The 121,896-nt window shown below is 45.1% G+C and overlaps 2 protein-coding genes, 1 long non-coding RNA gene and 3 other non-coding genes across 7 annotated transcripts; 5 read left to right on the plus strand and 1 right to left on the minus strand.

The window, feature by feature from the left end:
• Positions 1-10,846: 10,846 nt before the first annotated feature.
• Positions 10,847-39,700, minus strand: ZCCHC4 (zinc finger CCHC-type containing 4). Its single transcript, XM_088450611.1, has 13 exons — positions 39,547-39,700; positions 26,594-26,712; positions 26,324-26,406; positions 24,531-24,806; positions 23,002-23,082; positions 18,692-18,764; positions 17,554-17,704; positions 15,458-15,555; positions 14,865-14,986; positions 14,267-14,342; positions 13,653-13,704; positions 11,243-11,387; positions 10,847-11,152 (listed from the first exon to the last, which is right to left on the minus strand). The coding sequence occupies exons 1-13, from the start codon at positions 39,659-39,661 to the stop codon at positions 11,032-11,034; spliced, it is 1,512 nt and encodes a 503-aa protein (XP_088306737.1). The 5' UTR covers positions 39,662-39,700; the 3' UTR covers positions 10,847-11,031.
• Positions 39,701-39,813: 113 nt separating this feature from the next.
• On the plus strand, positions 39,814-46,637 carry LOC148501301 (uncharacterized). Of its 2 annotated transcripts, XR_015870059.1 has the most exons (8): positions 39,814-39,968; positions 42,471-42,517; positions 43,133-43,182; positions 43,714-43,808; positions 43,976-44,025; positions 44,562-44,628; positions 45,691-45,731; positions 46,430-46,637. It is a non-coding gene; the product is annotated as an uncharacterized LOC148501301 (long non-coding RNA). The 2 variants fall into 2 exon arrangements; XR_015870058.1 differs by lacking the exon at positions 43,976-44,025 and having other exon boundaries at positions 39,823-39,968.
• LOC148501302 (small nucleolar RNA SNORA79) lies at positions 42,131-42,275 on the plus strand. Its single transcript, XR_015870065.1, has one exon. It is a non-coding gene; the product is annotated as a small nucleolar RNA SNORA79 (small nucleolar RNA).
• On the plus strand, positions 43,893-44,036 carry LOC148501303 (small nucleolar RNA SNORA79). The gene has a single exon (XR_015870064.1). It is a non-coding gene; the product is annotated as a small nucleolar RNA SNORA79 (small nucleolar RNA).
• LOC148501304 (small nucleolar RNA SNORA79) lies at positions 45,883-46,028 on the plus strand. The gene has a single exon (XR_015870063.1). It is a non-coding gene; the product is annotated as a small nucleolar RNA SNORA79 (small nucleolar RNA).
• A 25,146-nt stretch (positions 46,638-71,783) lies between the features above and the next one.
• Positions 71,784-115,580, plus strand: SEPSECS (Sep (O-phosphoserine) tRNA:Sec (selenocysteine) tRNA synthase). Its single transcript, XM_088450592.1, has 10 exons — positions 71,784-72,002; positions 76,381-76,535; positions 79,424-79,542; positions 79,624-79,782; positions 79,933-80,086; positions 83,103-83,205; positions 88,318-88,539; positions 97,437-97,530; positions 100,370-100,460; positions 114,694-115,580. Exons 1-10 carry the CDS (start codon positions 71,889-71,891, stop codon positions 114,977-114,979), a joined length of 1,497 nt encoding a protein of 498 aa, XP_088306718.1. The 5' UTR covers positions 71,784-71,888; the 3' UTR covers positions 114,980-115,580.
• Positions 115,581-121,896: the final 6,316 nt, after the last annotated feature.

Here is a 121,896-nt window from a genome sequence, read left to right on the forward strand (position 1 = left end):
TCTCCATCGCTCTGGGTCTTGCACCAAAGGGGGCGTGCTGTCGATGTTTATTGACAGCACGCCCCCTTTGGTGGGCGTGCCTGCCAGACGGAGGCGTTCCCATGGGAACGCCTACCGTCTGAAGCCGGCCCCACTGACATCACTAGTGATGTCAATGGGAATGATTCTGGCTCTGATAGAGCCAAAATCACTCCAGGGCTTGCGGCAGCGAGACCCTACCGCAGGGTCTCCGTCGCAAGCCCGATGGTCAAGACCATCGCGACCATCATCGTGGACGCTCGCATATGCTGTGGGTGGTCACCCACAGCTATGCGAGCGGCCAGGAGGCCGCTCCATTTTCATGGAGGAGGGCACTGATTCAGAGCGTTCGGCTCTGAATCAGGCCCAAAGTTCAAGGGCAAGAAGGAGAAGACCTTTAGAGTTATGAAGATCAAGGTAAAAGTTGGAAATTCCTACAGAGAGTTTGAAATTGACAAGTGGGTTGTCCCTTACTGTCCTTTACTGATAAGGTTATTTCAGGCGCACATTAATGTTGAATACTGCAGCTCCGTCAAGTCCATCAAATACATCTGCAAATATGTTAATAAGGGTAGCGATCAAGCAGTTTTTTCTTTTCAACAAGACGGATCAGTTATCAGCGAGATTGAAAACTACCAAATGGGCAGGTACATTAGTAACAATGAAGCAGTTTGGAGAATTTTTAGTTTCCCAATTCATGATAAGTTCCCTTCAGTTCTTCACCTCAGTGTACACCTGGAAAAAGGCCAGCATGTTTATTTCACTGAAGAAAATGTACAACAGAGGATTATGCATCCACCAAAAACAACATTGACTTCTTTCTTTGAACTGTGTGAAAATGATGACTTTGCAAGGACCCTTCTGTACTGTGAGCTGCCAAAATATAAAGTTTTTATGCACAGAAAACAGGGGAACGCTGTAGATGGTCATCCTGGTATCAGAGCAACAGAAGCTCTTGACCGTGTTTACACTGTACATCCGACAAATTTTGAATGCTTCTATCTCCGAAGTTTGCTTTACACCGTTACAGGTCCTACTTCCTTCGAAGACCTTAGGACTGTTGATGGGGAAGTTTGTCACACTTTTCGTGAGGCCTGCCTAAGGAGAGGTTTGTTGGAGGATGATGTGTAAACAAACATTCTTAAAATCCTGGGCAAGGCCGGGTACTCCAGCTAGTATACTATAAAAATATTTTGCATTTTAAATAGAGATCATGTTAAATAGACCCAGACTATTAAGGTATCCCAAAGGTAGGAGCAGAAGACAAAATGTTCTATGTATATTCTTGAAATCATTGAAAGTAATCAGCGCCAACATAAAAATTGACATACATATCTGGAGAGTGTCGTATTTTTAACTCCTTTCGACTTAAAGTTTTGCTACACTGATTGGCAACAGGGATCACAGAAAAATTCTATAGCAATTGCATCAGGAAATAAGTTATGGTTTCATCTGTGGAATGAGAAATCTGCACATCAAATGTTTGCCAGTTTGTTTTTCATCTATTTTCTTTTAAGATATGATGACACCCCCTACTGTTAAAGAGTATGTAATATTACTCAACTATTTGTCCGTAGCTCTGTTATGAAGATGGGTTTCTATAACTACAAAAAGTATACAATCCCTTTAAGAGCGATACTGCTTGCTGACCTCCACAAATGGAGATAAGGGGGCAGTGTAACTATTATACAAAGATTTGTGGACAATGAAGAAAAGATGCATTTTGTGACTATTAGGATTTTGTAAAGTTTTACTCACCCGAGCACCAGCTTCCCCTGACTTCTCGCAGTCAGACATCAGGTGCGGCAGCGGGTGACACGCTGAGGATTTTGCCTTAGGTGCTCTTGGACGTCCATGTGTGGCTCAGTGTCTTGGCTTCAGAGGTTGCCGTCATGGGCACCACCATGTTAGGCTTTCTCACCTGACTGTTGCTTCACCATTGGTAGCATAGGCTCAGTCAGCTGACAGTTCTCCAATTAACTGCTACCTTAGGGTATATAACTGGGCTCTGGATTCCAGGAAGTTACCTGTGCAACGTCGTCACTTCCTGTGTATGCTTGTTGTCATTCTGTTCCAGGTTCCTGTTCCTTGTTCACAAGTGATTGCTATTGCCATCTTGATACCACTCTCCGCTGCGTCTGGATTAGCACACCATGGTCTCAGTACCCACTATTTGAGTACAATTGCTGAACCACTCTCCGGTGCGTCTGGAATCACACATAGTGTACTCGGTACATCTCCATCCTAATCTTATCTCAGAGTCCACTTCCTGTACCAACGGTGCTCCAGTATTTGCACTCTGTGCAGCCAGTGCTCTCCCAGTCAGCTCAATCACCATTCTCCTCTAGTGACGGCAGCATCCTACTGCTCTGTGGATCTTTCCTTTGGTCTTTCATTATACCACTCTAGGAAACAATTTCCCATGTGCTACTCTGTACCTGTGGGTATAGAATCCATACTCCCAGTGGGCCACAGTGATATACCTTTCTCCATTTCTCACTTACATCGGATACCTGACCAAAGGACAGCAACCTGCTTGTCAGGAACAGCTGAAACCCATATCCCGCTTGGAGAGGTCACTGGTGACCACCACCTGGCAGGTTAGACTCCGCACCATTGGTCAGGTCTCGTCAACATCCGATACTTGTGGATGAGGAGACCTTACATCTAGGCCCCTCGCCTCCAACTTTTCCCTCAACCCAGGACCACAGCTTTCAGCCCCTTAGTAGGAGGATTCCACGGAGTCGACACTTCACTACAGTGATGTGACTTTAAATGTAATACAGTCAATAAAATAAATTTGCTATACTGTACCAGCACAGACTGAAACTGTTCCACTGAACATAACAATTGCTGTTGCAAAATAGAAAAGCAATGTGATCACATTCCTTAAATACAGTTGTGCCTTTAGGCAGCAAACATACTACTATATATGAAGGAGTAGATGAATGGAGGGCATCTAAAACAAATGCTTAAAGGTGCCCACACACATAGCGACATTTTACACGATTTGGCCGATTTCGACGAATCGGGACAACGAATCGGGTAAAAACAAAAAAGTACAAATCTGAGTTTATACTCACGAGCACGATGCCGATGCGCGTCCCCGCTCCTCGTACATCGCATCTTCTGATCTGCCGTGCTGTAGGGCAGATTAGCCAATCTGGGATACAATGAAATTGGCTGCAAGATAGATCTTTAGTCAGATTGGACATTTTTAACTCCAAATCGTGATCATGATGGCAAGGGAGCTCCCGTGAAAGTTCATGAGGAAATTGGCCATAAAATCGTATCGTGAGGACATCGGTATGTGTGTGGGCACCTTTAGTCTCTGTATGGAACCTGTAGACATATAGACATACACACAAAAAATAGTACTTGCCATAGATTTGCCAATATCTGGATTCACAGATGGCTTTAATAGTCCACAGTTCTACATAGACCAACTGAGTGTTGAAACCCCCCCACGAATGTCCCTTTTATGTCCCAGTTCTGCCAGTTTACCACAGTATTTATAAATTGATACTCACTCATTGTTTGTCACACAGAAGAAGAAAAACAGGATTTTGGTACTTACCGATAAATCCCTTTCTCCGATTCCACAGGGGACACTGGAGTTCAAGACAGTGGGGTATAGACGGTGGTAGAGTAGAGCCTGGCACTTTAAATAATTTAGAAGTGTGACTGGCTCCTCCCCCTCTATGCCCCATCAGCCCCAGTTTAAGAACTGAGCCCGAGAGGAGACGGAGGACAACAGGAAAACGAGGAGAAGGAGAAGACCACAGAACGGAACAATACCGACTGAAGGAAAACAGAGGAAACCACTGCAGGGAACACATGCAGTCACACAACTATATAAAGACCCACAACAGGCAGGTACGCCGCGCCGGGCGGGCGTCCAGTGTCCCCTGTGGAATCGGAGAAAGGGATTTATCGGTAAGTACCAAAATCCTGTTTTCTCCTTCATCCACTAGGGGACACTGGAGTTCAAGACAGTGGGGACGTCCCAAAGCCAACCTCCCGGGTGGGAAGCGCGGAGAACATGCCGACCCTTCGGCCAACCGAACAGGGACCGCATAGAACCGGAGGTTCAACGGAAGGCAAGAGCTGAGAATCAAGTGTCGTGAGCCAGGAGACAAACAGAACTCCGTGCGGAACAGACACAGAATACCACAACGTACAGTAGTCGAATGGAATAAGCGGCTAGCGAGAAAACACCCTCAGATGAGAAGCATCAGAACACTGTAAACTCAGCTGAAAACAGACCAAGCCATACTGTTGGGAGAAGAGAACTCCTACCCGAATCCATAGGAGAAGGGCAGTAACCCGAGAAGAAACCTCAAGGAAACCGTACCAGAGTCGGAAACAGGAAGCTGCCACATTTTGCAGATAGCAGAATACCAGCACTGCTGGACATAACTCATATAGATAGAAGTATAACGATACCAATCTACAAAAACAGAGAGTCCACAAACTCCTCACAAAGAGTATACAGGGAGGTAAAAGTCAAGGCCGCACAGTCGCCCTGAACCCTTCTGGAAGTCCAAGTACTACAAAGTTGTTAACCAGCGGAAGGATGAGACCATAGAAATCTCCAAAGAGAGGAGATCACCCTGGCCATGAGGCGGCTTCGAGAGGATTGAGATTACAATACCTTTCAGAGGGTCAGACCGCAGTACAACCCATGCTGAGAACAGGAATAAACCAGCAACTGAAACCCTGACGCTAAAGAGAAACAACGGACAACTTCCAACATGATGGAAGTGCATAGGCAGTAGTAACTGCTGGCCTGAACATAGCATGAGAAAAACCAGGAAGATACCAGTCAGGTACCTGTCAGTATGATAAAAATATCAACAGCTACTGAACAGGAAACCCACCAGGCCCCCTGAGTGGAACATAGTGACTGTCACACTTCTATGTAAAGATGTGCAGTAGCCCAGAGATGTGCTTTGGTCCATAACGCCAACAGATTCTAGTAGAATTGGTTCTCAATGTTGTAACTATGCACCCACACTCCAGGAAAATTCTAAAGTGTAGAGCCAACTGATTAAAAGAGCGGATGGCTGCTAGGAGGCAGTAAGGGAGAAGAACTCTATGTATGTCAGTTTACATGAAATAGGAGCCTCTACCGAGGCATTAGTGGGTAAGCTCTCACCTGTGAGCGACCAGAAGCCCTCTGGCCGAAATGTAGAATGTCACTGACCTGTTCTATCGCAAAGCAACCCGCCACATTAGGAATAGAGAGTAGCTTCAGTGGGCTAAGACCAATGGTCTACAGCACATACTTCAGTCTGGAGATGTGCAGTAGAAAATACTGTGGAAACTAGCAAAATGTTAGTGGAGACAAGAAGGTCGTAAAACAGGACTCTATACCTGAGCCTGTTCCATTAGAGACGTGTATCTGTAGATTATACTTATACCCCAAAAACGGTCTGCTAGTTTAAGTATCCTTACACCAATATTTACAATGTGTATTATGCCCACCAATCTAATATAACCCAGGTCTGTCCCTGCCTAAATCGGTAGGTGGCCCTAGGCCTTCAAGATATGAATTGTACCTAAGGGCCCTTTAGACTCATTCTATTGAGATATGCGACAATAATATGGAGTACCGGAATCGATACTGAGAAGGGTACCTGTACTTAGACATAGAACTCGTTAGTTATCCCAAGCAAAGAAGGGAGTGATAACCCCAGTAGGGTTAAACAGAAAACAGGTTTTTGTTTCCCAATTATTAGGAAATATACAAAGAATGGGCATCTTACAAGCTTGCTACCAAGTGCATCACTGTAATGATAATAGGTCCCCCGAAACGGGGCGCCATAGATATAGACTGACATGAACCGAGCTATATAAGTATATATCCTTATATACATGTGACATGTCTAGGGTCCATGCTAGAAGCAATGCCTTAGGGAATTGTGACTATCACTATGTAAGCTGCAGCACATGACTTTAGATTATAGAGCCACCATATAATATGTATGGATATAGCCTACAGCTTCTGGTAATCCCAGGCGGCTTCCCATGCGTGGTATTATAGGTAACCTAATGCTTGTGGAAGTATAGGCCTCCTACACATATACATGTATATACACACACAACCCAATCCCCCGGGAGAGATCGTGTTAAGCGGAGTTATTGTACCAACTTCCGCATCAGGAGTCCAGCCTCCAATCGCAGCCTTCTATCAATATGCTAGGTATCAGACATAAAACTGATAAGAACAGATCCTACCCCATCTCTTATGGGAAGGATAAGAAGCGATATCCATATAGGCATACGCATACCTACATACAAATTTAGTAGGTGACGATAATATTGTAAAACTAGAACATGAGCAAAAATTAAAGCCATAGAAGGAACTCCAAGGACAAATTTCACTCTAGCATGTATATGTTTCTACTGCAGGGCTAGTATAAAATACAATATACATAATATATATATATATATATATATATATATATATACACATATACACACACACACACACACACACACACACACATACCATACCCGTGGCTTACCCCCCCGCAGGGGGACTGCTCATGTACCGCGTGTGGCCGTCACTCAGCTACTGCCCAGGGGCAGGATATGGTAGCTGCGTGCTGTCCCAGACTGGTTTCGATCCTGGGACCCTTCTGTTACAGGTGTACTCGCCTTAGCAGGTGAGCCCTTTTAGCGCCAGATTAACCCACTTTTCGAAGTGGGAATCAAAAAGACTACCTCAGTGCTGTGAGGCAGTAATGCCAACAACTACACTAGCCGCACGTTACTAACCTCTTCCTGTATGTGCTGCCGAAGGGAACACATGAGATATAAATAGATGCACATATGCATATCTTCTAAGGTAAGCACAGAAAACTGGTGAAAGGTTTTAAGACCAGCCTATAATGTAGTATATGTGCTGCCACATATATGCATGGGAAGTCTCTTTAAGGCGAGCCCATGTGAGGCATAAGCCTGGGGATGGGACGCCAAAGTGTGCTAACCCTGGGTGAAGGGTATGCTATAACCATAAGTTCTGGCAGCAGCACCAGAACAGTAGAGCTAGTACACCATGAGGCTATGATACTTCACAGGCTGAGATATCAAGCCATTAGATTAAGCTAGGCGCCCTTTGTTAAAGAACGAAGGGAAGCCTGCCAAGCGGCGCTGCATTGGCGGGACTGTCTCGCCAACCCCTCGCTTCTAGCTGTGATGCATCGATTGAACTGGCCTCTTTCAGAACCGCCTAACGTGGTGTTATGTGCAAAAGGGAATTGGGCTAGTGCCCATACAGCTAGCAACCAGCTATCCACTGTAGCTAGCACTAAACTCCTATTATACAAGGACAGGGCCTCCCCTACCTTTTGCGCTGAAGCACTCCCAGTGTGGTAGTCGTAAGAGACCCACGCTAAAGCACTCCCTGCTGCAGGTAGTGCACTGAGCTATACTGCTTGTGTGCAGGCAGTAACTACAGTCCTTAAAAGGGAAACAGGGGGCGCTGTTTGTTCATGAATACCGCGCTGTGCGTGTGCAAACTGCTACACTCCAGTTAGCACAGCGCTGCTAGCCCCCTTAATAGTATAAAGCGGTGATGCTGTCCTGCTGTGACAGGAGTGTGATGGTCATACAGCGCTGCATCGTGGAGCCGCATTGTGCTGGTATAACGTAAGGCTATTAGCCCTATGTTATAGCTAACAGGGAAGCCTGCTCAGCCCAGCCAGGAGCTGCGGGACGCGGCATCTCCTCCTGAGATTTAGATGAGGAGCGTTGCTAATTGTTAAGATGAGCCTAAGCAAAAACAGTGCTGCCTGCACCGGGAGAACATACAAACTCCACACAGCAAGAGCCGTGGAGAGATCCGAGCCCTGCGCTGATACTTATTTGTAGCTAGCACTTAAAAGCACTCCCTCCTACTTCTACTTTTGTGCTAGCAGCACTCCCAGCGTGGGAGGGGGAGGGAGTCGCATTAATTAACCCTGTTGCAGGAGTTAGGAGGCAGCCGCGCTCATTCAGGCGCTGGTCTGCACTGCACTGCATCTTTAACCAGCGGTAGGCAGTGGTGGCTGCCCCGCTGGTTGGGCTGTTGCGTGCTCGCAATTAGGGCCGCGAAGGGGGCGTGGCTTTGCCCCGAGTGCGGCCGCCATTTTAATACTGGGGGGCTACTGCTGCCTGCTTTAGACGCGGCAGGATGCCCTCCCAGGTACCTCTGAGGTCCCTTCACGGGGGGACTAATGCCGAGTATGTCTGCGCAGCCGCGCTAACGGACCGGCAGACCGCGCTGCTCTCAGATGAGGGCTTAGAGCACGAGCCCGACTACAGATGGCGCGGCTCTTATTAGACGCGGCAGGATGTATGACGCCCTATCAGTGTGTGCGCGCGCGTGCACTGTAAGGCTCGCCTCTGCCCACTTACTAGGAAAAAGTGGGCTGGGCGTAATGTAGGGAAGACATCCTTCCTCCCGGCCCTTCTGAGCGGGGTACGGGAGCATCAGCAGACACATCTATAAGGCTGGGCCCTTGTCTCAATAAGGGAAGCCTCTATACGCGGGTACTCCTACACCAAGGATCGTGCTGCTTGTCAGCGCTGCCTCATGTAGAGGGACTCGTCTGGTCTCCTGAAGCCCGCCATTACACTACCAATGGCAGATGGCAGGACCTCCCCTGTGCTTCACTATTTAGTGAGCAGCGGTGCGGCGTCTGTCATCTGTGTGATCTTACTCACACCGCCCAGCGTTTCTACTCCCATATAGAGAAGGGAGGAACAGGCGTCTCAGTGACAGTCACGGAATCACTGCCGCTTAACACGCACTTGCAGGGGCCCGCACTCCATCCCCTCGTTAATAGGAGGGGGATGGCTAGGTATAAGCCAGAGACCCGGACGCTGACTGTCGAGTGCAGCGGCAGGTCTCGTCAGCAGCTCCGACACTACCACTTTCACTGGCAGGGGGAAGGAGCCGTGTGTGACAGCCATGCAGTGTGCGCTGTCCCTGAGCCCAGCGTTTTGGCCCACCACTCCAGCTAGTCAGGAGTAGTGGGATATACTTACGGACTGCTGCGGCCGGGTTGCTGGGCAGGGGGGCAAATGAGGAAACCCGGACACGAACCGGTTTCAGTTGTGGCGGGTCCTCATGGAGTCCGATGACTCTGTTTAAAGTCCCCCCTCAGGGTCACCGGACACAGACTGCAGTAGCAGTGTGGTGCCCTCCCGGCGGCTCCCACGTAGCAGGCAGACTGCCACAGTAAGCAGCCTGCCTGTCCTCAGCTTGTTAAATAAAAATAAAAATTAAAAATTATATGAGAAAGGCTGGAGACAGCCTCATGTGCGACCGGCTCTCTCTCGGGCACATTCTAAAAACTGGGGCTGATGGGGCATAGAGGGGGAGGAGCCAGTCACACTTCTAAATTATTTAAAGTGCCAGGCTCTACTCTACCACCGTCTATACCCCACTGTCTTGAACTCCAGTGTCCCCTAGTGGATGAAGGAGAAATTAAAGTATAATAATACAAAAGTAACTAACTTGATGCATGGGCAGTAAAGACGTGGAAGATTACTGAGACCAGTTCTCAACAAAGGCTGCTAATGTCTGCAGGTTCCATACAAACACTAAAGGTGCATACAAACACAACGATTTTGTTACCAACGATTTTGTGTCAGATTATCTGTCAGATTTTTTAAAGTGTAATCGTTGAGTTGACAAGTCTGACTGAACTACAAACGTGAACGCGCATGAACGATAATCGTTCATTGTTTGACTCAGAAAGTGAACGATTTTTTCAAACAATTATCGTTAAACAATATCGTTTAATGATAATCATTAAAAAAAATTGCTGTGTGTGCATGCAGCTTAAGGGGTAAATTTACGAATATTCGAGTTTGTCATTTCGACCAATCTCGGGTGAGTTTAGGCATGATTTTCATCTCGCAAATTTACTAAAGGCAAACTAGGGTGAGTTTGGGAGAGAGTTCTTTAATCTCACTCGGAAAACTCGGGTGACATCGCAAACTCGAATCTTCTCCCCATTGGGCAAACTCGGAAGTACTTTTCATGAAAAAGATGCAGTTTGCAAATTTACTAAATTTCGAGATACACAGATCATTGTGATTTGTGTACATTTCTGCATGTGTAGTTAATGTATAGTGTATTTTTTAAATGACGTAGGGTTCCCCCCCCCCTCCCCCAAAAGCCATAACCAGCCCCGGACTGGTCAGGCAAAAATGACAGAGACAAAACGAGTAGGGTTCCCCCGTAATTTAGGAACCAGCAGCTGGCTGCAGGGCCGGTGCTGGTTTTAAATATAGGTGGAAAAAAAATTGCCTAGGTGTCCCCCTATATTTAAAACCGCACTGGACCTAAACCCACTGGGGTGTAATACCACAGCCAGGAGACCCTATTACCGGGTCTCCATGGCCAAAGTATTCTCACCCCAAACCGGTCAGGCCAAGCCGGGGATCTTCACATATCTCACTATGTGCAGGCTGCTAGCTCGGAAGAGATTTGCAGAAAGAAAACACTGCAATCTCGGGTGAGCCATCTCATATAAAGTTGGAACTCGGGGGAGATATCTCGATCTGCTACATCATCGGAAAACTCACTTCTACTGTGAGTTTAAGCATGGGAAAATACCCGAGATTCGGCGATACAAATCGAGATTAGAAAAAGAAAAAACTTGACCAAACTCGAATCTTAGTAAATTTACCCCTAAGGATTATATATAAAGCACTGCCCACAGCAACATTTTTAGTTTTGGGTTTAGTTACCTTTTAATGGTCCTTAGGTGATCCACGTATATAGATGTTCCGTAATAAATCACATTCAAACGGAATAATGCGAAACAAGTCCGTAGAAACTATTTATTGTTTGCATTTCAAAAGACAGAACACACTTCATGCTGAACATGATATAAAACATATCCAATCACTGTAACTCTTGGATGCAAACTCCAGAATGCACTAAGGATAATGCATCATGTTTGTACAGTAACTAGGAAAAGCAGTAACACAATGTACAGTAGTCCTTTCCGGTTATCTGGATAATAAGCGTTTCTTACTCTTCTTTCCTTTCTTCTTATTCTTGTGACCAGATGAAACATGGATATTCTTCTTCACGTTGACTCTTGTGTTTTTTTTACTAGGAGTTTTAATTCTGGGAAACACAAATTTAATGAAAAGATTGTTACGATAACATACACTACTGAGAAGTTTAGACACACCACGTAGCCTGGTCTTAACTCACTTCTTGTGGTTCCCCGGCATACGACGGCAAGGACAGTTACTGCGCTTGTGACCTTTCCCTCCACACAGAAAACAGCCGTCCACTACACTGCCGCAGGAATGATCTTTCAGAGCACAGTGGCCACAAGCAGAGCAGTGAGTCCAGGCTAAGGAGAAGGGAAAAAAAAAGTCCCCAATTTATTCAGGTAAAACAGAAAATGCAAAAGGAATGTGTGCGATGACGTTTGCTGTGGTACGATCAGTAGGTACCCATTCCAACACCTGGACAAGACTCATCCAATCTGCCGTCGGGTGAAGCGACCAGAACCTCTGGATCACCCTGTGGCCACTCTACTGTGACTGGAACATGAACATAATCACATAGATCTACAGCAGCCTCCTTACAAACACACCCAGGAAAATATTCTGGCTTGCATTGTGGCAGCATATTTGGTGAAATTGTGCCATTGGAACGATATCGCTTGGGTTCTAATAGTGTTTGGCCAGTCTGACGATTCTCTTGGAGGATGAGGGAACGCGTTCCGCAGTCTAAGTACAACATGGGAGAAGTCTGAACAGGTGAGAATAGGTGGTAGTGTGAATGAAGTAAGATGTAGAGCACAGGTATTCGAAAAAAAGAGCCCTCCACCTGTTGTGGAACTACATATATACCAAAATACCCTGTCACAGTTTTACCATTAGGGCATGCTATAACTATTGTATGGCATGTTGAGATGTTAGTACCACAGCAGCAGGAGGGCTGTAGAGGTCAGTAGGTGGAGCATAGATGGGGGCTTTGGAGGAGAGCAGCATTCTGAATTGTGTTCTGTCAGATGACAGAGTTAGTAGCTTAGAGATGGCAGGCCAGTTAGTAGGTTAATGCATTAAAGCTTCGAAACATTAATGTTAGCAGTGTATTTAGTAAGGGAACAACATTCTTGGGAGGATTGGCTGAGGCAGAAGCAAGATGATTTTACACTTGCTGGGATGTGATGGTGAGAAGCACTGTGAGTGGGGGATGAAGTGTGACGCCTATAGAATGAGCCTGTAATGCGGAACACCAGTGCTTGGGAGTAAAACATACAAGGACAACAGCGAGAGAAGGTTGCAGAATAGTCAGTAGTGTTACTTATGGGAGCAGGTGTAGGTTTATAGGAGGAAATGGTGCCATCAGCATAACAGAATGGTACTTATATAGGCTTATATGAGAAAAATAAAACAAAAATAAAATATGAAAGAAAAAAAATAGTGGATTTAAGATGTTGCGTATCCCAACAAAATGCAGGGACAAAAGAGCAATTTGAGACAATGAAAAATGTAGTCTCTCTCATAAAAGTAATTAAAAAAGATTAAAAGTACAGGTAAATAGTACGCCTTTAGCACTGGTACATGTTTTCCAGATGTCCCTTGTTTAGAACTCCACAGTTTTCTGTCCAAACAAATATTTGAATATAACGTAGAGTTAATAACTTGTGTGCTGAGTCTTAATAAGGATTAACTGCTCCGGAGTTGTGACCGTCTGATGCTTTCGTTAAATCGTGTGGATTTAGAAGCAGTGGTAAATATGAATAAACAGCAGCGTACAGACCTGAGCGGTGTGCCAAGATCCGACGGCGGGGTCTGTATGTTGTTTAGCCAGCTCACATACAGATACCTGCGTGGTCTATTTAGAATCTTTTTAACGTAGCAGGAACTGGTGAAAATAATTATACAGAACGGCGGCCGCAACACACCCTGGGTTGGATTCCTTCAGGGAGAGTATCCCACCAGTTTCCAGTGCGCTACACAGCGTGTTAGGATAGCGTAGCTGGATATTCTGATGATGCAGATTATTTTAATTTTTCAAGTGCAACGCCGCAATGAATGACCGTGGTTCAGGAGAACAGACAGCAACTTGACGCGTTTTTCAATCTCATTAGCTGGTTATTTCATCAGAGGATCAAAAAGGTAACTCCACAGAAAATTGTGGGGTTCTAAACAAGGGACTTCTGGAAAACATGTGCCAGTTCTAAAGGAGTACTATTTACCTGTACTGTTAAGATGGGATACACAACATCTTAAATCCACTATTTTTTTTCTTTCAGATTTATTTACATTTTTTCATATAAGCTTATATGTTTGACCGACACAGTGGTGTCAGGTGACCGATTTTTATTTTTAATTTATGTATTACAGTTTATTAAACAAGATTTTATGTATTTATCATTGGCTGATTTAGACTGTACTTCTTAATAAATTCTATTGTGTCTACAGATTAGTAGAGGCACAATTATTGAAATTTAATTGTTTCAAAGTTTGAATGCATTCCCCGTGTTTTTCTACATGCTAATTTAGAGGGGCTGACTACCGCTTGTGAGGGAGCAGCTTCCAGTTTTTGACACATAAGGAGAGTGTTTGTCCAACGCCTAACGATTTGTTTTTCTGGTACTTACATGGCTTCACACATTTATTGCACAGATCACAGTGTTTCCATTCTCTACCATCCTGCAAACAAACAATAATAGGATCAGATTCAGCAACTGCTCTTGCAATGCCATGTACGGGACAATTCCAATTAGCCATTTCAGAGGACAATGGAAATCTCTTTCTTACATACTCCCTAGGGAGTGTCAGTGATGTGTAGGCTTTGATGCCCATCACAAGGCAGGCGGTCAGGTACCTCCCTTTACTACAAGAAGGCAAGGCAGTGGCTGACTCACCTACACAGAGCCAAGGCCATAGAGAACCTTCCTGAGGGACCGAGGCCTACACACCTCCTTACATAAAACAGTAAGGACACAGGCCCATATTTTTTACATTCACGTCCTCCTTGTTTTATTAAACATCTAGTTTGTACGTTTATTTATCCTATCTATAAAGATCACCTACAGCCCAACAGGTACTAGTGCTTAATGCTCCCAGTGTAGATACATTTTCAAACAGGAACATGGCGGAGACTGAAAAAGTGGGGGTTGCAATGAGTGAATATACTGCAGAGACACCCTGTAGATTAATGCCCCACCCCTCAAAATCAATGAACGTAACACTGTGTGGTAAAACACATTACCTTAGAAGTACATGCGTTGCAGATGTCACAGTGCTTATTTTCAGAAGACACGTATCTCTTACACACTGGGCAGTGCCTAAAATTGACAGAGAGACACGTAATGCTAACTAAAAATGTTACAGGCCAACAACTGAAACTATAATTTATATTTCACGCAATCAAAGGGAGCGATAAAGTTATAGCTGAGCAGTTGCCTTATCTCAGGTGCTGGAAGCTGTTAGAAGACCACGGTGAGCCGCAGATAAACGGAGGAATATAATTCATTATCACTCATTAGGATTTTAGAACAAAAAAAATAAAATAAAAATAAATATGGGCAAAAAAGTACTTCCTAGCTATCGGACAGGATATTATTTGACAGCCGACTTAAAAAATAAAAACGGATAAAAGAGGAGGTAAAAACACAGAAGGCAAATTTACACAATATTATTGTCTGGAGTTACAAATAGTGATAATCTTTATCCACCACTGACTATTTTACATTAGACACTAGGATCTGTCTCTTTGTTCCATTTTATGTTTTTCTACCAAATAAAAGTGGTTTTTCCCCTTTATTCTAAATTAAATACCAACATACCGCATATCAAAAATGCAATACCTGTAGCCTTCACTTGCCGGAAGCACAATATTTTCTGGGGAAATGCTGGTGAAAATACGGACAGGTGACTGTTTCCGTCCGGTTTTCCCATGCTTATACATGGTATGGTTATCATAATCCACCTGAAATATAATATACAGAGATCAATTTCAGATTGTAAACTGTTACATTACCAGTGACCTCAACAGAATACTAAAAAGCATCTATGTCCTGTTTTAGAGATAACATCATTAGATGATATTTACTGAAAACTATGGGGTCAATCCTATTCCGTACGATGATCTCGCCAGTGCGAGTCATCGCAGCAGTGGCCGCACTTTACGGCAGCCCGGATTCGCCAAATTTTACTCGCAGCCCCATAGGGCAGCGAGCAAAGTTTGGCGTGGGGTCGAGTCAGGGTGCGAGGGGTGCGCTGTGCCGGTCCGTTGCCGGCGTTTTAACGCCGTTTCAACGGCACATCGCATTCTTTGCACGTAATAGGATTGACCCCTAAGTGTGTGCAGTCACTGACATATGTATGATTAACATGTATCATGTATACATGTCAGCCGTCCATTATTACAGTGGGGCAGGTTGGTAACGCAGACACTTACCTGATAATCCAACATGCTGAAATCGGGAAGACACTGCAGAATACGAGGCTCGAAGAAGTAGGGGAAGATCCAGAACACAGGCAGCATTTTAGAATTTCCTGAAAAAACAAAACATTTTATTACTCACAAGTATAAAAACTAGGGATGTGCAGGCTCGGTTCTACTCGGTTCCGTTCGTTTTTTTTTCCCGAATCTTATTGGGTTTCAGCTGTCACGAGTTTTGGATAGCCAATAAGATTCGGTAAAAAAAAAAACGAACGGAACAGAGTAGAACCGAGCCTGCACATCCCTAATAAAAACACCTTTACATGGACCCATCTCTTCTGTATGTGGTGTGCAACCTTCTCTACTGCTGGGGTCTCACACAAGCAGCCCCACTTCCCGACACCGGAACCTCCAAAGCCCAAAATAATAAATTTGTTTTAATTTTTAAAATTGATTGGTATATTTCTGTTAAATCCTGTTTTCTCTGAAACCAATGGGAGACACTGGGGTATAGAGACGCAGTACAGAGACGCGGTACAGGAGCTTGAGCACTTTAAATCTACCTCCTCCTTCTAAACCTCCATAGGCTGCAGGGATTTCAGTATTTTCTAACAAAACACCAAGGACAAAACAAGGTTGTACAACAACAACAACTAGAATGAGAACCCCAACAAGGAGAACATTAAAGAGCGAGAGTAAGGAGCGTAAGGTGTAGAATGTCCAGTTTCTGCCACTGGACTCAAAAATGTTGACTCTTAGAATATAGTGAATGCGTGTACTGAAGCTGGGCCAACGAAGAAGCTTTCATCGTGCCGTGACCTGTGCGGGAACAGACCCATCTACCCTAATGTAAGTCTAGTGAATTACTAAACTTATACACCTGACAATGGTCCGTTTAGATGATAGTCAACCATTCTTGAGGGCATCGTCACAGATCCTATAAACAAAGGTCACCAAGGTTCTGCCCACATTTAGAGGTTGAAGACAGCACTCTTCTTCCAGAGACTTATTCCAAACTAAAGGCGGGATCACAATGGATGGAACTTGGGAATCCAATCTGGGTTAAAAATGAAGGCTTAGGGGAGAGATGTACCAAGCCTTGGAGAGAGAGAGACAAAGTGGAGACGTTCCCCAAAGCAACCATTCAGCCTCCAACTGTCATTTCAAAGACTGTGCTAGATAAATGACAGTTACAAGACGATTGGATGTTTTAGACAACTTCTCCACTTTAGCTCTGTCCAAGGCTTGATACATCTCCCCTTAGTCTGCAAAACAGTCCTGTATTAATGAAAGACGAGAAAAGAAAACCTACAAAACAGAGCCCCCAGCTCCAAAATTCACCTGGTTACCAGGTAAGTCTTTTTAAATGACTGAACCCAGGGATTAGAAAGGAGGATGCACGCCTCTCTGCTCCAGACGGAGATCCGGAAGTGCTACTGGGCTAAATGTAAGGAGGATGCACATGATTCACTCCCAGTAAGTAGGTATGCATTTCCTACTGGTGCCAGTTTTCTCTGGAGCTAAATCTCAAGTCCTCAATTCAGATCCTCATGCAAGAAGACAAATAAATTGGACAATGTGAAAAGAAGAGGTAGAATAACCTTTTTCTTTCACACCAGAAGGAGAAGGAGTCTTTCAACCCCCTGGCCTTGTGCATGGTCTGAGTCACACTGTCTGAATAGATGTTAACTCCAAGGACCAAAGCTTCAATAGGCACGCCCTTAAAATCAGCTGAGGTAAACTTTGGGGGTGACAGGGTTTCTGACTTCGTTGCTCTGGACTTTCGAGGCAGATACCAAGATGAGCCCGTTGCCACTTTGAGAAAGTCCACGTACCGTGACCTTTTCGACCATCCTGGTACCACCAGAAAAAAATTATCATTCTCGGTTTTCATCTTCCTTAGCACTTGTGGGAGCATTGTTAATGGAGGGAACAGGCAAATCAGACGGAAGTTCCAAGGTACTAACATTGCATCTACCATGAACGCCATTGGATCGCTTGTTCTAGAGCAGGAGAGCTCCAATGAGTGTTTGGAGATGCCATGAAGGACAATGTTGGTGGCCAAAAAAAAAACAATTAAATATAGGCAATTTGTACTAAGCATACCATACCTATATCTGATGATGTCCTCCACATTTCACTTATTTTATTAAAGCTGAAAGCCAGTGGTTCCACTAAACCTCCAAAAGGAGGGTCCGTCACCATGATAACCCCTTCACCACCATCTTCTTGTAGGAATTTCTTACACGTGTCCTGAGCCACCTGTAGCACATCAGAGATTTCCAATTAATACAAGTTCATGACTGGAGTTTTTCTAGTGAAATTGACAGCAACTGCTCTGAATATTACAAGGGTTCATTATACATTGTATCTATTAGTGCTGACAACGGGAGAGATCTACAATGGTCGTTGTACGTGTCCTTGTATAGATCTGTAGTTAGTTCTCCAAGATGTTTGGCACAACCTCCCTGCTGAGTTCCTTCAAAAACTGTGTGCAAGTGTACCTAGAAGAATTGATGCTGTTTTGTAGGCAAAGGGTGGTCACACCAAATACTGATTTGTTTCAGATTTCTCTTCTGTTCATTCACTTTACATTTTGTCTATTGATAAAAAATAAACCATTAACACTTCTATTTTTTAAAGCATTCTTACTTTTTACCCACACTTGCCTAAACTTTTGCAGTAATAATTTGTGTATATATATATATATATATATATATATATATATATATATATTACACACACATGCACACAGTACTGCTGTATTATCAGTCTTTGTTATTCGTATAAGCCCCAGTGAGTGGCTCCACTGCTCCACTGGTATCTGTTGCAGACATGGAGGCTAAAGGCCAGAACAGAGAGCTGTGGATTTTCCCAATTGTCAGCACTAATAGATTCAATGCATACCATATAATTCTGACGCAGTCCCTGACACAGGTACATCCACGACACGCCTGCTAACCACCCAAGTTATCGTCCAGGAACGCCTATTGGGATTGTATGGATCTCCATGTAATTCCGATTTGTGCCCCCCCTCCCCCCCTGCAGTAGCCATCGGGACACTTGTGCAGATTTCAAACATTGAGAACTTGCGCCCCCCTCCGAATTAGACCCACAATGAGTAATGACATAAGGGACATGTTTTAATACTGCAAACAGGTGAAGTGAGCTCAGTATTCCTTCCTTATGGCAAAACACAAACAGCATCTATTCACTCTCTGAATATATTTTCAAATATCAAATTTGTACCTCTCCACCGAAAAAATGATGGTTAAACATGTTGTAGTGACAAAATTCATCCTTGCTGTAGAACTGAGAATATCTGAAAAACAAAAACATCCATCAGCCTCTGACAGGTAATTTACCAATAATCAGTGACTGCAATATTACCAGCCTACATACAATACACCACAATACTCATTACACTACATTTATACATGACCATGCATCCTTTCCATTGTACATAAACAAAAAAAACAATCTGCCCAGCTGTCCGTTCGGTCGACTGGTAAATTGCACAGTGTGTATGCACCAGATCGTATGTCCGGGAGAATCTGGACGACCATCACATCGTTTACTGATCGTCTGAAGTGTACCCACCTTGGTCACATGAGATATGTGTCAAAAGGATTTTGTTTGCCAACAGTTAATTTAAAATAAATACACTAGTTACTGTAGCAGAAAGTGATGAAAAGGTGGAGGGGCCCAGATTGATAGCAGAATGGGACCTGTACATTACAATTAGGGCTTTACTCAGGTTGTACTATCAATGTTTTTGAAGACTACAAAAATATGAGATATGGTGAGAACTTACACTTGTTATCTCTATTTCTACGAAGTCTGTAGGGTTCTACAGGATACCTTGGGGTATAGGCGATGGCGGCAGACATCGGACACCACAGAGTTAAAGTTTTCAGCCTCCCAGGATGCACTGGGGTCCCTCTCCTATACCCCGCCCCCCGAGCCACGGCAAATCAGTTACGTAACAAGCCATAGGCCGGATTAGGAGAAGAAAAAGAGAAGAAAGTCTGGAACACACAAGAATCACATTCTCACCAGAAGGAGACGGAAAAACCGGTGACCAGATCAAAGCCCATCTGCAGTACAGGTGCGACAGGGCGGGAGTCCTGTGGAACCCTATGGACTTCGTAGAAATAGGAGATAACAAGGGTAAGTTCTTACCATATCTCATATTTTCTACTTCAGGGTCCATAGGGTATCCACAGGATACCTTGGAGATTTCCCAAACCAGTATCCTTTAAGGGTGGGGACGCTCCTGTGCTGAAAGGAGAATCCGCCGCCCGAAGGAAGCATCCTGAGAGGCGAAGTATCAAAAGCATAATACCTCACAAGGTATGGACAGAAGACCAAATGGAACAGCCGAGGCACCACGGCGAGCTGCCCACGAAGGATCCACAGACCGAGTTGAATAAGCTTTAACAGAGGATGGTACAGGAAGCCCCTCATGAATGTAAGCCTCAGAAATCGCCATGCGAGTCCATCCTGCCAAAGTTTGCTTAGTGGTAGGCCAACCCTTCTTACGGAAACCATAGAGAACAAACAAGGACTCCGACTTCCGATATGAATTGGTACGGTCAACATAAATCCTTAGAGCCCATACCACATCCAAGGAGGCCTCACCAGCTGAGAGGTCTGGGGAATTAAAGGCCGGTACTATAATTTCCTTATTAATGCGGAAACTAACACCTTAGACAGGAGAGGGCGAGTGCGAAGCACCGCCCTATCCCTATGAAAAACCAGAAAGGGAGGGAGACATGAGAGAGCCCCCAAATCTGACACTCTTCTGGCCGAAACAATGGCCAGAAGAAACACAGTCTTAGCTGTAAGCCATTTTAAATCCACTGAGCCCATTGGTTCAAATGGCGGTCCTTGGAGAGCCCTCAGGACCACAGCCAAATCCCAAGAAGCCACTGGTGGAACAAAGGGAGGCTGAATACGAAGTACACCTTGCATACAGGTGCGGACATCAGGAAGAGTAGCAAACCTACGCTGAAATCACACGGAGAGGGCAGAAACCTACACCTTCAGGGAAGCAGGCGATGACAGTGATCTAAGCCCGCCTGTAGGAAAGCCAAAATCCTGGATATTCTAAACATCTGAGGATCATAGCCTCTAGTGCGACACCAATCAAAGAAAGTATGCCACACTTTGTGGTAAATTCTTGTAGAAGCAGGCTTCCGAGCTCTGAGCATGGTGTTAACCACAGAGCTGGAAAAACCCCTGGACCTTAAACAGGCTGTCTGAACAGCCACGCCGTCAAAGACAGATGACCCAGGTCCAGGTAATGGCAAGGACCTCAAGATAATCGGCCCGGACGTTGAGACAACAGCATCGGGAGTGTCTATGGAGAGACTCTGAAGATCTGAGTACCAGAGACGTCTGGGCCATGCTGGAGCCATCATCAACAGGAGCATGCCTCCTTACTTGAACTTCCGAAGTACTCGAGGAAGAAGGGAGAACGGAGGGAGAGGTACGCAAACTGGAAGGTCCACCGGACCAACAAAACGTCCACCAGAAGAGCCTCCTCGTTTACTGTTGGTCTCCTCACGGTGTACGGGTCAACATGAGGCTCATCTCTGGAAGGCCCCACTCGTTCACTAGGAATCATAACACCTCCTGGTAAAGAGACCATTCCCCTGGATGCACGTCCTGACGGCTGAGGAAGTCTGCTTCCCAGTTGAGGACTCCTGATATGAACACTGCCGAGACAGCTGGAAAACTGAATTCCGCCCAAGCCAGAACCCGGAACACCTGTGTCAGGGCCGCCTGACTTCTGGTTTCTCCTTGGCGGATTATGTAAGGCACTGTGGTGGTGTAGTCTGACTGGACTTGCACAGATTTTCCGTGAAGAACCAGTCTAGCTTGCTGAAGAGCTGTGAATACTGCTAGAAGTACCAATATGTTGATTGGAAGAGCAGATTCTGTTGTCGGTCACCTTCCCTAAAGAAGTGTGGACCTGTCACAGCCCCCCAACCTCGGAAACTGGCATTCTGAGGGCCCAGTCCGAGATCCAAAAGGGGCGTCCCTTGTTGAGGTGGGACGTCTGTAGCCACCAGGCCAAAGACAGCCGTACCTCAGGAGAAAGCACCATTGCCAGTGTCTTTATCCGATGGGGCAACCCATTTCATCAGAAACAGATCAACTCCTGCAGAGGTCTGCTCATTGCAGAGTGAACGAACACTCAGCGACTCTGAAGAAAAAATCTAAATCTTTGCCTGTAACGCAGAGATCTTTCCCTCGGTCACAAAGATACTTCACTGTGTGAGGAACCACTTTCAGTTTATCAGCCAGCCGTGATTCTGCAACACAGATATTGTCCGTTGTAGATGGCCCTGAAGTACCCCCTAGACCCTGCTAAGAGCAGAAGGTCGTCCAGATAGGGCAACAGGCACACTTCCTGCATCCGCAGGAGGGCTGCCATAACTGCCATGAACCTGGTAAACACCCGAGGTGCTCGAGAGGCCAAAGGGCAATACCTGAAACTGGAAACGTGGATTGATCACTGCTAACCTGAGGAACCGCTGGTGAGCTAAAGCAACTGGAACCTGCAGGGAGGCATTCTGAATGTCCAAGGACACCTTAAAATCCCTAGGTTCCATAGCCAATATGATGGAACGCAGGGTCTCCATCCTGAACCAAGGAACCCTCAAAGGCTTGTTGAGGGACTTGGCCCAGGGGAGGAACGCTGCCACAGCCCGCCAGACTGCTGTGGAAAGGTACTGTGCATCGGGGGAGGCGCCGCCTGTGAGACAGGGAGAGCACACACCCCTGGCATGCTATTAACCCCTGGGATGCTGGAGCATTTTCCATACTGCTGCAGGCCGCTGTCCCTGGTGGTCTAGTGGAAGCAGAGGATCAGTACCTTGCTCCACGTGCAGCCTGTCCCCAGGGAACCCCCTGCCTAGGGACAAATAAGACTGAATCAGCGGTTACCCACCGCGGGTTCCCGACGCTTACCTGAATCCCCGTGAATCCGGCCACAGTCTGGAATACGGGGGTCCCCGCCAGCTGAGACCCTGGTACCCGCCAGCATCCCCGGATCAGTACCGGCGTTCAGGCCCGGCAGGGGGGAAGGAGCGGCAGCATGGACCTCTAATTAGCCTGTTCATGCTGCCCGCTCATATTCATCGCAGCAACGCTGCTGGAAGAAACTTCAGGGGCTGTTCCAACAGCCCCACTCTGAAGAGGTGATCCGACTCCGAGCCGGGCACCTGCGAAACTGATTTGCCTTGGCTCGAGGGCGAGGTATAGGAGAGGGACCCCAGTGCATCCTGGGAGGTTGAAAATTTTAACTCTGTGGTGCCCGATGTCTGCCGCCATCGCCTATACCCCAAGGTATCCTGTGGATACCCTATGGACCCTGAAATAGAAACTGCATTAAAAGAGGACTACAGTATGTTTGAGTCATTAGAAATAAACATCTGAAAACTGGGATATACAGTAAGATAACTATCTGGATGAAACCAATAAATAAACTTAATCTAACATGCGATGCGCAACAAACACACAACTGAAGGATACATCAATAGCATGTTTACCTGAAATCAATGTCCAATAAGAGACTTCTCACATTTGGCTTGGAGCCTTTACAGGACTGAATCCTGACCCACTCATGTAACCTAAAATATAAAAGGTACACAGATAAAGCCAGTCAATGCTATACTGCCAGGTGAACTGCAATGATTAAAGGGCTCTGGGGATGCAAGAAGCGCCGACAATATACACAGCAAATGTTGGACAATAATAAATATGAAAGGTTGTGTATTACAAAGCAGAATAATAAGCATGAAATACCTGGAGTGTTTATACATTACTATACAGGACCACCATGCTCTATGGCACGCCTCTGCTGCAGGCTACCATGTTAGGAGGAATGTGAATCTTAAAGAGGCTACAGAATTGACTGAATGTCAGTTTGGGGTTTAATGGCCCAATCTCACCTGGGACCCCATCTGCTGCCTGGGAGTAAATAATGAATATCCAACTATGGGAAAAATCAGAGATGTGTATTTTTTATTTTAATAATGGCTTCCCTATATAATGCAAATAAAATAAAATTCTATGTACTGTAATGGGTGTGGTATGACATGGACAGAATGTCAACAGTCGGCATGTTGACAAAGCCTTTTTGAGATGGTGAAAACCAGACCACTTCTCACAATAAAACAATCAAAATGTGTTTTGTTTTCATTTTTTTTTTGTTCTACAGCTGCCGCTCTGCACGTTTTATCAGCCAGTCTAAACTTTAATTAGCAACGAAATGGATAACCAAGAAAATACATTATTGCAAAGCTAGGTTACACTGGTCACCGTTCATTTCCATGTTACCCATAGACACGCCTGCCCCAACAGGTCTTTATTCGGGACACATATGAATTACACAGGTTCTGTGGCTGTCTGATTTCAAGTCTCCATTTAACCGGATTTAATCAGCCAGAGAACCTGTGTTCACATGTTTCTCAAATGAAAGGGATGATATGGAAAGCGTACATATTAGGGATGTGCAGGCTCGGTTCTACTCGGTTCTTTTTACCGAATCTTATTGGCTATCCAAAACTCGTGACAGCTGAAACCCAATAAGATCCGGTAAAAAGAACCGAGTAGAACCGAGCCTGCACATCCCTAGTACATATAGAGCATGTTTAGCAAAACATTTGATTTATCATTGTGTAGAGTATAGAAAACTCAATGACAACATCTCTGCTATTAGGTTTGTCATTTTATTAGCTATTCAGTTTCGTGATTGGCATTTTGCTAAAGTTTTTATTCACATGACTTATTCAGCAACTCTTTTGCTTTGTCTCTCGGGCTCCTTTCTATATCTTCCAGCCATATAATAATTTATGTTGCCCTATGATATGAGAAGTCTCTGCGCCGCCTCTGTCTACTGTCCCTGACCAATGAAAATAAAAACTCTGCCTGATCATATAAATACATAGCTGAAACACACAGGAGGAAGGGAGAAGCATAAAACAAGTCATTTAATAAAAGTTGCAGGATGGCATGACCTAGTCTATAAGCTACAGTTATCTGAAGGTGGACACCTCCTTTATAACCTATGGCATACCTGGGAGTGCCCACACACAATAGCCGCCTGTAGCCCAAGCTGATAATGGTGTCCAGGAGGAAAGTGCAGCTTCTATCAGTAAACAGGTACTGTGCATTACTTTTCTTGTTCTCCAGTGGATGCAGCAGCCGACTGGGGCTCTTCAACTGAGCTGCGGAGACATCAGCAAGTAGATTGTGACCCGAGTGTGCCCCCAATTCACCCGGCAGTAACAGCTGCTGGCAGCTTCTGCAAAACTTTCTTTTTGTTGACGAAAGCCCATTGAATTGTTGAAACCTGTTGCATAAAGGCAGAATGAAGAAAATACACATGTGCCACGCCATAAGGAAAGGACAGTGTCGTTTTCAGAATAAAGGGAAAAACAGCAGCAAAAAATGTAATGAGCACATAAACTGTGAGCAGTTTTCCCAGCCAGGAAGCTACGGTAGTAGTATACAGCCTTCCATAGGAATTCAGCTGTGAGAAAGCAGCATGCAGATCTCTATAGTATCTAACTGCAATGCTCTTCAGTGACGGGGACAATGTGAGTGCCATAGAGAGCTTTAGGTCATGAAACCAGCGTCCACACAAGTTATTGGTTTCAAGGGCCACATGTGGCCCTCAGGATTCCTGTTGACCATCACTGTGATGTTATGATTTCTTGGCGAGAAACATCATCAGCCTAAAATACAAGTTAAATACAGTAGTACTACAGCATTGATAAATAGAACCCAATTAGAAAAGTCCCAAGTACTGTTAGAATGTCTTATTTAAAGACTAAATTTGCTTTGGGTGGAGCTCAGGTCATGCTAGACTACGTAACTCCTCTTACATGGGTTCTAGCAGATCTACTGAATGCTCCATGTAAATGGGAACTTTATGGTAGGCAAAACAACAGTATTGCTGGACTCTTGGATCTACTGACGCACCAGGCCCCTGGAAAGTAGATTCGGTTTTCAAGCATAAGCTACTAGACGCAACCCTAAAATAAAGCTTTCCATTTTGGGCAGAGTGGTCATTTAATATTATATGCTATTAGAGTTTTGGATACGTCATTTGCCAGGTAGATAGCTATTATGCAAGGCTTTTCCCCTGCACACAACCCCCCCCTTCGTATTAGGGGGGCTATTTATGCATTCTCTCATACTCAGGGAAGCACTTCTATTGTTTTTTCTATTGTTTTTTCATGTACATACCTAGAATGGGTCAGATTAAATTAGCGCACACACAAACTAAAGGTAATTTCGAATATACATTACAGGTAGTAGGGCAGGTTAAATATATTCCTAATATAAGTAAGAGATATGAGAACTTTCACTGAAGCTCTTAAAATCATTTCCTAAAACAGAGCAATGTGCCTTTAAAGCGGATTAAGTTTAGTTTTTCCTATTGATAAATACAATCCACAAAATACCGTGACCAGCAGTTTTCCAGAAATGTGATCCAGTAGCAAAGAGTTAGGAAACACAATTAACGATTATTGGAAAAAAAAAAAATCTATAGCTTTGCACACTGATTTCAATTGGGGGCGATCTCAGTCACAGCATCTGAGGCAGCGGGTCCCAACTCCAATCCTCAGAGAACCTTAACAGTGCATGTTTTCCAGATTACTGGCTGACACATTTTAAAAGATCCCCAGGTGGAGCTAATTATTTCATTTTTGATAGTGCATGCATCTCCTCACTGTTAGGGATCCCTGAGGACTGGAGTTGGGATACACTGGCCTGAGTGATGGTTAGAAGGACACCATTAATGGGTTTTTGTGATGGATATCAGAAGACAAAAACGTAAAAATATTTCCTTTCATGAGGTACCTTGTCATACACTGGTCATGCGTCATCGGGGGCTGACAGCTGCGATTATACTCCTCTCTTGCTAGAAGTCTCACTTGTGAAACCTGTCAACGTTTTGTATGAAAAGAATGGGGAGAGGAGGGGTTATCTTTTTTGGCTTTAGCTCTTTTGAGGTCATATGTAGTCATAATCATTTAGATATGGTTTATACCGATTAATGTAAATAACCCAGAAGATCAGGGCCTTCTAGCTTTTGGATAAACATGTCCAATGATTGAAACAGATATTAACCTTATCATCTGCCCACTGAAAGAAACGACATTCCTTCCTGTCCCGACAGGCTGAACACGCATAGAATCTTCTGCCCGCTTCCGCCCCTTTAGATGCCTTCACAAATAACAGTGTTGGGCCTATAGCAATAAATGGAGAGAATATATTATTAAAGTGTGCTCATTGCTCATATGTATCAGTACAAAAGTGGTAAGAACCAAGGTATATCAATGTGGAATACAAGAATGACAGAAGGGTTTGTTACGTTGATGACGTGTGTATTGCCATTTTATGCTGTTCAAGAAATTTGCATAGACGTGTTAATAGAAAGCGTGCTTGTGAGGGCACAATTCTAATTTACAGGGATATAATATGAGATATGGTAAGAACTTACCCTTGTTATCTCTATTTCTACGAAGTCCATAGGGTTCCACAGGATACCTTGGGGGTATAGGTGTGACGTCAGTCGCAGGGCACCAAAGAGTTAAGCTTTCAGCCTCCCAGGATGCACTAGGTCCCCTCCTATACCCCGCCCCCGGGCCAAGGCACCTCAGTTAGTTACCAAGCCATAGGCCGGAGGAGGAGAAGGAAGAGAGAGAACAAAGATCTGGACACATACAAGAATCACATTCTCACCAGAGGGAGACGGAAAACCGGTGACCAGAGCAAAGCCCATCTGCAGCACAGGTGCGACAGGGCGGGAGTCCTGTGGAACCCTATGGACTTCGTAGAAATAGAGATAACAAGGGTAAGTTCTTACCATATCTCATATTTTCTACTTCAGGGTCCATAGGGTATCCACAGGATACCTTGGGGATGTCCCAAAGCAGTATCCTTTAAGGGTGGGGACGCTCCTGTGCAGAAAGGAGAATCCGCCGCCCGAAGGAAGCATCCTGAGAGGCGAAGGTGTCAAACCTGTAATACCTCACGAAGGTATGGACAGAAGACCACGTAGCAGCCTTGCAGATCTGAACTGCCGAGGCACCACGTCGAGCTGCCCACGAAGGACCCACAGACCTAGTGGAATGAGCCTTCAGAGAAGGAGGGACCGGTAGGCCTTCATGAAGATAAGCTTCAGAAATAGCCATACGGATCCAGGCTGCCAAAGTTTGCTTTGAAGCAGGCCAACCCTTTTTACAGAAGCCATAGAGGACAACAAAGCGTCCGACTTCCTAAACAAAGAAGTGCGGTCAACATAAGTCCTTAAGGCCCGCACAATATCCAAAGAGGCCTCACCCACGGAAAGACCCGGTGAGTTAAAGGCCGGAACAACTATTTCCTCGTTAACATGAAACTGGGAAACAACTTTGGGAAGAAACTCGGGCCGAGTGCGGAGCACTGCCCTGTTCCCATGAAAAACCAAGAAAGGGGGTCTACAAGAAAGAGCCCCTAACTCAGAAACACGTCTGGCTGAAGCAACGGCCAGAAGGAAAACAGTCTTAGCTGTTAGCCATTTAATATCCACTGAGCCCAGTGGTTCAAACGGCGGTCCTTGGAGAGCCCTCAGGACCACAGCCAAATCCCAAGGCGCCACAGGTGGAACAAAGGGCGGCTGAATACGGAGAACACCTTGCATAAAGGTGCGCACATCCGGGATTGTAGCAATCCTACGGTGAAACCAGACAGATAGGGCCGAAACCTGTACCTTCAAAGAAGCAAGGCGAAGCCCATGATCTAGTCCCGCTTGCAGGAAGGCGAGAATCCGAGACAGACGAAACTCCCGCGGTGCATAACCTCTCGGTCGACACCACTGGAAGAACGTATGGCACACGCGATGGTATATCCTCGCGGAAGACGGTTTCCGAGCTCGTAACATGGTACGCACCACAGAGCTGGCAAACCCCCAGGACCTCAGCATGGCCGTCTCAACAGCCACGCCGCCAAACACAGCCGAGTCAGGTCCGGGTGAAGACAAGGACCCTGAGACAGAAGGTCCGGTCGTAGCGGCAACCGCAGAGGACTGTCCACGGACAGACCCTGAAGGTCTGAGAACCAGTGCCGTCTGGGCCACGCGGGAGCTATCAACAGGAGCGTCCCTCCTTCCTGTTTGAATTTCCGGATTACCCGTGGAAGAAGGGAGACCGGAGGGAACAGGTATGCGAACCTGAACGTCCACCGGACGGACAGAGCATCCACCAGAGACGCCCCTTCGTCTCTTGTGCGAGACCCGTACACCGGCAACTTGTTGTTGTGCCGGGACGCCATGAGGTCGATTTCTGGAAGACCCCACCTGTCCACCAGTAGTTGAAAAACGTCCGGGTGCAGGGACCATTCCCCTGGATGAACGTCCTGGCGACTTAGAAAGTCCGCCTCCCAATTTAGCACTCCCGGGATGAAGACCGCTGATATGGCCGGAAGATTGCGCTCCGCCCAAACCAGGATCCGGGAGACCTCTACGAGAGCCGCCCGACTGCGAGTTCCTCCTTGCCTGTTTATGTAGGCCACGGTGGTAGCATTGTCCGACTGGACCTGCACCGGGTGACCCTGGAGAAACCGCTGTGCCTGCAGGAGAGCATTGAAGACCGCACTTAGTTCCAAGATATTTATTGGAAGCTCCGCTTCTGTCGGTGTCCACCTGCCCTGGAACAAGTGTGGACCCGAAACTGCTCCCCAGCCCCGAAGACTGGCGTCCGTTGTCAACAGGACCCAATTTGGAACCCAGAACGGACGTCCCTTGTTGAGGTGGGTCGTCTTTAACCACCACGCAAGGGACAGGCGAACCTCCGGGGTGAGCACAATCGTCTGGAACTTCAGAGACTGAGGCAGCCCGTTCCACTTGGACAGGATCAGGTGCTGCAGAGGTCTAGAGTGAAACTGGGCGTATTCCACCATGTCGAACACCGACACCATGGAGCCCAGTAACCTCATCGCCGAGTGTAAGGACACCCGGCGGCTGTGCAGACAACTGCGCACCCTTGACTGTAAAGCAGAGATCTTGTCCTCCGTCACGAAGATCCTTTGCTGTCCCGAGTCCAATAAGGCTCCAGGATGCAGAATCCTCCGAGACTGGATTAGAGTGGACTTCTGCCAGTTGATTAGCCAGCCGTGCCGTTGCAGCAGTGCAATGGTCAGGTCCAAGTGGTGTAACAGGAGCTCTGGAGATCCTGCCACCAATAACAGGTCGTCCAAGTACGGCAACTTGCGGACTCCTTGCAGCCGCAGAGAAGCCGCCATGACCGCCATAGCGTCCTGTATGTCCAATGACACCATGTAGTCCCCAGGTTCCAGCGCCAGAATGATGGACCGTAGGGTCTCCATCCGAAACTTCGGGACCCGCAAAGACTTGTTGAGTGCTTTGAGGTTGAGAATCGGACGATATGACCCATTGGGTTTCTGTACCAAAAATAGATTTGAATAGAAACCCTGGCCCCTCTGGGAGAATGGAACAGGCACTATAACTCCAGCCTGGAGCATAGTGTGCAATACCTTCCGCAGCTCCGTAGCCTTGTTCCGGTCTGATGGTAGACCCGTGGTGAAGAATCGAGCCGGGGGTCTGTGCCGGAAGGAGAGGGCATACCCGTGAGAGACCACCTCCAGAACCCAAGTGTCTGTCGTAGTGAACGACCAACACCGGGAGAACTGCAGCAGGTGGCCTCCCACCCTGGGATCCCCCAAGGGGAGACCCGGACCGTCAGGCCGCAGGCTTGTCATCTGGCTTGGGGGCCGGACGTCTGGTACTCCATGCCTGTTTCCGGGGCTTGACCGATTTCTTAGGGCCAGCCTGTCGAGGAAACGACTGTGGTTTGGGCCTGCCCTGGGCCCTAGATGACCGAAAGGACGATGGTCCAGAACCAGAAGGAGCAGCGGCCGACGGGAGACAAGCAGATTTGGCTGCCGCCAGCGTGGCCACAATCTTATCCAGATCCGGACCGAAGAGAACTTCTTCGGTAAACGGCAACGCTTCCAGACCTTTCTTGGATCTGCGTCCGCCTTCCAGGATCGCAGCCACAAGGTGCGACGAGCAGCTACCGCTGCTGAAGAAATTCTAGACACCAGAGTACTAATGTCTAGAGCCGCCTCGTTGATGTAGGTGGCCGAATCACGGAGATTGACAATCAACTCCGCTTGTTCGGCCGGACAGTCGGATTCAAAAGAAGCCTCTAATGAATCCGCCCAGCGCTCCATCGCTCTGGCAACCCAGCAAATGGCCATAGCCGGCCGTGCTGCCCCCCCTGCAAGGGAATAAGCGGACTTCAGGCAGATTTCTACCTTGCGGTCCGTAGCATCCTTAAGGGAGGACATGGATGGCATCGGCAATGTGGCACTACGGACAAGACGGGTCACGTGAGAATCTACCTGTGGAGGGTATTCACACTTAGCAAAATAATTATCCGCGAACGGATAAGCCACCGCCAGGCGTCTCTGCGGCTGGTATCTTTTGCCAGGTTGTTTCCACGCCTCCTCTAAATGGTCCACCAACTGACCCGAAAGAGGAAAGACTGTGGCATCGCCCTTCACATCTTTGAAAAAGGCATACTTAGATTTAGCCGCTGGGGGAACTTCGTCCTCAATCACCAAGGCTGTGCGGACCGCCCGAATAAGTCCAGGAATATATACTTTGGACTTAGCATCAGCGTCCTTAGTATGGAAAGGTTCCTGATCGTAAGGATCCAGAATCTTCCCATCATCAGACGTCCCTTCGTCATCCTCATAAGGAGCGGACAGAGACGCCACCGGCCTTTTATGAGGCCGCATCACAGACTCCCCTTGCAACACATCCGACAAGTGCTGTAAAGAACTCGTCAGGGAGTTAACCCACGCTGGCTCCTGAGAACCCGGGAGCGGGGAAATAGGGAGACTGTGGGGTACCACCAATTGTCGTGGGAACCCCTGCATGGGTGACGACACCACAGACTGCTGGGACAAACCCATCGGAGTAAACGCGGGCTGCGGAGCTAACTGGCCCACTAAAGCTGTTAACGCCTGAGCGAAACAAGCCCAGGGCGGCTCCTGTACCGGTGCTGTAACCGTAATAGGCCGCGCCATGGACAAACACTGCCGGCAAAGGCCCTCCGCGCTACCCTCCCCCTCCGCTAACGGTACTTTGCACGTGGTACACTGTAGCCGGAGGGGAAAATCACTTTCAGACATGATGGCACCACGTATGTGACCTCTCTCACCAATTAAGTATTAAATAGGCGAGAGACCACCCTGCAGCACCGCACCGCAAGGGCTTTAGCAGAAAGAACAGGGACAGTAATAAAGCTGACAGTTTAGAGAAGAATAGTTACAGGCAGCGCTAGCACAGTCACATACAATGCAGAGAAATAACAATTCCTGCACTAACAGCGCTGATCACTCAACTACACAGACACAGGGCCTGGTAGGACACAGCGCTGCATACACAGACCTGAGCCACGGCGGAGGAGAGGTATGCGGGGGGACCCAGACCACGATGCTTCCTTCCAGACTTCCAGCAGCGTTCACCATGCGTTGCAGAGAAGATGGCCGCCGAGGAGCAGAGAGAAGCTGGCCTGGGGGAGGAGTGCTGACACAGGACCAGTCAGCACAGTGCAGAGAGGGCTGTGTGCAGCGGGGGAGGCGCCGGCTGTGAGACAGGGAAGGCGCGCTCCCCTGGCATGCATTTAACCCCTGGGACGCTGCAGCGCTACCGCTCTGCTGCGGTCCGCTGTCCCAGGGGGTAGTGGAAGCGCAGGTTGGTCGCCTGGCTCCACGCTGCAGCCAGTCCCCAGGGAGCCCCCTGCCTGGGGACTTAGGACCATGTGATCAGCGGGGACCCACCGCGGGACCCCGCTGCTTACCTCTGTCCCCCTTGAATCCGGCCATGGTCCGGAGCATCTGGGGTCACCGCTAGCTGTGACCCCAGACGCCCACCAGCATCCCCGGATCAGTACCGGCGTTCTGGTACCGGCGGGGTGTAGGGAAGACAGCATGGACGTCAGGACTGACTGTCCATGCTGTTCATCCAGATGTGCAGCCACAGCTGCATGAAGAAAAAGCTTCAGGGGCTCTTCTAGCCCCCACTCCAACAGGTGCACCCGACTCCGGCCGGGCACCAAACTAAACTGAGGTGCCTTGGCCCGGGGGCGGGGTATAGGAGGGGACCTAGTGCATCCTGGGAGGCTGAAAGCTTAACTCTTTGGTGCCCTGCGACTGACGTCACACCTATACCCCCAAGGTATCCTGTGGATACCCTATGGACCCTGAAGTAGAAATAAAAATATATATTTATTTAAACTATGTGGAAAAGCACACAGGTATACCAGTGATTCACAAATAAAAAGTTGCGACAAGTATTGTAGACCAAACAAGTGGCTACAAACACTAAATATTATATCATAGCTCTCCTCACCAATTAGTGGGTGGCTGCTCTGAATCAATATACTGTGAAACACAGATTTACAATCTATAAATCAATAAAGAACACAGAGCATCTACTAGTGTGCAAAGGGTGAAATTAATCACCCAGAGAATTTGTGCAAAGAAAAAAAGCAAAGGATAATTGGATTCAAAAAAGGACTGATCTTAATCAAATCATCTTCGGTCTCATGACCAATAATTATGGATACGAGGAATAAAAGCAAAGAGGTATAACAGTGTGTACCATTCAGACCATAAATACAGAATAGACCGTACCGTGATTAAATAGTACGGAACAAAACAGTCCCAGATAAAAATCCTACGCGAACACTTATTTAGAGTAAAAACACAGTATTTAATTTAAAAAAGTCAAAACACAGAGCAGGTAACACACGTACAAGAAATAAAATCATTAGAGCTTATCTGTCCATTGGGGGATCAGAGATATACAGTCAGTTCCAGATCCAATGCGTTCCATCCTATATCTTGGGACTACATCAATGGAATCTTTTTATCCTGTCCGTGCAGGATTCTTATCTTGGACTATTTAATCACGGTACTATATATGCTGTATTTATGGTCTGAATGGTACACACTGGGGCATATCCAATTAAGTGCGAGGTTTAGCGAGGTCAAAAACATTGTGCCCAATTTTGGATGACCACGGGTATGCGCGTTCCGGATACCTGCGGTATCTAATGCAAAAAAAAAATGGTCTGAAAACCCTGCAGCACGTAAAAAAAATAAAAAATGATACTTACGTGTCCGGGGGTCTCCGCAGCTCCCGATGGCCTCCCCTCTAGCTTGTCACTGGGGAGGGGGCTGCTGGGAGGCGCAAGGGCTGCTGGGAGATGTAGTTCTCCCAGCGGCGTCAATGGTGGCTACACTAACACAGGCGAGGTCACACACACACACACTTACAAACACAGTGCTGCAGAAAAACCGGCTCCCGACGCTGGATGCAGAAGACACTGTTTTGGAAGGACAGTAATTAAGGACTAATTAAGCTAATTGGAAACTGCCAATTGCTTAATTAGTCCTCAACAGGGGGGGTGCCGCTGGGGTCCCAAAGCAAGTCCCGCTGATTTTTCCTAAAATTAACGATTTCATGAACAATCAGACTTGCTCTGGAGGTGTGAGGAAAAAAAAAAAAAAAAAAAGATCCCATTTTCAGGCATCTAATTGAATAGCAAAACCCTGCAGCTGCGGGAAAAACCCAGTGCCACATAGTTTTTAAAAAATCATGCCCGCAATTGGATCCACCACACAATGTTTTACTTCTTTTTTTTTAATTTATTCCTCATATCCATAATTATTGCTCATGAGACCGCAGACGTTTTAAGAGAGGTCCTTTTCTGAATCCAATTATCCTTTGCAGAAATTCACAGGGGGAGGGAGAGAAAGAGATATATATATATATATATATATATATATATATATATATATATATATATATATAGATATATATAATCCGGCACTCACTGCAAATGTTTAAATACTTTACACCGATGCCCTTGGAGAGTCATGTCCGAAAGCATGAAAATTCTGCCATATAGAGAAAGCGGCACTCAGGGCTTGTAGTGATACACCAGCAGTCTCAATGTTGTCAACATTTCAATGTTATTGGAACGTTTTCATCAGGGGATGACATTGTTCAAATAACATTGACAACATTAAGATTGTTAGTGTATCATTACAATCTCTGATTGCTACTTTCTCTGTATCGTGTTATATATATATATATATATATATATATATATATATATTTGCTTAGTCCTTTTGTCCGAAACACTCTTTGAATATCTCAAACACTAAATAAGATATTAATGATATTCTTTTGCGACGGATTTAAATCAGCAATAAATTACAGAATTTGGAATAAAACTATAAAGTTGGAAGAAAAAAAATAAGTAAAAATTGACAAAAACCATAATAAATGCTTTAGTATAGCTAACCTTAATATATCAAGAAAACCACCAGAACACAGAGCCGGCACAGTGACCCAGGGAAAGCAGGATAGGGGTGACCGCCGCCGACTGCTGTTCTCACGCACTACAGGTGGTCTGTGCTCTCACATGGACCTAGCACCCTAGCCATGTGCGGACACTGTTTACATTCTGCCCAGTTCGGCTCCTGATTGGCCGTCAGGCTGCGTGACATAGCTATTATATAATGAGGGAGGGCACACAGGCGGCACAACACGAAGCTGCTAGCGTAGGGGGGCGCTCTTCCCTCATCTACTTTCTCAAACATGTCTATCCCAGGCTCGCAACCTCCAGCCAATCAGCTTTCCACGAGAGCTGCCGGCAGCCGCTGATTGGCCAGAGGCTGGGAGATGGTAAGGCGGAGTAACAGTGCATTATATCATTTGCATCTATAGGGGCTCAGCTTGCAATACCCCCTGGAAACGGTCCATTTTGCTTCAGAGTCCAAGGCCAAATATATCATCACACTTACAAATTGGAGAAATGTTACAATATAAAAATCCCCCAAAACCATAAAAGGGCATGGCTTATAGCCAGTTATGTTTCACACACATCTTTTATTACCAGATTCCGTCATATTAACATATGATCTAGCGAAGCATTTTCCGTACACATGTTCTGGGTTCAAATTGGCGAAACGTTCACCATGGGGATGATGGTATCAATATATACGGTATATAACTTCATAGTGGTTACATCGAGCCTAGGCATCCTATGCCTCCTCAGCTGTGGTAAAACTACATGTTCCAGAATTCCCTGTCTGCCAGTGTGCTAGTATATATGGCTCCACAACAGCTGGAGAGGGCACCACCTGCTTTTATGTACCCAAGTTGCCACGATTGTTCCCTTAAGCAGAATTACCTCTGCTGAACACCCAACTATAGATTGAAATACAAAAACAACATTAAGGGTAAGGGTGCATAACACATAGGCCCGTATTCAATTAGAGGCGAAAAGTCTGAATCCGTGGAAAAGTATCGCGGATGACGTCATTCGCCAGGCGGAAAGTTTCTGCCGTACTGAATTCCAAAGACATTTTTCGCGTACACGAAAAGTCAATGCAATGTAATTGTCAGAAAAGGTTCACCTATGACTAGCAGGCGGACAAAAGTGCAGAATTGCGGTTTTGGGGTGCAAACTTTGGGAAACTCCTTTGCACCCTTGGGACAGTCCCCCAAAGATAAACTGTGTAAAAAAATTAAATACTTCAGAACACCCCAAAAAAGTACTTTCATTTTGGGGGTGAAAAAGTTCAAAGTTGGGGGACAAACTGAAAAAATAGCGAAATAGACTTCTTTGGGGTCCCCAAGTATGGGGCAGGTGTATTTTTTTATTGCAGGTGCTTGCGGCAGGTGGATTTTTTACATAATTTTAAACTTCACTTCACCAACTTAAAAATATGCTAGCACCCATTTTACCCAATTTGCTGGGACTACTTATTTTCATATAAAAATACTGATAAATGCTATTCTTCACCACTTGTGTTAATGCATACATGCCTACTCTCCTGATTTGGTCGGGAGCCTCCTGAGAATCGGGTGCCGCTCCCAACCATCCGGAAAAATAAGCGTGCCTCCCAGTCCCCCCCGCAATACCACCCTGAACACCCGCAGCCAGCAGGGGGGGGGGTTGATGACGCGATTCTCACTGAATCGCGTCATGACCCTGCCCCCTGCTCCACAATGCTGCAAATCTTGGCATCGTGTAGTGGGGCCAAAATGACGCAAGTATGTGGCTCCGTCCATAGCCCCACCCCCAAACAGAACGTGCCGTCCTGGTCACGCCCCCTTTTCCCGGCCCCGCCCCCCTGCTAAGCCGACCTGGCTGCCTCCCTCCCGGAAAAGGCAGCCAGGATATCAGCAAGTATGTGTTAATGCGCTAGTTGACACAAATTGACACAACTTAAGTACCCCAAATACCTTCATTAGGGCTAATCGGGGCATCTGTAGTGATCCCCAATGTTAGTGCATCTTTTGGGGGGTGTCAGGCTGAGTTCCCCATTTTTGACAGGACTTTTCGCCTGGTTCAGTTTCACCAGGTGCCGTTTTCCCGTCCTTTCTAATTGAATACGCGAATAGCGGGAGCGCGCCCGATACTTTTCCGCATACAAAACACACAATGTAGGTGAAAAGTCCGGCATGTGAAAAAGTATCGCGGGTGCGAAACTAATTGAATACGGCCCATAAGCTGGCCATACATCTACACGACCAGCATAAGATCCGATTCATCATACGATTTCCCTCCGACTCCCCGGAGCTCCCTGGCTGTCCTGGCAGCATGTTTGTTGTTTTTCTTAGCACAGGATCTGTCGTAAGATCGATCCTATGTCTCACAGGCTCATAGGGAAACAGACATTGAAATGACTTGAATTGCTGCACGATGGATCGCATGAACAAAATAAACCGTACGATCTGCACACGATACGATGGAACATATGGGCTGCGCATCTGATCATAAGATCCGATTATAGGAGCTGCGGGAGCGCGCATCGGATCTTATCTTACTAAAATAATACACGATTTTCACAAGATCCATCTTATGACTCATTGAAAATTGGGCAATTGGCCCGAAATCGTGCAGGTGTATGGGCAGCATTAACGTGTCTAATCTTCAAACGATCTCTCATGCATCCAGACTTTCACAGTGCATCGTGTCCTAGATTGTCAGATCTGCCCTACTGCACGGCAGATCTGATGATACGATGTGCGATCAGTGGGGATGCGCATCGTGATCGTGAGTGGGGACTGATTTACTCTCAAATTAGCCATATTTTACACAATCTATCGTTCCAATGTGTCTGAATCGGCCAGATCGGGTAAAATATTGCAATGTGTGGCCAGCATTAACCACTTGCCTGGCATGGTCGTATCAGATACGACCATACCAGACTGGGCTTTCCCTGACATGGTCGTATATGATACGACCAGTCAGAAAAGCTCTATGGGCGGCTGCTGGAAAATCATTTTCTAGCAGCTGCCAATCACAGAGGGAGCTCCTGGTCCCTCTGAACACTTTGCCCCTCCCCGTCGCCAGCCCAGCGCCGGCGAAACCCCCCCCCACCCCCGGCGGCTGCCGAGCGGACAGGGTAGAGAAGACAGCGCTGTCCTTCTCTCCTTCCTCCGGCAGTTAGCAGCAGCCTAGCGGCTGCTGACAGGGAAGAGAAGGCAGCGCTAACAGTGCTGTCCTTCTCTCCCTCCAACTCCGGCTAGCAGCAGCCGCCAGGCAGGGAAGGTAGCGCCGTCAGCGTTGTCATTCCCTCACTCCACCCCCGCTATCAGCAGCCTCTTTCCCATTGATGATAACCCCACCACCATGAATAAATCAGAGCCCTGGCCATAATATATATATATTATATATATATATATACACACATACATACATATACACACACACGTATATAGATGGCAGCCCCCAGCCGATGTTAAGGAAACATCGGTAGCTGTGGTCACAATCGATGTTTCTATCGGTGGCCAACAGTACTATATAGCATAAAATTTGCCATTTTTATGGTATACAGCGCTTAAAATTTTTTTTTTTTTTAGAAAATCGTGTTGGATAAGTTTTAAAAAGCTGTTCCTGACCTAATTCAATCATAAAAAAAAAACGACAATTTCGGAGTGGTTTTTGGAGAGAGAATTCGTCAGTTAAGTGGTTAAGGAGCGTACACATTAGACGATATGCTCCCTGAGCGATATCGTCTAGTGTGTCCCCGGCAGGGTGTGCTCAATGTCGTTCATGACATTGAGCACACCCGCTGAACGATATCATTAACGATATCATTCAGCGACGGGCTCTCTCCCCCATTCCCCAACATGCAGCAACCGAACAATAGCGTCAGGTTGTCCTGCATGTTTACCTGATGAATGGTAATGACGAACGACCCGTGGGAACGCGCTTCGTCATTATCGTTCATCGTTTTGGTGTTAAAAATGGACGATAAAATGGACGACTGAACGATAACGATATCGTTGTTGTCCACTTTAATCGACCAGTGTGTAAGCACCTTTATGGAGCATACACACGGTCAGATTTGTCAGATGAACGATTTTACCAACTATTTGAACTATGATCGATTTCTGACTGCATTGAAATGAATGGAATCGTCCAAATGTGACTGCAAACACATTATGGTGCATACACACGGTCAGATTTTTCCTTCAGATATGAACGATAACGATTTAAAAATCGTTCAGTCGTTCATATCTGAAGGAAAATCGTTCATATCTGACATGCCTGAACGATGGACGATCAACGATGCGCGTTCCCGATGGTCAGATAACGATTTCTGACATCTGATGTGTTTGCAGTCAGACTTGGACGATTCCATTCATTTTAATGCAGTCAAAAATCGTTCAATCGTTCAAATCGTTCAAAACTTTGGTAAAATCGTTCAATCGTTCATCTGACAAATCTGACAAGTCTGACAAATCTGACCGTGTGTATGCTCCATTAGATGTCAAATATCGTTATCTGACCATCGGGAACGCGCATCGTTCATACATGTCAGATTTTCCTTCAGGTATGAACGATTTTTAAATCGCTATCGTTCAGATATGAAGAAAAATCTGACCGTGTGTATGCTCCAATAGTGTGACAGAACTCCTGCCTACAAAAAGTGAGGTAACATTACAGGCTGGGGACAAGGAGGCAGGCTGCTGCCAGTCTCACCATGTGGGCAGTGAGGAGGGGCAGCGCCTTCACAGCCCTGATCACCCAGCAGCACCTGGATCCCCTCCGCCATGTCAGAGCCGGGCACATGTGTTTCTTCCTCTGTAGTCTCCATTCTGCTACGCACGTGGACTGGCTAATAAGAAGGAGACGCTCGCTGATTGGTCAGTGTGTGAGAGGCGGGTACAGGGGGCGGGTGCCGAGGTGACCATACACAGGTGAGAGTCCCAGTCACATGTTCCGTCTTAGCTGCTGGTGCTGGGGGATTTGCCGCATTTCCAGCTATTCAGCTCCGCCTCTCGGCATCGGCTGCACTAATAATCCGCTCCTCCCCATCCGCCCTGCTCTCTCTGTCTCCGGCCATGTGCGCCAGCAGCAGCTCCTTCTGCACCCGCTCAGCAACTTCGCCATGTACAGCGCCGGTAAGTGTACCCCACCGTCCTATCTCACCGTCTATTCGCGGCCCGGCCTTCCATGGGGAATTATCGACCTCACCCGGGGTGTGTGGTGGCTGGCCAGCCGAGTAGTTCCCCGCCCTCAGTACTAGTGGTCGCCTCTGTGTATAGTCCCTGTGGGGATCAGTGAGGCAGAGCCTGAGGCACCCTCTGTGCAGGGTTCTTTCCGAGAAGGGCATCCAGACACTACCCTGTGCTTATGTTACTGCGCTGGGGATGGCTGTACTGTGCTGTGCCAGTAACAGCCCATCTCTGAGCTCAGGTACAGTCACTGTATCCCCTCCTGTAGCCTCTGTGTATTACAGCTGATGGGTATGGTATTAATGCAGGGAGTGTGGACAGTTGGTGTATGGAGGGGATTGCGGTGGGTGAACAATTTGTGATGTCTGGGGTCCGTATATGCGTGTTAGGACAATTAATGTGCTGGGAGGGGGGACTAGGGTGTGCATGTGGGGATTGTGTGTGGACAATTAATGTACGGGAAGATGGGTGTGGAAAAGTGGTGTATGTATGGGACTGGAGTGTCGGGACATTTAATGTTGGGATTGGAGTGTTTATGCAGGGACAAAGTGTATGGGAGGACTGGGATGTGGACAATGTCATGTGGGTGGGGACAATTAATGTATAGGGAGATGAGTGGAAAAGTAATGTTTGGGACAACTTATGTATAGGGAGATTGTGTGTGTTTGTGGACAATTAATGTGTTGGGATTGGGGTACACATGTGGGGCAATTTGTGAATGGTGTATATGGGGGGACAGTTGGGGGTCAATTTAATTGGGTGCAAGTTGGGTCCTGCAGGCCATTCTGATGGAAAACTTGTATTAGAAATTGCATTTGTGTTTCAATTCTAAACTTTCATTACTATTTCTTAGGAACTTTGTGGTGTCTTGTACATACCCCCCTGAGCAGGTTAATGGGTAGAGGAAATCTTAATTTTAAGGGAAAATGCCAGGACACAGTGCAGAAGCTCTGGTCACAATGAATGATCATGCACTTGGGGTGGTTTAAATGGCATAGTTTAGCCAATAGTCAGGTTAGTTTTTCTCTAAAAAGCTCAATGATGGGTTAAATGATGTGGGACAGGTATGTTGTGTTGATGGGAAGGGGGTTTTTGAACTTCCAGGTGGTTGGTGTTTGTTCCAATTTTTACAAACTTGTGTAGAAACATTGAAATTACTATACAGTAATTTTCTGTACCACAAAATGCTGTTTGAAACATGTTGGTGGTGGGGGGGGGGATGACTTATCTGTAAGTTAAAACTCCCATTTCCTAGTTGGTGCACAGGTGTATTCATCACTGGCTGACACATTTTGAAATATCAATTTCACTTGTGATTCTGTGAGGAGACCTGGGAAACATGCACTTAGTGCTCTAAGTAATTCAAGATAATGTTTTTGTAGTGCACTGTATTAGAGCAACATGGAGGTCTTAAGTACAGTATGCCGGCGCTCGGGTTCCTGGTGGTCAGATTCCTGACGCTGGCATCCTGACCAGGTTAGAATGCAGATGCCCTCAGGTAAGTAATACTGCTTTTATACTGAAATTCTGAGTCTGACCTGAAGGTTGGAACAGGGTTCCAATCTGGACCAGACCCAGATTTTCCCCGGTGCGACCCAGGGTATTCCTGAGTTGGTGCCGTTCACACCGGAGCCAGGTCTGCAGAGACCTGGCTTTTCTGACGTTGAAATGGACGCTTGGAGATGACTTCCCCTCCAAGCACCACTTAAGTCGGCCAATCGACAGGCATGCGCCGCGATCCAGGTCACCGTGACTCGGATCATGTCGTTTACACTGCAGGGTTTCGGAGGTTATTCCCGTGTTAAACCCTGCAAGTTACCTGGGTTGGAATGTTGGGTCACTCTCCTTTTACACAAAGGAGCTACCTGGATTTACCCTGCAATAAACTTGGGTTTTAGCTCTGGTATAAAAGGGGTATAAGGCTAACCTAACCTTCCCCCACACCTCGGGATGCCCGCGCCAGTATTCTGACCTCCAGAAACCCAGTGGTTGGCATTCTGACCGCATCCCAATTTGGAGAAGATAATCCCAACTATTGTCTTTCGAGAGAACCTATAAAATTACACAACCTATTTGTACTATGTGATCACTTTTATTGCTGTTTCATACGACAACTGTTCCTCTCTCAGCCCCAAGGTATGGGCTATGGGATTTTAGGTTGTCGCAGAATAAAATTACCCTTTTCACTCAGGGGTGTGTATGGTGGGTTGGCTGTCTCTTCACACTTCCTGAATTTTGTGGGGTAAGACAAAACTTCATTAGAGAGGGTTCTGATCTGTATGCTACAGTAAAGGAAAAGACAAACTTGATACACAGCCTTAGAGCTATTGATTTGCTAATGCTGTTTAGCATGTGTAAGAACAGAGGGTTAATGTTGAAAAGTACTGTTTCACTCATTTAGAATTTAAAGTCTTGTTTTTTTTCTTTTTCTTTTTTTTTTTTCTTCAGATACTGACGAGAAGAAAACCAGTGAGCAATTCATGCTGTCTCTTTAGGTAAACTTGGCTACAGAAGTATATAAAGATATGCTTCTGACTATGTGTTCTGGGTGCTGAATCTCATTATCCTAAGAGCATGAATCACTGTTATAGAAGTCATCTCTAAATATTAATTTTCATTTGTATGGTCCCACAAATTCTGGAACACCAGACATTTAAACATAAGTGATACAAGATGAATGTAAGTTTGGCTCTGAGATGCTAAGTTGCCTGTTTGCCCTGCATTATAGCTGCTACTTTGGGTCCTTGTGTACCTAACTGGTACCAGTGACTTGTGCTGTGGGTTAAAGTGCAAGTTGTGTGACTGGAGAACACTGGCATCAGCCAGTGCTATTTAGACCTCAGGGTGAAGAGTGTGGATTATCAACAACTAGCTGTCCACGACAATCATCCCCCCCCCCCCCCCCCCCCCCCTTTTTTTCCCTTCGTGAATAATTATCTTGGATCTATATATCCGGGAACAAAATCAGTGGTCTGCTGTGATGAGTTTGCATTGTCCGTGTTTCACCTGAAACTACTATGATTATGTCCATGCCCTGAACAGGCTCTTTGTATATGTGTATATAATATAAGTTGGCTGCTATGATGTTACTAAATGGTCTTTTCCTCCAGATGTCAGCTATAGGACTAAACATCCCAAGTCCCCTGTGTCGGAATGTCAGGTAAGATTTGCCGTCACCTTGCATAGTGTACTAGTACTGCTCTTAATGCTGCACTGGCCTATATTCATTCTTGAGGAAAGTATCATTAGAAAGTTGGTGAGACCTTATCTGTGGCTGAGCCAGTCTGTTCTCAGGCAAATATTGTGCCCATCAGGGTCTCATATGGCATGAATTGGAAATAGTGGGCCACAATGCCCCAATTCTCGTGTGCAGCCAAATGTAAGTTTAGAGGTAAAATGCATATTGCTAGAGGAGGCTTTTATGACCTGCGTATTCTGTGATGAGTTTTGCATAGTCCGTGTTTCACCTGAAATCTGTGATTATACTTAATGCTCTGAGCAATACGTAGGGGAGGATCTAATGGCTGTGCACACTGCAGGTGACTATGAAAGGAACACCTTGCTCACGCTTTGATGGTGCAACCCTCGTGTTAATGCACAATGTTCATTTGAACATTTCCCACCCCTCCCCAATATTTTGGTTTTGCAGAATATTTAAATGTCAGTATAATGATAAATTGTTTGTTTTTAGGTGAGGTGGATTGCACTTAGCTGATTACAGAAAGAAAAGGTCATTTATGATGTCCCTGGTTTTGCAGTACACCGTATTGGAACAGTTAACACAAGGTGAAAAATTCCTTTCAACACAACCTATACAACTAAATGCTACACAACCTTTGTATTTTCTGATCATTTTATTGCTATGTCATACGACAACTGTTCCTCTCTCAGCCCCAAGATATGGGCTATGGGATTTTAGGTTGTCGCAGATTAATATTACCTTTTTCACTCAGGTGTGTAATGGCGGGTTGGCTGCCTCTCCACACTTCCTGAATTTTGCGGGGTAAGACAACTTCTTAAAGATAAGGTTTTGATCAGTGAATGATGGGCAGCGTCCAGGAAAACACCAATACTTGTGCCCCGGAGAGCTATTTTATTTAGCAGAGCTGTCTTATGGTAGGGTGGGCTGGATCAAATGATTAATGTTGCAGTACAGGTAGAAAGTTACCTTGTACAGTTCTAAATATTCAGAGTAAAGCAATACTGATGCCGTAACTTTCCTGTTAAGTTTTGGTACCTGATAAAATGGCTAGTGCAAGGAATCTGCAAATGGTGATATATAGATGACATTTTAGTCCTACCCCTTCCATAATGTCACGATCTGTCTGTTATGGCTGAGATGCAGTTTTATTTTGATTGGTGAGCATCCTAACAGGTCACACTTGGGGTCGATGTCCTGCTTTCCATGTTCCCACATGTTATGTCAGTACAATAGGTTTGTAGGGTACTGTTAAATATATTTGCTTACTTCTTGTTGATGCTGAGCAGACTTATACAACATATATAGATATGGTTAATTGACTGAAGGTCTTTATCTAGGTGATGGCTAGATGACCACATTCTGTGTTCACTTGTGTCAGACGTCTTTGTGGCTTCAGAATTGCAGGTAAGTTTGTTTTAATAATGCTCGCCAGAGTTCAGTTCTGTGGAAAAGAGGGGGGAGGGGTTTTGAGGAATTCAAATGGACCCAATAAACTTTTCAGGTGTGAAACTGTTTGTTTTTTTTTACACCTGAAAAATATTTCAGGTGGCAAAAACACACAGGATTCGCATTAATACACTGACCTATGTGTTTTTGCCCGTCCCAGCCACGATAATGGGGCTGGTTAATAGGCCTTTGTATTCACCAAAATTGCATGATTGCTGGCTTTCTGTTGGCAGCCCAGCGCATGCTGCTGTGTGCTGGGCTGCAGTGGGACCAAGGAGACTGCTGCCTCTAAGCAACAGCAGCTGTCTCCTCTGGAGGAGGGGGGGCTGTTTAAATTGATCGCGGCAGTGCCGTTAGAGTGCAGTGCAATCTTCTTCCTAAAGGGGAGTGGTCAAGCTGACTCCTGGGTTAATTGAATTAGCCTGAGGATCAAATAGCCAGTGGTAAAGTACAGTGGCTAATTGAATTCCCCCCCAAAGATGGAGTCAGAGTAACATTACCTGTGGTTTCATCTAGGTCGGAATTTATCAAATACGGTTCTTACACATCCCAATAGTGGTTTTTTTTATATATATATATATATATATATATATATATATATATATATATATATTTATTAGACCCAGCGAAGTAGTCACCTGTGCATGAATGAAGAAAACATGAGCTGTTAGGACTGAGGGATGGATTTGCAAAACACTGATCTTGTTTAACCAGTGGATTATCTGCAAAATGCTTCAATATTGCAGATGGCAGGAATTGCTGATGAGTCTCAATACTTTGGTGCAGCCGAACTCTGGTTTAGGGATGAAACTGTTCTTCCGAGGCTTAGTAATTGCCCTGCAAAGTTGGGTTTGTTTAGAAAATGTGTATTCTGTGATGAGCTTTGCATAGTCCGTGTTTCACCTGAAATCTGTGATTATACTTCATGCTCTGAGCAATACCAAGCAATTTGTCTTCTCTAATGAGATCCAATTAACCTCCAAATAAAGTCACTTTTTTTTTTTTTTTTTTTAAATTTAGGTGCCGTGGATTTTGAATGTAGCTGACTGCCAAATGGAGAGGTAATTCAGGATATTCATGTTTAGCAGTGCACAGTAAACACAAGATGACTGCTTAAAATATATGTAGCATACAAACTTCTAGATTGTTTAACACACTTGCACCATGTCATCACTTTTATCAGTTTTCCATGTGACCGCTTGCTATTTCATACGACAACTGTTCCTCTCTTAGCCCCAAGATATGGGCTATGGGATTTTAGGTTGTCGCAGATTAAACTTGCCTTTTTCACTCAGGGGTGTGTAATGGCGGGTTGGCTGCCTCTCCACGCTTCCTGAATTTTGCGGGGTAAGACAATTTAATAAGATTCTGCTCTATAGGATAGACCAGGTAAAGGGAAAACACTTTATACCCATGTGTTGGAGCTATTGATTTTACAAAGCTTTCCAGGATGAGTACACAAGGATAATGTTGCAGTAGAAAGCTACCGTTACACCTCACTGAATTCTAAATATTCAGAAGGCAGAAAATAAGATCTGAAACTGCCAAATGGGAGGAAGATATTTAATCAAAGCAACATTTATGCTTTGTTTCCATACCATCATACCAGTGCCCTGTTACATTTTATAGAGTTGTTCCCATGTATTACTAGGCCAGTAAAGTATGTGGTGGGATATCAAGCTTGTGATAATTTTATATATTTTTTTTGTTATTAGAAGTGCTTAACTTTTTTTTTTTTTTTTTTTTTCCTCTTTTAAAGGATCTGAATGACCCAGACCATGCAGTTATGGACCAGGTTGCGTATTGGATGATTCTCCCATTGATGACAGAAGATTTGTATAGACACAGAAGGAGTTGTAATTTATCTGTTCATAACTGTCAAAAGAATGGTTGTGATTTTATATTGTATATTTTGCTTCTTATCGGTCAAAAACATAAAATAAACTATACAAGATCTGTCCATCTAATGCAGACAATCAATGGGTAATCTTATACTGTTATCTTGACATGGTTTATGCTATTCTAACTAAATGGTTGATATAAAAATGTGACCTACAAATCACTAGGTGTTTAGTTTATAGCACAAAATTCACATATGGGATGTTGGTGCTTGGGATGTCGGTGGTCAGAATCCAGAACCCAACCCTGCTACTTACCTTTGGGATGTCTGCGCTGACAATTCTGACTGTCAGAATATTCACCGTATCCATTCACATACATACTGCTGATGGTTGCACAATGCATTGTGGATATGGCTGTCCTTCATTCTGCTCTGAAAGAACGTAAGGCCTGATTCATCAGATATCAACCGATGGTGCGTACTACTGTGTTTGGGGGTGATGACTAGGTTGTGGTCTGAGAAACACGCGTGCCTGTCAGTTTGAATGCAGTTTCCTGGGCGTGCATGAATTTGCCACTGCAACAGCAGCTTGAGTATTCACTGTGTGACGAGATATGCAATTTCTGAGACGGGGGTCCGATGTGTACGCAGGATTGCGAGGTCTTATGGAAGGGTGAAAGCGGTAGTTGGTATCTCTATGGTGTCTGAGCAGTTGCAAACATTGGCATATTTTTGCAGCAGAACTGCATGTGTAATCGCAGCTGCGATCTGTTGTGAATCGGGTCCAGAGTGCATATAAAAAAAGTGTAGCCCCAGTGCCCCCTGCAAACTGGTGGAAACCTCCGTTGTGAAAGATGAAATGAGTCAAACGCCGGGTACACACTAGACCATGTGTACCTGGTTGATGCACGATTTGTTGAACGACATATCGTGTGGTTGTTTGACACCGCACAATTGGGTGAACGACTGCATAATGTCGTTCACTAGCTGCTTCCACAAGCATGGGGTTGTTTATATAATTGAGCAACATTTTAAGGGGGGTATCCACTTAACAATTTAACCAAGTGATTGCACGATAACAACATTGTTATCGTGCAATCTCTTGCAAGTCGCGCATGTTTTGGTCAGAAGCGACCAGCGATGCGTGTGGTCTCTTGCGACATCGCCCGTACATGCTGGTCAACCTGACGATCTAGTCGGGTTCAGCATGTGCGGGGATGAGGGATATGCCTGGACTGGACGAGTGCACGATTGTAATGTCGTAATCGTGCTCTCGTTTGTATATCTAGAAGTTGGGCCTAAAGGCGGTTATCCATCTGACGTGATTAACAACCCTCCCCACCCAGATGCTCATAGTGGGTACACACTTGCCAACATAGGGGCATATTCAATTAACCACAAAGTCTCTGACTTTTCACCGACATCGCTGATTTTTGCATGCGAAAATGTATTGCGCTTGTCCCTGCTTATCCCTGTATTCAGTTCCAAATCAGCAAAACGGAACCTGGCGAATTTAAAACCAGCAAAGTCCTGTCAGATTTGGGGAAATCAAACTGGCCCCTGTGCACCCCTCCCAAAAAAAAGATGCACTGACATTGGATCACTATAGATGCCCCCGAATAGGTCCCCCACTCCAGCTGGTGAAGTGTTAATACATCTCAGTTAGTGCTTCCTGCTTCTCCTTGGTAAAGAGGCAAAGCAGGAAGCGTTATAGTGGCACGACAAGTGCCGCTATAATCTCCATCAAAATATTTAAGGAGCAAACCTCTAGAAATTGCAGCAACTATTCCAATGGAGATCATCCTCAGTTACTCTGTTGCCCCAGGTCTTGCATGCGTGTAGTACAAGTTTGAAGGTTGGTGCTAGCAAGGTCCCAATGTTAGGTATTAGTATCCCAGGACTGCAGGGTCAAAATGTCCAAGGGCAAGATGGGTTACAAAGAAATCCAGACTAGCAACATTAGCAAGTGAGAAGTGGAGCCACTATGTCTTACCTACTGTATGCACAGGTAGGCAATGAACATCTCGCCAGCATGAAGAGCTCCAATAGCTGTAATGATGACCAGGGTTGTGGCGTTGGTAGAAATGAGCCTACTCCAGTTTCTAAGTAAAAACTTATTGTATAAATATCAGTGACCAGCTGGAGTACTCGGCGTTGCTGGGGATTTTAAGAATGTTTACACATCATCCTCCAACAAGCCTCACCTTTTAGGCAGGCCTCACGAAAAGTGTGACAAACTTCCCCATCCAGTGTCTTAAGGATCTGTAATGGTGTAAAGCAAACTTCAGAGATTGAAGCATACAAAATTTGCTGGATGTACAGTATAAACACGACCAAGAGCTTCTGATACCAGGATGACAGTGCGATCCAACTACTAGGAAGTACACAAAGGAATGCACAGCAACTACTTCCAGTTCCTTGTGCAGCTGTTTCCTGCGTTCAAGGTCTCCACGGTGTGTAAGAATCGTCCAATCTGTTTTGCCCTTCAGTGGGCTGACAAAAGAACGACCTGGAAGTAGCCTCTGTGCGTTCCATAGTGTGGTCCAGCAACCAAGGAGATAGACAAAAACATTTGGTTGACACCATCTAGTTGTGTAAGCTGATGAGCATGTATAAATAAAAATTTGTGCTGCAGAGCTGCGTTTTTGCATCCCAGTATAGTTGCCATCTTTATGGGCCTGATTGTAAATCAAATGGCTCCTCATGGATGCAGATATAAATTTTTTACCATATTCAGACTCCTAATAAGCCTGGCTTAATATCAATAGTGGTTATAAATTCTAGAGATGTGCGCCGACCCTCGTGTTTTGGTTCTAAATTTGGTTTTTTCTCATTGGTGGTTTTGGATCTGGATTTTTTTATTTGTTTTTCTTAAAATATAACCGCTAAAAATCACAAAATGGGCCTGTTTTTGTTCCTACAGTATTAACCTCAATAACATTTATTTACAATCAATTTTGACCACCTCACAATGTTTTTCATCTAGTTAAGGCCAGAAGGTTGCATCCAGCTAGCTAAGCGACACAGTGGGTGGCACGAACATGTAGCAGTTCAGCTTCCAATTGCCAACACAGTGTGTAATACAGTGTGGGTTGGATACACCAATAGTGTACTTACTGTGACAGCAGTGTCGGCAGAGCAGGGCTGCTGACTGTCCTCAGTACATGGAATGGTGGTGCTGGCAGTGTACTCAGTGAAGGGTACCGGCAGTGTCCTTAGTGCAGGTTTGCTGACTGTTGGTCGTGAAAGGGTGTTCTCAATGCAGGGTGTCTGCATAGCAGGGGTACCAGCGGTGTCCTCAGTGCATGTGTGCTGACAGTTCCAGCAGTGCAGGGGTGCTGTTGGTGTTCTCAGTGTGGGGGTTGCTAACTGTCCTCTGTACGTGGGGCAGCATTGCAGGGGTGTTGGCAGCGGGGGCTGCCGGCAGTGTCAGTGAGAGATGGTGGGCGGCATCTTCTTTTGCTTCCTGTGTGCATATAAAATGGGCTTAACGCTGATTGGCTGAGAGAGCCACGGCACTCAGCCAATCAGCGTTAAGCCTGCTCTATACAAAACCTTGCGACCCGACAGCGGCATCGCAAGTTTTTTCCTCTGGTGAGGTATCCGTGGCAGGCAGGGAGATCCAAGCTTGGCTCGGACCACCCTGGATACCTGAAATTCAGATGGGTTCGGTTCTCTGAGAACTGAACCTGCTTATCCCTAATATTTTCATACAGCATTTAAAAGGTACTATAAACTCCACGCGAGAGCCATAGTAAATGATGTTCAGAAACTTGGATTTTATGCTACAGAATAAAATACCATAATTCCTTAGTATGTTATAAAATCAAATTATGAAATGAAACAAATATTTTCATTATTGACCTTGCAGATGGCCCAAGAAGAATGGTGTCCAAATCTGCATCTAACAAACTAAACAGGACAATGCTTTTATTCTTCTTTGGTGTTTTAGGTGCAGAACCATGAGAGATCTTGGCTTGTAAACTGTGGGCTAAATCCTTGTGTAATTCCGCACCTGACCTTTAGAGGACGAATGTTATGCAAAAATTGTGTTTTTTAATTAAAAATGAACAGTAATTTCGATTTCACATTTTTTTTAGTTGCCCTTGCCGTGTTTTAATACGCTCGTCTGTAAAATGTAATGATCTTGGCTTGTAAACCTGTGGATTTGTATAGACACAGAATAGCTGCATAGTGAAGTGTCCCTTGTCCAGACTGCTGTGTAAGTAACTATATGTAATCCATATGGCTGAGAAAATGTGAACAAGTAGGGGAACAGCGAACACAAGTTCAAACAAGATGGTAAAGAATAATGTTTAAAGCTCTAAAGCCAAGACTGTCACAATGCTTTACATCGTAGTACTAGCATTGTCTGGTTTTACATACCACTGTCCTCCTTGTGCTTGTTGCCATTCTAACTGCCGACAAGAACTACATCCTATTAATTTGATGCTAATTATGTTGATATTGATCTAGTACACGCCAGGGGTAAGTGAGTAATAAACTGATGTTGGTACAGCAGGGATGTGTAAATGCGTGCGGGGTGCACACCCTGCACTCTGCTTCACTAATGTCCATGCAGCTGATCACTCCCTGGTTTTAGTTCACAGTGGTGCTCAGCACTTTGCTCTCCTGCATGTGCATCATCTTCCTGAATACATGGTCAAAAAGATGTGTGCTGCTGTAAGCTGGGATGGGGCAGCCGCATGAGCACATACCTCCTGCAAGTGCAGTTATGGGGGGGCTGGGGGGGGGCCTTCTGCACATGACCCCCTCTGCTCTTAAAATGTTTGAGCAGGGATAAGAATTTTCTTTGCAAGAGAGCAAAGCAGAGACAAAAATGGCATGCTCTGGCAGTCCTAAGCTTTTATTTTTAGGTTTTGTATTATGTTTGAGTCAGCATCTGTATTCAGACGCAGATAATGTGACTCCACCTCCGCCAGGCCGTAACATCAGTAATTGTGCTTGTGATTTCGGCGGGTCGTGGCTTAGCTAGCAGCAATGCTGTGACCTGGACTGCACCGGATGTTCGGAGATGCCAGGTAAGGTAATTCCTCACTTACGAGGAATCTCATGCGCCAGTCCTTTCCTTTGGTGTCAGACGCACCAGAAGCCGCTGCTGTCAGGGCTCGGGATTGTCTGCGTCCTCACTACACCAGGCGGTACCTTATCGTCTGACGCCAGGGATCGGCAGCAGACGTTTCTGCTGCCACGTGGCCAGCGTACCCAGCTGGTTAACGCAGCCTAGGGGAGGTAGGTACTCCCCCCGAACCAGTCCCTACGAAGGGTGTTGCGTGTCTGGGTTGCTTCATGTGTATATGAGACGCTCACGGTCCATGTTAAGTGCACCCTGTAGCTGTGGTCTCAGGAGGGTCTGGGTCAGTCTCCCTGTATACCTCTCCCTTGGTTAAGGTATATAGTGCTCTATGCCCTACCATTCCTTGGCATTGCTGTAGTTGATTTAGAGACGATTGTAATTATGTGACTGTTTGCTAGCTGCTGTATTGACACTGGTCCTGATTCAGAGCCGGACGCTCTGACAGAGCGGTCGCTCTGAATCGGAGCCGGGTTATTTCTATTTTTTTAGAACTGCCTCCTGGCCGCTCACATAGCTGTGGGTCACCCACAGCTATAGTGAGCGGCCAGGAAGATGGCCGCGATGGTCAAGACCATCGGGCTTGCGACAAGACCCTTGTGTTAGGGTCTCGTTGCCGCAAGCCCCAGAGAGATTTCGGCACGAACAGCCGAAATTTCTCCCACTGACATCACTCGTGATGTCAGTAGGGCCGCCCCGAAACAGAGACATTCACAGGGGGACGCCTCCGTTTGGACAGCCACTCCCCTGGCGCGCCCACCAAAGGGGGCGAGCTGTCACTCAACATCGACAGCTCGCTCCCTTTGTTGCGAGACCCGGAGCGACTGAGTGCCCGTCGCTATCCGGGTCTCGCGCATGCGCACGACTGAGCCGGCTCCGTCGTGCGCATGCGCACTGGCCCACCATCGACTCGGTTGCGAGCGCATAGCGCTTGCGACCAGGTCTGAATCAGGCCCCCTGTCTATTATTTCTATCAATTATAACTGTTTTTTTTTTTTTCTCTCCATCCTCTAGGGTGGAGGTTTTCTGAGTACTTCACATTCATTAAGATTTTGTGAAGGCTGTCACATAACATTGCAATCATTGCCTTTATTGAACATGTCAAAAGATAAAGGGATACAGGAGGGGGGAGCCCTCTGTGCTGTTTTCATGTAAATCATGTATGGCTTATGTGTCCTCTCAGAACTTTAAAGGTTGGTTTTTGTTTGTTTACAAAGTCATCTCACCAGTCCAGTTTACCTGTCTCTGGACAAGAGCCGTCTTGAGACTCCTCTTTGTCCCAGGTAATGAAGCAGGTTGTGAATTGTATGGCTGCGCCTACGATGCCTCCTTGGATGGGGTGTCACAGTATACTAGGTTTGCACCTTTTATGCATCCTTCATGGAAGTATGTTTATGGCCACAGCATGGCACGGCACCATCTGATGTTGATAACAGACCAGTAGTGACCAAAGCGCCTAAACGCAAGTTATATTTTTGTCAATCTGCCCAACATATGGATTCAGACACATCAGATGATACACAGGGTTCCTCTCCAGGATCTAGCGCTGGGGAGGAAGATCATCAGTCCACAGTGGATGTTCCTCCCTTGGTAAGGGTGGTTAAATCAGTCCTAGATATACAGGATGAAGCAGCTCATAGTAAGAATGCTCCAATGTTTAGTCACCACTGGAAGGTGGTCAAAACGGAGTTCCCTGTATCTCAGTGGTTCTCAAACGCTGTCCTCAGGACCCCACAGTTTACTTTTTCTAGGACTCCTGGCAGGTCAACAGGTGTATTAATTACTCACTGACACATTTTAAGAGATCCACAAGTATAGCTAATGATTTCACTTGTGATTCTGTTAGGAGACCTGGAAAACATGCACTGTTTGGGGTCCTGAGGACCCAGTTTGAGAACATGTGCTGTATCTAACAGCTTTCAGAGCTTATCAAGGAGGCATGTAACCCTGATAAAACTGTTTTATGTGAATAAAAGAATAACATCATTGTATCTGTTTCCACCTTCTGTATGTACTAAATGGGAGGTACCTCCTACTGTGGATGCTCATGTAATACATAATCAGAAATGCTACATTGCGTATTCCATCAGTGTCTTCTCTGAAGGATTCCACAGATAAAAACATTGAAGCCTGTCTTAATGCATTATTTTCGTCATCTGGAGCAGTTACTCATCCAGCTATGGCTGGAGCCTGGGTAGCCAAAGCTGTTGAAGAATAGATAAGGGCATTGGAGGATTCACTACCCGAGAACAGATGAATATCTCCGACATACGGAAAGTAGCTTCCTATCTGGGAGGGGCTGCATTGCATCCTGGAATTTTTAGCTTCTAGGGCATTGGCATCAATAGTGGCACACAGGGCCCTTTGGTTAAGATCTTTTGAAAGCTGATACAGGATCAAAGAGGGCGCTGGAAGTCATACCTTTCTATGGAAAGGTACTTTTTGGAGCAGAGTTGGATAAAATAATCACTACTGTGGTGGCTTCAATATCTCCTGGTCTGCCATCTACATCAGACTAGATCTAGGCAGGTTTCTTTTCAGTCCTTCCGTCCTCAGGGACGAGCAAGGGAACAGTCTTCCTCTAGGCCAACTAGTTTCTGCAAGTCTAAGCGACAAACTAAGGTCTGGCCCAACAAGACGTCCAGCTTCTAAACCGGACAACAAGCCCTCGGCCTGATGGAGCAGGCCTCCTCCTGGGGGGATCTCAGGGTGGGAGGCCGACTTCTTTAGTTTGCGTATTATTGGCATCAGACAACTACAGATGTCTGGGTCCAAGAAGTGGTCTTAGGGGTATGCCCTCACTTTCAGGAGACCTCCCCACCAGAAGATTTTTTGCACAAATCTTCCATCAGATGCGGGCAAGGCCTTGGCCCTTCAGGAAACCATTCACTCCCTGCTGCAGGCTGGGGTAATAATCCCGGGTTATTAGTTCAATCTGTTTCTGGTTCAGAAACCGAATGGGGCATATCGCCCTATACTAAATCTAAAAACCCTCAACAGGTTTATCCATGTACCCAAGCTTCATATGGAAACTCTCCGGTCAATTATTTTGGCAATGGTGCCTTGTGATTACATGGTTTTCGTGGTTTTCTCTGGACATTCAGAATGTATATCTGCATGTTCCTATTATACCATTCCACCAACAATTCTTACGGTTTGCTGTCCTTCAGCAACATTACTAATTTCAGGCTCTACTCTTTGGCCTATCTACGGCTCCCCAGGTATTTACCAAAATAAAGGCCGTCATGACGGCCTATCTCAGGCATCAGGGAGTGAGAATTCTGCCATATCTGGACCTTCTGATATTGGCACAGACTCCGGTTATGTTACTAAACCATCTTCCAATTACCATAGCCTGCCTACAAGGACACGGCAGGATAATCAATTGGAAGACATCGTCACTTTCTCCAACACAGCAGATGGTACATCTGGGAGCGTGTCTGGATTCTCGGGCACAGAGTGTTTCTGCCAGAGGACAAGATTCCGGATCTATCATTGTGAATACGCAAGAGAAGGATATCCATTCTGTTATCAATACAGGTCCTGGGATCAATGGTATCCACCTTCAACATGGTGGGGTATGCTCAGTTCCATTCCAGGCCTCTACAAAGATTATCTCCAGGTGGAACAAACAGCATCATCTTATAAGGTCTCAGAGGATCCTCACTCCAGAGGTTTGTCACTCCCTCCAGTGGTGGCTGAGAGAGGATCATCTAAACAAAGGGCGCCTGTTCTAGATTCCAAATTGGTTGCTTCTCACCACATACGCCAGCCTTCGTGGATGGGGGCAGTGACAGGTCATCACATCTATCAGGGAAGATGGACAAATCAAGAAAGTTATTTGCCAATAAATATTCTGGAACTGTGAGCAGTATACAGAGCTCTTGTTATGGCACAGGACCTGCTCCAGGGCAGGCTGGTCTAGATCCAGTCCGACAATGCGACTACAGTGGCCTACCTCAATCTTCAGGTAGGCACAAGAAGTTATGCAGCCATGAAGGAAGTGACAAAGGTTCTGATTTGGGCAGAACGTCATCTTCCAGCCATCTCGGCAATATTCATATCGGGAGTACTCAATTGAGAAGCAGACTTCCTAAGTCGGCAGGACATACACACCAGAAAGTGGTCATCATCCGGGAGTGTTTCAGCTCCTGGTAAACAAATGGGGTCTGCCAGAGGTAGATCTCATGGCATCACGCCAAAACCACAAGGTCCCCAGGTACGGGTCCAGGTCCAGAGACCCATCAGCAGTCTTCGTGGACGCACTGGCAGTAAGATGGGATTTCAAGTTGGCGTATCTCTTTCCTCCAATTTCTCTACTCCGAAGAGTCCTCAGAAAATGCAAGCAGGAAGGCGGAATGGTGACAGACGTCTTTGGTTCACTGACATCCAGAGTATACATATCCTCTTCCTCTATGGCAGGATCTGCTAACATACGGGTCCCTGCCGACATCTGAATTTACCCTGTCTGGCTTTGATGGCGTGGCTCTTGAATCTTCCATCCTAAGAGCGAAATGTTTTTCTAGTTCTGTAATTCAATGATTAGGGCACGGAAGCCTGCCTCTGCCCGCATCTATTACAGAGATTGGTATTCTGTTGTTCCCATAGGAAGTATATTCCTCAGATATTCAGGATACTGGCTTTTCTTTAGGCAGTATTAGACAAAGGTCTACGCCTGGCCACTTTGAGAGTGCAGGCTTCTGCACTTAGAGCCTGATTCAGACCCGCTCGCGAGCGGGTCGATGACTGGGCAGTGCGCTGCGGGACTCACTACAAGACAGGGCGACTGTCGATTGTGATTGACAGCTCGCCCTGTTTTGTAGGCACGCAGGGGGGTTGGCTGGACAAACAGAGGCATTCCTGAAGGAACGCCTGCCGTTCGTGGGTGGGCCTACTGCCATCACCCGTGATATCAGTAGTGAGCCTCCTGCTCTACTAGAGCAGGAAGCTCACTGGGGCTTGCGGTGGACGAGACCCTACCACAAGGGTCCCGTCGCAAGCCTGATGATCGTAACCATCACCTGGCTGCCCGCTAAAGCTGTGGGCTTAGCGAGTGGCCTGGAGGAAGGTCAACAAAAAAACAGGCTGTCCTGATTCAGAACGAGTGCTCACAAAGAGCGTCTGGTTTCAGAAGAAGCTTGCTTCATTACCAGATGTTAGAATTTTTTTCCAAGGAGTTTTGTGAATTCGGCCTCCTTTTATTCCACCGGTAGCACCATGGGATTTGTCTTTGGTTCTTAAGGGACTACAAACTTCCCCATTTGAACCTTTGGACTCTGGATTTGAAGTGGTTAACAGCAAAAACACTTTTTTTTTTTTCCTCCTTCATGCGATTTCTTCTGCTCGCAGAGTCTGATTTGTTGCTCCCCATTTTTTATTTTTCACCAGTATAAAGCTGTTCTTTGTACAAGGGAGGGTTACCTTCCTAAGGTAGTGTCCTGTTTTCACATGAATGAAGAAATTGTTCCAACTTTTCAGGCTCCAGATCTTTCTGTAGGTGAAGCCTCCCTGGATGTAGTTCGTGCTCTCCGTATCTATGTGGAGTGTACAAACTCTGTTAGAAAATCAGATGCTCTTTTTGTATTATATGGTTTTCACAAACGAGGACGGGCAGTTAATAAACAGACTGGCGAGATGGCTATGCATGACTATCTCTCAGGTGTACACACAGGCTGATCTCTCTGTTCCAAGCACTGTGACACCATATTCTACTCAGTCTGTAGGGCCATCATGGGTATTTAGTTGTGGTGCCTAGGCTAAACAGTTGTGTAAGGCAGCCATGTGGTCTTCTGTCCACACTTTTCTTAGGTTTTATGCCTTTGATACTTTTGCCTCCTAGGATGCTTCCTTTGGGTGACTAGTTCTCCTTTCTGCTCAGGAGCGTTTCCCACACTAGTGGAACGGCTTTAGGACATCCCCATGGTATCCCTATGGATCGCTATGGACCAAGAAGAAAATTAGAGTTATGGTAGACTTACCTAGATAACTTTCTTCGAGGTCAATAGGGCCCACAGGGCACCCACCCTGACGCACCTGGCTTCATTGGGTTATATTCTTTCGGTCACAGTTTCCCTCATCTTATGTAATAGTGTTTCTGGTGTGCCTTGAGGCTTGTTAACTAAACTGAAGTCTTATGGCTAGAGGAGGGGTATATATGGGGAAGGACCCAGGGCATTCTGGGAGCAAAAGCTTTAACTGTTTGGTGCCTGGTCTTCAAACCATAATATCCCCCTGGTATCCCTGTGGACCTTGAGGAAAAGGAGTTATCTAGGTCAGACTACCATAGCTCTAATTTTCTCATTGAAGAACATACAAACGTCAGGGAAATAGGATGACAGACATAATTGGATAAAAGAGATGTCTGTCATCTTTCCTGATCCATCCCCTCCCTTTTTCCTATCAAATCAACCCTTACTACCCAGTGAACTTCATACATTGGACACCTGTTTATGCCAATCAACTCGCCAGCAGTTCCAATTGGAGACAGATGATCATCATCGTCTCAAAGCCCCGTCCCCTTATCTAATCGACTTGCTGAATAGTCCGTGACATCACACTTACTGATTGGCCTATGCGTCAGCCATTTAGCCACAGATATTCTCTCTTTGGACGGCATATTGTAGATAGACCTGAGCTGTCAGGAAATCTCATTAGAGCGGATTCCTGGCGAGCAGTACAATAGTGAGTCTGCAGGCAACAGTGAAGCATGGTGGAGGTTCCTTGCATGTTTGGGGCTGCATTTCAGCAATGGAGTGGGTCCTCCAATGCTGAGAAATACAGGCAGGTACTTATCCATCATGCAATACCATCAGGGAGGCATCTGTTTGGCTCAAAATTTATTCTGCAGCAGGGCAATGACCCCAAACATACAGCCAATGTCATTAAGAACTATCTTCAATGTAAAGAAGAATAAGGAGTACTGGTAGTGATGAAATGGACCCCACAGAGCCCTGATCTCAACATCATCGAGTCTGTCAGGTATTACATGAATAGACAGTAGGATCAGAGCAAGCCTATGGCCACAGAAGATCTGTGGTTAGTTCTGCAAGATGTTTGGGACGACCTCCCTGCCGAGTTCCTGCAAAATCTGTGCAAGTGTACCTGGAAGAATTGATGCGGTTTTGAAAGCAAAGGGCGGTATCACCAAATATTGATTTAGATTTCTCTTCAGTTCATTCACTTTGAATTTTGGTAATTGATAAAAATAAACTATAAACACTTCTATTTTTGAAAGCATTCTTACTTTGCAGCATTTTTCTCACACCTGCCTAAAACTTATGCACAGTACTGTATGCACCTGAGAAAACCACAGGTGCACAGGGACTGGTGCAAATAATGAATGATGACACTAATTGGCACTAGCAAAAATGGCCATGTCAAATCTGAAGTGGGAAGTGGACCCGGATTGGGTGCAGGTAAGTCCTTGTGAGCAGTTTCCTGATAATGGAACTAGACTGGATGCAGCGGGTAGTTGTTCATTAATGTGTCTGCCTTTGCGGGATGATGCGCAGGACAGAGATCACAGGAAAAAGGGAACTAAACCCCAACGGGTATGCAGAGTGCGGCTCCGGAGACGCTGAGGTATGGGAACCTGGTACCGGTGCTGACTGTGAATGCCAGTAGAGGAGGCTCTGTAACGTACCTCAGGTAGAGGCAGATTAGCGGAACTGAGAAGAGCAGAGCACTGGCAGTGCCACTATGAACTGGAGATGGCTGCAAACGAATTCACCAACTGAGCACTGCAACTGGGACACTGGAGGTAAACGAGACAAGAAGCACAGAGAACCAGCACACAGACTAGCTGTGTAAGACGTTGCACTGGCAACCTGAGAACTCCCAATAAGTACCCAAGGCTGGAGCTGGATTGGCTGTCAGAGCCCACGTTAATCAGTCAGACTGCGTTGGCTCCTTCCTGACATATGACCAAATCTGAGATGGCGATGCTCAGGACCCGGCAGTGTTTGCACAGACTCCCAGCCACAGCAGCTCCAACAAGCCAGAGACCCAGCGCTGCTTCTCAGGGACCTGCCCGCACAACGCACTAACCGCCAGCAGCCTGCACCCTCGCCAGACGGACCCCGCCAGAGCACCCCAACAGGTAAGTCCCTGACCCCCATGTGGTCTTCCAGAGTGGCCCATGACAGGCCATTTGCAAATATTCCACTGAAAAATGAGATGGTAAGAACTTACCTTTGTTAACTTTCTTTCAAGTCCATAGGGTCCACAGGGAGATCATGGGGTGTAGGTAGTGGATGAGGAATCCGGGCACCATGCAGTTAAAGCTTTCAGCTCTCAAGATGCACTGGTCCACTCTCCCTATACCCCGCCCCCGAACCAGAGGCACTTCAGTTTGTGACAAGCCAAAGGTCGGAGGAGGATAAGAAAGAAGGAAGACTGGTACACACAAGAATCACACTCTCTCATTGAGACGGGAAACCGGTGACCAGAAACATAGCCCATATGAAGCCAGGTGCGTCAGGGCGGGTGCCCTGTGGACCTTATGGACTTTGAAGAAAGAGAGGTAACATAGGCTCCACAGGGAGACCTTGGGGATGTCCCAAAGCAGTCCTTTTAAGGGTTTGAACGCTCCTGCGCTGAGAGGAGAATCCGGCGCCCAAAGGATGCATCCTAGGAGGCGAAGGTATCAAAAGCATAGAACCTCTGAAAGGTCTGGACAGAAGACTACATGGCAGCCTTACAAATATGAACAGCTGAGGCGCCACGGCGAGATACCCACAAGGGACCCACAGACCAAGTAGAATGAGCAGTAACAGAAGCCAGAACAGGAAGGCCCTCCTGCGTGTAAGCCTGTGAAATAGTCATACGAAGCCATCTAGCCAATGTTTGTTTATTGGCTGGCCATCCCGTCTTGTAAAATCCATAGAGCACAAATAAGGAATCTGATTTCCGAAGGGAACTGGTATGGTCCACAGAAATCCTGATGGCGCTGACCACATTCAAAGAGGCCTCACCTGCCGAAAGGTCCGGTGATTGAAAGGCCGGGACTATCATTTTCTCATTAATGTGGAAACTAGAAACAACTTTAGGAAGGAACCCAGGGTGTGTCCGAAGCACAGCCCTGTCCTGGTGAAATATCACAGCCCTCTCCTGGTGAAAAGGGGAGTGACAGGAGAGCGCCCCTAGCTCTGACACCCTTCTGGCGGAGGCAATAGCCAGAAGAGTCTTTGCTGTTAACCACTTAAGTTCCACAGAATCTAGAGGTTTAAATGGAGGACCCTGGAGGGCCTGAAGAACTACTGCCAAATCCCAAGGAGCCACTGGGGGGGACAAAGGGAGGTTGAATCCGGATGACATCCTGGAGGAAGGTGTGGATATCCGGTAGCGGAGCAAGTCTACATTAGAACCATCCTGACAGAGCAGAGACATGCACTTTCAATGAGGCCAGGCGGAGGCCAAGGTCCAATCCAGCTTGAAGGAAGGCCAGGACTCTGGAAATCTGAAACACCTGGGGGTCGTAATCTCTGGGACGAAACCATTGGAAATGTGTATGCCACACTATGGTAGATCCTAGCAGAAGCTGGCTTATGCGCTCTAAGCATCGTGTTGATGACAGAGCTAGAGAATCCTTTGGACCTTAGGGTGTTGGTCTCAAGAGCCATGCCGTCAAAGACAGACGACCCAGGTCCGGGTCAAGGCATGGACCTTGAGACAACAGGTCCGGTAATTGAGGCAGCAGGAACGGAGTGTCGATGGAGAGACTCCGAAGATCTAAGTACCAATGATATCTGGCTGGGCCAAGCTGGAGCCACCAGCTGGAAAGTGTTTCCATCTTGTTTGAACTTCTAAAGAACTCAAGGAAGAAGGGAGACTGGAGGGAACAGGTACGCAAACTGGAAGGTCCACTTCACTGATAATGCGTCTACAAAGGTTGCTTCGGCATCTCTTGTGCTGGACCCGTACACTGGCAGTTTGTGATTGTGTCGGGAGACCAGGAGGTCCACCTCTGGGAGGTTGGATCTGTTCACTAGGAGTTGAAACACCTCTTCATGAAGAGACCATTCCCCGGGATGCAAGTTGTGACGGCTGAGGAAGTCTGCTTCCCAATTGAGAACTCCCAGAAGAAACACAGCAGATATGGCTGGGAGGAGACCCTCGGCTCATGTCAGAAAGCGTGACACTTGTGTCATTGCTGCCCGCCTTCGAGTGCCTCCTTGTAAGTGATTTAACTGTTGTGGCATCGTCAGATTGAACCTGTACAGGTTTTCCATGAAGTATGTGCTGGGCCAGTTTGAGAGTCCTGTAGACAGCTCAAAGTTCCAATATGTTGATTGGCAGGGTTGATTTGACCGATGTCCAACAGCCCTGAAAGGAGTATGGACTGGTCACTGCGCCCCAGCCCCGGAGACTGGCGTCCGTCGTTAGGATTACCCAGTTCGGGATCCAAAAGGGGTGACCCTTGGTTAGATGAGAAGTCTATAGCTACCAAAATAGAGACAGACACACCATCATCTGAGCTTTGATCCGATGTGTTAACCCATTCCATCTGGAGAGGATTAGCCTTTGCAAAGGCCTGGAATGGAACTGAGCATATTCCACTATGTCGAAGGTGGACACCATGGATCCCAGAACTTGCATTGCTGATTGCTGAGTGGATCAACACTTGGCGTTTGTGAAGACATCTGCGCACTCGTAGTTGAAGTATGGAGATCTTGTCTGACTTCAGAAAGATTCTCTGATCCTGAGAATTCAGCAGGGCTCCCAGATGAATCATTCTCTGAGAGGGATTCAGGGAGGACTTTTTCCAGTGGATTAACCATCTGTGCCTGTAAAGGAAAGCAAAGGTTAGCTGTAGATGGCTTTGAAGTAGGGATGTGCAGGCTCGGTTCTACTCGGTTCCGTTCGGTTCTTTTTACCGAATCTTATTGGCTATCCAAAACTCGTGACAGCTGAAACCCAATAAGATCCGGTAAAAAGAACCGAACGGAACCGAGTAGAACCGAGCCTGCACATCCCTACTTTGAAGCACCTCTGGGGATCCTGCTAAGAGCAGGAGGCCGTCCAGATACGATAGCAGTTGGATACCCTGACCACGCGGGTGGGCCGCCATGATAGCCATAATTTTGGTAAACACCCGTGGAGCTGTGGACAGTCCAAAAGGCAGAGCCTGAAATTGGAAGTGTTTCTGTAGTATAGCAAACCGGAGATCATGCTGATGAGAGGGCGCTATAGGTACATGTAGATATGCATCCTGAATATCCAGCGATACCATAAAGTCCTTTGGCTCCATAGCTAGGATGATGGAGCGTAGGGTTTCCATCCTGAACCTTGGCACCTTCAGCAATTTGTTCAGGGATTTGAGATTGAGGATAGGCCAATGAGACCCATTTGGCTTCTGAACCAGAAAGAAAGTAGAATAATAACCAGTCCCTCACTGAGATAGTGGGACTGGCATAATTACCCCTGCTTGCAGCAAGGACTGTATAGCTTTCTGGATTTGTAAGGCCTTGTTTGGGTCTGAAGGAGGGCCTGTGTAGAAAAACTGGTGGGGAGGCCGTCTGAGAAATGAGAGGACGTACTCGTGAGAGACCACTTTGCTTACCCAAGCATCCAAGGTGGTTTGACACCAGCACTGGGCGAACTGAGTAAGTCGGTCTCCCACTCTGGGATCTCCCAGATGGAGGCCTGTCCCGTCAGTCTGAGGGTTTATCCTCTGGTTTAGAAGCAGGGCATCTGGTGTTCCAGATCTCCTTGGTCCTGGGTCTGGTGGCCCTCATGGAAGCCGACTGTCTAGAAAAGGACTGGCCTTTAGGCTTTCCTTGAGGACGAAAGGACTTCAAAGATATAGGCCCTGATTCAGAGCCGATCGCAAGCGCTGTGCGCTCGCAAGCGGCCCGACGTTTAGGCACTGCACGTGCGCCGCATCCGGCGTGCGCGAGCCCCGCCGAGCGACTGAAGTTCACTCACTACGGGGCTCGCATCAAGACGGGGCGGCTGTCAATGGTGACAGCTCGCCCCATTTTGTGGGCGGGTAGGGGGGTGGCTGCACAACCGCAGGCGTTCCCTTAGGAACGCCTGGTGGTTGCAGGGAGATCTTACTGACATCACTACCGATGTCAAAAGTCCACTCAGCCTTGCGCCAGCCTAGACCCTATCGTAGGGTCTTGTCGCAAGGTCGATGATCGCGATGGTCTCCTAGCTGCTCGCACAAGCTGTGGGTGGTCTCCACAGCTTTGCAAGCGGCCGCAGAACAAAAAAAAAAACACTCACAATCCCAGCATGCAGGCAGCGAGCAGCTCTGAATCAGGGCCATAGTCCCGAGGCCTTGTAGTAGAATGAGCTGAAGGCAGAAATGCCGTTTTTGATGCTGCCAACGTGGTTACAATCTTGTCATGGTCAGGGCCAAACAAGATCTCCCCATTATAGCATAATCCTTCAAGGCCTTTCTTCAAAATCCGCATCAACCGTCCAGGAGTGCCACCACAGGGTACAGCGGGCAGTCGCGGCCGAAACTCTGGAGGTTAGGAAATGTGAGCAACAAAAGACAGCTGATCGCTAGAAGCTTCTGAAGGAAAAGGCTTCAAGGGCATCAGCCCAGCTCTCTATAGCTTTAACTACCCATGCGATAGCCATGGGTGGACGGGCAACAGTCCCTTAAAGAGAGTATATCGATTTCAGGAAAGCTTCCACTTTTTTATCTGTAACTCAAAGAAGGAATTGTAGGAATAGGCAACGTAGTGCTTTTAATTAAACGCGTAACATGGGAATCCACCGCAGGGGGTGTTTCTCATTTTGCACAATGAGCCACAGAAAAAGGGTAACATGAGGTTAGACGTTTTTGTGGTCGAAACCTCTTACCAGGCGATTGCCAGGCTGCAGCCATGTGTTCAGCTATTGATCCGATAGAGGGAATTCTGCTGAAGTCACTTTCTGTCATTTAAACAGAGGGTGCTTGGATTTAGGGGCTGTCTTGTCATCTTCTATTAATAAGATGGATCTGACAGCTCTCACCAAGGCAGGAATATTATTTTTGACCAACTCTCATCCTCCTCCAGAGGGGAGACAGGGTTAGCGAGATCAGCATCTTCTGCCTCAGATACCTCAGAATCTGAGAGTTGCGTGTACTGTGACGATACCACAGGACGCTTAAAGCGTTACTGGGTAGGGGCTTCTCATCTTGCAACATGATTTGAAAGGCATGAGATGTAGCCACCAACCTCTGCACTGACTTAGAGAATACGTCTACCCATGGTGGGGGTACTTCGCCTGAACCTGTTGTGGCAACCCCAAAGGGGGCATTACTGCCTGCTGCGATAACCCCATAGGGGGAATTACAGCCGGATCTGCTAGGCAGTCCGCAATAGTGGCCAGTACCTGAGACAGTGAAGTCCAGGGGGCTCTAGTACCTGCTCTGTCTGATAGGGCATATGGAGTATAACACTTACTACATAGCAGCACATAACTTGCATGATAGCAGTATGGGAGCAGATGCCTGTTGTTACTCTTGCCTTTGCTAGACATAGCTGCAGAATAAATGGCACACAATATGGCACTGGGTATAATGCAACCACTGTGTATGTAGGATACTAGCAGGAATGCAATATACTGGACCTGTCTTATGCTTGAGTAAGCTGCAGGAGCACACAGCCCAAATATAACAGTGCAACGAACAACTGTATGTAGCAAACCTCACAAATATTTAATTCTATAGATGTGAGGCACAGGAAAACCCCTGTATGTTAGGGTAATAGTCAGAGAAAAGGGAAAGCAACAGTATACAGTCAGGTGCATAAATATTGGGACACTGACAGAATTTTCATATTTTGGCCTCTATTCACCACCACAATCGCTTTGAAATGAAACAAAAAAGATGTGCTTTAACTGCAGACTTTCAGATTTAATTTGAGGGTAATTACATCCAAATCAGGTGAACGGTGTAGGAATTACAACGGTTTCTATATGTGCCTCCCACTTTTTAAGGGGCCAAAAGTAATGGGACTATGAACTCAAAGGCTATTTCATGGACAGGTGTGGGCTATTCCCTCATTATTTAATTATTAATTAAGCAGGTAAAAGGTCTGGAGTTGATTCTAGGTGTGACATTTGCATTTGGAATCAGTTGCTGTCGACTCTCAATACGAGATCCAAAGAGCTTTCACTATCAGTGAAGCAAGTCATCATTAGGCTGAAGCATCAAAACAGACCCATCAGAGAGAGCAAAAACATTAGGTGTGGCCAAATCAACTGTTTGGAACATTCTTAAAAAAAAAGAACGCACCAGAGACCTCAGCAACACCAAAAGACCAGGAAGACCACGGAAAACAACTGTGGTGGATGACAGAAGAATTATTTCCCTGGTGAAGAAAAACCCCTTCACAACAGTTGGCCAAATCAAGAACACTCTCCAGGAGGTAGGTGTATATGTGTCAAAGTCAACAATCAAGAGAAGACTTAATATAGAGGGTTCACCACAAGATGTAAACCATTGGTGAGCCACAAAAACAGGAAGACCAGATTAGAGTTTGCCAAACAACATCTAAAATAGCCATTACAGTTCTGGAACAACATCCTACGGACAGATGAGACAAAGATCAACTTGTACCAGAGTGATGGGAAGAGAAGAGTATGGAGAAGGAAAGGAACTGCTCATGATCCAAAACATACCACCTCATCAGTGAAGCATGGTGGTGGTAGTGTCATGGCGTGGGCATGTATGGCTGCCAATGGAACTGGTTCCCTTGTATTTATTGATGATGTGACTGCTGACAAAAGCAGCAGAATGAATTCTGAAGTGTTTTGGGCAATATTATATGCTCATATTCAGTCAAATGCCTCAGAACTCATTGGACGGCGCTTCACAGTGCAGATGGACAATGACCCGAAGCATACTGCAAAAGCAACCAAAGAGTTTTTTAAGGCTAAAAAGTGGAATGTTATGCAATGGCCAAGTCAATCCCCTGACCTGAATCCGATTGAGCATGCATTTCACTTGATGAAGACAAAACTGAAGGGAAAATGCCCCAAGAACAAGCAGGAACTGAAGACATTTGCTGTAGAGGCCTGGCAGAGCATCACCAGGGATGAAACCCAATTTCTGGTGATGTTAATGCGTTCCAGACTTCAGGCTGTAATTGCCTGCAAAGGATTTGCAAAAAAGTATTAAAAAGTGAAAGTTAGATTAAGGATTGTTTAGTTTGTCCCATTACTTTTGGCCCCTTAAAAAGTGGGAGGCACATATAGAAACCGTTGTAATTCCTACACCGTTCACCTGATTTGGATGTAATTACCTTCAAATTAAATCTGAAAGTCTGCAGTTAAAGCACATCTTGTTTGTTTCATTTCAAAGCCATTGTGGTGGTGAATAGAGGCCAAAATATGAAAATTCTGTCAATGTCCCAATATTTATGCACGTGACTGTATGCTGACAGTTAGATGAGAGAAACAGACAGGCAGTGCTAGCATAAGTCACATACAATGCAGAAATAACAAATAACTGCAAACTGGCACTACAATCAACTACACAGACTCAGTGTCTGGTAGGCTATAGCGCTACATACGCTGACCCCAGGGAGAGGTATGTAGGGGGACCGGACCCTGCGTATCCCTAAGAGAGCTGTGGCTGTGCCTTAGAGAGCATGGCCACCGGAGACCTCAGAGGGAGTGTGGTCGGAGAGCAGCTCAGGGAAGCGAGACCTTAGTAGAATGGCGCCCAGAGCTGAGAGGCCGCTTTAACGGGGAAGCTGACCTCCCCATTCTGATTGTTTACCCACCAGGACGCTGGTTCCCACACCATATGTCCCTGGTGGTCTAGTGGATCGCGGTGATTGGAGGTTGCGTCCACACTCAGCACCTCCAGTTTGTCCCGAGACTGGAGGTATGACTGTTGAAGTGCGGCTCAATGCGAGCGATGACCCACCTTACCTGTCCCCTTGGCGTCTGGCTTGCAGTCTGGGTCCGTCCACGGGGCCAGCTAGCAAGGTGCCCGGGATGCCCGCCGAGATCCCCAGCCTGAACTGGTGTTGGGGCATCGGAGGAGCGGCAGCACAGACATTCTATGGACAGTCTGCTGCTGCTGCGTGCTTTAAGTAGGAAAAAAAAGAAATAAATCATAAAATAAGCTTCTAGGGCAGCCCCCGCTTAACGGTGACCCGACTCCGGCCGGGCACCAACGAAACTGAAGTGCCTCTAGTTAAGGGTATAGGGAGAGTGGACCAGTGCATCCTGGGAGCTGAAAGCTTTAACTGCGTGGTGTCCGGATTCCTCATCCACCACCTACACCTAGAAGGTCTACCTGTGGAGCCTATGGACTCTGAAGAAATTATAATTTCTTTGTTGCTTGAGCACATAATATACTTTTGCGTAATCATGCAAAAAAATATATTTTGAAGTAAACAAGACAGTCATTCAGCTATTTACAATGGGTTTAGCAATTACTGACTGTGTTTATTACAAATAAAATGGTTACACACATTAAGCAAAAGTGGGACATACGACATAGGTGGATGCGATGTATGCCTGTACTTAATCAAGAGCATAAGTTGTTGCCAACCAGCACTCATCTTGAGATACTGTATTTCAGGCTGTCATTTGGTCATAATTGTGGATTTTGTCATTAATTGTATTCAAAGCATTACAGTGATAATACGAACACCATCGACGGTTCAAAGTCCTAAGATCCCTCGTTCAGATCTCTTAAATCATAAAAGAGCAGGGTCAAAAATTAATAAAATCACATTTGTGTTAGAATATACTATGGCTAGTTAGGTACTCCCTCGAGCCACACGAGCATCATGGCCAATAGTATCCGGTGACCGAGAGTTACTGTTCTATTAAAATAAGGAAATTATGCCCTGTTAGGGATAGTTTGGTCAAATCTAAAATTACTACACCCCCTCAGATATCTAATGCACCATTTGCTTTCCAAACAAGGAAACCCGGGTGCTACAGGTGTGCCTCTTGCATTACCTGTAGGTATTTGGAACCGGGTAGTTACTTCAAGCATCCGTACTCGGGCCGTAAGTATGACATAAGACATATTTTGACGTGTCAAACGCAATATGTAGTTTACATTATTATGTGCCCTTGTGGGCTCTATTACATGGGCCAAACAATCCGTATGTTTAGAGAGAGGATGGCACTCCACCGCTCCGCCATTAGGGCGACACTTGAGGGACGTGAGAATGAACAGCCCGTAGGGCGTCATTTTAGGACTGCACAACAGTCATTGTCGTCCCTGAAGTATAATAATTGATCATATTCCTAAAGACATCAGGGGAGGCGATCGCAGTAGGAAATTGAGCCAATGTGAAACCCGCTGGATCCATCGATTAGATACGATCCTAGGGGGCTTAATGAGATGGTGGCATTAAATGCATTTCTTTAAGTGTGATGCTAAATAATGTAGTGGCTTTGGAATGACAGCATCAAATGTATTACATCTAGTGTGATGCTATGTAATATTGTGGGCATGATAGGTCTGCATCAGTTATTGTCGTGTCAACCAGCGTTATTTCAGTAATCATTATGTTGTTCTTTTGCTTATTAGAAATATGTATAGTCTTAAGGGTGGTATTAAATGCATTTATTAACAGCATAAAGTATAGGTTGTGGTACCTTCTAAGAGATTGTGTGTTTAACATTGATTACTGAAGTATATTTGGATTTAGTACTAGGATACTTTTCCCATTGTTTTTACATTTAGTTGTTTTTTTATGCAGCACTACTTTCCATGAGACTGTTGTCAATGGTCTTTCATATACATTGTTTTTTATGTATGTGCCTTTTGTTCCCTCAGTGCTGAGCTGCCTGGGGGGAGAGCAGGAGCTTCAGAGGTTGCTATGTAACCATGAGCGTCAATGCCCACCTCACTTCCGGTTTTCACGGGACACCAAGGTCCCACCCCATCTTCTTGGGACAGTGCAGCGTGGGGAAAAGACATGGCGCTATGTGTGTATTCTAAGGTGATACTAAGAAAGTCTTAGGACTTTGAAACGTCGATGATGTTCGTATTATCACTGTAATGCTTTGAATAAAACACCTTTATCTATATTGAGAATTGGAGTGCCGCCTTGTTCTTTATTTTTAAGGACTTTGGATTTGGATTTTTATATATATATATATATATATATATATATATATATATATATATATATATATATATATATATATATATATATATATAGGCTATACTAATTTTTTTCTAGGAAAAAATGTCTGCAGCAGTGATAAATAAAACAAAACACCAATGAGGGGACAGACAGGTTGTCAACAGCCCCTCCAGTCTTTTGGCGCATAACAGTGGGGATGGATATCGATGGTCCATGTTTGCCGACCATCAATGTTTTTCTTGTGATGGTAGTGTTAATACCATTCGATGGTGGCATTGTGATGATTTGATGGCTATTTTTTTTTTTTTAAATGCGGAGAGCTGAGCTGTCCCTGCCTGCTGCTCTCAGCATCTGGCATCTTGCCCCGATCCCACCCCATCTCTTGCCAGCCGTGAAATAGGACTATTGTGCATTTGCAAGAAGGGTCTTTTGTGTATGATGTGACTATCAATGAGTTTTATTTAATCGAATACTTACCATCGCACCAAAACATTTGATGGTGGGCTTCAGATGTCCGTCCCTACATAACAGTATGCAAAGAGTTATCATAAACATGCCAGTACTTTGTAAATTCTTAAAATTAAAAATATTTTCTTCATTTGTTGTTCCTCATAATGACAGCTGTTCTCTACCTGTTCCCCAAACCTAGCACTCTATATGACATTTCTTCTTCTCATTACCCCTCCGGGTCGCTTTCCAACACCACCAAAACTTTCCTGTGGATGGACACTATAGCTTCCACATAGTATGTTTGATGTTATGGAGGATAGCCAAGTAAATTCTGCATTACACCAGGGGAATGTGTATCATGCACAGACACTAACATCTTCAGCAGTTTATAATATACAATTCATCCTCCCATGTTTTCCTTCTGAGGTGCCTCACACCACCTGCTTCTAACACACGCTGCCTGCAATATTTGACGCCTTGGCTCCACTGTTGTCAACTCTGAAATGAGAAACAAGCAACTCGAGTGAAAAACAAGCCCAACCCAATCCGATAAAGCCCAAAACATAAGCCCACCGTATTATGGTGGTACGGGGGTTGGGGTAATTTAATGAAACCCACAAACGTTATTGTTTATTGTTCATTTTATTAAAATACATATAAACGGCTTTTTCCTGCTCTACAAATAGACTCCACTGTGCAAAGTAAAGCGCAGGGCACGATTCGGCATAGGACGGAATTGCAAAGCCGCACACAAGCAGCTTTGTAATTCTGTCCTTCCTAAAATGCAAATACAGCAGAAGGTGCCTGAAATCTCCTTGCTCCATCTGTGATCCCAGGCTGCGACCAAGGAATCTGGCATCGATCGCGATGGTTACACCTTTGGTCAGGCCTCGGTAGCTGAAGCTGGCTGTGTTCTGTCATCATGCAAGGCCAGGAAGTCATGCCCCAGTTTCCGGAAATGCAGAAAACAGGCAATATGCCCCCGTTTCCAGGAACGCAGGCCGTCTCCGCCCGTCCAACTCCTCTGCCTATCAGGCAACTGCATACTGGTGCCTGTGCCGATATAGCAGGACCCGTTCTGCACATGCACAGAATGGGTCCTGCGCAGATTCCCAAGCAACTAGTGTGCACTGTTGAATCAGACCCTCTGTGCGTGGTAAAGTACAGGACAAAAGAGTAATTTAAACAAACACATCAAAACTAAATAACTGACATATGGGAAAATGTTACTTATCCAAATCTATATAACTACATATACAGAGAGATATACATACAGACAGCTAAACATAAATGGATTGGTGAAGGAGCTATATAACATTTGCTCACCTTATTAGTGGGACCTGGCTATCAAGCCCAAATACAAGCTACCAAAAAAAAAAAAAACTGGGGGGAAAAAAACAAGCCCAATTCCGCTTGTTACAAGCTGACTTGGCAACTATGCTTGTTGCTTGGCTCCCATCCCGCCTTGGTCATCCTTTTATATAGGCTTCTAATCATGTGATCTCATCACCTTGCGGCACCATAAACCCGTCCCACTGTGGGCGTGGCATATTAGACCGCTGAGTCGGCTCTAACAACTGACAGTTATCAAAGGCGGACTTTCTCAGTGGGACGATGTGATTGGCTTAGAATACGCTGACAGAGCCAGTGCTGGCTCCTTATTGGCTGGCGTCAGCACTGGTGGTCGGAGTTAGTACAGTGGTTGTGTCATGCTTGTGCGCCTAATGGCAGAGTCGCCAGTTCATCCATTTTCTCTCCTCTCCCTGCCATGAACAACGACAGCTTCAGCGCAGGGGAGCGAGTCGTCTCCCCGGCTTACATTCGCCAGGGGAGGGAAGCCCGCCGCAGTCACGAGCAGCTCATCAGGCTGCTGTTGGAGAAGGTAGGTGTCAGCTCGCGTGGGCTAGCGAGCCACGTCACGTGACCGTTCTGCACCGCAAAGCATCAAGGGATTTGTAGTTTTTCCGTAAACAATTTGTTTAGCTGTGCACAGTTCTTAGAGGTGCTTATCAATATTTGGCAATTGGCCACTATTTGCCCACCCTAGAGGAAACCATCACTATCCCCTACCCTCCAACATGACCTGTTCCATTAGGTACAAAATACTCTACTCCTGAACTTCCCACCTAATGCATGATTGCAGTCACCTGTGTTGAAACAGGCAATTGATGAGACAGGCGTTTCAGCACAGGTGCTGCAATCATACATTAAGAGGGAAGTCCAGGAGCAGAGCATTTTGTATCTAATGGAATGGGTCGTGTTGGAGCAGGCTTGCCTACCCCCTGATTTGGTCGGGAGCCTCCCGAATATTGGGTGCCGCTCCCGAACCCCCCCCCCGGAAAGGCAGGCAAGCCTCCCACGTTCCCCCGCTATATGCAGGCATTCAGCTCCCTCCCGAAAGGAGGGAGCTGAATGTCGGCAAGTATGTGTTGGAGGGAAGTCCAGGAGCAGAGCATTTTGTACCTAATGGGACGGGTCGTGTTGGAGCAGGCTTGCCTACCCCCCCTGATTTGGTCGGGAGCCTTCCGAATATTGGGTGCCACTCCCGAACCCCCCGGAAAGGCAGGCAAGCCTCCCACGTCCCCCCGCTATATGCAGGCATTCAGCTCCCTCCCGAAAGGAGGGAGCTGAATGTCGGCAAGTATGTGTTGGAGGGTAGGCTGTCCCTGTGCTGGGACAGCTGCTACAAGCCGTCTCCATGAAGCCTAGCACTGTGGTTCCACTGACTGCTTCATCAAGCCAGGATTGTTGCTTTGTTTATCAGGGGACAGGACCATGATGATACAATCGTAGCACAACGTGTACCTATCTGGCACCCCAGTGGACCCTCCCAGAAAGAACCCTTCCAAGAAGTCTGCAAGCATTCCCTAATCCCACAGTAAAGCCGGGTACACACTAGACCAGATGCTCCCAAACTTGGTCCTCAAGGCACCACAACAGTTCAGGTTTTAGAGGTATTCGTGGTTGAGCACAAGTGGTTAAATCAAATTGACTGAGGTACTAATTAAGGCCCTCATTCAGAGCCGAACGCTCTGAGCAGAGCGCACGCTCTGAGCAGAGCGCACGCTCTGAATGAGGGCCGGGCTCCATTTTCACAGGCTGTACGAGCGTGCATTGTGATGGCCGCGATGGTCGAGACCATCGCGACCATCGAATTTGCGAGCCGGAGCCTGCGGTTGAGGTTTTCAACCGCAAGCTCCGGAGTGATTTTGGCTCTATCAGAGCCAAAATCACTCCCACTGACATCACTAGTGATGTCAGTGGGCCGGCTTCTGACGGGAGGCGTTCCCGTGGGAACGCCCCCGTCAGGGAGGCACGCCCCCAGCACGCCCACCAAAGGGGGCGTGCTGTCAATCAACATTGACAGTACGCCCCCTTTGATCGGACACAACGAGCAAAGGACTTTCCTTCGCTCGACGCGTCTGGCGCATGCGCACGACGGAGCTCCCTCCGTTGTGCGCATGCTCAGTCCATAACATCGACCCACTTGCGAGCGGATAGCCGCTCGCGAGTGGGTCTGAATCAGGCCCTAAGTCGTCTGTGGTCAAGCATGGATATCCTTAAAACCTGAACTGTTAGGGTGCTTTGAGGACTGCATTTGGGAACCTCTGCTGTGTGTGTTTACACAGCTACGGCACAATATATTGGGACTGCACAATCTGGTGTACAACCACCCGATATATCGTTCTCCCAAAAGCATCCGGAAGCATGTTGTCGGCTTTCAGATCGGCCTGTACTGCTGGCAGATCTGAAAAACGACAAACACACGGGAGCGCGCAATAGTGCGTACACACTTGACGTTGTGGACAATTTATCGTTCAGACTTGCCTCAAAACGACAAATCATCCAATATATAGTCTAGTGTGTACCCATCTTAAGGATATTATCATGCAGATAATTTGTACGTCTGTGCTGAGCCTGATTCTGTATATTGTAAAGGGGAAGCCCAACATTTTAAAACTGAAATGAGCACTTTTGTTCTTGGGCTCTGTAAGTTCATCATACTTTGAGCAATGCACATCTATTTGGTATCACTGTACTCGGGAGAATGAACCAATTTAATTGTGGTGTAACTATGTGAGACTGCACTAAGTAAATATGAGATCATGGATTTTTTTCCCTCTAGGTCAGTGGTTCCTAAACACTGTCCTCAAGGCACCCTAACAGTCCAGGTTTTAAGGATATCCACACTTAAGCACGTGACTTAGAGGTCAATGTACTAATATTTGGACAAAGATAAAGTGGATGGAGATAGAAGGGAGATGTATGAAGAAGCGATATGGGGGAGGAGTAGTATCGGCGCATGTTATGTGCGCTGACACCGCTTCTCCCCCATGTATTATTGTGCGGTTGGGTGGTAAATGACAGGGGCACTTTCTATAGGAGAGCACGCCGATGTGCCCTCAAATGTATGAACGATCAGTGTCACTAATTGTTCCGATAGCTGCACCTTGACAAGGTGCACAGTTACTTGCTCTTTTCTGCTTTTCTCCCACCTCGGGGCAATTCAATAGTTTTTTTAAGCGTGATAATTAGTTATCGCTTAGTGTTGCAATTTAATTGTTCTGGGCGCTCACTAATATCGCCCTCTTCGTTTCGGGTTTAGCCGTGTAAAACGGCTAAACCTGTCTAAAGTTCTTTTAGCGCGCCCTAGCCAGGGGGTTTCTCACACATTTCTGCTCGCACCCTCCTGAGGGTGTGAGCAGAAATGCCGGCGCCAGCGGCTATCACTCCCTGACAGAGCAACAATTGAATTGCTCCATATGGCGTCTTAACAAAAAAAAAAAAAAAAAAAACGCCTGCAAAATATTTGAGACGCCCCCTCAGAATCTGGGCCAATATGTCAAGTTGAGAGATGTGACTGACCTTTTGGCAGCAATTCTGGTTTTCCCTAAAGAGAGGCTTTGAAAATTAGTAAATGATCTGTAGGAGATATATAGGAAAGGTACTGTATGTGTACGATTGCTCCTATAAATAGGATTTATGGCCTGTATTTTTGTTTCATTGCATATATTACTTGGCTAGGAGCTGTCACAATTCTTTCATGAGCTGCAGGGGGGGGTTAGGATTAGGCTGTGGGAGAGGTGGGTTAGGGTTAGGCTACTTACCTTCAGGCATCAGGATTCTGACTGTCAGGATTATGACCGCCGGCATCCCGTACCCAACCCCCTTCACGTACCTGTCTCACATCATTTACACCTCCAAATACCTTCTCACATCATTTACACCTCCAAATACCTATCCTACATCATTTACACCTCAAACATACCTGCCTCGCATCATTTACACCTCCACATACCTGCCTCGCATCATTTACACCTCCACATACCTGCCTCGCATCATTTACACCTCCACATACCTGTCCCGCATCATTTACACCTGCACATGGGATGTAGTTACCATCCCGCCAGTCAGAATACCGGCGTCGGAATCCCAATCGCCGGCATCTTGACGGTAAGTATTAGGATTAGTGCTATTTAAACCCTTCCAGTGCATGATTATTAGGAGGGATATACCAGAGGCTCTGCACTTTTATACCTTAAAATAAAGAGTATTCCATAACTTTTCACCTGCTAAGTGGGCTGTTCATAAAGTAACATTAATAACCTCAGAAAAATTAATATGAGTTTGGAATTGAATTGCAAAAGCAATTTGCAGTGTGAGTTCGCCATGAGAATGACTCGCAGATCCCAACTCGTAATTATTTGAATTGACCCTTATATGTAATGGGCCCATACATCTGCATTGTGTTGCCCCAATTCCCCATTCTGCCGGGATCAGGGAAATCCTTGATTTGCCGATCCCAACCAAAACATTATTTGAATTGGCGCGTCTGGGATTTTTAGGCTTTCCCCAGTCTGTCGATGGATAGCAGATCATTGATGTCCGGCAATCAGATCGGCAGAATGGGGAATCAGGCCCCAGATGTATGGCCCGGATTACTCCCATAGTGTTGAGGCAGCAGTTTTGTGACTCCGGTTTTGTGGCAATGCTTCCTACTTACAGTAGTTGTAGGGGGAAATGACTCCGCTATATAGCAAGTGCGATTTGCAGATCTCTGTGCAAACAGACTATTGGGAAGGATTGTAATGCGTTCCCCAAATAGACATATCACTGCTTTCAGCATAAACAGGATAAAAGATGTGTGTGTGTGTGTGTGTGTGTGTGTGTGTGTGTGTGTGTGTGTTTTATTATTATTTTTAGGCTTACTATGTTTCGCTCCTTTTTTCATTTATGTTTTGCTCTTTTTCACAATCTAGGGAAAATGTCCACAGGATGCTTGGGATGAGAGCACAATTGAACTCTTCCTCCATGAATTAGCGGTGATGGACAGCAATAATTTCCTTGGCAATTGTGGCGTTGGGGAAAGAGAAGGAAGAGTTGCGTCTGGCATGGTTTCCCGGCGGCACTATCGGTATTTGTTTTATAATACTACAGTATGTTAAGGTATCACTAATACTACCATTATGCTATAGTGTTCATTCTAGAGGGGCTCAGGTGCATGGCACCTGGCTGGGAAAAGGACTACTTTGCGTGTGCCAAAGTTGTCAATCGAAAAGGGGGTGTGTCCCTGAGATGCGCACCTTTACATCACTCAAGGAGATGTTGGGCTACCTCCAAGCTCTCCTTGTAGGGTGAACAGATGCCGATGCATCAATACACCCGGCAGTGATTGTTTCACCGCAACTCCCCCCAAAAATAATAAATCCCATTGTGTTTAATACTTTCTAAATACATGCCCTTGCCAGGCTTTTAGTATTTCTTAAGCTGGTTAGACACTATACGATAAATCGTACGATATATAATTCTGACACAGATCAGAACGATCTATTGTACACATGGTATAGTAGTGTGTACGTCTGATCCGTCGTTTACGACTGTCATTCATCGCATCGTCCCATCTGCTTTTCTGCACAGCACATCGGACGATGCAGTGAACAACGAGGTGCTCTTACATGCAGCATGTAACGACACATTGCACTGTGTGTACGGTGCGCGCGATATTTTGTTACATCGCATCGAACTGTTGCTGGGTCACACATCGCATAGTGTGTACCCAGCTTTAGATACAGTCTCAGATACACTCTGCTAGAAACTACAGACATTCTGAATCACTGTCTCTGTGTTTGGGGTTCGGGACAGGACTTCTACTGTGGAACTGCCAATGTCAGCATTCGATTTCAAACCTACTGGCATCAGTCTATAGACAATGCAGGCTGCAAAATATATTCGATTTAAGGCATAAGTAAGATACTCTACTAGAGTGCATCATACAAAGCTATGCAAGGCACACAATGGGTCTATTCCTTTATTTATTGCAACAAAAGATGAAACTGTATCATTTACCGTACTGTGTGTAAGACATAAGTTCACTATAAAACATTGGCCATATTGTTAAAGTGTTCTGCACTAATCTTAAACATGTAAACCGGTTAGTTTAGAGCTGGCCACAGAGACCACTTTTTGCCCTTATTTTGTCAGACCAGGTCATCTGGCTGGTGAGGGGGAAATTTAGGGGAGCGATTAGAACAACCACCACATATAGGATTCATGTACATTCTAGCTGGCCAAGCACACACCAAATCCGTAATGTTCTTGGGTGACCACAGTTATGGTACAGACCAATTTGAACAAATCTGACGTTTAGTAATTTTAGGCTGCGTTTGTAGCAATTAAATGCTAAATTGCTTGTATCAAAATGTTTGTCTGGATAGGAACCACACAGTGATTCTCTTAAGGTGAGATCTTGTTATTGGAAAGCAGTGCTGTATTGATAAAAGACTTAGGGTCTGATTCATAGCCGCTCGTAAGCGGCCGCTCATTCGCTCCGAGCGATGTTTGCCCAACTGCGTATGCATACGGATCGTTATACGCATGCGCGAACCAGTCAGTGCGGTCGAAATTCATGTGCTCGCAAAATAGCGAATGCCTGATAATTTGAGTGACAGGAGTAGGCGTATGTGGGTGGTAACGGGGGAAGGTGCTTGAAAACGGGGAGTGGAGATCCGAACGCAGGCGTGCTTAAAGGTCAAAACGGGCGTTTTATGGGTGTGCATAATTACAACAGCAGCGTCATTGACCATGTCACTGGCTTATTTTATAGCCAGAACTGCTCGCAAAATTGTGGTAGCAAAAACCAACCCCAAGAATAGCGAGCAGTTCGATAGTTGAGCTGGTCCATGTACTTGATTAATCTAATAAATAGCGGACATGACGTAGGATGCGAGCGGCCAGGGGGCGTATTTTTTCAATAAACGACCGCAAGTTTTGTTCGCTCGTTCAGACCTAGAGGCGTGAACAGACCGCAAAGAGCGAACGGTTGATTTGAATAGCCACCCCTATTTTCTGGACGAGCGAGCGCTAATTGCGTCCGGCTCTGAATCAGGCCCTTAAATTGTTAGAAATGAAGAATCAGTTTTGCTTTGTCTTTTGCCCTGGGGAAGATGAAATTGACAAAGCATTGCTTACATTTTTAGAAGTGCTGGATATCTGGGTATCTTGTCAGTATAAAGGCATACAATATGGGCTGTTCCATCATCTCCCTTCTCTTTGTCTTTAGGAACATATATATTAGAGTATACGGCTATTTAAATAGGGGCCTGATTCAAACCCGCTCGCTAGATGCGGCCGCTCGCTCCCAGCGTATAGAAATTCATCTAAGTGACGTCAAGGCAGGTGCTCGCACGGCAAGGCACAAGCACCCCCACTATGTCTTGGCGAGCGATTACTTTGTGTTTACAGACGCCCACCAGCCTGTCTTTAGCCGCCCACTAGCGAACATCATCTCCAGGAAGTATATACAACCATCGGTACATCGGGTTCCATCGGATCTGACCGCAGCGCTTGCGGTTGACTGTACCCTACCGCAAGCACTGCGAGCACTTCAGTGTAAAATTCAACCAGGTGATGTGTACTATGACGCTGCTGGTTAATTATGCACACCTCTGAAACAGCGTTGAAACACTCGGGCACGCCTGTGTCCGCAACTCCACTCCCTTTGTTACTACTGCCCTGCCCTTGTTACCACCCACAAATGGCCTCTCCTGTCACTCATTCCACTGGGCTGTCATGGCAGGGTGAGCGAGCACAATCCGGTCACTCGTACTAGTCTGCGCATGCGCCCTGCGAATTATACGCATGCGCACATTAGCGAACATCGCCAGCAACAAGCGAGCAGGTCTGAATCAGGTCCCATATCCAATACCTATGCTGTTGTTACTCTGTTGTTACAGAACTTGCATTCTCCCCTTGCAGCAGGTCACTCTATATGTAACTAAAAGTCCTATTTTGTTTGTTTTGTAGCCTGATTCATGGAATTGGAAGGTCGGGAGATATATCTGCTGTCCAACCAAAGGCTGCAGGTTCGAGTCTCCTAAACAAAATAACAAATTCTATAGTGCTGGACATTCTAAAGGTTGCAGGTAGGGAGATAGATTGAAGAACTACATGTCTGTCAGTGTCAAGACACATTGATTCACTGTAACAGTTACTTATCATTTCAGGTGTGCGAACGGCAACAAGCTGCTTTGTGGTCCCCATGGCAACTGGAATGAGTTTAACCCTTTGCTTTCTTACTCTCCGACATCAAAGGCCGAAGGCTAAATACATTATTTGGCCAAGGATAGACCAGAAGTCTTGCTTCAAATCTATGATTACTGCAGGTAGAGTACAATGTTTTATTTTACTCATAGAAAGTATTGCTTTAGCCTTTCATATGACATACTAGCTTTCTATTTGGATAGTGAATAATTGCATTGTAAAATTGGACTTTTATCTCTTATGATCCTATGTTGCGCTGTCTTTTTGTTAAGGTTTTGAGCCAGTAGTGATTGAGAATATGCTGGAAGGAGATGAGTTACGCACTGATCTGAATAGTGTAGAATCTAGAATACATGAATTGGGAGCTGAGAATATCCTGTGTGTCCACTCTACTACATCCTGCTTCGCTCCTCGTGTGCCTGACAGGTATAACCTATGTGGTAATCTCTATAAAATTTGGTATAAGTCCATTAAAGATGTTGGTGTATTTTTCTTTTTTTTTCTTTTTCATAAATGTTTTTTTTTTTTTTTTTTCTATTTTTTCTAATAAACAAAAAAACAAAATTAATGAAAAATCTGGAAATATTTTCAGTTGTTAATATTTGTATTATATATCTAATTGTTATGAAGCATACACACGGACAGATGAATGATTGAACGATTTTTGACTGCATTAAAATGAATGGAATCGTCCAAGCCTGACTGCAAACACATCAGATATCGTTATCTGACCATCGGGAACGCGCATCGTTCAAATCATTCATCTGACAGATATGTCAGATTTTCCTTCAGTTATGAACGATTGAACGATTTTTTAAATCGTTATCGTTCAGATCTGAAGAAAATCTGACCCTGTGTATGCACCATAACTTTCAGAAACTGACAGACAAACAGACTACACTGCATTTATGTTGGACTGGAGGCTCCATGGGCGGAATTCAATTTGTTTTGCGTACCCGATCGTGCCTTATTCCCCGTCTCAACTGACGGGCGCTGTTCAATTGGGGCTTTTTTGCGCACATGTCTTACACAAATAGACCAGGTTTAGCCATGTAAAGCGGCTAAAGTCCTGGATAGCGCATCCAAAACCACGACTTTTTCAGGGATTTCTGCTCGCCTCCTCAGGAGGGTGCAAGCAGAAATCATTGTGGGCCCAAGAGTCACTGAGTGTTGACAGAAACACGGACATGTAGATCAAATCTCTTGTGCCTTGATCTAATAACAGCTGATACAAGATCCTAGTAACACTACAATAGTGTTAGCAGAGTGCAAAAAGTGTTTAAAAAAGAAAAAAAAAACCACTTTATCTTAAATTTAATGTTTTAAGAAACAAAATAACTCCTTCCCTATCCTCTCCCCCTTTAATACCTAGACTACATCACGCCTTGGAAATGTGTAAATGTCACACGGAATGATCATCACCATGAAAAATAAAAAATACCAGACATTCATTTGACGTAATTTTTCACTATAATATGACCGTAAAATCTAAAAACTGTTTAATGTGCTAGTTAAAGAAAGCTATATCTGTCTTGCAAAATATACAATTAACTTGAATGGAAGGAAGAAATAGAAAAGTTATGTCCATGGCATTGTAAAATGTGAAAGTCAGTCTGGTTACGGAGGGGTGGCAGTCATAATTTGGTAAAAAGAAAATGTCTTTCCACAGCAATTGCAGTAACACAAGGGTTATAGCTACGAGTTTGGACTCTTTAAATAACCATTATTTTCTAAGTTCCCAATTATCTTCCCACTATGTCTATTTGCCTCTCATTATCATATGTTAGCATTATTAAGCTTTGGATGCTGTACATCCAGGTTATGTCACACGCTTGCTATTACCCTCTGCACTGTTGTGCGAGACTATCTGATTAAAACAGAATAGAGATCAGTACTCTCTATGCGAAATGTAGAGTTATAACTGCTTCCCAAAGGAACACATTGATTTACTTTATTTATTACCAGTTATTTATATAGCGTGCACATATTCCGCAGCGCTTTACAGAGAATATTTGTCAATTCACATCAGTCGCTGTCCCAGTGGTGCTTACAATCTAAATTCCCTACCACATAGGAAACCCACGCAAGCACAGGGAGATTATACAAACTTCACACAGTTAGGGGCGTAGTCGCAATCGAACCCACGACCTCAGTGCTGCCCCAAAGACTATATTGCATACTAATATCAGTTACTAGGCCATAATCCCTATTTATGCCACAACAGAATGTTATATATGTCATACCTCCAGAAATAAGTGATTTATAGGTCTCACTAAGTATGTACTCCTCCTAGGATACCTCATTGCATACTGTGGGCATACTGTATATGTATAAAATATCATTTGCTCACTCAGTACAGTATATCATCAATAACCTAATCCTACACACAGTTCAGATAATATAAAACATAGATACCAGTTCATCATTGTTGTGGCTTCTACTTCAATTTACTGTCTTTATTTCCCAGTACAGCTTCCCTGTCTGTATCAGTAGCAATCCTGTTTCTCTGTCCCAATATCAATATCCGTACAACATTCCCACGTCGCCATTCCCACCCCAGAATCCAATCACTCCAATGTATGTCCTTTTTTCCCAATGTCTGTCATCCATAGCCAGTTCCCAATACAAAATATATTGGCATTCACACTGATGTCATTCTGTATTTATATCATATTCATTCAATAATTGCAGTATGTTACAGATGTGTCCACATGCATCTTACTACCATGCGCGTTAATCAGCCCTTTAGGCTGAGTGTCTTTTCGTGCTACGTTAGTGTTACAGCCGCTGACACTGTAACGTAGCATTTCGCATGCAGATACAGCCGCACTTACACACAGAATATAGGCATGCCGCATATCATTTTAATCAACATAATCTGCCTGTGCTTTATATTCGCATCACTTTGCGAATAAGACACGTTTGAATTTAAAAAGTTGCAGGAAAAGACGCTCGACACTACAGAGTCGCACAGCGCTCACGCTTTAACTCCACTCGTAGCGCACGTTGGTAAGCTGTATGTGGATACCTCTGTATATCCATTCCATAGCAATATTTACATACACCATATGTTTGCCGTAGTAGTATTCCCAGATATCACGTCCTGGCTGTAGGAATATTCTCAGTACAGTCACTCCCAAAAAGGATTCTTGGCACTGTAACGTAAGAGCCCACCCCCGGGGGTCACATGTCACCACATCCTCATCACGTATTGCTGGAGCTTCTCTGCCCCTTTACATCAAGCATTTAACTTCCTTCTACTGTTTAAGTAGCTGAAAATATAATGAGAAGCTTCCACAAACTGCTGAGTTTTTATCATACATTAGGCAAAGTTCTTCTTCTACGTGACATGCTCTGGTTGGTATTTTATAGAAGGCTCCCTGACTACTGATAGATCATTTATGTCATTCTATCCTTAGTACAGTGTTTGTTCTCTTTTTAGGCTGGAAGAATTGGCAGTGATCTGTGCCAAGTATGATATTCCACACATAGTCAACAATGCCTACGGCGTTCAGTCTTCAAAGTGTATGCATCTAATCCAACAGGTAATGTGACTAATGTCTGATCTTTTATTTGAGGTCTCCAGTATGTGCATGACCACACACTTATTGGAGACCATGTTGCTTAAGGGTAATGTAGGCAGCCATACAGTGGGCGTGGCTGTACAAGGGGACAGGCTGGTTACGGCTGCGCAGCATGACCTCTATGATTACACACACACCCATAGTAGGCCAGGGAGGCAGCGTCTGACCTGACGGAACTAGTGCGCTGCCCCCAGGCTGAAGACCAGCTGCGCATTTTAATCCTGAAAAATCCTGGGATTGGAGGCACCAATCCCGAGATTGAAATCCCGCCCTTTTTTTGCACTAAATCCCAGGATCACGCTGATCCCAGCATTGGATTCCCTAGTAGAATAGGGTTTAAGCTTAGCCTGCAAAACAGCTTCCTACTTCCTGTTGTAGATGACTAGAATACTTGATAGGGGTTGCTGTATCAAGCCATGAAAAGAGTGGACAAATGGATCAGTAGAGAAGTTGCCCATAACAACCAATCAGCTTCCAGGTAGCATTTATCAAGTGCATTATATAAAATGATAGATACAAGCTGATTGGTTACTATAGGCAACTTCTCCACTGGTTCATTTTTCCACTCTATTCACTTTTTGATACATCAATCCCATAGTGGCTGATGCTGAGTGGGGAGCAAAGCAAAAGCAAAACGAAGTTACTTTCCATCTTGGTAAAAGCATGTTGCCCTGATGGTGGGGCAGATTTATAATGTGCAGAGAGATATAGATATGAGAGGGACGTGTCCTAGCTCAAACCTAAATTGTAGTGTAAATATAAAGCTGTCCAGAATTTATGTGCTACATGCAACAGCAACCAGTATTTACTCTGCATGCAAATTTACTATATACTGTAAATTACTGTATATGCACCTCTTGCAATGCAACATGGTTTGTCCAGGTGCAAAGTTACTTGCTTTTTTTTTTTTTTTTTGGCAATGCTCCCAACTCAAAATCCACCAAAATCCACTCTTATGAACCTGATGCTTACTTGGACAAAAATCGGGCATACAGTATGTGCTCCTACACTTTGTGCAAGTGTATATCGGTACGTGTGCAGAATTGTATGCATCTTACGGTGCGCCAAGTCCCTATCATATGCTTGGTTTGCTGCTCTCGTTGGGGCAAGCTATAAAACAGGCGTTTGTGCTTACCTCCTACTCTGCCGAGCCCGCGGTTCCGCCGGCGCACCCTCACTGTCCTTTGCCTGTATGAGAACATCCTGTTACAGCCCAGTTATGCATCTTAGATGGAAATGCATGCTACTCTGCATCGCCTGTACTTGTATTTGCACATTTTGGAGCATGTGCAGTGTGGAAACATGAAGGTAAGCTCCACCAATAAGTGTACGTTCAGTTCCGCATCTGGCCAATTAGGTCGCTACTTTTTAAAAAGAAAAAAAAAAAAATTCAGGTGCGTAACTAGGTCTCTAAACATTTTTAAGGAGTATTTTTATCCAAAGAGGAAATGTCATTGTCAGTAATTCATCCTAAAGATAAATTGCAACATGGTGATCAAAATTTACCATCTACAACCTGCCCGCTCCCTCTTGCTCTAAGGTGAGAATCCAATTAGCCACGATAACGATACGCTTTCTCCGGAAAAAAGTTTTCGGACCATTCACTCGAATTTGCCGCATGTTTGCACGCTCCCGTTTATCGGGCTTTCCTAATGCAAAACCAGAGATAACCAATTCGCACCATAATTTTTACATGGATAACAGGCGATAAGTACAGATGAAAAATGGGAATATCAGCCAGTACCCCCCAAAAATGGTAAACTGAGGTAGGGTAATGGTATAGAAGTGTGTTAGTGGCTATAATCCAAAGGTTTGGGTTCCTAAATTGTGTTTTAAATGGCTGTTTATATGCATTTTTCTGTAACAGTGAAACAATTATAAAAAGCAATATTTTTGGGCCAAAATAAGTGCTGTGGTTAATTTAGGGGTAGATTGAAATGGGTGTAGGTATATTTTTGTGTCGTCATAGGGGATTTTTAAAAATACACCTGTCACTTGTACCTGCAATGTTTGAAACACCTGTCCCATCCATACAGCGCCCCCATATACCTGTCCCACTACTTTAAACCCATTTTCCAAAACTTTCACCTCAAAAATGACATGTAATTATTGGCCAAATTAAGCTAATTAAAAAGTTATTTTTGCCTAATGAGTCATTAAGGGGGGGTGCACCGTCTCACATTTTTTGCCAATAACAGGGGTTTTGCACAACTTGTCACCTGCTCAGAGGTGGTGAAAAGAAATATGCGATAATTCTTTTACAACTTTTTGCGGAAACTGTGTCTAATAGGATAGCCAGATAACCATTTATTGGAGAAAAGTTTTCACCGGTGAAAACTTTTGGGGAAAAAAAACCAGATTGTCAGGGCTAATTGGGTACCCCCCTAAGGGTTCATTTGTCATATGTGTCTCATTTCGATTTTAATTTGTTGCTTTGCTTTTGTTGTTTTAAAACAAGTTGTATTTTTGGAATATAATTCATAAATAGATATTAATACATTGGAAGACATGCCTACTTTCCTAAAAGTTAAGTCCACTGAAAAATGATATTGCCTTATTTTACTGGAATTATTTCTGATAGGGCAATTTCAGGCACAAGACCTTATTTGACAGGTAAGTTATGATTAGTAGACTCTTCTTAGCAACATGTGTAACCATAGAAACAATTTCTTGTTGTCTTTGAAATGAGTTAAGCTGGGTACACATTAGACGTTTTGTTTGAACGATTTGCCCGATTTCGACGCGCCAGAATGACAAATCGTTCAAATTATCAATTGTGTACGTACTAGGCCCCGCTCCCGCGGCATCGTCCATGTCATCTTCTGACAATCTTGTCAACGATTTACAGCAAATCGTGCAGTGTGTACACTCTACCGAACGACCAAGCGATATGTTAACATTTATTAGTTAACGATGAAACGACCAAACGACGTAAGATATACCGTTTGGTAGATTGCAGTGTGTATGCACTAGATCGTTTTTGTCTGGGAGTTCAAGGTAAATCTGTACGACATCACCTCGTTTGCTGGTCACCTAATGTGTACCCACCCTTATGCACAGCTAAACTGGCAAATGGCAGCAACAGTGGATTTATGAGCCTTTTCAAAGTCTTTAGCTGCCAATTTCAGACATTTGTCCTATTGTAAGTATTAGTTGCAGTCATTCCAGTTCATAGTTGCTAGCAAAATTATTTAAATTAAGCAACACGCACACGGGGTAATTCAATTAGAAGCGATAACCCGTTGACACGGGTTAACGTGGGTAAATTCAACTTAACGACTGGGAAAAATCCCAATTTTAAGGTAAAAATGTTGGGACTTGGGACCTGATTCAGACCCGCTCGCTAGGAAGCGTTCGCATGCAGGCAGCCGATGTTTGCATTCTGCGCATGTGTATGCATCGCAGTGCACGTGCGCGAACCAGTCCGAGCGATTGGGAAGCGTACGCTCGCTGAGCATAGACTGCCTGTAAAATGAGTGACAGTAGAGGCCGTTTGTGGGTGGTAACTGGGGCAGTCCACTAGAAATGGGGAGGGGATGTGCGAACGCAGGCGTGTCTGATCGTCTTAACGCCGTTTCAGAGGCGTGCATACTTAACAGGCAGCATCATAGTATACGCCACCTGGTTGTATTTCACACTGAAGTGCTCGCAGTGCTTACGGTAGGGCATAGTCAACCACAAGCGCAGCGTTCGCTTCCTATGGTGCTCGCTGTACTGATGGTTGCATACACGTGCGCAAGTGGTCGTCTTAAGACAGACTGCTGGGCGTCTGCATACACAAAGCAATCGCACTCCAAGACATAGTGGGTGTGCTAATACCTTGCCGTACGAGCGCCTGTCTTCCCGAATTTGCATACGCTTCGAGCGAGCGAACGCATCTAGCAAGCGGGTCTGAATGAGGTCCTTGGTTCAGAAGCCCTGTGACACTCCCCCCTCACCCCTTAATGATTGATTAAGCACTTAGTAGTTTTTAATTATCTTAATTGGGCCAGTAATGACTAGTCATTTGCAAAATGCAGAATAATGTGCTAAACGATGTGGGACTGGTGTATGGGGGGTGCTTTTATAGATGGGATTTTTCATTTACAGGCATTTTTATTCACCCCAATTAATCTATAGCATTTATTTGCTGAAAAACTATTCCTAACCATAATTTTTTTCACTGTTCTTAAAAAATGCAAAACGGCCATTTGACACCTTTTAAGAGCCCCAAATATTTTGCTTTTAGTCACCAATATGTTTCTATACTATTATCTAATATATTTTTGCACCTTTTTGGGGTACAGGCTGATTTCATTTTTCCCCCCACACTTCCCCCTCTCTCATGTTTTACTTTTATCCAACAATCCCCTTGCAGCGCTGCTTTAGAAAGTTTTTTTTTTTTTTTTTATCATGTAGCATTTTGTAACACCGATTGTGTATTTTGCTGCATTGAAAAGGGTAATTAATGCTATTGCAGTTTCATTCTGTCCAAAGACCCAAGGCTAGCGGCCTTATCAGGGCAGTTGTTGCTATTCAGGCTCCAAACACCTTTATTTATTCTCTGTTTTCTCGCCCTGTCACCCGTCTATCACGTCCTACTCCGAAACATATTCTAAACAGCCAAATGCCAATTTGCCTAACATTAGGAAGTGACCTCCCCTCTCCCCATGTTAGCTACCATAAATGCTGTCTGGGCAGCCTATCATATGGAGCGTATCATCTCTACTTTACATAATACCCCAGCGCACTTTATTAAAGCTTGGACGCCCTGAACCTCGCACTTTGAGGCCGAACTTTCTTATCCTTCTGCTACTTTCTGACACCCCCCCTTCTGCCCCCACCCTTATCCCTTTCCTCCCTAGGTATCTATCCTCATTGATGTTTTTGCTATGTTTTAATTTATTGTACTTCTGTTTTGCCATTCGTTGCAATTTCCCATACGTCCCCCCCCCCCCCCCCCTGTATAGGTCCTGATGCTCCCTTAATATTGTCCACCTCTGTTGTGTTAAAACTTGAATAAAAGTTATTTTCTCAAAAAGTAAAAACTATTGCAGTTAGATAATACTGTATATTTCCTTTTTGTTTGCACAGGGTGCTTGCAAGGGCAGGATTGATGCTTTTGTGCAGAGTTTAGACAAGAATTTCATGGTTCCAGTAGGTGGCGCTGTTATCGCTGGTTTCAACAATTCTTTTATTGAAGAAATTAGTAAAATGTATCCAGGGAGAGCGTCTGCCTCACCGTCTCTGGATGTCCTAATAACACTGCTGTCACTTGGTGCCAGTGGATATAAGAACCTCTTGACAGAAAGGAAGGTAAGCTGCACTTAGGTACAAACATGTTGTAAATCTGAAGAGGTTAGTTGAAGTTTGGAAAATGTGTGGTGGGGGGGTTTGTTGCCCATTTGCTGCAGTGACTATTGTAATCTCCTGAAAGTCATCTTTCTTCGCTTATGTGGCTCCTCAAACCTCTAGCACAATAAAAAAATTCATAAGTGCCTGTAAATACATAATCCATTACAATACCATAAGTAATGTAATGTAGTAAAATGTACAACACCGAAAACTAGGACAAGGTAATTTATGCCTGTTGTATTAAATGTTACTGATTACATTATTTTATACATCAAGAATTTAATATGGAGCCTAAAAAGGTTTCCCCATCCCGACTCATTAGTGCCGGGCTGTGGATTGGCTGGCATGCTAATTACTCTGCTATGGAGAGCTCCGCCTTCCCACCGGCTGCTTGAGTTTTGAAGTGCGGCCTCCTGGTCGCTAGCTAAGCTGTTGGTTACCACCCACAGCTTTAGCGACTGACCAGGTTGATGGTCGCGATGGTCAAGACCATCGCGACCATCGGGGCTTGCGACGAGAGCCTTAGGTTGGGTCTCGGCAACCGCAAGCCCCAGGGAGCTTCCTGCTCTGATCGAGCAGGAAGCTCCCCACTGACATCACTGCTGATGTCAGTGCAGCCGCCCACAAAACGGCAGGCGTTCCTTAAGGAATGCCTTTGTTTGTGAAACCACCCCCCCCCCGCCACGCCTACAAAACGGGGCAAGCTGTCGATCAACATCAACAGCCGCCCCTTTTGTAGTGAGCTCCGTAGCGAGAGAATTTTCTCTCTCGCTCCGGGACTTGCGCATGCGCAGTGCGGCCACTGCGCGTGCGCAGCGCCTGAACATTGACCCGCTTGCGAGCGGGTCTGAATGAGGTCCTATGTACTAAGCCTTGGAGAGAGAGAAAATGGACGGAGATAATCTACCAATCAATCTGCTCCTAACTGTCGTTTTTCAAACACAGCCTGTAAAGTGACAGGAGCTGATTGGTTGGCACTTTGTCTCTCTACAAGGCTTAGTACATAGACCCGGATGTAAAAATAAGATGGGGGTATGACATTTCAGTATTTTCTTATAAAGCTATCCCTTTCCTGGGGAGGCAGGGAGATTCTTTTGGGCCCCAGATGGGTGTTGGATGAGGCCGTAATAAGTAACACCCTATTGCAGTAGAGTCACCAGGTCAATAGAAGCCCTTCTAGTTGGTCTTCAGCAGATCCTCTTGATGGTGTCATCCAGTATGGGGGGATGTCCTCTCTAACACCCCCTACTCCACTCCAAATTTAAAAAATAGATATATTTTGTTTGATTGTTGCGCAATACTTTAGGCTCAGCATTTGAAAATAAATAAATCTCCCAACCTGTTCCCTGTGTAGGGATTTTTTTTATATATCAATTTTGATTTGGTTGAAAGCTTCAGTTTCACAAAGTTCTCCCACCACTTGGTTGAGAGCTTCCATAACAGCTGGACAGCACTAACTGGTTAGTGAGAAGAGTGTTTGTCCTCATCAGGGGTTCTGCTCCCCAGGCAGCACCTCTTACCCGCTTATCGCGGTGCAGTCAACCGTACAGTAAACCGACCCCGCAATAACTGTAAAGAGGCTCAGTGATCAATAGCGGTAATTTCCTCCCCAAATTAACATGGATAAGTGAAAAATGCTTCTTTGCATTGGAAAGTGGGGATGCCTAGCCCAAGGTGCCTTTTAAGATTCTGCTGCTTCCATGGGCAGATCTAGCACCAACCTTCACTTATGTTTGTCCTTGAAACCTATACAGTATCGTATTAAGAATCAATTGCTATAAAGAAAATACAAAGGATAATTTTGTTTTTATATTTCTTCAATCAACTGTAACCATTATCTCTGCAGCCCCTTCTACCCTTGGACATTGATTTATTTTTCAGATTTTTACAACCAAAATAAAAAAAAAAATACCCGGTGCTTGGTATGCAGGGTAACTGGTCACTTTAGCTTTCTCACAATTTGCCAATTGTTCATCACAAAATAGGTGTACAAATTGAGTTAAATATAGTACATAAAAATCAATGCATTTGCCATCTCATTTCTCGGAATCCTTGAACTCCGTGTTTTGCTTGGGGTGCTATTAAGTTCCCCATAGACGTAGTTCTGGAATAAAGCCTGTTATTGATTTGACCCCTGCAGACAAGAAATGCCCAAAAGCACTATTAATCTCTCCTGCATTACATTGAATCCCCCTCTGTATGTGTGAGACTACACTGGATGCACGCATGTATTTTACAGGCGGAGAGTTATTTTTACTGCTAGAAGTTAGAAAAAAGTCAGAGAGATTGATGCGGATGACCTGCGTGGTATTCCCTTCCTCTGATAAAAAGGCTGATATGTAATGTGTTTTATAGATGGGGTAGGAGTCAGGGCAACCATCTGTACACAGATAGCCAGTCATCTGAAGGAGAAATCCCAATTATAGCCTTATCTGCTCACTATCTGATTAAACCGAGCTTACTATTAATTTAGCCTATCAAGATTTACATCACCGATAAGCAAAAGGCTCAACATCCATATGCCGATCACGTCTATAAATTTTCTCCTTAACATAATTGCAACTACAAGTACAGTATTGTGTGTGTTTGTTTTTATGTTTGTTTGGTTTTCCCTCATTGTTACCTAAGATTTAAACAGCTATTTAAAAAAAAAAAAAAAAAAAATGAAAACCACCGTTAGACTTTCAATAGTAATTCTGGCCACGCACATTATGGCTGGTGCTGAATTGATAGCAAGCTGGATGGGATTGCTCCATCATTGCTTGCACAAACTAAATGCATCTATCCTTGGTGCAGGACTCTGCATTGCCCGCAGTTCCAGACACACCCTAGCTCAACTTATGCTGGGTACACACTAGACCAGTGGTCTCCAACCTGTAGCTCGCGAGCTTACCGGTAGCTCACGGTCTTCATTTTGGTAGCTTACCTAGCTGCAGCACTGCCGAGTAAACTAAGAGGAAGTGACCTCTGACGCGTGCTCCCCCGTGGTGTCGATGCCAAGGGTGGAGCCACAGGGAACGGCTACGGCAAAGTCTACGACAGAGAACGGCTACGGCAGAGTCTCTTTTGCTCCTGTACTGCACGTACCTCCTTGGAGCTGGTAATTAACTGTGCAATGTGCCTGTGCTTCCATTTTATTTACAAACTACAACAATATCATTGTAATTATTAAATCGGGGGTAGCCAACCCTGGTCCTTGAGAGCTACCAACAGTGCATATTTTCCAGGTCTCACAGAATAACAAGTGATATAATTAGCTGAACCTGTGGATCTTTTCAAATGTGTTAGTGAGTAATGAATACACCTGTGCACCAGCTAAGTGGTCTGGAAAACGTGAACTGTTATTAGCTCTTGAGGACCGACGCTGGCTACCCCTGAATTAAATCCATTGTTTTCTATGAAACATATATATATATATATATATATATATATATATATATATATATATATATTTTCCTTAAATGACCTTCAATTGTTCAGTTATTAGCCAGATTTTTTTTTCCTACAATTTTAGTAGCTCTTCAGGTTTCATTTTACTAAAGTAGCTCGCGCTTCAATTAAGGTTGGCGACCATTGCACTAGACGATACGTCATCCAATCCCCCGGATCAGAGCGACATATTGGGTACATCGTCTAGTGTGTACCCATGATATGCGCACTCCCGCAGGCTCTACTGCGGGACCAACGGGGGATGACGCTAACTATGCCATGATGCAGAATGCACCATGACGCGCCCATCGAATCCGTGAACAACAAGTGTTTATGCACTTTCCACACGACAGGCCCCATCGCCAGCGATGTCATGCTGGGTTCATATGGTCTGTGTACCCAGCTTTTGCCTACATTCAAACGCCCTTTTGCGACCCAGTTATACCCACTAAGCCGCAAGTGGAGGGGTCGTGCATAACTCTAAATCGCCCATACAGATGTGTCTACATCTATCCTCCATACGCTACCAGTCGTGCTACACACAACTCGTGAGCCATGTGACTCTGTAGCGCAGAGCATCTTTTCGTGCGACTTTTTGCCTTCAAGTGCGTCTTATTCGCACAGCGATTCTGTGTGCGACAGCGGGTGTATCTGCATGCGAAATGCTACGTTACAGTATCAGCGGCTGTGACGCCAACTGCAGATACACCCGCAATTGCACATAGAATATAGGCATATCCTGCTGCTTATGCATCGCTGTGCGAATAAGACGCACTTGAAGGTAAAAAGTTGCACGAAAATACGCTTGGCGTTTCTGAGTCACGCTACGACATTGCACGACTAGAAGGTGCTGTTTAACGCGCAATGAGGCTAGATGTATGAGGACACCTCTATAGATGTGTGCGCCTGGCTCTGGCGCATGTACAGCGCTTTTTTTTAAACAAAAATGCAAGATCTAAAAAAAGTTATGCTGTTTTGGAGAATAGTAAGGATAAGGTTAAAATCATCCTTCTAAAATAGGGGTCGGAACAGAAGACAGAATGAATTTCAGACTGCAATGCCCTGTCCTTACCCTGTAATTGTTTGGTCTTCTGCGGTCACGCTGCCGTGTCCCTCTTCATGTATTCGGCTCCAAACCTCTATGTTCCCTGATGTACTGGGGACCAGTGGTGGCTGGATGCCGTGGGCAGCAGTGGATTATGCAGTCAGCATGTGCAGGCTTTCACTGGTTGCAGGTTTCTCTTCATATACCTGGCTCCAGCCTCTCTGTTCCCTGATGTACTGGGGACCAGTGGTGGCTGGATGCCGTGTGCGGCCGTGGATTATACAGTCAGCGTGTGCAGGCTTTCACTGGTTGCAGGTTTCTCTTCATATACCCGGCTCCAGCTTCTGTGTTCCCTGATGTACTGGGGACCAGTGGTGGCTGGATGCCGTGGGCAGCCGTGGATTATGCAGTCAGCGTGTGCAGGCTTTCACTGGTTGCAGGTTTCTCTTCATATACCCGGCTCCAGCTTCTGTGTTGCAGGATGTGCCGGCAGATAGGCGAATGCCGTTAGTGGTTAGGGATGTAACTCTGTAGCGTGTCTCATATGTATTTGTATTATCAGTAAAAAGTACTGAAGTCTGGGAATACAGATCTGTCCTTACTCGTCTATCCTCCTTGCGTTATGAGTCACGTTACACAGGGTACATGTGAGAGCCGCCGGCTCCCGTGTGACTCGGCCGCCATGTGTGTCTTCTTATTCGCAGTGCGACGCGAATAAGGCGCACAAACAGACTTTGCTGATTGAAATGATATGCTGCATGTGCATGTTCTGTGTGCGGCCAAGTCTCGGAACATGGTGTGCAAAACAGCCGCTGACACTGTAGCCAAGCATTACGTATACAGGTGCAGCTGCAGTCAGTCGCATATAGCGTGCACATGCCGCATAACATGCAACGCTTCTGCAGCGACAAAGACTCATGCAAAAATGCTTGGCATGAGGAAACTGGCACGGAACTTGGCACGACTAGAAGGGCGACTGCAGCAACACGATGACTGAGGACACATCTGTAATAGCTACTCGTGGCGGAGCGTCTAGGTCACGCCATATGACGCAAAAAGGATAAGTGTATGAGGACACACCTGTAGTCTTATAGATAGTCATAATCGTCTATATAATCGTTCATACAGAATGCAGCCCGATGTGGAGGGCCAATCCTATTCAAATAAACCATTTTATGCAATGACTGGATTGCAGCGTGTGTATTTTTATCTGCTGATCACAGTATAACACAATCCTTCAGCAGTCTTACTGTACATTTCATATATATTGCAACAATCTCTCTGCTCTGTCTAATGCCAGTTGTGTAAAGGCGCACATCCACTACACAACAAAAATGAGCGATTGAACGATTACAACATCGTTATCGTCCAATCGTTCATATCGTGCAGTGAATATGCCGGCAATGACCAGCGATGCGCGCTCCCGCTGGTCATTGTTGGCCTCTGTGATAGCCTGAACATGCAGGCCAACCTACCGATATCGATGTGTTGTGCATGTTTGGGGATAAGGGAGGGTGCCTGCACTGAATGATGATGAATGATTACAATGTTGTCATTGTACAGTCGTTCCACTCTTTTAGTGGATACGCACCTTAACTTGTGTACCACAAGTGTATATGGATTTGATGTCATTTCCATATAATCATTAATTTGAGGAAAAAATATTTTATGTGGCCACCTAGTTCAATGTTGCAATACTGAGGAGTGAAAGCATACACAGCTGGCCAGAAAAATCTGCACAAGCAAAGTGACGTAGGGACAGTGGTTTGTCCCCCTAAATTCTGTTTATTTTCACTATAACTTGAACAAGTTAATGTGACCTAAAGTCCAGTGGTCAGGGGCTGCTATAGGCAGGTTTTTTAGATCTCGTAGGTGAATTATTACAGATTGACTCCTTTGGAAAGGTTGTTGTACTAATTGCTTCACTTGTCCTTCTGTGAGGAGACCTGGGAAACCTGTACTGTTCCTGTTCTCTGAGGACCAGACTGCTACTATGGTATCCATGCAGGCAGTAATACGTTCCTGTGGGTGTCACTGTAGACTGCATAATCTTTTTGTGTCGTGTATAGTTTTGCTCTCTAATGCCCAAGAGAGATGTACGTCTACTGTCAGATTACTTCTGCATATTTTGATAGAATTCTGAGTGCCCATCTACACCCTAATCAGGTGGCTATGGAGACCATCAGTATCTACCATGTTTCCCCGATAATAAGACCTTCCCCCGAAAATAAGCACTACCCTTAATTTTGTAACCCGGTCCAAATTAAGCCCTACCCCAAAAATAAGACCTACCTGAATCTCATTTTGAGCTGGGAACGCTGCAGAGACCAGCGTTCCCAGTCATGCAGTGCGCGGGTGACGTCATGACGTCACCCGCGCGCGGAGGATCCTGTGCGGCCGCGCCTGCTGGATCATGTTAGATCCAGTCAGCGCGCAAGTCAGAGCGACATCCCGGACGGCAGCGAGTCAGGTAAGTGCACTGCAATAAGGGACACTGCTACAGGGGGGCCTGCAAGGGGGTGGCCTGCATAAGGGGCACTTCTACAAGGGGGCCTGCATAAGGGGCACTGCTGTCAATGTTAATTAATATAAGACCTACCCCAAAAATAAGCCCTATGGTGTGTTTTTTTAACAAAAGAAAAATAAGACCGTGTGTTATTATCGGGGAAACATGGTATATCCTGTAGTGAGCTGAAACAGAGGGAGGTATGTACCCTGTCATAGAAAAGGATTCATCGTGTTGGAACAATCAAAGAGGTCACCTCATCACAGTATTATATGGGAATTTCACATATAGATTAGTAAGTCTCAAATGCGATTCTGCATTCTTGTCTAGTCACAGTGGTGGTGCATTTTGGGTGTGTAGACCGAAACCCCCCCAGTTCATTGTTGTAAACAGTCAAAACAAAAAGTGACTCTAGAAATAAAAATAAAAAAAAATACTGATGATGTTTAATAAAATTAACTGTGATGTTCTCAAGTAAATTATCCTGCAATAGTCGAGCCTTAGGACGGAATGCAATTGCTTTTGCTGACAGCTCGGACTAATGGGTGCCCGACTGTCAAAAAAAAATGTGTTTTTAAAGTCGATCTGTATAGAGAATAGAAAGGGGCCCGCTATATAGTGCATACATGTTTTTCATATACAATGCCACATGTTTTATCCCATGGTGACAAAACCTAAATGACTAGAGCATCTACTGAAGTACCTGTTAACCAAATCTCTTTTCATTAGAACTCACTCCAGAGTGCTGTAAGTAGGAATACTTTAATTTTCCCAGCCCTGTATTTGTTAGATAGCCAGGCAGGACATAATTACTGTATCTACATGCATATATCTAAGTTTGTTCTAAATCCCTTTAGTTGAGAGCACATCTCCTATCATCAGTCATATTTGTTATTGTGTGGTCTGTCCATGTTTAATATTTCATTATGGACTGTGCACAAGAATGTGGTTTTCTGATATCTCAGAATGAAAGTGTATCGGCCATGTTGTTTTGAAATAGCTAATATTACTAGGGGATGCGGTCATAATACCGACCGGGGGATTCCGGGCTGCTCAGAATACTGGTGCCGGAATCTTGACACCTGTCCAGAATCCCGGCATCCCAAAGGTATGTAACGGGGTTAGGAGGAGGGTTAGGCACTAGCGGGAGGATTAGGGTTGGGCACTAAGGGGGGAGGGTTAGGTTTAGGGAGCAAGGAGGGGGAGGTTAGGTTTAGGCACTGGGGGGGAAAGGTTAGGTTTAGGCACTGGGGAGTGAGGCATAGAGGGAGAGGGTTAGGATACCGACCGACAGGTATCGTAACCCTAATACAGGTTGAGTCTCCCATATCCAAATATTCCGAAATACGAAATATTTTTAGCATGACTGAGATAGTGAAATATTTGCTTTTTGATTGTACAATGTATGCAAACTTTGTTTAAGGCACAACATTATTAAAACTATTGTATAAAATTACCTTCAGGCTTTGTGTATAAGGTGTATATGAAACATAAATTAATTTCATGTATGTATATGTATGTACACAAACTTTGTTTGAGCCACAAAATGATTGAAAATATTATAAAATGACCTGCAGGCTGTGTGCGTAAGGTGAATATAATACATAAATGCATTCTGTGATTAGATTTGGGCCCCATTCCCAAAATATGACATTATGGTGTGCAAATATTCCAAAATACGGAATATTCCGATATCCAAAATACCCCCGGTCCCAAGCATATGGGAGTCTCAACCTGTACTCTGAATCAGGCCCTTAATACGCAGCTTTGTTTTCTCTACCATGTGAGCTTAGTTCATTAATAAAACCTCCTCTAGTTGAGTTGTTCTAATGCATAGGTGATGGCTACTCTTGAAGTAATCCAGATGTTTTCTTCTAGGAACTATTTGCCTATCTCTCCAATGAGCTAAAGGTCTTGGCAGCAAATCACAATGAACAGTTGCTGAAGACGCCACATAATCCCATCTCATTAGGTAAGGCCTATCAATTCATGTTTAAACAATTTAATTATTCAATAGACTGCATACTAAATATATGTTGTATTTGTATATCATTTATATAATTTCCCTGAATGGAGTGCCACTTACCCGAGTGCTCCTGTTGCTGCCCATTATAGCCCTCTGGCCTTGCAATAGACATTTTCTGTCTTTGTAAATGGTAGTTTCCCCAGTATCTAGTTCACACGGTGAAACAGCTATTTTGGGAGAGATGTACTAAGCTGTGGGGAGAGATAAAGTACCAACCCATCAGCTCCTAACTGTCATGTTACAGGCTGCATTTGAAAACGTACAGGAGCTGATGGATTGATACTTTTATCTCCATCTACTTTACCTCTCCAAGGCTTAGTACATAGACCCCTTTTATGTCTTGGTCCAAAATGAATAATCATCCAAACAATTTATTTCAATAGAAAATAGTGACAAGCGAAGACTATACCGTTTCTGTAATGCTGGGACCAGGATTATGTTGCCAATCCCCTAACTTAGGCCTGCCGATACCCGCCGAGTTGGTAAAATCATAAATAACACATGTTCAGTAGATATAGCTTTCAATTTAATTTTGAAGGAAGCACAAATGTATATTTGATACTTGAACATTTTTCTGATCTATAAATGAAATGTTGATAAAGGATCAGTTTGCAACGTCACATTGCTAATATACACTGAGATCCATCCCAAAGTTGGGTGAAATGAACATTACACGAGTATTAGGCACATTTGGCCTCTGATAGCTGCCTACAATGAATCTGTATTATCAGCACAAAGGGGATACTTACTGTAAGCACTTAGGCCGGACATAATGGCTTCGTACAATCAATGGATTCTTTTCTTTATGGCGCAGTGTGAGTGCAAATTACAAATGGTTTCTGATTCCTGCTTTGTGCCGCCTGACATTAAGCCTATTAATGCAATAAAGTATTCAATTGCCAGGTAATAGTCGTCTCGGAACATCCTGGGATTCTGCACATTAGCAATCCACATTTTTATTTGATGTTGGGTCTTACGGTTCAGCTGTGTATCACAATGGTGGGTTTTCATGGAGTCATTATTTTGAAAATAATCTTTTTATTATATCTGCGCACTTTGGCATTCTGCATTATTACCCTGCTCCTATAATTTATATCAAAGACTGATTCTATTTTATTTTTCTGCCTTAATCTATGTGTAGTAATGGTAGGCCACCACGCCAACTCCTCTTAACCTCATCACCTTATTCTACTTTATTCTTATGTCACTTTAAAAATGAAAGACAATATCTGCAAAACGGTGCAATATATGAGCTGTACAGCTCTCCTGTGCTGTAATGATAGTGTCCTATGTGTAGTCAGGATTTTACATATCCCCAAGGAGTTGGGTGGAATTAATCATCCCTCGCAGAGAAGTAATGAGGGCTACAATGTACCCTCACTTGTAACACGCAATCGTATTAGAAGTCATCTCTGAGTTTGCGATTTGTATAAAAGCACCATTCTTGTATTGCATTGAGATTAGTGATGTGATACAGAGATGACTTCTGATGTCTTTAATTGGTTGGCTATACCACAAACACTCATGTCCCCACACATACACTCTCTCCTTCTTATACACAAGCTTCAATTCAGAAACGAGAACAAGCTTGTTGTATGAGGTGATCAGGTATGTTTCATCCCCACTATTTTTTATATCCCACCGGGCCAGATTCAATTAGCCTCAAAACCTGGGGCTATTCAATTGCACCCCACTATAAACCCACAGGCTGCACATAATTTGGATTTCTGTTTGGCCCACTCCTGAGGCTCGAACAGAAATCCAGGGTAAGTAGGGCTTTCTGTCCTCCTCACAGACACTGCGAATACATTGACCCATAGCTCCAGGCACTTAGCCCAGAATCTATGGGTTACCGCGTGAGGAAAAGGGTTTGTGATTGAATGGCTCCGGGTGTAAAAGTCCTTCGTTACTAGCCCTTTTCCTCACGTGGTAAGTATTGAGCTTAATTGAATCCGGCCATAAAAAGAAAAAAAAAAGGCACATAAGATGTATTATACAGTAGCGTCATGACTACAGTATAGATACCATACCATATATAATAAATGAGTGGTCTGAATATTGTATGAACAGCCGTGAAGCACATATGGGATAATGTACCCACTTCTGTAAAACAGGAGGGTGGTAGAAGTCGCTGAGGAGTGATGTGACCACATAAAAGCATGTGGTAGGTGGATGAGTGCGTTTATACAGGGCACAAAACTTCAAGGTGTCTTCTAATGGAATTAGGTCAACGGTGTGCTTTATTCAATTTAAAATCATTTATAAGTCTATCAAATGTAATTTTTTATGATATTAAATTTAAGTTTAGAAAGCTGAAGTTTATCCCCAATCCAGTGGGACCTCTGAGGAGCCTTGGAGCTCCATCCAAACCTACATTTTTAAGTTTGGCTTGAAGGGGATTTGTTGGCCGCAATAGATTGATGCCATGGGTGCGTATAGTAGCAGCCTTCAGTGAGCTGTAGACATGCAGCGTTATCAGGAAGTCGGCTACAGTGAAGATGTATATAATGAATGCACTGGACTAGACAAATAGAAGTAATGTATCCGTGCTAATGTGAGATGGAAGCACGAACCTTTTTCTGTCCTTAATCTTAGAACTCTGCCTTAATCAGTCCATTATAGTTTGTGTAAGAAGACTATATTATATTATATTGTTTTGTTTCCCCCATGTCACCGTTTCTGTAATTGTAGTTACAGCAGATAAATTACCATACAAACCAGCATGGCCAGTGGACAGTGCCCCTGCATACATCATTCCTTCCTTTCTTTATGTCTCACAATACAGCAATGTCTCTGGGGAATCTGAATGGTAAAGGTGGAGCAGACATCACACAGCTCGGATCCATGCTCTTCACTAGACAGGTGTCCGGTGCAAGGTGAGTGGTTTCTTACCTACAAATGTACTTACTAAATCCTAGTTTCACAATGGAGATTACATAATGATTTATATAGTGGTGGAAATTTGTATATCATCTAAAACTGATTGTACAGCCCCCTGTATTTAGTCAGCCGGGTAAGAGCTAAAACTTAAGGGCCTTGAAGTTAATGATTTAATGTGAGCCAATCGTATTACACACCATCGCTCACATTAGGTCTCCTGCCACCCTCTTCACCTCAGAGCCTCCACTGATTTAAAGCAGCTAAACTTGATAAAATGAGGTGGGTTTTGTTTGTTTTACTAACCTAAATCACTATGGCTGGCTATAAGTAAAAGCTTGCTAATTACCATTTATCCTTGGTTTATTGAACGGTGTTACATGGCTACCGTGGCAGCCACAGTCACATGGCACATGAGTTTTAGTCTGCTCTGTAAAATACTCCCCCTATGCCATCACATGACATGCTGAGAGTCTGAAGCTGGGAACACACTGAGACCATGTCGGCACAATATTTGGTTTCTGGACGAATCGGAACGACATATCGGCCACAGCGCTCAGCGTGTACGACCAATATGCGCGCAGCCGCATGCGACATCGTCCAGTCGGCCGTGCTACACGTCAAACCGGACGATATCACATGTGGCCCCCATTGCAGGTAATGAAGGACTGAACGGAGGATCATTCCGTTGTTCATTACCTCGTTTTGATGTCACCCAGGATCCGACATATCGGCTGGGTACACATCGCTCAGTGTATACCCAGCTTAAGGGGTATATTTACGAAAGTGTGGGTTTTTTAAAAGTGTAGTTGTTGCCCATAGCAACCAATCAGATACTACTTCTCATTTATCTAGAACCTTCTAGAAGATAATAGCTAGAATCTGATTGGTTGCTATTGGCAACATCTCCACTTCTAAAAACTCTCACTTTAGTAATTATACCCCTGAGTGTGTGACTGGCAGCCAAACATTGAGAATTTGAAAAGGAGATAAAGAGTTGAAGGAAGAAAGCTAAGAAAAATGTTTAAATGTTTTTACAAATTAAGTATTTATGAGGGGGGCAGCATTTGTTTTATGGCGCTATAAATGGTCAGTTGCGTCCTTCCCTCATAAATATTTATTTTTACACCAATAACAATTAATATTGATGATTTAATATAAATATTGTTGCTCTATTAAATTAAAATTAAACATTATCTGTGCACCCAAATATATTAGTAAAATAATATTGCCCCATTATAGTATTCAGGTTAGTTTCCCCCTTTATCAATACAGAATGATTGCTGTCATTAAAAGTGTATCATGAGTCCTTACCTTCCGATTGGCCAGCTAGCTCAAACACCATGCTTATAGAGCCATCTCGCCTGTCGCAACCATCTCTTTTGTTTGGCGGGTTATTAGGGCGTTTTTTTGGAGGCGCTTAAAACGGCTGCTTAATAACTCTGGAAGTTTCTTTTACTATTGAAAAATTAGGACAGCGATGTATGACAGCTGTTTCTAAACTTACATTTTTACAGTGTTTATTTTTATGTTTACTGTTTTGCATTTAGTAAATCTGGTGGTTTTGACAAACCGCTCTTTGGTAAATTTCCCCCTTGCGCGATATGTTTGCCAAGTTCTTCATGAATTAATTTCATTTGTAACAAATATTTTATTTGTTGGTCTTGAAATTTGGCCCCAATCTACAGTAGTTGTTGTCGCCAAAAGTTATGGGGCAGAAAAGTATGGAATTTAGCTAAAACCTGCTGACTACTAATACAAATTGCTATGAATATGCAGGCTCAGGCCCGCCAAGAGCCGTGGTGGCCCCCGGTAATAAGGGGTGTGGCCTAATTGCGGGAGGCGTGGCCACGCCCCCTTGCCGGAAACAAAAAATTGAAGCGGGGAGGGGGGGGGGGTGCGCTCTGAGCCCCCTCAGCCCGGCGCAAAGCTGGGGGGGATGCGATCAGTGTGATCGCTCCCCCGCACAGGCATAGGAGACTGCTGTGGCTGCCACGAGCAGTCTCCAACTGCAGCTCAGCACACGCTGTGTGCTGGGCTGCTGTGAGGGGGGAGGGGGGGGCGACGCCGGGCCCCTCAGGAAGCCCAAGCCCGGGTAATCTGTACCCGCTCCCCCCCCCCCTTCTCGGCGCCGCAGTGCAGGCTATACAGCATACATGCATCTGTGTGTCATTGACTAGGGAAGCACGGACGGGATCAGTGAGAACCGTCTGTGTTTAAAAAAAAAAAAATAAATAATAAAAAATGAAACCTGTTAAAATAGAGAAAAAAAATGACGAGCCGTGGGCTTTTAGTGCCCCAGTGCTGGTTGTGCTAAATACAGGAGACAAACTACGTAGGGGTCCCCTGTATTTAGTGCATCCAGCGCGGGCTTAGAGCCAGTTCTGGAAATACAGGGGAAAAAAATGCATAGGGTTCCCCTGTAAATTCTCAAACCAGCACCAAACTTTTTCTAGATGGGGGGGTGGTGTAATGCCACAGCTAGGGGAGCCCTTTCATTGGGTCCCCCAAACAAAGAATTACCCCTGACCACTAGTCAGCCAAGGGTGGGGAACTGGGGACCCCACAATAAAAGGGGTCCCCGCTCTACAGGGCATCCCAGGCCTTGGCTGATAGCCTGGGGCTGTCCCCGGCACCCCTGGAGTGGTGGATTCAGGATTGATAGTGTATAGTGTGGTGCAAGTAAAGAGTTCAAAATATTGTCTCTTGCTGTGGAACTACAGGTCCCAGCAAACCTTTCTCACATGCTAGTACTTGGAGAGCCACAAGTACCAGCATGCGGGGCATTACGGGCTCGCTGGTACCTGTAGTTCCACAGTAAAATAAATTATTACAATAAACACAAGACACAACGTTGAAAGTAGAAGTTTATTTAAACCTACATGCACACACACAAGACACTCACACTCACTATCTAACATACTCACCTATGTATCCCTGTAGCCAATCACGTCCCCTTCTCCAGGAGGATCCATAAGGTACCTGTAGAAAAAAAAATAAAAATAAAAATCCATACTCCCCTCTATGCGTGGATTATGTCCTCTTCGTTCCAAGTAGGGCAGGTATCCCTGGTCTTGTCAAAATAAAAAACCCAAATACTTGGACCCGCAAACTAAGTACTGTCCTTTAAGGACGGTACTTCCTGAATGAACGCTCCGCTGTGGGATTCCACTATAGAATTCCCGTTGCTGAGTGCTCATTGGCTCAGAGAGGCAGTGGGAACCTGCTCATTGGCTATGAGCACTCAGCAGCGGGATTTCTAAATTGAAATCCCGCGGGGAGTACCGTCCTTACACGTTTTAATTTTTTTTTTAAATGCAGCAGCACAGACTGGTCTCACTGATCCCGTCCATGCATCTGTGATTGTTTGTTTTTGTTTTTTTTTTCTTTTACAAATAAATGCATGTATCACGAATTTCCCTGATCCGTGCATACATCTCGCTGCTATCGCACACGATCTAATGAATATGCAAATCATTAGATCATGCACGATAGATCTGGTGTACATCGTGCAGCTTTTGCTGCTCATCTTTCACTGGAGCTGCCGGAGAGAGTTCAAGTGAGTTCGGAAACGAGATTGGATAGTTTGCAATTCGTACCGTGTGTACAGAGCCGAAGCTAGGATATCTGTCACCCGGTGCAAGGTAGCAATTTTGCGCCCCCTCCCTTCTCGTACCTGGATTTTGTCCTTGCTCCTCCATAAGGCAGTGCACTAGTCAGACGTCCCTGGTATAGTGACTTACATTATTCCACACACAATAATGCCCATTACACATTATGCCACACACTGTAATGCCTAGTACCAAAGTTCCACTTACATATGTGCCCGACACCATTTTATGCCCCACAGTAAGGCTTCTAATTACTTTAAAATTACCTGCTCATTGTCAGGGGCTTTATGCTCGTTGCCAGGGGGTTTCACGGGAGAAGATGCAGCTTTCAGCCTCTTCTCCCGGCACTTGCGCTGGCCTAACAGACACTAAAGGTCCATTAAGGACCTCTAGCATCTGTCTCCTCCTTGGCGGCGGCCATTTTTGGATGGCCGTTTTCTGACTCTCCAGCCCCCAAGCCACCGTGAGTCATCCCTTTTTCACCCCCTGCATTCCGGGGCCCGTGCACCTCTAGTCCCCCCCTAGTTGCTGCCCTGGTGTGTATGTCCCTACACACCAGGGGCCTACACACCAGGGCAGCAACTAGGGGGGGCTAGAGGTGCACGTGCACCGGAATGCAGGGGGTGAAATTCCCCTGCATTCACCCCCTGCAGCCATCCCCTCCTGCAGCCCAAAGCCGCATACACACTAGTCAACTTATATGAACAATATGGACGATGGCGATATCGTTCAACGATCTATCGTTCAGTGTCTATGCAGTGAGCGACCAACGATGCGCGTTCCCGCGGGTCGTTAACGATGTCTTTTGTCGTCCGTACATGCAGGTCAGTCTGACGCTATCGTCAAGAATTGCCTGTTCAGAGATGTGGCAGAAGGACTTCACTGAAAGACATCTTTAAAGCTATCTTAAAAGATATCTTTCAGTGTGTTACACCCAATATCGTTTGTCCTGCTCTACAGAAAGTTCAAGGGAAATCTTTCACCAATATCGTTCATACAGCAAATCGTCTAGTGTGTGTATGAGCCTTAACCCTCCCCCTAGTTCCAAACCCCCCCACCCCATCCGCAGCCTAACCCTGTGCTCCCCGTAGCTTAACACTCCGCTCCTGCAGCCTTGCCCTAATGTCAGTTTTCTACAGAATATCAACATTTCAGATGTTCAAATTTTTAACATGTCGACATTCTGCAGATGTCTGTACACATATCAACAATATTAACATTATTGTCGTGATTATGACTGTAGACATTGTGTTTGTGACCTCATCCCACATATCCACACCTACAACACACATCTAGGTGAGGAACTTTGTGATTTAATGCCTGTGTGTAAATAGGGTGTGGTATGATATGTAGACACCGCTATTGTTCCTGGTGGGCCAGCTGTCCCTTAACTGCTCCTGACTGCTGCCGCTGCTGTAGTGCAGCTTCCGGGTCCTGACGGTCATGTGACCATCACTTCCGGGTAAAACCTGTGATACTCAGTGTTCCGATAAGTATTCTTCTGCTAACTCTAATCCCTACCCTTAAACCTAATCCTCCCAATAGTGCTGACAAATAAACAACCCCCCCACCCCCGCGCAGCCTAACCCTAATGCCGACATTTCTCATCAACATTCATTTTAACAATGTCAACAACATTCTGAATTTTTTTTTTTTGTAATTCTTTTATTTTAAATGGTCAATCAGAGTACAATTTAACATAGAAGAAAAAAAAGAGGGGTCACAAAACCCAATACAGACCTCATTTTATAAACAATAACAGACAGAAAAAACTATTAAAAATACTTGTTAGACAAGAGGGGAGTAAACAGAGGACAGGAGGAGGAAAAGTAGAGGGGTGGGGGGGTTTGAGAGCACGACACATCATCCAAAAAATCAGTGCATATCAAACCTCTTCTAAAGAGTAAACAGCAATCGTTGCCCATGGGTCCATGTACAGACTGTGCGGAAGGAGGAAGGGGACTGCGCTCAGCAAGCAGCCAGGGAGCCCAAACTTGAGAAAAAACATGCCCTTGATCATGGAGGGTAATAAGTTATCTCCTCCATGGTCGCAATATGCCCAATCTGACTCTTCAGTTTCATGAGGTCTAAGAGAGGGAAGGGGAGCATAAATCTGAGAGATTAGACCTTTAGATAAGGGGTAATGCCTACAAAGGGGGAAGGGCTCGGAGGAAAGATAATGGAGGTAATGATTGTAACAAATGGTGAAATTTAAAAATTCGAAAGGCTTAAGCGTCCAGGATGGGATATTTTGTTGTAATGTTGGCAGGGATAACCATTGGCCTTGGTCAGAAAAGTCAGTGGGAAATCTAAGTCCTACATTAATCCAATTATGGAACCTCAGAATGGAGCAACCAGGAGGGAACAGGGGGTTATACCAAATAGGAGTGTTGGAGAAGATTCATTTTATATGAATAGAGATCCCAGAGTTTGAAGTTAAATTTAATAGTAGGGACTAATTTGGACACGGAAGGTCGGTGTGCGGATATATCTGGGAGAGTAATATAGGCAGATTCAATGTCCAACCATGAAGTAGAACCTGGGGGAGAATATGAAGCAAAAATATGAGAGAAATGGGAGGTGAGATAATAAAGTTTAACGTTAGGGAGACCTCTCCCACCTCCTACAACTGACCTTTCCAAAACTGTAACCGCAATTCTTGGGGGTCTGTGATTCCAAATAAAATGAACAAGGGCCTTTTGAATATTACTTAGAAAAACAGCGAGAACAATTACAGGGAGAGTCTGGAAAAGATAAAGCCATTTTGGTATAATATTAATTTTAACAGTTATGATCCTACCCAGCCAGGATCTAATGTGGAAGGCCAGTGGTTCAATTATAAGGGCAAACACCAGGGGGGATAAAGGACAGCCCTGCCTCGTACCATTGCTAATATTTACTGGGTCTGAGGGAACACCATTAATCAGGACTGTAGCAGAGGGGGTAGAGTATAGTGCCAGGAGACCAGTGAGAAAGTCACCAGACATGTCATAGGCTTCAAGAGCGGCTTTCATGAAACCCCAGGAGATCCTATCAAATACTTTTTCGGAATCTAGAGAGAGCAAAATGGTAGGGGATCTCCTGGAGTTCGAAATATGAATAAGATAAATGGCACGCCTGGTGTTATCCCTTGCCTGGCGACCCGGTATAAATCCCACTTGGTCGTAGTGAATTAGGGAGGAGAGAAATGGATTTAGGCGGTTTGCCAGAATTTTAGCAAATATTTTCAAATCTAAATTAAGGAGAGAGATAGGCCTGTAGCTACCACAGTTAAGTGGGTCTTTGCCTTCTTTGGAAATCGCCACAATTCTGGCTTCCAGCATTTCAGAAACGAAAGGGTCGCCATGAAGAACCTTCTTAAAAAGAGTGTGAAGATGAGGAACGAGCAAATCTGAAAAATTTTTGTAGTACGCCGCCGTAAGTCCATCTAGACCTGGGGACTTTCCGGGTTTTTTTTTAGATTTTATAGTCTGTTCAATCTCCAACATTATGATTTTTTGACATTGTAAATGTCGACCTAATGACCAAATCCTGTAAAAATACATACACACAGACCACGCATTTATCCGGGTGGAGGACTGCCCTCTTATGACCAGTAATTATTTTACAGCCAATCACTATACAAAGATGAGCCCATTCTAGTGGCCATTATACAATACGTATCCTTTTCTGCAAACTAATATATAAAACTGACCCAGTTCATTGAACACAAAGTAAAATTTGATAAAATTATAGTTTAAGATGCAGAAATATTTCAGGGGATAATGACCCGACCCTGACTCTCTTTTGATGGATAGTGCACAAGTAAAGTGCTTTGTGAATATGTAGCAGAGCCATTTTACAGTGACTTGTATGTAAAGCTGAAAGTCAGGAAACAGCTAAAGAATGCTCGATATATTACCTTCATATGTCTTCGTGGCTTAGGCATATATACTGCTCGGATAAACCGCAACATTAGCTGATTTCAAAAACATCTTTGCTCTGTCAAGCTTTTATTTCAAATGATGGACAGCACTATTTTCCCCCACTGCTGTCCCTTGTCAGCACCCAGACCAGTCGGGAACTCTTGGAACCACGATTTGGAAAAGGGAGAGCAGTATTGAGGAGCTACATCTCTGCCCAGTCACTCTTCAGCGTATGACGTTCAGCAATGTTGTGGCTCCCACTTCCCTCTCAGAGATGATTAATGGAAGAAAAGACTTCATAAATGGCTGTTAATCCATAAAAGGCTCCTGTTTCCCCACATGTCAGATGCTCATTATTAATCACAACAATTTTAAGATTTACTTTGTGAGTTATACCTGCATATCCCACTAAAATTATGCATATTCTACTTCTAAATATGAAGCCGACGTTGCAATGTGATCTTGCTGAGTTGTCTTTAGCTGTAGCATATTTTGCTTTCTGCAAGACTGAACGGTTTTGTAGTCTCTGATGGCCTCACAAACGTTTGTACTTCAGGGCGAAATGCTCCATTACTCTGAATTGTTCTGTTTCCCTGGCCAGCTCTGAACAAAACTGCTGTATCCACACGTCGACCATCTCTGCATCGAGCAGCCTCGCAGATCATATTTAGCTGAGGTTATAATGTCTCTGTATTGCTGGAAAACACAGCAGCTGATACACATCCTACCTCAATGCTGGTAAATGGATACAGGGCATGGGAGGGCTATTTCGTTACTCTGTAGCATGTATCTATTATACACGTAATAAGGAACTCCACTCTCTCATGCAAAGATTCATCCATTTTTAAACAGAAGAATTGATCTCTGGAAGTGTTTTTCAGTCTTTACTCAGGGACATATAAGTATATCTGTTTAAAGTATAACTGTCCCTTGGTGAAGGAAGCAGGGGCCTATTAAGACAGGAGGGAGACCATGTGTGGATATCCGTGGGCCACTTTCTCCCTAGGGAAAAAACCCAGCGTGCCAGTTCATGCACTGATTATGTGAGACTCTGGCACTGCGTCTGAATCTTGTGCACATATTTCTAGTATAGTCTTTGGAAACATGGTGCCAGCACCATATTTCTTCATATATCCGAAACTAGTGCCAGAGAGCTGCGCATGTTGAGGGCAGATAGGAAGTAAAGCAATGGGCGCAGGTTGTGCGGTGTGTGCCCCCCTGGAGCTAGGGGCCTGTATGCACCACACATCCTGCACCCATTATAGATCTGCCACTGGGAGAAAGCAATTTTGAATCTGTATTCCTGAGCAGGCCCTTTCAGAGGTTTATAGAGTCCCATGGAAACCCAAATTAAGAGGCCCCCCCCAGTGGTGCCACTTACCTTGATTGCACCTGGTGCAGTGGTCGGTCTGGGGTGGAAGGGGGCGTGGCTTCATCCCACGAAGTCACGCCCACTTATGTTTGACCGTCTTGGGGATGCGTCACGCCCCCGACCTCTGCAGTCAATGGGCAAGGGAGAGGCTAGGGGCTGCTGGGCTGCCACACTCTCACGAGTGTGGCTGCTTGGAGACACCAAAATAGCAGAGCAGGTCTGGTATTTTGGTGTTACCCCCTCGGATGTTATCACCCGGTGCGACCCGCACCTCCCTTGTGACGCCAGTGGGCCCCCCACCCCCTCTGTTTTAAAAAACAAAAGAACAAACAAACATTAAACTGCATTTAAAATTTATTTTTAATTGATTTTAAAGCTTCACTACTGTGTGTGTGTGTGTGTGTGTGTGTGTGTGTGTGTGTGTGTATATATATATGTATATATATACACACATACACACACACTGATATTTTGGATTATTGGAGATTTCAAATTAGAGGTGCTTTTCTTGCTTTTTTTTTTTTTTTTTTTCCTGCGAATCGGCAATCAATTTGGAAAAATCCATCTTTTGTGCCACGTCCCAGTTAATATTGAGCATGGCCTGCCCATTCAATCGCTCTTGCCTTGAGCAATGATAGTTTTTTACTTTATTCAGTGCACTGAACGTTCGTTCACCAGAAACAACAGATGCTGGCAAATTGGCAGGATTAACATTAAATGTTGCAGTTAGCAAGGCCAGATGAATGATTCAGGAATACAAGTAAAAGTGGTATGCACATTGATGTATACAGTAAATATAATTTGCATAGTTATCCTTAATTTATAAAACCGCAACATATTATGCAGCACCGTACAGTGAGGGATCATGATACAAATTAATAACATAAGGGGAGGTGTATAATAGCGACACGCATCGTGCCGCTATAACTCTTCCTGCTTCGTCTTTTTACCGAGGTGAAGCAGGAAGCAGTACCGACAAGATGTAAGAACATCTCATCTGCCGGATTTGGGGATTGAAAACTGCCCCCTCCGGCGATCCCTACCAGAGCCCACAGCACATCAGCCTAGTGCTGATGCGCTGTGTCTCACCTCTCGGGCGGCTCCAGTGGGCGTTCGCAAGATCTAGCAAGCATTGCGAGATCTCACGTGCAGCCCAGAGTCCGTGTTAGGAACTGTTGGAACCAGTCACTGTCACTGACTTTTCATACATTGCCCAGCATATCGGCGCTGCTATCTTGTAGGTAACAGCGCTGATAATGACAGTGGTGCATATTGTGCGAAGTTACCGGTTTCCCCCCTACCGCCCCTTCATACATCTCCCCCCCCCCATAGTGACATAAAACAAAACCTAAAAATGTCCCTGTCCTTCTCAATAAACTTAATTTTCTATTTAGGATGGATTGGATAGAAATGCTTTTGCTCAGGAATAAGAGAGTAGAAAGATTATTCATAACCTGGTAGTCTTATGTAAACACCCTACCATTAGCAGTAAGACTACAAATTCACCATAGTTTTTAAAATTCATTGTGGTACTTATCTAGACTTGCAGTGCGGGACCAACCGATCTCATTAGATTAATCAGTGGGGTAATGGTGGGTATTTCACCTGGGGTTCCGTGTCGATACTTTATCTTGGACTATGGAATCGCGACCATAATTACTATTATTTTATTGTTACTTATATTTATGGTTGTATATATTTATTTCACAGCTCATTGATAATGTGTTTTATTGTATAGTTTATTGTAAGATAATGCCATGTATTGTATTCAAGATCTATTGTTATGTCTTGACACTGTTTCTTTGAAATGTCTTGAAGATATTTCAGTGATTGTGAAAAATGTGCCTGTCCATATGAGCTCACAATCCATGATGTGTAGAGTAACCTTTGTAGCTACTGGTGAGGAAAGCCTGTGTGATAATGCTGCTGCCTTACAGTAATTATCAGCTGCAGTCATTGGTGACTGGTAGTGCTGTGCGGCTGTCACTGGGGTGGGTGGAATGAGGAGAGATGATGGAAGATGAAGAGATGATAGAGACAGGTCATTGTATACTGTTACTCTAAAGACAGCCAACTACTGGTTACCATGACCATGCGTCACCATTTATCTTCACCGGACCTCCATCTCCTCAAAACACACACAAAAAAAATCAGCAAAACATTACCTTCAACATTACCTACAGCAATGTGCACACCAATCATATAACAGCGCAGAAAGATGGGAGTCACTTGCTACGTTTGTTGGTTTTTTGTTTTTTTTTTCCTATAGGAGCGAAGTGACAAAATCCCTCATTAGAGACAATAGTAATTTAGAGGTGTAGGTTTCCTATGCAGCAACTGACTCATGTCAAAGTATCCTTGTGTGTCATGCTTCTTGCAAGGAATAAATTCTTAAGTGCATGGCTACTAGAGAGATTAGAGAGAAATGTTCTGTTTTTTGGGGCATATTTTTCTAGGGATGTAGTCAGCATCCCGGCTCCAGAATCCCAACTGCTGACTAGGATTTAGGGTTAGGCACTAGGGGAGGGTTTAGGGTTAGGCACTAGGAGGAGGGGTTTAGGGTTAGGCACTAGGAGGAGGGGTTTAGGGTTAGGCACTAGGAGGAGGGGTTAGGGTTAGGCACTAGGAGGAGGGGTTAGGGTTAGGCACTAGGAATAGGGGTTAGGGTTAGGCACTAGGAGGAGGGGTTAGGGTTAGGCACTAGGGGGAGGGGTTAGGGTTAGGCACTTGGGGGAGGGTTAGGCAATAGGGGGAGGGCTAGGATTAGGCACTAGAGGGAGGGTTTAGGGTTAGGCACTAGGGGGAGGGTTAGGCACTAGGGGGAGGGTTTAGGGTTAGGCACTTGGGGGAGGGTTAGGCACTAGGGGAAGGGTTAGGCACTAGGGGGAGGGGTTAGGGTTAGGCACTTGGGGGAGGGTTAGGCAATAGGGGGAGGGCTAGGATTAGGCACTAGAGGGAGGGTTTATGGTTAGGCACTAGAGGGAGGGTTTAGGGTTAGGCACTAGGGGGAGGGTTTAGAGTTAGGCACTAGGGGGAGGGTTAGGCACTAGGGGGAGGGCTAGGGTTAGGCACTAGGGGGAGGGTTTAGGGTTAGGCACTAGAGGGATGGTTTAGGGTTAGGCACTTGGGGGAGGGGTTAAGGTTAGGCACTTGGGGGAGGGTTAGGCACTAGGGGGAGGGTTTAGGGTAAGGCAATAGGGGGAGGGCTAGAATTAGGCACTAGAAGGAGGGTTTAGGGTTAGGCACTAGGGGGAGGGTTAGGCACTAGGGGGAGGGTTTAGGGTTAGGCACTAGGAGGAGGGGTTAGGCACTAGGAGGAGGGGTTAGGGTTAGGCCCTAGGGGAAGGGTTAGGCACTAGGGGGAGGGGTTAGGGTTAGGCACTTGGGGGAGGGTTAGGCAATAGGGGAGGGCTAGGATTAGGCACTAGAGGGAGGGTTTATGGTTAGGCACTAGGGGGAGGGTTAGGGTTAGGCACTAGGGGGAGGGTTTAGGGTTAGGCACTTGGGGGAGGGTTAGGCAATAGGGGGAGGGCTAGGATTAGGCACTAGAGGGAGGGTTTAGGGTTAGGCACTAGAGGGAGGGTTTAGGGTTAGGCAATAGGGGGAGGGCTAGAATTAGGCACTAGAGGGAGGGTTTAGGGTTAGGCACTAGGGGGAGGGTTTAGGGTTAGGCACTAGGGGGAGGGTTTAGGGTTAGGCACTAGGAGGAGGGGTTAGGCACTAGGGGAAGGGTTAGGCACTAGGGGGAGGGGTTAGGGTTAGGCACTTGGGGGAGGGTTAGGCAATAGGGGGAGGGCTAGGATTAGGCACTAGAGGGAGGGTTTATGGTTAGGCACTAGGGGGAGGGTTAGGGTTAGGCACTAGGGGGAGGGTTTAGGGTTAGGCACTTGGGGGAGGGTTAGGCAATAGGGGGAGGGCTAGGATTAGGCACTAGAGGGAGGGTTTATGGTTAGGCACTAGGGGGAGGGTTTAGGGTTAGGCACTAGGGGGAGGGTTAGGGTTAGGCACTAGAGGGATGGTTTAGGGTTAGGCACTAGGGGGAGGGTTAGGCACTAGGGGGAGGGTTTAGGGTTAGGCACTAGGGGGAGGGCTAGGGTTAGGCACTAGGGGGAGGGTTTAGGGTTAGGCACTTGGGGGAGGGTTAGGCACTAGGGGGAGGGTTTAGGGTTAGGCAATAGGGGGAGGGCTAGAATTAGGCACTAGAGGGAGGGTTTAGGGTTAGGCACTAGGGGGAGGGTTTAGGGTTAGGCACTAGAGGGATAGTTTAGGGTTAGGCACTTGGGGGAGGGGTTAAGGTTAGGCACTTGGGGGAGGGGTTAGGCACTAGGGGGAGGGTTAGGCACTAGAGGGATGGTTTAGGGTTAAGCATTAGAGGGAGGGGTTAGGGTTAGGCACTAGGGGGAGGGGTTAGGCACTAGGGGGAGGGTAAGGGTTAGGCTGTGGGAAAGATGGGTGAAGCTAGGTACACACTGGAGCGATCAGCGATTACTCCGACTTTACAGACGATTTCCCTTGAGTCCAGAACAAGCGATATTGAGCGTACACACACTGAAATCTTGACCAAACAATATTTTGTATAAATTGGTCGCTAGCGATTTATCATTCCTCCTGGACACACCTGAATAGGGGTGGGTAATAAGCAGCCCCACAGATGTTGTAAAATGACACATCCCAGCATGCCCTGCAACAGTTTTACTATTTGGCCATGCTAAAATTGTTGCAATGCATGCTGGGATTTGTAGTTCAACAACAGCTGGAGGGCCGCTTATTGCCCACCCCTGCACTAGAACAACAGTCATTAGGATGAAGGTGATGTCAAATCGGTCCGACATATCATTTGTACACGATAGACACAAAATTGTTAGCGATATCGCCAGGTTTGGTGAGCAGCACATCGAACCTGTCAACCGTCGCTTGCGACCGCGGGAGCGCACAGTCAGGAGTACACACTGAGCGATGTAGGCGATATGTTGTTACGAAACAGAAATCATCCCGACATAGCTTCAGTGTGTACCTAGCTTTAGGGTTGAGGGAGGGTTAGGATACTTACCTATTCCTGTCGGGATTCTGACTGTCGTTATTCTGACCGCCAGCATCCCGACCACCGGGTATCCCAACCCGTTTTTGTATACACACAAGATTTCCTATCGGTCGTATTGAAGGATGGGCCATTGAGCCTAAAATGACTGAGAAAATACAGGGGAAATAACTAGATTATGTCAAACTTTAATTCTGTAACTGTGTTTCCTATTTTTATAACAATACAGGATTACATTCCAGCAATTAAGCAACTGTTTGTGAAATTTTCTTTTTTTGTGACATTTTATCTATCTTACTCTTCCAGGGTGGTGCCACTCGGTACTTCACAGACCGTTAACGGGTACATTTTTAAAGGTTTCATGTCTCACAGTAATGACTATCCATGTGCTTACCTGAATGCAGCTTCAGCCATTGGCATTAAAAAACAAGATGTTGACATATTCATCAAACGACTGGACAAGTGCCTCAAGCTATGTATAAAAGAAAAAGATTTAGGGGATGAACCTAAAGGCGCTCAGCAGGCACCAGAGGAGGATGTCACCGAATTAACAAAGGAGCTCAGTCTCGTTAAAAGTGAAGCGGAGACTTGAAGAGAATAACTAGATGGAAGATGAAGGATATTTCTAGAAACTGCAATGCATTCGGTCTGGTCCCGCGCTACTAATCCATTACATCTACTAGGACATAAAGAATGTTGGAGAGATTCTTAATTTCGAACCGAATGAAATTTGACAACAGACCAGTGTTCAGTGGGTGGCCAGAAACACAATTACACACACACCGCATTGCCCTTTTGTATACGCTTTCAGAACGGATAACCTCTCAGACAGGGTTTGCATAATGGTTTATTGAAACCTTTGTGGAGTGTGAGACCAGTTTGAAGCAAGAGAAGGAGCATTTATCCCTAATTTAGGCCTGGTCTATGATACGTTTTGCTCTATTTTATGTGTGTGTTTGAGGTTTGAGAATCACTTTGTGGTGACAGATCGCACCATCATTGCAGCTTTCTTTAGCCTGAATAAAGGTAAAATGTTGATTTTCAAAGTTAAACTGAATATGCTTAATCCAGTTTTAGAGCAGACATGAAACAAAATTTACAGTCAGTGCCTTTTTTTTCTATTTTGCCTTTCTGCTAATTGCCTAAATCTTAATTACATTTATTTCCTAAATAAAGCTTTTAAATTATTTTCAGATCTTATTCTTTAATTTTGAAAATTGAGTAGTAAGTGCACCTTGTTATAACATAGAGTGCTAGTATGCTTTCTTATGTAAATTCTATTATATCATTCAACAAACAGGTCATTTAATCGCACAGTTGCATATGAAACATCATTATGAAATACGAATGTCTTATGAAGATTTATGACTTCTCTGTATTGCATATCAGTCTAATATTTATATTTTACCTATTTGTTTCATCTAGTTATTCTTATTAATATTATTGTCCTTTATATGGTGCCACAAGGGTTCCACAGCGCCTTACAAAGTACATAAATAAATGAACACACAAGAAAACTGCTGCATTATTGATCATAACAATTAAATAAGCAGCAGTGCGTCAGCAACCAAGTGTGGGGTGCTGTTGTGGGGAGTGAGGAGTAAATTTAAGAGTAGGAGAAGTACATGAGGGAAGAGGGCCCTGCTTGTGAGAGTTTGCAGTCTAAAGGAGAGGGACAGGGGTGACACAGATGGGGTAGATGGTGAGGAAGGAGCATGGAGGATTGAGTTAGGATGAAGGCTGTGATGAAGAAGTGGGTCTTTAGAGCTTGAAGATTTGTAGAGAAGCGGGGCGTCTGATAGAGAGGAGAGCATTCCAGAGGTACAGTAGGGAGCAGCATGAGTAAAATCCCTGAATACCCAGATTATAAATATATAAAGAGATCTATGCCACAACACATCACGAAAAAGTAGTTTTTGCTCTAAAAATGTAAGAGAGACTATGGGCCATATATCCAATTAGCCGCTAATTAGCTTGCTCGGGGCTATCCAATTAGCCCTGAAGTCGGCCTGGCAAAGGCACTTATCAGGGTTTTTTTTTTCGGGACCTGATGTGTCCCGAAAAATAATCCACGATAAGTGCCATTTTTTCGCCCCAAAAAAGGGCGAGAACACATAGGAGCCGCGATAAGCTTGAATACTTATGTGTTAAAGGGCGAACTATCCTATTATTCGCCCGAATGAATAGGATAGGGAGAAAAAAAATATTGGGGAAAATCAGGGATAATCAGCGAAAAATCCCTGTTTTTCGACGATCGCGGGGATCAATTAGCGCTCGAACAGTGTTCGGGGCTAATTGGATATGGCCCTATGCATCACAGTTAAAGGGATCCTAGACTTCCAGGCGTTGGATCAGTGAACTAGAAATGTTATGGGCAGGTTTTGAATATAAATAGACAAACTAGTTTGGTGGGAGCCGTTCAGCTTCAGTGAATATAGACACACCCTAGGTGGTATAGTAGTGCACAAGCATTATATTTTAACCACTTTTTCCCAACATACATTGCCAAGACCATTCATAACTGCCTGAGTAATCATGTATAAAATGTATTTGCTATTATTTCTTTAACTACTGACTCCAACTGCAGTCACCAAAGAAGCCCCAGCCTTCACAAACATTTAATGATGTTATATAAATGTGGCAGCTAGGCCCAGAGGCTATCTCTAGCTGCTGCCTGTATGTATTGTGATGTCACAATGCAGGTCACAGCCCTATATAAAGGACGCCCAGCTACTGGCAGCCATTTTATCCTACATTCTTACTGAGTAGTTCCTGCTTTATTTAAGCAACTTTGGATAATGACTACCAGAAGGACTTTGGAATACATCTTCCAATAAGGTCCTGAACAACATCTTCAGAAAATGAATCTGAATAACATCTTCAGGTAAAACTATATAACAACTATTGACCTGTTAGCATTACCCCTTCAGATACCTCCCTCCATTTTATCTGCTGTTATTAATTTAGAACCAATGGATAAATTAAATTATTTATTTATTGTGATGCTGCATGCCTTAGGATGAGTACACACTCCTACAATCCTCCAGAGATCCAACTTCAAATCAGAATATGGGGCTATTCATAAAAGCTTGGAGAGAGATAAAATTGTGAGAGATAAAGGGGTCTATTTACTAATCCTTGGATGGAGATAAACTACCAGCCAATCGGCTCCTAACTGCCATGTCACAGGCTGTGTTTGAAAAATGACAGACAGAAACTGGTTGGCTGATACCTTATCTCCGTCGACTTTATCTTAGTAAATAGACCCCAAAGTACCAACTAATCAGCTCTTAACTGTCACTTTACAGGCTGTGTTTGAAAAATGACAGTTAGGAGCAGATTAGTTGGTAGTTTATCCATCACAATTTTATCACTCGCCAAGCTTTCATGAATACAGTACCCCTCCCTGGTCACAGATTCAACACCCAATATACAGGGCCGGTTCCAGGGGGTTTCCGCGCCCTGTGCAGGTCTGGTGACTGTCGCCGTGTGCGACTGAAAATGGGGTGTAACCTAGTTACCATAGGCTACAGCCCTAAATGTTGTTATTGGGGTCGTGCCCATATGGCACGCCTCCCATTAACGTCAGGCTGGGGGCAAGCCCAGCTCTCTCCCTGCACTGAATGGATGCTGCGCGCACTTGCGTGGCATCCATTCTTCCCAGGGGCTGGCACAGCTGTGGAGGTGCTGACATCCCGACCGCCCGCGGGTGGAACAGCGGCGCAGTGCCTGAAAAACGAGACTGTCCCGCTGAAATCAGGAATGGATGGGAGGGCTGGCGTCCCTGTTCGTGTTCGACCGCTCTGGTCGAACATGCCTCGAGCCGGCCCTGCCAATATATGCCTACACACCTGTCCACTTTTGTAGCAGATCTACGTCTGCTGAAAGGATTGTGTCACCGTAGACACACACTTCCAATCTTTGCTAGACCGGCATCCACTCACTGGGATGAATTGTGAGAAAAATGTTTAACACCTAGGTAATCTTCTATGCAATTGAATTCCACTGCTCTCTGTTGATAACATTGAATCAAAGAAAAGAATATATATACATAAATAAATAAGGTGTGCAAAGAAAGCCAGGCCCAAATGAAAAAATACATAGGTCTTGCTATGCCCATGCTCATGGCTTATTGATATCATAGGTTGGATATTACATTAGGGATAGCACAGTTGCACACTGGTTAGCAATGCTGCTTCACAGTGCTGACACTATTAATAGATCCTGACCTAGGTCACTATTTATATGGAATTTGTAAGTTCTCCCCAGGACATGTGGGACTCCTCCAGGTGATGTGTGTTTGTGTGCATGTGATCTGAGGAATTAGCTTGTAACTCCATAGGAACTGATATACCCGAATAAAATCCTGTTAATGTACTGTACGTCACTGGGGAATATATTGACCCAGGTGGCCAAGGTCTGTTTATTGTGTACATGTAACTAGTGGCTATACAAATGTAAGGATAAGCGATTTTGGCTACATCTTGATGCTCCAACAAAACATTTAATATACCATAAGAAAACTAATGTGTAACTGGTAATGGCACCCAATAAATAAATGACATATAACACCACTTCCCTTGTAGAGAATATTTGTCCAATGTTGTGGGTCTCTTTGAATGGGTAGTCTCCCTGAAAGAATAAAATAGAAAAACGTACAATATATAGTATAGTGTGGTAAAGGGGTTATGCTTAGTTTATAAATGGGGCCCTATATTTCTAGAGAAAGTGAAGGGGTCTAACAGTAATGTCATCCAGCCTCCAGGTCCGTGACTTGCGCAGGGGATTAAACAGATCAATATGAATATACTGTAAGCCCCACATGGCCTGTCCATGAGAACAGCATGATATCAGTCAGTAATACTATGGGAGCGAGGGATCAGGAGAATTCTTTGTAATCTGGAGTAAAGTTGGTGTGGGACGGAGACTTGGCTATAGTCCCTAGCCATGGCGTTTTTCAAGTGCAAGGAATCTAACAGAGATAATCTATGGAGGCCACTGCATAGAATGTGGGAGATAGGAGGAAGATCTGGTGTGGCCTTAAGGTGCGTTGTAATACTGCATGAAAATCTCCCCCTATAATAAGATGCCCTCGTGCATCTTTTTCAATGTTCTTGAGCTGCTGTGAGGGAAGGGGGTTCGCTGGACCTGAGCCCCTCCATCAAGCCCGGGCCCAAGTAATTCTTACCCACCACTCCCCCCACTCTCTGCACCCCTGCGGGCAGCCATGCTGCATATGTAACATGTCTGTACAGCCGCAAACCCTGCAGGTCTCCTGACATGCAGAGCGCTCTCATGCTACACAGGAGATCGAATGTCTAATTTATGCACGCCCATGGATCGGTGTTTAACTGGTCAGACACGCCTGCGTTTGCCTAGCCATCCCCCGTTACCTCCCCCATACGGTGACTTCCTGTCACTCACTTTGTGAATGAATCCTCTGTGCGGGCGTGATCGCAAAACAATTGCAAGTACGCAGTGCAGCTGACACACATGCAATGGCAAACAATCACTCGATCTGCGTAAAAATTGGCATTGCGTCCATCTCTGAATCAGGCCCCTTGACCGCTATTCGGGGCATAGAGGCTGACCAGCATAATTGTTTCATAGTGGAACAATATGAGGTATCGGCCTTCTGGGTTGACTATAGAACTAGAGAGAACAAAGGGAACATTGCAAGAGATTAGGATCGCTTCTCCTCACTTTTTACACTCTGCAGAGGCAAAATAAGTTTGGGAGATTCACTTACCTCGTAAGAGGGAATGATCGCCAGTCATGTGTCTCCAGCAGCAGCAGCACGATATCCGCATTCTCCCTCTACACTGCTCCAGAAACTGTTGTGCGTCTTTGTATGTTGTTTTTATACTTTAAATTAAAAAGGATTTCACATGATCGATTTCTCCTTCATATTTGGGGTCATTGGAGTTCCACACGATATAACTTTAGGAGGTGTTCCAAAAAAAAAAAAAAATCCCCAACCAGAAATGATGTACCCCTATTGAAGAAATAGCAAATTTGCTGTGAGTTTTTGTGTAGGGGACAGACCCCCATGTTCTCTATATAATGTTTTGGTGACGATGATCTTTGGATTCTTCACTATTGCAATTTGCAGAACACTGACTTTGTGTGGGGAGTACATTTATATACTGAAACACTACACTATACACTGTATGTTCTTAGATTTTATTCTTTGAGGGAGACGACCCATTCCAAGAACGTCATAACGTAGGACAAATATTCTCGACATAAGTGACGTAGTATGTCATTTATTTATTGAGCTCCATTACCTGTTACACATTATTTTCTCATGGTTCATTGTTTTTGTTTAATAAAACATAGGCGAGAGTGGTACTTACTGTGAGCATACAAAACATGTAATATAGCACAGAGCCAAATATGAAAATGTGATAATAATAATCTAGTTTTATTATTTTTATAGTACTCTTTCTACAGCCTTATAACCAGAATCCTGTACACAGTGAGTTGTAATGATTATAAGGACCACGAGTAAGGTAATCATCTCCTACAGAATATTTACATATAACAAAAATGATTAAATGTCACTGTATAAATGATAAATGAATAAACATCAGTGACTCTGCACAGACAACATTTCTTTCCAAATCTACATATGTTAACATGAGCGAAAGCTAGTATACTGCTTACGCCACTACGGTAAACAGAAACAATAACTCTCTTTTTTTTAATTCCAAAATAATAACTTTAGGTTAGAATGAAACTTATTGCAGGGATGAGATTTCCCCACTATTCAGCAAGTAATTATGTCCATCAAGAACCCCTGATATATGTAATGTATTATAATAAGTACAGTATCAGTGTAACTGCTTATTCTAAAACTGCTTGGACCGTGAAAACGTTTACAAATTATAGATGCATTCCAAAGGAATTCAAACTGACAGGCAAATTAACATTAATAAATATCATGGGGGAAAGGGCCTCTGGATACATTGTAACTGCGAAGAAGATGTACCCTCTGGTGCCCAAGTTGTATAAAATATCCTACTGTATGTGCTATGTTCTGTAGCTGCGCTTTGCAGAGTACTGTAATTCACATGCTGTCAAGGTACATTAAATTTGGATTTAAAATTAAAATAAAGCCCGGTTGGAGGTAGAGACGGAAGGGCAGAATGATATGCTGTGTGATTGTGTTTTCCTTTTGTTGAAATGTGCACTTTATAATTTGAAGCTGCTGAGAACGGAACAGGGCAACCAGATGCATCGAATCTCCAGAGCCCAGTAGGTGGGGGAAAGAGATTATGTTGCAAATGTTAATGCTGGCATTGCAATTTAGCTCATACAAACTGAAAGCACGTTATTGAAAAGTCATTTGTAGTGTATAATCATCATTTTTTAGGACAGCTGGAGACCAGAGACCTACATACTCCTCCATTCTGCTTTGCATCAGCATTTTCTCTTATTTCCTCATTGCTAAAGCAATAATATAGCTAATTGAAGATTAATTGAAAGATTAATGGCATGGCCAACTTT

This window comes from Taudactylus pleione, unplaced genomic scaffold (assembly GCF_031769625.1).
Source record: "Taudactylus pleione unplaced genomic scaffold, aTauple2 ptg000520l, whole genome shotgun sequence".
NCBI lineage: Eukaryota > Metazoa > Chordata > Amphibia > Anura > Myobatrachidae > Taudactylus > Taudactylus pleione.

Bases quoted from the DNA above. Each gene is read 5' to 3' on its own strand.
- SEPSECS (XM_088450592.1), top strand. From the start codon at position 71,889: ATGAACAACGACAGCTTCAGCGCAGGGGAGCGAGTCGTCTCCCCGGCT. The intron at 72,003-76,380 runs GTAGGTGTCAGC...TTCACAATCTAG, and splicing joins TCAGGCTGCTGTTGGAGAAG to GGAAAATGTCCACAGGATGC. The intron at 76,536-79,423 runs GTATTTGTTTTA...TTTGTTTTGTAG, and splicing joins GTTTCCCGGCGGCACTATCG to CCTGATTCATGGAATTGGAA.
- ZCCHC4 (XM_088450611.1), bottom strand. From the start codon at position 39,661: ATGGAGACTACAGAGGAAGAAACACATGTGCCCGGCTCTGACATGGCG. The intron at 18,765-23,001 runs GTAAACATGCTA...TTTGTTTTTCAG, and splicing joins TTATTGGACATTGATTTCAG to ATATTCTCAGTTCTACAGCA. The intron at 15,556-17,553 runs GTATGGTATGCT...TTGTTTTTTCAG, and splicing joins GAGGACATCATCAGATATAG to GAAATTCTAAAATGCTGCCT.